Here is a 139,398-nt window from a genome sequence, read left to right as displayed (position 1 = left end):
AAGCATCTTGCTACTTGGAAGTCCTAAACATGGCACAAGGAGCAAAACCGTTCTAAATTAGGCCTGGCTAAACTCATGCTAAGGAAATTAAGAGTGACTATAAAGTTTTGCATATTCATCTTTTTGTGTGTGTACCCAGGTTTGTATTACAATGCATAGCATATTCAGCACATTTTGAGAAACTATTACAAATGCTTATGTCTAAGCAAAACATTTGTGTATGCATGGATGTATTCAATTATGTCTGCATTAGTTTATTCTTTTTATCCCAGGAACAGTTACATACTTTTTCTATTAGTCTCACTGTAGTTACTGAATCATTTATAGCGCATGCTGAATAGTTGTCCACATGAATTAAGCAGTTAGTATAAATGGTTTTATGAAGTTAATATACATAATAATTACACATTTTATATATTGTATAGATCAGGAGTAAGCAGACTGTGCTCCAGAAATAGATCCAGTAGAGTATTACTGTATAATGTACAGAGTACTTAATAATCCTTGGTGTTTTTTTTAATGGCCATGTTCAATTACTTTAAATTGCACAACACAAACCAGCTTGGCTCCTGGAGAAGATCTTCTGTTATGGATTATCCAATCACATGCATTTATGTCAATTATTCAGCAGAATGCAGCTCACTGGACGAGAGACCTTGTACTGGACCTAGAGACATTAGCTCAAAAAGAAGAGTATTGTAGATTTTTCATTTACAGTTTTTGATCTTATTAGTAAACTTGATAAGTCAATTAGTGACCATTAAAACCATTGACATGTATAGTGAATAACATTTAATAATTTAATAACAATTTAATCTCATTAATTCAATTCTATTCAATTCAATTGTATTTGTATAGCACTTTTAACAATTGACATTGTTGCAAAGCTGCTTTACACAATCAAAAAAATTATTAAAGTTTGTATGAAATGTGAATGTGTGTGAATTCAAGTGATAAGACCGTCCCTGATGAGCAAGCCGAGAATGACAGCGACAGTGGCAAAGAAAAACTCCCTGAAATGATAATAGGAAGAAACCTTGAGAGAAACCAGACTCAACAGGAAACACATCCTCATTTGGGTGAAACGGATAGCAGGGATTGATCTGCATCATACTATGTGAGACTGGAAGTTCATTACAGTGGCGCCTGTAGAATATTATATCCATTAAGTGGACAGTGACGTGTTGGGAGTAAAAACAAAGGCAAATTGTGATGGCTAGACGGCTGTATAATATAAATAAATGTAAATATAAATGTACATCATACATACATACACACACACACACACACACACACACACATTTACATTCACATTTAGGAATTTGGCCGACGCTCTTATCTAGAGCAACTTACAAAAAGCTTTAAAGTTTCCGTCATTGGATAGATCCTGACACTGAGTTAATACCTTACTAATTGCCATCAGTCTAATGTTGTTGTGCTGGTTTTCAACAGTTTATTAATTGATAATGATTATATTTTCTTCTTCTTCTTCTTCCTCTCCTTCTGCTTATTATTATTATTATTATTATTATTATTATTATTATTAATAAAAATAATAATAATAAAAATAATAATAAATACTTACTATTTAGGTGCATTTACATGGACCCCAATATTTAACTAATAATTGAAATAATAACCCAATGCAAAAATTGCATCTCAGAACGTCAATTTGAAATGAAAGGGTGTTATTAGTCTATGATGATCTATTCAGTTGAAAAATATTAGCCATGAAAACACTTGATCGTTTCTCTCTCGATGAAACATATATACTCTCTGTGCTTTCTTGCCCCACATGGGGTAACATTAGGTGACTTGATTGATTTCTGGAAAGGAATTTTTGCTTCTGTCTCTGCTTTGGTAAACTCCATGAGAACAACTGACTTCCACTAGTCTTTAATGCGGTCCTCCATTCACTAAGATCTCAGGTGAGGAAATGGCATTGACTGGCACACATTTCACACTGGTGAAGGTTCTAACCCAGGGCTCTTCAAATCCAGTCCTGGAAGGGCACAGTTTGGTCATTCTTCTGCTTAAATGGATTCAAGCTCATTCAATAAAATTGTTAACTGTGACTGTGTTTAATTGTTGGTAAAGTACAAACTGGGCTGGACACTGGCTTTCCACCAGATTAAGGGAATACTATTATAAAACTTAGCTACATGAACAAAGATTTACATATATAACTAAACTTCCATCCTACTCCTTCCTTTCTCCAGAATGACGTGCTATGATTTTCTTCATGCGGGAAATGTAAGGGTCGACAATCTCAGTATATTGTGGAGAGACTCCACAGTGGGCGAGGCATGTTTAAGATCTTCTCAGTATAAACCTGCCTGGCTTTGCATTTCACTCTCATAAATTTTGTCATTTGTAGCAAAAACGCTTTAAAGCAAGTGTTTAAAGTGCCACGTCCTGTCAGCCCCTGACAAAATCTGTCACATTGCAATAGTAGCCTGCTACTCATTGTGCTTGGGGTGTACCAAAAGTCTTTATATACTATATGTATACTATATGTTCTAGAGCGGCCTCACAGTTTTATTAATGAAAATATGATCTGATGTATTTTCCAGCATTGAACTGTAACAAAGCATCACTGGTTTCTGAGGGGTCAGAACGCAGAGTGCTTTGGATGGGGAAAGGAGCAGCTGGGAAGAGACTTAAGTCTTGAGTTAGTGTGAAGAAGTCGTTCTTCATACAACCACATCTAAGATGTCTGTGACTGGCTAGCTCATATACTGCAGAGTTCAGCCATATGGCTGATATATATCATAAAGCAGGGGGGGGAAAAAAACAACTAAACTAATTCACACGCTACATCTTCCAGTTGAGCAAAGTCCTAGAGGTGTGTGTGGTTTGGAAGAGGTGTGACTGCTCGCGTTCTTAATGGTTTAGAGAGCACGCTCCTCCACCATCTGCAAATCTTTATTGAGAAATGAATAGTGGACTGCAGGAATCCTTTCATCATGGCCCATGTGTTTTGGGGATAGCTAGATGTAGTATCTTTCAGCAGGAAGGAGAGTCACACTTTGAGCGATAGGGAGCGGCTGAAGGGAGAGAATGAATGGTTTACAGTGAGAGTTTGAAGGATGTGCAGTCAGTCTCGTGGCATACACATACACACAGAGAAAGAGAGACACATACCCACAAATAAGTCATGAAGGCTTTCTGTACCACGACGGATTGGAAGTCTTGTGCAGAATCAGGCCTAACTCCCAGAAATCTTGGATGGGATCCATCTCTCCACAGAGGCCTGAGTCTGCCAAGACTCTTTCAGAGAGAGGAAGTTTCCAGAGGAGCATCTATCTAATGCAGCGGAATGGCGTCAGCTTAATCTCTTCACCTCTCCTCTCTTCCTGTCTTCTCTTCTCTCATGTTAGAGTTCTTCCAATGATCAGAAATGAACTGTGCAACAAGAGGTGAGTCATTTTGGTGAAACAAAATGTTCCTCTACGTAGCAGGAGGTGTAAGTTGAAGAAAGCATGACTGTTACTTCTAAGACGGAATAATAAACGTTAGCAGACGTTAGCAATGCTTAAGGAATGAATCCAATTGAAGCCTATGGCATCTATGCCAAGCTGTTATCTTGAGTTGCTCTTTAGCAGTGTTAGCAAACTCGAGTGCGATCCTTTCCAAGAACTGAGCGCCAACAACTATCACACACACTTTTCAGAGAGTCAGGCAGATTCACAGCCAGACATTGTTATACTGATGTAGATTGTGTGCAAGATTGTTCTGTTATTGCTGGTTGGCTGGGTTAATGCTGATAATGTATTCAAGCTACGTTGTCTTGTTTTTTTTTTTTTTCCCCTGTATAACCATAATCAACTTGGCCAAGAAGAGGCTTTTGTTTTCATGACAAACTCCTGAATGGTAGAACACGCATGCTTGTTAAAAGATAGATGAATGCATTGAGAAAAGGAGGATATAAGTGATAGATAGAAACTGTCAGTATAAAGAATTGGCTAATATTATTATCTCCCAGCTGGTTACACCCTCATCCTATAGCTCTCTCTCGTTAACATACTCCATTTTTCATTCCATTCACAGGAAAGAAACATAACAACATTTTTTTTTTATTAAAGATATCTTCTAATATTTAATCATGTGGATCGTTCACTAATTCCTTATACATTATATTAGCTACAAAACATTCTTTCCTTTAGCTTGATCTGTTCCCTCTCCCTTGACGGCACTTTCTTAGTAAGAAAGAAAATGCAGCTGCTCATGTTACAGAGACATTAGACTTCTGTCAAAATTCGGTCTTTAAGACTCTCGCGACAGAAAATCTACTGATTGTAACAAAGTGCTAATGCCTGATACTTTTTTCTATAATTGATGGGTTTCAATAAGAACATTTAGATTCATCAAAAAGACGCTAGAAGTGTTACAACTGATAGAGAATATTTTGTATATATTTTCTTTGAGGCACAAGGGTGTTATAAGGTGTCGTGTTTTTTTATTGTTATTATTATTATTAATTTTACAAAATCCACTTCCCACAGTGTTGTCAAAATAATCAGCCTGCAGATTTGTATTTGTGGCAATGTACATATGCAATTTAGTATCATTAACAGGTTGGCTGAGTTTTTATTAATGAAAAAAAATGAATAATAAATAGCAAACACATGCTTTGACCTTTTAGTGGTGAGATATGAAAAGTCATGGCAGTGAAAAGTTTGGTCATACTGGCAGTGAAAAGTTTAACAAGCAAAAGTTTTGTTGCACTAATTTTTTTTATTACAAAAGTTAATGACCATAAGAAACATTAAAAAATACAAAAGGTTCAGTTTTTAATCTATTATCAGCATTGTCCTCATCAGCAGGGCATCATCATCACCTCTACCACTTTAGTCTGACGACAGCGTGATTGTCAGTGGCAGTGCCGGTCACCAGACTGTAACCATCCTCAAATCAAATCAAATTCAAATTTTATTTGACACATACACTATTATATACAGTATGATATGCAGTGAAATGCTTGTACATTGACTGGAACGTAAAATTTAAAACAAAAAAAGGAAATAAAGTATTCAAATAAAGAATATAAAAATAAAAAATAAAAATGTTTTTGTCCTCATCATTCTCCAAAAACTCTACTGAATGCATTTAGTTTAGGATCTGTTTAGATATGTCATTCAAAGCTTCTAAAGGAAGGATATATAATGATTTTTAAAATAAAAAATAAATAAAAAGTTATAGAGGTTATAGACAAATGTGTTTTGTGTGCTTGAAAAAAAATTGCCAGATGAAAAAAATGGTGTTTATTGTGTTTTGTAAAACCCTGTATATGTTAAATGAAGTTTCTCGTACCAGAAGCTACAGTATACCATGTCAGTGATTGTATGTATTTTTGGTACATAACCCATTTTATGTGTTTATTTTTAACCTTAGTGTATACTACTGTACATGGAAAGTCAAAATACATTAAAAGATGAGCATCAAATTGATCTGAATGAGTGCTTTAATAAAAATCTGTCATTTGCTTGCAGTTGGCACTGCTGTGCTGTTATAGAAAATTAATAAACACCTTAAAAACACTGATTTAAACTCTGGTAAACATTGATGCCAGCACTCTTGCACGCTAAGGCTTGTTTCACAACATAAGGATACATTTTATCAATCTAGCATGCTGTCAGAGACTTGATACCATTGACATTTGAATGGTACATGCCGTGCAATAGATGGTGGTCCAGTAAAGCTAGGTTTGCATATTTTTTAACTCGGCACGCTGTCAAGTTATTTGTGGATTTGGATCTGATCATTTCACTGTCTGTTGGCTTTTAATGGTTGTGTTATAAAGAAGAAATTCAAGCAGCTTTGGGCTTATAACTTGAAATCTGTTTAACATGCAAGACACAAAAGAGAAATGTCACCGATATATTTCTTATGCGCTTATTTCAGAAATACAAGATTTGCAGTCTACGATATATTAAATAAACCTTGAAATAAAATTGAACAATATTTTATGCACTTGCTGTTATGTTATTTGTTAGGTCTTTTTTTTAATTGTCTCAGACAATGAAAAAACATCTATTTTCTTTTATTTACACACTGACATATGTATTTATACATGTTTTCATCCATGTGTCCACGCACAAGTCGAAAAGATGGCATCATTGTTGAAGTGTCTCGACATTAAAACATCAGAGCGGTAGCATTGTTTGACCATAATACACAGTGCACAATCGTCACAAAGTAACTTCCCATTCATCTCGGTCCATGGAATAAGGTTTGGGTATTGTCCTGAAGCAAGACCCAACACTACTGTTTATGTTAGAACCGCCATGCCTCAAGAGAAACATGGAAAATGGTTCACCGTTTTCATGTAAGCCAACTTTCCTGTTTACGTTGGGGTACTTTGGTTTGTTAAGCCGGGGTGAGGCCATGCTTTGATCAGGGGTTATGTTCACAGTGCAGGCGGAAGATGAGGGAATTAGGATGGGCTTTCCACTTGATTATGTCTCAACAAACACTGTAGAACATGCCATTTCCTGCAGTTTACGAAGTATACGGATGAACTATAAATTCAGAATGATGATGGTTTTGGTAGTGTCTGCGTTTCTCAGTAAAACCTGAACCGTTCTGAATGCCACAGAGCCTGTCAATCACAGTCATTAATCCTCAGGCAAGCGGGCGAGGTTGTCCCAGGCCCCAGATAATTGGAGGATTAAGCTTTATCTCAGGACCTGTCATTTCATACACAGAGCTGGGGGTCATGTGACAAGCATTTTACAGTCCCTGCAATGGTTTAATAAGACAATAGGTTTTCATTTCCCTGAAGAGAACATTTGCAGGATGATTAAGATCAGACATGAGAACTTTAATAGTTCTTTCAAAAATTGGGGGTATTAATTCCTTTCAATGTTCTATGTGACCTTTCACATCAAAGCAAGTATAAAGTTGCATTTCGGGTAATGTATACATATTTAAGGTTACTGGTTCAATAAGCTGATATTTGATATTTAGAATTTTTATACTACATTTAATACTGCATCATGGCCGCTTGCTGAGATATGGCCAGTGAAAATTAGTTTACAAGGAAAGTCTTGAAAAATAATCCATTAAAATGTTTATTATTTTATTTTTATTATTATTATTATTATTATTATTATTATTATTATTATTATATAGAATATCTTCTGTGATGAAGAAAGAAAGAACCCTCAGCCTCATTTTGACATCAGGACTGACAACATAGGAAAATGCATGTTTTTTCTATGTTTTTAAATGTTTTTCAAAACTGGAATAACCAGCATGGATGGTGTTCATTAAAGTGCTTTTAAAGCACTGTTTAGATATAAAAACTTTAGGTGAGAGGAGCAGCCTTAACTAGCAAAGTTGTAGAAATAAGAAGACCGCATTCATTGCATTTAACATTACACAGGTACATGAAATTAACTTTATTTAATAATATTTTTGTTAGAAAAAATAGATAAATAATCTCTAAGCAAATTTAAACTAATTAATTTAGTAAAACACAGTATGTATATGGTTTCTTAAATAAAACAATTTTTAGGATTAAAAACTTCTTTTCTGTTGTAGGATCGGAAAAATAAGATATTTATCAACCAAATTGCCCAAAATGTATTTAGATTTTTTTTAAATATAATTTTAATCAATTTAAATGTTATAAATAAATAGAAATTTTATTTACATGTCACCTACTGCAGGCTATTAGCCATGGCACAAAACTAACAAGTGCAACTTAATATCTGACTTGACATACAGTAAGGGGTCACATGTAATTTATGAGATAAATTATTTCCTTGCTCACAGCCGGTGTATTTATGCAAATGATTGGGTTGAAATGATATCTATTTATTGGTCAGGCAGAGAGTAAAAGAAGTGTTTTCTGTAATCAGGAGTTGCCTGTGCTTCTGAGAGATTTTATAAAGTTGTCTTGAACAGGCTTTTATAAAAATAAAAAATTAAAAATTAAAAAAAAAAAAATAATAATATATATATATATATATATATATATATATATATATATATATATATATATATATATATATATATATATATATATATTGTTTAATACTCCATAAAAGTGTACATTTTGGGGTATTTTGTACAAAACTTGATGTATTTTCATTTGAAAAAAAAAAAAAGAAGCTGATCAAAGCATTAAAAAACAACACCACCAAACTACCATATAGAGAAAAGTTAAAAGCTTTTATTTTTTAGTTTTTGTAGAATGTTGTAAAAACATTACACAGATAAAGAAAAATGAATTGTATTTAAATATTTAAATATAAATAAAATATTTGCATTTAATAATCTCTTTAAGTAGAGCCCTTGGGTTGGCCGTGTACAGTATGTGGTCTGAAATGTAGAGTAATAGCTGATTGGGTGGTCAGTTATAACCAGGGTTATGTTTAAAGTATTCTATAAATGTATAAATTATGTCCTTTTTTGAAACCATACAGGGAGAGAGCGGGGCCACATCATGCTCGCTGATTTTGAAGGTCACCAGACACCAGTGTTGCCAAGATGTTTACATTTCTGAGCTGACAGAAGAGGGAGCAGGTCCAGGCTGAGAGAGAGGCTCCAGGCCTGGAGAGCTGATGGCTGGCGCATGTCATCTTTTAAGCAGATGTAACAGTGCATTTTTCCTTCTAAACATAGCAAACTCCCTTAAAATAAAACAAACAAAACAAAACAAAAAAAATGTAAATTATTTATTTGTTGTTTTTCTTACTGGTGAAATTTTCTATTCTATTTTATTTCTTCATTGTATCCTTTTACGTATTTGAGGAATTATTGTAGGACTGTGTTTGAAAAATGAGTCTTTTGAATATGTTTTACAAAACCTTATTTTTTACTTGTCCAACAATCCTCACGCCATCTTTCATACTACTGGCTTCCTTTTGTAGATATTCAGTATCAAACACTTTAACGGTGTATGGTGATGTCATGTAAAATAATTTTACTAGGAATGTGTGATAGAGTGAGAAGAAACAGTTTATTTTTATCATATTTTAAATATAAAATATGTGGCGAATGTTCTTGGGACCTTCAGGTGCCAAATGACTCCCACACCTACTTTACAGCATATCACGGGGGTGTAGACAAATGGAAAAGTTTATCCATCAGCAATACACTCATTACAGTGAGGTCATTCACCTCACACCTCAGGGATTATCCCCAAAAAGCAGGTACAGAAAGCACATAGATAAACTCTCTACTCCCATACACATAGTGCTCCCTGAGCTCTAAACTTAGACCTTGAACTGGATGTGATGGCTTCCATATCTCCTGCTGGTCCTAAGTGACATGCCATGTACATTACTCAGATTTCTGACAGTTGCTCTTTTGATCAAATCACATCTTTAAATTATAAACAGACTCTCTAACTCATTTTCTTCATGACTTAGTGCCTGTCTTGGGGGACTGTACAGTACAGCTGGAAATAATTTAGCACAAGAAATCTACGCATTCGTTTATGATTTAAATCTACATTTTTCAGATTATCGCAGAAGTTTGATCAGACTGAGTGGGTGGAATGGCAACAGCAGTAGAGGATGACAAACTTAAAAAGTCTAAAAGGGATAGATATTGAAACAGATGAGAAAGCTGCGCAATTTTAATTCTCTTTTATTAGAGAATCTCACAGGTCTACATCTGTAGTTTATTTATTAAAACTTGTGTCTGTCTGTCTGTCTATCTATTTGGTTAGTCATCTCATTAACCCAATAACATTGATAATGAACTAAATACCAGCAAACTGTTGGCAGGACCATGGGCACCCAGACCACAGGCATGTCTGCAGGGAGCAAAGGCCAGAGTGTCCGCTGAATCAGAGATAGATAACAGACAGAGCACTACCCAACACTGACATCTATTCAGACTTCTATTAAGTGCTTCTTTCCTGCCATCCAGTGGCAGCTTCTTCTTCTTTTTTAAATCTCTGCCTCTTCACTGATCTTGATTCAAGGTTCTTTGGTATGTTCCACTGTTTGCCTATTAATGTTTAGTTGATTAATGTATATACCAGATATCAGAATTTAAGTGGTCCACCTTTTTTGTGTCCTGTTATGCTGTTATATTGTCATGCCAGAAGGTTTGCATGCTTTTACAAGTTTTCTAAATATTCATAGTATGCAATTAGCAAAGGTGGGGCTTGATATGGTGGCAAGGTGGCTTCATGGTTAGCACTGTCGCCCTGGGGGTTCGAATCTTGTCTGTAGTCTCTGTGACAGTCGAAAGGCATGCGGGATAAGGTGTCTGGCATTTCCTTATTTGGCCGTATGGTTGGGTGTCTAAGTGTGTGTGATTGTGCCCTGTAATAGATTGACACCCCAAGAAGGGGGTACGCTGCCTGGCGCCTTGAGTCGACTAGGACTAAGTTCCAAGCCCCCTGCAACCCTAAACAGGATAAATACTATAGATAATGAATTAATGGTTATCTATTAATTGGTAGAATAATACATTCAGGGAGTCAGGAATTAATTTCTCAAAACTCATTGCTGTACCTGACCCAGCCATGTGGAAAGAAAGATTTTCTCCTTTATCTAGTCCTCAAATAGACATGGGTCTTGACTTCATAAATTTGATACATTTGGATAATTAGATTTATCCCTTATACAGTATAACAAAGTTAAAAAGCATATGACAATATGCTCATTAAATGTACAAAAGAATGAAGCTACCAGTTACACAGACACTGCTTAGACTCTTAGCCATGCATCTTATGTTGGTGCAGACACTTACATTTATATGGTGTGTATTCTTTTTTTGCAATTCATAACAAAATTATTGTATGGTACAATAGAGGTTTGCAAACTTTTTGCAGTTGCTTCCACTGTTTTGAAATGTGATGTGATGTAATAAAATAAAATAAAATAAAATAAAATAAAATAAAATAATTTCTATATTCAATCCTGTGTAATACACAGATTCATACAGTACAGTCCGGCTAAAAAAAGGTTGTACACTAATATTCTGTTGAACCACCTTTAGCTTTGGTTATGATAAGCATTCACCATGGTATTGTTTCAACAACCTCACGAAACATCACAACATTTATTTCTGTCTAGAGTTGCATACTTTTTTTAAATTTTAATATTTTGTACTCATAATGGTAGTCTGATTAATCTGTAACATATTCTCCAGCACATCCCGAAGACTTTTAATGGGTTTACAGTCAATTCATATGTGAAAGTAACGATTCAGCTGGCCTCATTTTATTGCCACATAATGTTGCTGAGCATAGACCTGTCCAGCTGAAGCAACCCAGATCATAACACTGACTCTAGTGGCTCACGGTGGGCACTATGCATGATGACTGCATCATTTCATGTGCTTCCTTTCTTACTGGGATGCAGATAGGGTCAATCTGGACTCATCAGACCACATGAACTTTTTCCAAGTCTAGTTTTTATGCTGCCTATCAAACTGCAGCATTATTTTTTGATCAACCTCAATAACAATTGTCTAGTAGCCACACAGCTGTTTAGTCCTACTGTAATTTCACTATTAAACATAGCTGTGATTTCTACTGTTGTTGTGTGTTTTTTTTTTTTTTTAATGCATCCTTACCAAATGTTAAAGTTACCGCCATTCATGATTTTATTTCCGACCACATTTTTTCCAAGATGTTGATGGGGCAGCACTATCCTTCCAGGTTTTAATAATGTGTTGGACAGTTCTTAACCCCATTCCCGTAATTTTAGCAATATCCTTAGTTGTTTTCTTTGATGCAGGCCAACAATTTGACCCTCTGGCACACAGTAGCATATTTTCCGTGAGCACAGGATGGTCCAACATGGTTGTTTAAGACAAAAACATACTCACTACACCAATTAGGTTTAAAGAAATTGTTGCCAGCTGAAACATATCAGCCACTACAAAGAATCTATATTGTTACTTTATTTGCTTGATTAAAATGGTAATTAAATTCAATCTCTTCAATGTCTTTATAACTACACCAGCTATTATAATTATGTTAACTATGTTAATGCATGGATCCCTGAGGATTCCTGGACCCTCATATGAGCACAATGGCATTACCATAAGAACAAGTAAACAATTAACATTTTATTGTATAATAATTTAAATATCAGGTTTGAATTTTTTTCATTGAAAAGTCACCAGGGGTGCAGATATTTGCCATCAAATCCAGAGGCTTCAATGTTGATAAAATGCTGTAGTGGTGAGCGATGTGGCCATGCATTAACTATCTAAAGCACACACATAAACAGAATAGGTTAAAGAGGGAAACCGTCTCAATGGCTGGGCCTCTTGTGTCCCCTGGCTCCTCCAGCTCTCCACAAAGCCTCTCACCACCTTCAGTGTAATTTAGACTCCCTCCATCAACACATCCTTAATGACTCCATCCTGCTTCGCACTCCGTTATCTGCCCTCCATCTCTCCATCCGCTAATGTGGCTCTCTCAGAAGGCACGGATTGTTACTGGGAGAATGGAACAAGAGTGTAAGAGAGAGAGAAAGATACAGAGAGAGAGAGAGATGGCCCTATATGAGTGTGCCATGTGTGTTTGTCTAGCAATGAGTGTGGTTAAAGACAAAACTTGGGAGCATTAGGTGCTGGGGGTCAGTACTAGGCATGCACATACCTGCTCCAGACTTTTTGGTTCAATGCACTAGTTAACAAACAGCCTGAAATGGATCGAGTTGAGTCAGAGAAATCCAAAAGTTGATAATGTATTGGGAAATACTGCTGTAAATAACAAGAATTGCCTATAAATGCTAGGAACTCTTCTGAATATATAATATCACACACACACACATATTTCTCACCTGCATAGCTTTAATTCATTTAAAAACCTCTAATACAAAGGCTGTGAAATCTGTCTAATCAAGTTATTCTCAAACTGGTACAAAATGACATTCCTGTTTCAGGTCTTATTTCCAGTGTGCCTGTGAGTGCCTGCGTGTCCTACCATGTGTGTGGTACTAAAACTTCCCTTATAGCCTTCCCATCTCCCCAAGGTACACTGGGCTATGTGTAAACCGATCCTAATCTCTTCCCACCTCCACATTGCACTTACAACCAAGTCAAGAATGGCAGTGTAATGAGGTTATGAAAACATAGCTAATGGCCGCTACGTCCGTGGAGACTCCTCCTTCAGCACGTCCACACAACTGGCTGCCACGTCCACATATCCATGCAATTACCATCAGCAGCATCACCAAAGTTATGATGGTGTGTCAGCAATTAACTATCAATGTAAAGAACCATTTTTACAAGACTGGTCTGAATAACCCGAGGCTCAGGAACATAAGAGGTCTCTCAATGCCAGCTAGAGTGATCCACATGTTCAGTATATTTCGTTTTATATATGCTTTTTAAGACAAGGGATTTCTGAATAGTAGTGAACCAACATACATTTCTAGGGTTTATATCATTGTCCTCTGCCTGGCCAAAAAAAGGTCACACACTCTTACAATGTTCTGGGCCTTTAATTATTGAATGCATTTGATCTGGTAGTGTTTCAAAAAGCTTATGCAATGTTACAACAGTTTTTTTCTGTCAAGTTGCATTACTGTTTGGATCAACAGACTTTGTATCGATGATGGGACAGTCACACCCATCCATAAAAGTCTTGATCAGGACCTTCCAAAGACTTAATATGGTCAAGGTCAGGAATCTGTGGTGACCAGTTCATGTGTGAAATTGATCTCTCATGCTCCCAAACCCACTCATTCACAATTTTAATCCTGAAATGTATCTGTGCCATCAGGGAAGAAAAACTCAATTGATGTAATAACCTGGTCATTTATAGTACATTCAGGTCATTATCTAAACTCCTGTTACTGCCACATAACATTACTGAGCCTAGACCCGACCAACTGATGCAACCCCAGATCATAACACTGCCTCCAGAGGCTTGTACAGTGGCCGCTATGCATGATGGGTATGAATCGCTTCATGCTTCGCTTTATACCCTAACACCTTTTTCCATTGCTTTCCAAGTCCAACTTTATGCTCCCTACCAAACTGAAGTCTTTCTTTCTGATTCGCCTCTAACAACTGTTTTTTTTTTTATTAATACACAGATTTGTAAGTGTGTAAATGATCGTACTTTGTCAGTTAAACATAGCTGCGATTTTTACTGCCCAATTTCTACCATGCAACTTCACAAAGTGCTTAAGTCAGTGTTTATTAACGCTGGTCCTGGAGGACACCCACTGTCCGGCACTTTTTAGTTTTTTCATTGCTCTATCAGACCCTCTTGAATTCAGAAACAGGGTGTTAGTTAGATGATTAGTTTAATCAGGTGTACTGGGAGCACTATAGTGTGCAGTGCAGGGGGTTCATCTAGGTTTTCCACAACCATAAGATAAGTCTTCTGAATTTGCAGCATTGCATTCTAAAATGCTTTTCCTGATGGCGAGCAAAGAAAAAAAAAGTTTACTTAAAACTTGCATACTGTATAATGAAATTTGTACATTTGCAAAGCAGGTTAAAAAAAGAATGCTTTAATGGATTCCTCTACCAGGATACCCTAAATGCTGATTACGTTCTACTGTAAGTACAGTGTTGGCTTACACCCACTTAAGTTAATCTTCTGGACTTTATGTTTAAATATTTTGTATTTCATGCAGCTGAAGTTGCCAGATTTTTCGAGTAGTAGTGCCTGGGATTTTTATTAGTGCATGGACCACTGCCTTTAACTGTCAATAAATGTCTTCTTAATTACTCCAAAGATTTTCCCGTGCCCATTTTCTATACCCAAGCACTCAACCCCAGCACACTCAGAAAAGTCATCTTTGGCCTTGTGTAGCTGTTATGTATTGATATTATGTCAGTGTCACAGCAATAAAATAAGTTTCTTTAGCATTATTTATTTTGTTCGACTTATTTATTTTTACTTGAGTGGAAACTATTCTGTTTCTATTTAAAATAATACCTGAACACCTGAATTTTTTTTCAGTACTTCAGAGATGAGGTGTTCTTAGTTCTTGCTTTTTTTCTGCTCCGTGAATTTTTATACTTTTTATATATTTTGGTCTTCAGGAGATACGGTATTGAGACTCTCAGATGTTTCATAACAGGTTAAAAGTTTTAATTGTTTTAACTGGAACATTTGGGATCACTTGCAAATTTCTTTTTTGTGTTTAGTGATTTAGTTTCTACATTCTACAACAATACTGGGGATTTCGAAACTATGAAACAACAAACATGGAATTAGGTAATTATGTAACAACAACAACAACAACAGTTAGTTGTTATGTTAAGACATGGAGGTCAGCCATGATGAAACTGGCTCTTATGAAGACTGTCCCAGGAAAGCAAGACCAAAACTTACATCTGTTCATTTTGAGTTACAGCATTTAACAGCACCTCAGATTAGAGGCGTTATGAAGGCTTTACAGATTATGAGTGGCAGATACATCTCAACATTAACCGTTCAAAAGAGATTATATCACATTTTTAATTTCTTTAGTATTGCTTTACAATGTAAAAAGAAATAAAAATCAGGAACGACCATGGAGTTAGAAAGTTTCCCAAACTTTTGAGTGGTAGTGTGTATTCAAATATATATATGACTCCCAGCAAATTTACCATGCTAATTAAATATATAACATGAACTTATTTTAGATATAGCAATGTAATAAATGTCTGTTAAAGATATCTGTAAGAGAAAAATACGGTGTTCCAAAACATCTTAAAATATTCCATTGCACGTGCTTAATAGGAACTTCCTTCAAAATCCTAAATATAATGAAGAGAAAAATATTAGGGTGCATTTATTTAATTACGCAGATTTTTAACCTAACCTATTATATACAATCTTCTGATTTTAAACGGGTAAACTTTACTGAAATAAAGAATAATTGTTTTGTTTACATGCATGAACTTTATCACATAATTAAGTGTTTAATGCAGGTTAGGACCTAATATTTTATACACACATAATACTGAAGTATGCAGAATAGATATGATAGGCTACACTGACCTCTAGTGGGCTTTGTGGAACTTTCATACAAACTCACACTGGACTAAGAATGTCCTGTATAAAGAACAGTGTTGGGGGACGTTACTTTTTATAGTAACTAATTACATTACCAAATTACTGTTATGAAAAAGTAATCAGTTACATTACAGTGTTACTTTCTGATAAAAGTAACTAGTTTGAGTACTTTTCTATTGCAGAAAAAAAAAATTCCTTTGTGATTCCTCATGCATGTTGTGACGTGATTAGTAATGTCCGCCAACACTGCTCATAGATTAGATAAATTGTCTGAATAACAGATTACATTTCTGAGTACTTAAATGGCGGACCTAACGTGTTAGATTACTCGCTACATCAAAAAAGTATTCCAAGTACTCTAACTTTGTAACACGTTATACCCAACACTGATAAAGAAAGAACAAAGAAAGAAAGATTCATTAACTACTTGAGTAATTTATTTTTCTTCTACTTTTCCTGAAAAGGTCAGTCCAGACACCTGTGTCATATACTGTATACTCTCTATAGTGGGTTCTGGTTCAGCCCTGGGGTTTTCATCCAGTGAGGTGGCCTTATACAGTACTGTGCTCTAATCAGGAGCCGTACAATCCACTTAAAGTAAAATCTCCCGTTCAAACAAGAAGTGGCTCAAATATATTTAAGATTATGATATTAAGGTATTAAATAAATAAATAAATAAATAAATAAATAAATGTATCCCTAATGAGCAAGCTAGAAGTGATTGTGGCAGGGCAAAAACTCCCTGAAAAGCACGGACAGAACTTGCAAACTCCACGCATACAGACCCGAGGCAGGAATCAAACTCTTGACCTTGGCTGTGCGAGGTCACAGTGCTAACCACTACGCCATCATGCCATTGGCTATCATAACAAACCGACATTATTAACTGTGATAGAGATTTGAATGTGAACTATTCAACAAGGAATATCAGGACTATCAGCCGTAGTTCAGCAGTGTCTAATCTGAGGCTCTCTAGTGAAGTAATGTTGTAACAAAGTACTGTACAGCATGCATTTAAAATAAAACATTAAAAAAAAAAATGGTGCATTGTTTGCAGTTGTAGAATGTAGACTGGCAAAGAAAATCAGACTATCCCCTGATAATTGAATAATGAGCATGATTCAGTGTGAGACATTTCATGTATAATGCCAGATGATAAGGGTCATCGTGATCTCATTTGAAATGGGAAGGAACTGCAGCAGAAGGACCACAGTCTTGCTCTGTCACACCCTGGACTAAAACCCAGAAAAAGACAGATTGCCCCTTGTCCTACTTTCTTCCCTTCCTTATGCTACTTGAGATAAGATGAAGAAGCGCTTTGTCTATTTGGTTGTGCATATGGCAGAGTAGAGTTGTTGAAGCAAAAAGTCAGAGAGAAAGAGGGAGAGGGAGGGGAAAAGAGAGAGACTGAGACAGGATGGTCTAACTATAAAGCCATATGCTCACAATACAGATTTTTTTCTGCAGTGACACAAACCCATACACACATGGGTGAAAAACCACCCTGGTGACCTGAAGCACACTATTGGGAACAGTCTTGTCTCTGTAGAGACTCAATGGGGCCACTCAGGCCGTTACAATGCGGCCTTACACGTTCAGAAATCCTCAGCATCCTGATTACGAGCAGACCTCTTTTTCTCAGAGTCCCTGCACAGACCATGCCTGTATGGCTAACACAATAAGCCCAAGCTTTGGCATTTCTCTGCCTCCAAATAACACTGGCTTGTCTTCTACTGATGTTTCTGTGTAAAGCGGTTATTGCATGGCAGACAAACTCAATATAGCTTCCGCTGTCTTCCTGCAGTTCTGTCACATCTGCTGTAGGAACATAAGCACTGAATATCTGCTTAAAGAGAAAGAAATATTAGGAATTTCCATAAATGTGCACAAAACTCTTCAATAACTCTCTGCTTAATTAATCCACAGATTTCAGAATGCTCTTTTCCTGACCCCATGGCACTCAGAAAAGTGATTGTATTAACATTATGTTACTGCAATAATATAAGTTTATCTACTATTCTTTTATTAAACTTACTAATTTTAATATACATTATTTTTGAGACATGTTTTTTTTTTTTTTTTTTGCAATGTTCCTGTATGCAGATGTCCCAACAGGAGCAAACATCAGTGTTTCTAAATGATGCTCCTCGACACAGTCCATGCACAGACGATTTAATTAAACCTTTTTTTTTTTTTTTCTTGTTTGTTTTATGACATTCTTTAATGAGCTGGTCCAAATTTAAATTGATCGGATATCAACCCTAAAAAGGAGCTGGTGAAGATTTCATTTACATTTACTTTAGAGAATATCTTATACAACAAAAGGGGGTTTGTGCTGAGATTTGAGCTCATAGCCTTTTAAAAATTTGTGCCAAACCTGATTTTTTATTTGGAGGCGACTTTGCTTTACTTTTAAATACAGTATATCAAAATAAAAAGGAAACCTGTCATTAAAGTAAAAAATTACAATCACTAACAAAATAGGACATAAATAAGAATGAGCAGAAATCTTAATTTATTCTAATATTTAACAAATTTAAATGTCATATACACATTTTTTTCGGCAGTATTTTACAAGATGCAGTTTTTGTGATGTTAGTTACCAAATCAAGTGTTAAGAAGATCTCAGCTACAACCAGGGCTAATGTGGAACTGGTATATGTTAACTTGAACACCTTTGCTATTATATTGAGCTTTCATTCTTATAGGGCACAGAGGACACAGCACAGTGTGATTTGCAAAACAGATCATATCGCCCGAATGAGGATGTGTTCCCTGTTAAGTCTGTTCCTTTCAAGGTTTTCTTCTTATTGTCATTTCAGGATGTTTTTCCTTGTGAGTGTTGCCACCGGCTTGCACAAACTCACTCACTCATAGTCTGTTTCTCCACACTTTATCTTGTATACTGGGACTTAGAGGGCCAACGAAGCAGAATACACCCTGGACGGGGTGCCAAACCATTGTAGGGCACACACTACAGACAATTTGGGAAAATCGATTAGTCTAAGCCGCATGTCTTTGAACTGTGGGAGGAAACCGGATCACCAACCCACCAAGCGCGGGGAGAACACGCAAACTACGCCGAGGTGGGAATCGACCCGAGCCCTGGAGGTGCAAGGCGACAGTTCTAACCACTATGCCACTGTGCTGCCCAAGAGACACATCCCCCCCCTTTTTTTTTTTTTTTTTTTGTAAAACTGCTTTGTAAAAAAAAAAAAAAAAAAAAGGATCATTGTTAAAAGTGCCATGCAATTTAAATTGAATTTTTCAGCAGTCTGGTATTCTGCACTAGGTTGGCACACCAAAACACACAATGCAAATAATCATAAGGCTGAAAGTATGTGACATTAATTTACCCTAGGTTGGAAAATGACAACTTTTCTCCCATGAGCGTTACTTTCCTAATTCGTGCTTACTTACAGACGTGCAGGCGACACTGAAATCCCAGTGCAAAACTAAAACGCGAAATGTGAGAAATGTCAGGGGTGTTGCGGCGGAGCACCCTCACGCGCTGTACAGTACAGTAACATAACACACGATGCGATACGAAACGCTGTAGCCATACTCTGGAACCAAGCTGTGGCTTCCAGCCAATCATAATCGCCTAGGGCGTGGCCGAGATAAAAGGGGGCGGAGATCCTAAATCGAAAACTTATCGATGTGGGCGGGGCGGGACTCTTTGGAGGCGTTTGACAGACATCCCAGAGGAGTCTCTGCAACCAACCAGATTCCTGTGTATTCAATTACACCGTTAAAATATTCCGGTAAAGCGGGCCGTGTTTGCGGAACTCGAGGCGTGTGTGTGTGTGGTGGCAGCGAGAGCTCGAGGGGAGAAGCTCCGCCAAAGCGGGGCGGAGTCGGAAACGCGGAAAGCTCGAAGCTTGAGATCCGGAGGAGCCGCGCGCTGCGCTCGGGGAGCTCTCAGTCGAGCTGCCGGGATCCGTGGGCCTTCTTCTCCAGACTGCAGCATCACCGCATCTCGGTTAACTCCATTTCCAATTAAAGCTTAGAGAAAAGTATCCAGAGTAATAATATTATTCCCCCTCCCCTGCCTGATCTGGGCTTGCCAGGCCCCACATCCACCCCTTTCCTTTCTCACCATCAGAAAGCCGCCTCTCCTGGAATTTCTCTTCGCGTTTTCTGATTCTTATTACTTAGGTTTTTTTTATCCACTGCATTGAAAATGGACGGGTTCGCCGGCAGTTTAGGTGAGTGTGCTGCAGTGGCACTGGCCTCAGACATGCTGTGGCTTTTTTTTGGGGTCCTATTAATAGCAGCGCTTTGCTGTAGCAGCATGCTGAATTTAGAGGCGCAGCGCTGAAGTGAAAAGCATGCCTACATACATACATACATACAGTGCAGCATGCACAGTGTGTACACACACACACACACACACACATGTCGTTTGAGGGTCGCTGGTTTGTTAAATGTTTTGTTTGCTTTGTGACCTGGCTGCAGGAGGAGCGCTGGAGTGTGTGTGTGTGTGTGCGCGCGCGCGCGCGCTGCAGGAGAGACACATAAACACAATGACAGCGCAGTTTACACGCCGTGCTGAGCGATGTGTGGTTGATTTGCTTCACAATAGACACACTGTTATTTCCATATAGCACACACATTGGGTGTCTCTTGCAAAGGTGTGGTGTGTGTTTTGCGGGGATGTGACAGTTACTGTGTGTGCGATGAGCTTGAGCTGAGGGGGTGGGGGCAAAAAGATTTGCACACGACCTCTTCTAATCACATGTATTAAAGGATTGATGTGGGATTGGGGTTATATCAGGATGGAGAGATGGCTGTGTTAATAACGGTAGTCGTTTTGACGTTGTGTTGACGTGTGAGTGAGTGTGTGAGCCAATGATTGGACTGTGGATGTGTGTAAATATCACCCTACAGTCTAACTGTCAGTGTGGAATTTCAATTCAGCTTGTTGCCTAGCAACCAACCGCGCGTGCTGGTAATTCCGTGCTCAGCACCCAAACCTCAATCTAGCCTCATAAAGAGGATGTGCGATGACGTCATACTGACACATTACTGTACTAGCACTGTACTAGTGCGTCACTGACGCTGTGGGTGTGGGTTCAGATGAACTACTACCCAAGCCTGTGAAGCACACAGCTGTAATTGAAAAGCCACTATTATTAAGGTGCTTGTATTCATAATTTTATTTAGTTTTATTTTTTATTAGGCTCTTGGTGCTTGTTGTATGGAACTGTTGTATAAAAGCAATATCACACTCAAGGTTGCACTGTCGTGCTGTACATTAGCATGCCTGAGATATCCTGATATCTCAGTGCGATGTTGCGTAATTAACTTGCACTTAATGTGCGTGTGTGTGCATGCCCGTGTGTGCACCCTGTGATGGATTGGTACACCCTTTGCAGGATAATTGGGATAGCATGTAAACGAATGTTCTTACGATGACACCTGCAGGTCGTTATGACCTGTAGTTCCATGTTGTAGATGACCGCATTAAGTTCATATGCTTATGTTCTTCTAGTGCTTACCACATTTATGGCGCATGTCAGCATCTATGTCGTGTCTGATAAGATTAGAGAATTTAGTATAAATGCTGGTTTTAATTCCTTACACCATCACTTTGACAAGGTTATAAAGGTCTGGTTTCATCAGACCTGGTGAAGGGATGATTGAGTGTGTGGTAGAAAATTAGTGACCACATGATAGACGCGTTGAGAACCTGACGGGGACGTGACTCTGAAGTAGTATGAACTTGATAAAAGCACATTTTTCAATTTTTAAATCCATTCGCGCTGCATTCATTGATATTTTAGGACGCAGGTGGAATTTCATGGTTTGGGTCACAGTGTGAGGGGGGCCTTATATATTAGGTTACCTCACCAAGTAAACAAATACAAATCTTAACATCATCTTGCATTGCTTATTTCAATCTTGCTTAAATGAGTGAACGAGTGTTGTCTTATTTGATTGACAGGTTGCCTAAACGAGTCATTGTGCTGTCTCTGACACAAACACACCCGTCGCATGTTATGCTAGCTACTGAGAGATTAGCAAATAACAAGCTTTGTAAATATTAAGTTTATTGGTGCCAGGTGGAGATAGGAGGGGTGTGTAACCTTATATGCTATTTCTACAATTTTAGAGAAAAGGTCCACAAACAGTTGTTGTGTTTGTCCTTAACGAACAGCACATGTGGATTTCGGGTTGCATTGCATTGCAAAGACGCCTCAGCTGTTTTAAGGCTGTTTTCAATCCTGTGCTAATCGTGCTCTTGTTATTTTCCATGCTAGATTCTTACTTTGTTTTGTCCTGTACGTGGCATTCGTTTGGCATAGGGCGAGTTTATTTCCCTTCCACTAGGGATGGAATCGGGAGCTAATGAATGAAGGGAATGATCAATTGTGTCAGCACAATGCTTGCACAATAGCTTTTTTTGTCTTTGCTCCCTTTAAAACATATCTTGCATTTAATAAAGTCCAGTACCAAGCAGCAAAGCGTGAATACTTCCAGAAGGAAAGGCATTTCTGAATTCTTATTGAAAATATCTGAAAGCGTTGCTCTGGCAATATGGGAGATACCTACAAACTTCACATTAGATTTTTAAGCTAAAATGTAAATAAAAGTCAATAATTAAATGATGTTAAGTTTTGAAATTTCAGTATACACGTAATACATGCTTGTTTTTCTGTACACATGAAGAGCATTCTGGGATTCAGGACAGATATAGATCTTTAAGTACAGTTGTAGACACTTAATATGCTTTTCAACTAAATTGAATGAATTATATCTAAAACAACTCAATCATTTAGTATGTTAGTGGGTAGAGATAGTGGAAAATTGATTCAGTTGTGTATGTGATTCTTTTGTTTGGCAAATCATCTACTCCAGACTGACTCCAAAAACTATTTATCAATTTATTACACACTTTATTTATACATGTTTGCATTTGAGGTTGTAAAATGTTGTAGTTCCTCTATAATCCCACAGGTGGTGCGCTCTAAACGGTTCACGCACTGGCAAGCGGTACAGTATCCTGTGTGGTAGAAGTGAATTATTTGCCAAGTTTGTTTAGAACAAAATCTTTAAAAAATAATCTTGAATTGTGATCCTTATAAAATCATGACACTTACAGACTTGCAATGCAAATCGAATTGAAACCTTAGTATTGTGGGTATCATATCGGGGGATCCCTGGTGATTTCCAACCTTTAGAAGTAGGAAGTTTAAAACTTGACTTGAGTTGCCATAGTGATGCCTAGCAAGCTTTTTACATGGGTCATGAATTGCATGTGTGTGTGTGTGGGGCGGGGGGTTGGTCATATGCATGACCCCTAGTTTTGTATATAAAAACAAGAGCACCTATGGGGTTTTATTTTGACCAAAAGTTAATCTTTTAAACATTTGTCATGGGCACTGTTTTTCATATTTCAGTTGGCTACGCCAACAATGTGATAATGTTTCGTGCAGCTTATTCTCATGCCTGACCTACATTCACTTACAAACTGCTGATAATGTGGTCAAATCACTTTCTGTATTCTCTCTCTCTCTCTCTCTCTCTCTCTCTCTCTCTCTCTTAATCAACTCCCTGATGATATACAGAGAAGCTTTCACATCATCTCTAGTATGCATCTCTAGTGCATTCCTTTGGCGTGTGCTTCATCCTTTTTGTCAGCTACCTCGATTTTTGGCTTGGCTTCTGTTGCAAAAGGAAAAAGCCAGGTATAGGTGTTCTACTGTGACGCACAGCCATGCTAGTTCTACGAACAGACCTGGCGCAGAAATACCGCAAATGTGACAGACAGGAACTTGCTGCGGTGTCATCCACACGCAACCCGAGCAAGTGTGTGCATGTGTGTGACATTCAGTATCCCCCACATCCTACGGTTCTTGGAGAAAATGTCAAAGGTAAAGCCGACATTACGTGGTGGCTGGTCCATCTTGACGCCTAAACAGTCGTCATTCGAGTTTCATACCGTCAATCCTCGCTGTTTCATAAGCCTCTTTACCCGCTGGCTTGTAAGCACTGCTTGTCTGTGGTTTATGAACTGCTTCATATTTTGTATTTAGTAAAAAAATTGCATAGGGAAGTGAACACTTGTGACCGCATCTGGATACAGCAATGTTAGTGATTCTTTTTTGTTAATTCAATTCTCTGTTGTTATAGGCATTCTTAACGGCAAACTAAATAAGAGATGGGGAAAATTAATTCAATTACATATTGACTCAAATCAATTAAATAATAATGATAAAATTATATGTTTGCATTAAGGTGGTAAAATGTTGCAGTTCTATCTCTCTCTCTCTCTCTATATATATATATATATATATCGCTGTAGTTTTGGCATTGAGGCAGCACAGTGCAAGTTTTTTTTTTATGTGTGTATTTGCTATGATTTCTGGTTGCTAATCCTACAGTTACAGTTCTGTAGTGGGGGATGTGTGCACTGACAGTTATAGCTCATCACAATGCTCGAGTAAGACCTTTCCCCTCATGGCCACTAGCACAGGGTCTCTAATCTCTTTACTTTTTTTGTTCTCACTCCCGCTGCCCACTCCATCTTCACCACTACGCAATAAAACCCTGTGCTGCAAGCATAGTGATATAAATAGTGTCCTGATCTCCCCCTTCTGCCAGGTGCAGTCCCTCTGCTTCCTGCTAGATACCCAAAATACGTGTGTGTGGGCTCGTTCGTATGCAGTTCCAGTTATGCAGTCAAGCATCAGTGTGCAGTCCTTAGGACTTTGCATGTGATTAAAATGTAGTGGTTTAGAGTGGTTTATGTAAGATAAAAGGAGTTTTCAATCAAACCGGGACTTTGCAGATTAACAGAACACGATTTTGAGAATTAAAAACTACCTTCTATATAATCCCCTGCTACACTGATTCACTTATCCCTGCGTTTCACTAGTGCTTGGATAGCATCAACGTTTTCCCAGTACGCCGGAGGCGTGAGCAGACTGCCTGCTGCACATCTGAAACCCTGACCTCCCAGGAACATTCTTAGTCTTTTTATTATCATCTATCGTGTCAGAATGAACACAAATTTAGACCTCATGATTTCTGCTGACAGGTTTAACATTGTTTCCAAATTAAACTGTGAAATTGCTTGAAAGCTCATTATAACTGAGAGGTGTTGTTGAGTTTTTTGGTATTTTTGGATTTCAAACTCCATGAGTCATGCGAGGCATCTGCTCACTCTTTGTGTGTAACTCTTCTCTAGTGTGATAAAACCGGTGCTTTCTAGCTTGTTTTGACAGGCTATTGAAAAAAAGGACCAATTTGATCATGGATTTATTTAATAGTCTACAAAATTCTAAATCAGAAGCGGCTACACGTGATAACTTGTGGGTTATTGGGATACTTATTTTCTTGTTTTATGTAAACTCCTCATCCGCTTTTATCCAGCGCTTCCAAACGTTCTACCTTCTCCACATGTTCCCTCTTAGTACCGCTCCGCGTCTTTGGTTGAAGTCCTGTAAGTTGCATCACTGCCAGCTATAGATTTCACTCTCCCTCAACTTCCTGGTCCTTTAAAAACTGTCTTCCCAGTCCAGTCTTCCTTAAAAAACGTTAAATGCTTCTTTCCTGATTAGTGACTCTTCATTCTAAAAGACTTTCAGTACTGCCTTGTACTTTTCTGATCTAGTTCTGGGTGTACTTAATGCTTTGTCACTACAGTTCCCTCATGCAGCTGTGACATGTGCAGATAATCAAGCCGGAATAGGGATTCTAAGTTTTGTGCATGAAGCATTAAAAATGGGAATCGCCATGGACCACCTAAATGAATGGTATTCCTATAACTAGGTTCTGATATAATTTTTATTGTATGAGGATTTTGTAAATGTCCTATTTTATATATGTTTCAGATTTTGTTACAATGCCGAACAAACTTGGCAAATAATTTGTTTCATACTACACAGGATGCTGTGCTTCCTGCCAATGTGTGAATACTTTGGATTGTCCCACCTGTAGGATTATTAAGGAATGACATTTTACCACCTCAAATGTAAAAGCAAAAGAATTGCGATCGTTTGGGAGATGCGCCAACACCATCATTCCAAATCTGGGTAGAAAATATTTCGGGTTTTGAACAGTGTGTACTATTAACACTTGATGGGATTCATAGAGACCATTTTATGACTCTTGGTGAGTTTGACATACTGCTTTTCCATATTCAGTTCTTAATCCTAAGGCACTTCGAGAACTCTTTAGTCATGCTGAGACAGTGTGTAAATGCTGGGATGAGCTTTGTGTGTGTGTGTTTGTGTGTATAAAACCTGTGATAATACTATCTTTGCTCCACGGAGCTGAATTTTATTAGCAAAGACGCACAGAGGATCCGATTGCAATATTTCATTTGGTGCAGGAGGAAACGAGACGAGAAGGAAAAAATTCTGGAAAGGGGACACACGTGTGTTTGAGCGCTTCCAGATGCAGGAATGTTGTCGTCCAGCTCTGTGCATTCCTCACCCTTTTTTCCCTCATAACAATGGATTACATTACATCTGGAATGAAGAGGGAAACGTGTGTGTGTGTGTTTGTGTGTTTGTGTGTTTGAATCTTTGTATCAAAAAGGAGACTGTTGATTTGATTTTTGGGCATTGTAATTATCAATTAGTTTTGATAGCATAAATATTTACTCTCTGATTTCTCAAGCAGCTATATTTCTTACAGTTCATGAGGTATTAAAAATAAACATTGAAAGGCTGTGTACGTTGTGCTGCTGATTGTTCAAATTTCGTTTCGTACATGCACCACACTCCAGTCCAGTAGGTGGCGGTTTTGCACAAACTTGTCAGAAACTCAACAAAAAAAAAAAAAAACAGCAATAGGGAGTATTTTGTAAGTACTGTGCACGGGATGGAAGCTAGACGCGGGTTACACTACTGCCTCGCCATTGTTGTGCCTGGCTGGTCCTGAGCTCGGCTGTACAAGGTCACGGGGACAGACCAAGACGGAGCCTCCGAGGCTGAAAAATGAATCCAATGTGGAATCGCCAAAATGTGCAGTTTCTCAAATGTCCACTGGGGGCTGGCACCTAAAGCGAGGTAATGCCCATTGACCTCTATGTTAAAGTGCCCAACTTTACAACAGAAATAAACATTTACATCCTGGTACAAAAAAAAAGCTAGATATCCCATTCGCGAAAAATTGTACGGGGGTAAATTTATATTAAACTTATCAATTATGTTATGCATAAATTGGGGTGTGGCCAGTTTGAGTGACAGCTACATTGCAGGTAAGTTAGGTAGGCAGGCTCAAAACAACAGCCAGGCTCAGGTGGGTTTAGGTGGTCAATCCATAAACGGAGGGTTTAATTGCCAAGATGGCGTTGACTAGAGCGCCTACATTTGAGTTTCAAAAACACTCTTAGAAAACCCCTGGGTGATGTCACAGATGGTTTGTCCCTATATTTTGTATGTAGTCTATGGGATTGACTCGCTTTTGGGGCCAGCTTTTTTCAGAACGCAAGGATTTGCTTCTTGGGAGTTTCTCATGCATCTCGTGCCTGTGTGGGTTTTCTCCAGCTTCCTCATACCTCCAAAATCTTGCTAGTGGGGAACTGACTAAACTAAAATACTCCTAGTGCTGCGTTCCATTCCATAGTGAACTTTAACACCTGAGCAGACGTCACTTTCCCCAGGAATTACCCTGATAACTTAAGTACCTCAGATACCTGTGGCTGCTACTGTGGAAATTTCACATTACGGAAATTAAAGATTTATTGAAACAAAAATTGATCCCATTATAAAAGTATACTATTAATATATGTATAACTCGTAAATAAATTATTTGATTAATTTACAAGCTATATGGAGAAATTATTATTGCACACTTTTTACAGATCGCTAGCGTATATGATGGTAAGGAAATATTAATTAAATTTAAATTTATTGTGTTATATTAATATGATGTTCTTGTTAATAGATACAGTATATAAATCCCTGTTCAAGTATAATTTTTTTTTTGAGCGCTCCAGCGAGGTGCGATAACTGATGGGACATTTTTCATGTCCACTTCTGGCGGAAGTGAAGACCCATTGTTCAGTTGTTCCCCATACTGTTTACGGTTCCCTTTCAATTAAACGGTATTGCTCTTTGTGGTTTGGAATCACACTTTACATGGCTGAACACCCTGTGCAGTACACTTCGCAGGGAACTTCAAGCCAAGCAGAATGCAGCCTAGGTGTCAACACGTGCATGTGTGTGTGTGTGTGTGTGTGTGTGTGGTTAATGCATAGTCCCCTGCAAAGGGCTAGCATTGTGTTCCTGGAAAGGACTTCAAAGACTTCCACTGTGACTTTAACCAGGATAAAGTGCTTAGTGTAGGTGAATCATTAATTGGCTAAAAACTGCTGGATTCAAAATGAAACATATCATGTGACGCAAATCATATTGATATAAATGGTATTGTTTCATCCTATACCTCTTGTTTTAAAATATATTAATATACCTCCCAGCTCTAAAGCGAACACGCGCACAGTAAGGTTTATTGTTGGAAAAAAAACGCACTCAGGTGTTTTTGTGTCAGTTTATAACATGTGACTTGATAATCTGTTAATCCGTTAGGCATCTTCACTGTGCATTACATGGAGCAGATTGTTAAACTTGGAAACGTGGGCACATTTATTTTTATTCAAGTAAACAGAACTTGTGAAAAAGTGTATGCTTGCTCCCCGTCTGGATTCGTACCATGATGGCAAATACAGTAACATGATATCTGTTATAAGAAAAAATAAAATTAGAATTCATTCCGTGAGTAATGTGTAAATAAATGTGAAGAGAAGCTAAGCCCTTTGTTTTTATAGATGAAATGCAGATTCAAGTGAAATTCATACAGTAGAAGCAAACATTCTTATCCTACATACAGAAATGGACTCCAACTATCGTAGAGAGACAGAAAAGCCTGGAGCTACAAGCTCGGTGAATCATCTGATGTAAACTGGTTTCGATGCCTGGCTTAACATGTCAAAGTGCTCCAGAGAATCAGCCTGCAATGTGTATTCAGCAGGTCATAAGTCAGGCTTTCAGTGAACTGTGTATGAGTATATATATGTGTGTGTGTGTGTGTGTCTGTACTGGAAGTGTTTCTTTGAGTCTGAATATTACGAATTGTCAATAATAATGAAGTGGGGGAAAATAATTTCCCAGTTGTTCCAAGCAGTTGTTGGCATTGCTTAAGTTATTATCTTGTTGCTGTGAAACCACTAAAATCCCTGCCATCAGTAATGAGTATTTTTTCTTTTTTCTTACTCTCAAGGGGTCTAACTGTAATCTCAATATAAATACACCAGTTTCTACAAGGTTCCAGAATTTTTTAGATAGACTATCTTAAACAAACTCCTGAAAAATGTTGAAAAGTATCGAACTTGGAATTGCCTATAAAAATGTCATACCTCGAACCTATTGCACATCGATGTCCGTGATTTCAAATGGAAAGAATACAGGACAGCTGCAGGTCTGACTAGAGCAGGCAGTGTAGTCAGTATCCTGGCTCAGAAGGAAGTTAGCAGGAGAAGTAACCAAGATTCCAAGGAAAGCACCGAAAGGGCTGGAGAGATCTACGGCTCAGTGGGAGAAGCTGTTCATGGGCCAGCCAGAGCCTGGGCACTCCACAAAGCTGGGCTTTGTAGAAGAGTGGCGAGAAGAAGAAGGAGCATTGTTGAAAATAGTCGTGGCTTCTTTGGAGATTCAGTAAGCATGTCGGAAAATGTTCTGTGGTCTAATGAGACCAAAAGTGCTTCATTCGGTGGAACGCACTGCTTATCTCCTTGAGAACAACAAACCTGCAGTGACACACATGTTCCACCATCTGCGTAACCAATTGGAATTCAGGGCAAGATGGAAGGAGGCAAATATTGGACAGTCCTATAACAGAAAATGTTTCCAGTGATTTGAGTCTGGGGTAAAGATTTACAGTACCTTCTAACAGGACAATGACCTGATTCTATTGCATAGAGAACCAGTAAAGCCCAGCCCTCAATCCAACCTTGAATTAGACCATTATAAAGAAGCAGAAATGTCTTGAGGGACAGGCTTGGTTGGGTGACACAAACTGGTTTTGATGCCTGGCTTAACATGTTTATGTTCTCTGTCGAACCCACTGTGTGTCTGTCTGTGTGTGTGTGTCTGTCTGTGTGTGTGTGTCTGTCTGTGTGTGTGTGTCTGTCTGTGTGTGTGCGTGCGTGTCTGTGTGTGTGTGTGTCTGTCTGTGTGTGTGTGTGCGTGTCTGTGTGTGTGTTCAACCTGCAGTGTGTATTCAGCAAGTCAACTTTTTTTATGTGCATTGTGTGTGCTTTGTCTATGTGAGTCTTGGCTGGGGGTCAAATTGGAATTTTGTGGATGTTTGTTCAACCCATGTGAGCAATATTCTTTTTTAAATTATTAGTTAGTTGTTGATGGACGTATTCATCCAAGTGCTAGGGTTCTCGTGGATTCTCCAGGAACAGAACGGACAGCGTTAGTGTTGTGTAAAATGGGTCAGAAGAAGAAAAAGGTGTTCTGGTGAAAGGCTTGGTAGGACAAAAGGCCGTCACAGTGTTTAGCAGTAGTTCAGCAGTTTTGTGTGCAGTGGGCTACAATGCCAAACTACGCGTTTGAAATCTGTGAAAAGTGGGCTTGAGGCCCTTCAGTCTTTCAAAATGGTCTGTTTTTTTGTTTTTGGCATCTATAATAGATTACATTCCTTAAGATAGTTTTTTTTGGAAAAAGGGAAGACTAATACGCTAAGAAAGAAGCATGGCTTGGGCTAATCCTTTTTAAAATCATGCTACATAACAGTGACGGTCATGACAGAGAATGCATGTGCACTGGGGCTAATTATTTTTACACCCATAACACATTACCTCGCATATGACACACGGTTGAACAAATTACTCTAGCCTTTTTTTTTTTTTTTTTTTTTGTCCCTGAAATTCATTTAAAGTGCAAACCAACAGGAAATTAGACTAAGAACACGTCCTGCTATTAAATGAAAGACAAATCGCACCCATGAACATTTCTGATTACCTTTACAGTTAGGAGGCAACCGCATAAATTTTGTTATTATAGGGTTAAAACACTTAAAAATAATTATAAATCAAATTATAAATAAACCTCATTTGTCTGCCTTTTAATATGTGTTACACTTTGCTGTAGTGTTTTTATTATGCCATCAGCGAGAGAGTGATATAATCTATTGCTAATAGTTTAATAGTTCAGTCATTACCTTGTGAATACATTTTTTATATCCCGGAATATGCGGAAAAATTTTATATCCCGTTACAGCCATCAACACATTCAAAAAGTACCCCAGTGATCCAATTTCTAAACAATAGACAATGAAAAATTGGAAAGGCAGCAAGCTTTTAAGGCAACATTTCGTATTGCGAAATTCATTGTCTTATAGGAAATAACGTAAATGCAGATAATTTGGTCCAGCCACCCCCCAAAAATTTTCAATTTGCAACATTATAATCATGTTTTTGCATATAAAAGCAATCAAAACGTTTAGAGACGGCATGTAAATGAAGTAAAATATGAAATAAAAAGACATTTAAACCTTTTACTTATGATTCCTCTTGGCACAGTCTCCTTAAAGAACAAAACTGAAAGTGGCTCCTTTTACTTCTGTGGTGCTTGCTAACATTTTTGGGGTCCATGGTGCTATGTCTTTACTAAAACCACCACAAAAAATAGATGAACTCTTTTTGCTTGGCTTTCAATTGGCGCAGTTTTAAACGGCTCCCGGATGTTCGGGCATCTTGGCAAAATTTCAGTTCTTAAGCCGAGGAACTACTGTAATGCACACTTCGAGTAAGTCTGTGTTCGCTATTGCTTCATATTACTGATCTTTGCCTGGTCTTGGTCTTCTGCTTTTGCAGCTACATCTGCCTTAGGGTTTAATGAGCTGTAAGTTTTGAGATGCTTATAACTGGACATGCTCATGTGTCATCACTGCTGTAAAGATTAGTGACTTACTTCATCTACCAAAGATGTCCTGTTGGCTTGGACTGTCACAACTTCCTGTCTGGGCATTGTCGATTCCACCCACAGAGCTGCGACAAGGAATTTTCACCCACGGAGCTTATTTTTTTTCCCTTTTTTTCCCTGCACTATTCTGTGTAACCTTTACAGACAGTCCCAGGAGATCACTGTTTATAGCCATTGAGTTTAGGTGCACATTAACAGTAAGGTCAGTTTGTTTAAATGGCTGTGATGGATGAATGTATGTGCTGTAGGAACACAGAAAGAATGTGCGCCGCTGTGTCTTTGCTAGTGTTGGTTTACATTTATTTATTTTTTTTCAGTATGTGTGCAGCTCTGATTATTTTTAGCCATTTGTCACCTACAAATCACAGACGTGCAGTGTCTGGAGTGCTTAAAGTGCCAACTTTTACTGCCTTGCCCACATCCAGAATCTAATACGAGGCGTTGTTTCAGTCAAACCTAGGGCTGGGTATCGAGTTCGATACTTTTGAAGCACCGACCGAATCGTCTCGATACTATCGAGTATCGGAAAAATCATTTTCGTTCGGTGCCAAATTTCGATACCCAAAAGTATAATCTTGTCATCGTCAGTGAGCTACAAAAAGTGCGGCATCCTTAATGTGCCCGGATCAAATGCTGGTGATTGGCTGCTGCGAGACTGCCTTGAAAATCAATAGTTTACAGCGGTTACGCCCACTCGCCCAGAACTTGTCAAATGTGAGGCTGTAATGCACACTACACTTTAAACCGTAGCAAAAAAATTTACGCAAACGATGTTTAAGCGATCAAAAGTATGGCTACATTATGCCAAGATTGACGGCAACAGCGTGCGATGCAATATTTGTAAAAAGGTTATCGCGTCCAAGACTGGCAACACGTCAAATATGATGAAACACCTGACAGTACACGGAATTAATTTGCGAGCAGAAAGTTGCTCCGTGTTTGAGTGCAAGAAGATCACGCCGGGGTAGTCATCATCATCCTCTCAGTATTTTCCTGACTCGGGGCCTCCAACAACATGCCCACCACAAGCGTCGTCCTCCGTGACTGATGAGGATAACGGCGCGATGACTGGGGCTCCGACAGGTAAACCGACATACACAATCGGCTAACTTTTAGCGCTTCATGCTTGTGTACCGTTAAAGTTAAGTTTAAGTTTGTGCGGGGTCACTTTAATAAATCATTTTTACCTTATGCGACGTTATGTACTGTTTGATGGCTTTAAATACGTAGCTATGTTGATGCTAAAATGCTTTAAGGTTAACAGTAAATGATGAAAGTTTACCTCACATAAAACTTATCTTATTTAAATGTCCTTAAAATAATTTGGATTTAATTTAAGAGCTTTCTGATCCTCTCATAGATTTACTGGATATGCATTTTTCAATGCCCAGAAAGGAACCAAAAACATCAAAATAAGTCCATGTGATATCAGTGGTTCAATCAAAATTATAAGAAGCTGTGAGAATACTTCTGTGTACAAAAAACAAAAATAACTTTATTCAATGATTTATCTATGGGAGGATCAGAATGCTCTTGGATTAAGTCCAAAATATCTTCATTTATAGATAATTAATAAAAGAATTTTCATTTTTGGGTGAACTAAACCTTTAAGCGACAGTGAGCCTCACAAATACTTAAAACTGATTGAACTTTATTAAAACTGTTTACACTGATCTATTATGTTAATTACACTTTGTTCATTTTGTGCCTTTGTTTACTGGTCTTAGAGATAAGCCTGCTGTGAAAAGTGTCACAAACATCCTGAAAAATAAAACCAAAGTTTCTCAGAGATTATGTGTATTATGTAATCTTTTAAAAATATTTTTCTTAAATAAAAGTATCGAAAAAAGTATCGTTCGGAACCGGTATCGAATTCAGGGTATCGGTATCGGTAATTTTGAAGCGATACCCAGCCCTAGTCAAACCGGGACTTTTAATGAAATTTTTGTAAAGCTGATTGACATTTACATTTTCATTTTCGTAGCTGCAGTAAATCCCAGATGAGGAGGCTCAGAGCCTGCTCATGGCTGGAATGAATGATCCTGGAAAATCGATGGATAACTTAGACCAACTTGTGGATAGGACAAATGTGACTGTGGAAATAGTATACACAATTATTCAAGAATACCACTTGCACATTACAGGAATTTGGCTGAGAGCTACAGTCCGATAAAGGAGTTCATAGCTCTGCTGTACTAATAACTGTCTACCTAGATCGTATGCAAGCACTAGTGAAACATCAAGATAACATTAAGAAACTAGATAAGTGCATTAGTGTAACAGGGGATTATATAGAGGAAAAAAAGGTATTTTTTACTAACTTTCAATTCTGTCATTATGCATCATTAAAAGTCCCTGTTTGACTCAAATGCCCTGTGCAAATATTGTATACATTTTAAGCATTATTACCCTCAACAGCTTTTATACAGAGATAACACGAATTGATAATCCAGTTTCTTTGGATTAATCTGAAGACCGATTAAAACGACAAATGTGCTGCTGTTCTTTGTCGCTCTTATTTATTCTCATTTATGTACTTTGCACGGTAAATGCGACTGAAAGCTTGCTAGCATACAGAGGGAAATTGCACCCGACATTATGAACCAGAATGTCACACCAGATTAGAGATCTTAAACATGTAACACTGGAATATTACTGTTTAAACATGTTTTAAACCTCCTCATACGGTCTTGATTTAGTTTCATACTCCAGTATTCCAGTATCATAATGGCGATCTGAGTGTAAGAAGAAAGGGAATTGTTTCCTGGAGGAAATAGATCGTACCGTCACCTCACGACGATAAGGAAAAAAAACACTCTGTCGACAACACGGTGTTGGCGTATGAAGTCAGTGATTGTTGATCATGTTTGGAGAGTCTTGCCCTCAAAGAGAATTTCCTTTCAGCTTTAAGCTTACAGAGTTGATCCGAAACAGGTGTGTCGGATTATTCGATACTAAAACAGCGTAACTAAATCAAGATGACCGATAAATATACAAATGGCAATATATCCGAGCTCTGAGTGTCAGGGTATACTCGATGCTGATATCGACACCATCTTATTATTGGTTCTGAATGTCTGGATCTGTATGTATTAGAATAATCTGTCTCACATCATTCCCCTTACCGACATGCTGTACCCATTTCATCCTGATCAGGGATGTGGTGGATCCAGAGCGTATCCCAGGAACACTGGGCTAGAGTTAGGAAAACACCATGAACGAATGGGCTGCCGGTCCATTGCGGGGCAACACGCATGCATGCACACACGCACACATTCATAGCCAGCATGCTTTCAGGAGGTTTAAGGAAACTGTAGGAAACTCAAATGGACATGAGCAGAACACACACAAGCAGTCACCTGATTTCAGGATCGAACCAAGGACCTTGCATCATAGTTTTGTGCTGATTCAGCATTGATCAGTTGAGATACTGATCTTCATTATTTAGTATTACTTCATTTAAATGGATGCTACAGTAATATTATAATTAGAATATTAGCACAATGGCGTTAGTAACATCATATAAAAACCTTGATCAGGCTCAGAAGAGGAGGGATTGTGTAAACCTTTGATGATCTGTTCACTTGAGTTGATCGTTTATCTCGGAATAAATGATCTTTTTGTACATGTTTGGCCCACATCGGAGTAACATTACGTGATTTGTCGATTTCTAATTCAGTAAACCTATTGAGAACTCTGATAATGAACTCGCTCCCATCTGTGACTCATTTACTGTCACTCATTCGGTCTCTGGCTGAGGAAAGGGGACAGATTGGTTTCCTGTTTTATATTTGCAAAAGCATCTGACCAATCATGGATTAATCATAGATGCCCCTGCCCCTTCACATATTGTCCAAGTAAATGTAGCTAGTGTAAGATCTGTTCATATCTACTGAATAAAAACAGACTTAAGCGTCCATGCCAGAAAAAGCAAAACAGTAAAAGGCAAAACAGGAGCGTTGAAAGAAATGTGACACAATTTAAAAAAATTGGTAGGTGAAAATTTGTCTGTGACGGTTCAATAGTCAGGAAGAAGAAAGAATTTGTTGAAAGAAAATGTTCCTGTAACATATAAAACTAATCTCTGGCTTAACTTTGCTTCAGACTGGTTGTAGACAATGAAACATTTTAAATGAAAGAATTGTGCGTTGTTCTGCAGACAGATTGTTTCACAGATGTGTTGCGCCACAAAATCAAAAGGCTGATTCAAGTCGATCTGATGTGTTTGTATTTGCCAGCAAAGCGTCAGACTTAATGTTAAGGGCTCTCATTCGTAGAAATACAGTAGAACATCATTTATTTTTTACTTTTTTTTTTTTTTTTTTTTAAACCTCACCTTCCTTAATGCTTTCATGGGTGGCATTAATCTTTCACTATGTGGTTTAAGGAAAGTTATTCTAAACTACATGGATTTAATCGTTTTCTATACAAACTAAAAATGTTGACATCATTCCCAATGTGTGTCCAATGTGTTAAGTTGGTGTTATGTGTAAAAGTAACCTCCATGTAAACGTGAACCCGTTTGTTCCAGGGTCCAGTTCTGATGCTCAAATGCACATTATACTCACTTGATATAGGTTGGGGGACACGGGTCAATGTGGGACGCCCTGACCGTCTGCAGCTATATAGCCTGATTATAACACACCTCTGATGCACTTTGATGTATTTCTACTAGAACCAGCTTTAACCTTTTCAGCAATTTGAGCTAGTATGAAACGGCAGGGATGAGGATCAGCACCTCGAAATCCGTGGCCATGGTTGTCAGCAGGAAATCGATGGATTGTCTACTCCATGTGGGAGTAAGTCATTACCCTAAGTGAAAGAGTTTAAGTATCTCGGGGGTCTTGTTTACGAGTAATGGAACATTGGAATGTGAGGTCGGCCAGAGAATCAGAGCAGCAGGGATGGTATTACAGTTGCTTTACCGCACTGTTGTGACGAAAAGAGAGTTGAGCCAAAAGGCAAAGCTCTTAATCTCCGGGCCAATCTTCGTTTCAACCCTCACCTACTGTATGGTCATGAGCGTTGGTTCATGACTGAAAGGACAAGATCACGAATACAAGCGGCTGAAATGGGTTTTATTAAAAGGGTAGCTGGCTTTTCTCTTAGAGGTAGGATGAGAAGCTCAGTCATCTGTAAGAAACTCAGAGTACAGCCGCTACTCCTTTGCATGGAAAGGAGTCAGTTAAAGTGGTTTGGGCATCTAGCCAGGACGCCACCCTAGAAAGGTGTTTTTGGCACTTCCAGCTGGAAGGAGACCACGGGGCAGACCAAGGACTAGATGGAGAGATTATATCTCCACGCTGGTCTGGGAACACCTCGGGATCCCCCAGTCAGAGTTAGCTGAGATGGCTGGGGAAAGGAAAGTTTGGGGTTCCCTGCTGGAACTGCTACCCCAGCGACCCGACTTGGATGGATGGATGGATGGATGGATAGATCTCTTCTATTGGATTGGACTATACAGGATAGCTTTTGCTCCCCATGTGCATCAGTGACCATTGGCCACCTATGACAGTTTGGCCCTTCTCAAAGTTGCTCAAATCCTTACGCTTGCTCTTTTTTTTCCTGCTTCCATCACATCACCTTCCGGGAGAAGGTGCTTCTACCTGCTTCTTATACCTCCGACCCACTTTCAAGTGCCACTGTAATGACCTTATCATTCAGTGGGCATAATATTATTGGTAAAGCTTCAGCTGTTTCACTATCTATATATCTATATATATATCTTAACCTTGCTTAATGTAGAAGCTGGTTAAAAAAAGATGCCAGGATTGTATAAATCTTCTTCAGTACAAATTTGAGTGTCTATCTTTAACAGATTGCACTTTAAAAGTAGTTTCTCTTGCATTATTTCTCTCTCTCTCTCTCTCTCTGTCTGTCTGTCTGTCTTAAACATTTACATCCAGAATAAAACCTGATCCATTTATTTATCTGCAGAGAGTCAGGACAGTGGAACTGCAGGATCCCTGCATTGTTTTTTGGCGCATGATGACCTCATTTTGTCCATGCGGTGCAGCACTGCAGTAGTGCAGCGGTATGTATTTGTGATTCTGCACTTTGAGAGCTCTGAATGAGTGACTCAGACCTTCGCGCTTTGCCTGCTTTTTTTTTCTGGTACTTTTCCACAAAGATCCGATCCAACTTGGCTAGAGGACCTGCTGTCAAAGCGTTCAGGTGTGCAGAGCTAGAGGACAGTATGGGCCTAATGTAAAGAGCTTATGTAAGTGGCAGACGGATGGCGCTGTTTCACTGGGTAAAGAGCAGACATGCTCAGGGCGCATGTAGGAGTTTGGATGTAGCTCTGTTGTGTGTGTGTTTTTTTTTTTTTGTAAACTGATTTAAATTGGACAAATTGAATGTCTCTGATTAGTCTTTGAACAACATAAGGACTTTAACCTTAAATTGTGACTAATAGAGTTTTATTTTATTAACGTCTAATAAAGGTATCGTAATGTGGATTTGCTTATGAAACGGACTCGTAAAAGAAAAAAGCAGACAGATAAAAAGTAAAATCACATCAATGTAGGGCTCAAGATTTTAGTATCAGGAAAGAAAAGTTGACTTGTGCCATTTCTGATAAAGACATATGGAAGTGAGCAGAGAAGCATAACAAAGTGCAGAGGCAGGATGGGCTTTATAGAAGCCAGTCTTTCACTGCCTGATTTTCTGATGTTCAGTGGTCCATGCAACTTCAACCCCCCTCTGCGTCAATCTCCAAGTCCAGATGTGTCTTTTCCGAGAACTGCCTCTCTCTCTCTCTCTCTCTCTCTCTCTCTCTCTCTCTCTCTCTACATCTCTCTCTCTCCGGTGAAAGTTTCAGTTTTTCACTTTTAGTTACATTAATGTTAGTTATCCAATTATTCTTATGATTTGCAGACAGATGTGCAGACCGATACGGAAGCATCTCTCTGCTAGAAAAAAAGAAGATAACGAAAGTTTGATGTGTAGATCTCGAGTGTCAGCATGTCAGTGACAGGATTGATTAATTTTCTCGTCAGCTCCATAGTGAAACTGCTTTGAATATGCAAGAAACTCTTTAAACATTTTATAGACATGCACACACACTACTATTGTAATATAAAATCCCCAATGATCATAGATGAGTATAGATTTTTTCACCTCCTTTTTATCATATTATTGGGAAAAAGATTTGATTTATTAACTTATCTCTTTAATTTGTCTATCTGTTCGAAGGTGCATGTCCCATCAGTTAAAATGTCCTTTTTAAAGACACACTGTCTGTCTCAAGATGCGTCCTGGGTGTTATAGTTACTACATGTAAGGGGACAGTTCGTTCGTAACTCTTTTTTTGGGTCATATGAAAGTCCCTTTAAAAGAAAAGAGTTAAATTTGTACTAAAATTACACACCAAAACTATGAAAGATATTAGGTTGATTTAGCTCAGTGGGACTTCATGAGAGTCTCAGCATTTTTGCATGGAACAAGGGTTGTGGAATTTGGCTCTGATTGTTTGAAAAACTTCACGGCTGGTGTGCGGAGCAGGAAAGCTTATAACCACCAAGACATATTGTAATATACTTACATGCACCTTGAATTTGATTTAAGAAAGACTATTCCTTTAATTAAGCTAGGATGATGCTTCGACTTACAATATGGACTGCTAAATTAACAACAACCAGCTATTTGCTAAGTTATTTTCATAAATAATGTAATTTGGTCAAGAATGGATAAAACTTCTCAGAATTTGTATTTAATTTAATTTAGAAAGAGTTGGCATTAAGGTATTAATATTACCAGTAACCTAGTAACTAACTCTAAACAAAGATCTAACCCGTACACGCGTTCGTTTTCTGGCCCAAACACTGAAATGATGTATGAGACACAAGTTTTATTTAGGTCATTTTTAAACATGGGGCCAAATTCATCCCAAATGAAGGAAATCTAGTTAGAATAGCCAGTTTTTAATCATGCCACAACATGCTTGGTACTATTTTTTACTACAAATGTAAGAAAGAAATCAAATACGATTGATGTCATAGATTTCAGTCACAGTGAATTAAACATGTAATACTTTGAAAAAAATAAAAATAAATCAGTCACCAGATATTTTAAGCACAAATACATGACATAAGTTATAGGTTATTCGGAGAGTTAAAGATTCAAATCTTTAAATAACCTATAACTTATAAAGTATTACATGTTTAATTCACTGTGACTGAAATCTATGTTATTATATGATATAAATGATATATCATATCATATATATATCATATTATAATAGATCATATCGTTTGCTGTGCCAGCTGGAGGATGCTTGCTCTCTCTCTCTCTCTCTCTCTCTCTCATTTGTGTCATTGTGGCTTAAAAGGCAAACAGGCAACATGCAAATGATTTGCACAGGATTTTCCCCTTTTTTTTTTCTCTGTTGGTACGATGCACATGAGATACATGTCTTTCACTACTGTTTGTATGTTGTTTTCATTGTAAGCATTTCTGTATCAAAAAGAAAGAGATGAAACGACGGGTCCGTGCCTCTGCCAGTCGCTTGCACACAGTAAACTGGTGCGCATGTCAGTGCGAGATGGTAAAACCCCTATCAGTTGCCTTTCTACGTTTACTGTCTATATTTGGAGTGAATGATTAATTTCCTCATGCATAATAGGAGGGGAAATGGTGCACAGGCTTTGTATGGTGAAGTAGGTAATATGTGCGCGCTGCTGACATTATCAAAGCAGGCATATTTGCTTTCTGAATTTGATACCCAACATGTATATTGCTGCAATTTCCTGCCCGTGTCAATAAAGCGCAGTGAAGGTTCAGAGCCATCAAGAAGCATGGTCACCATCTGAATTCAGTACAGCTCAGATTCACCAGCAGCCTGCTGCATCATGCAGTTGTGCAGTCACAATGCCTGCAAACCCGCGATTTCACTGGAACAGAGGTGTAATAATAGAGCCAGCTGAAAGTTCCACTGAACTCATTGGTACTCTGCCAGTCACCTCTGTGCCACAATGCTGTGTGTATGTGTGTTTGTGTACAGAGTTGAACTTGAGCTGTACAATTGGCAGTTAGGAAGACGCAAAGACTTGTTCAAACATTAGTTCAAGTCTGTCAGGTTTTTTTTTTTTTTCTTCCCACTTTAATCATTAGCTGTGTGCGCTAGCTTGGAATTAAAGCAGGATTTTATCTGCACACAAACATTTGGCTTGGTCGGTATTTCTGTTGTACCATAATGTACCTAAAGTGCAGCGTTTAAGTGGTTTACCATCCCATGATATGCCACAGATTTTAGCTTCTTGCACACTGTTAAAGAGAGTGAGTTGGTTGGATTTTATGCTGACTGCAGACCATTTTCAAACCCCAGATGCGAAAGATGAAAAAGGAACATACTTTGGCTAACCACAAGCTTTAGGGGTATTCAAATAAAATGTGTTCTATACAGTAACATTCCTTGCTTATAAAGTTCTGGATATGCATAACGTGACTGAATGGTAAGAACAGTTAGTTTTTCATTCCTAACCATTAACGATTAGGTTGAGGATATAAATAAACAATTTGAAGTGGACATGTTTTGCTTCAAACTGACTCTTCACAGGCCAGCTTTTAACACTGTAGACCCCGAATGGATGAAGCATCACTTCTGTGCATGATGCATGGAGAACAAGCATACTTCTCTGGCCTAATAAACTGCCTTCAGCTAAATAATTAATATATAGTGTCTTGAGGAGTGTTTCAATTTTTTTTAATGTAGTCTTGAGGAATAGTTCTCCAGGCTTCCTGCAGGACTTAATTGAGTCTCATTTTTGCCTTCCATTTATAGTCCAGTCCCTGTACCTAACCAGTTTCAGATGGAGGTTTTTTTTGTTTGTTAAGCCACACAGTGACCTATGAATCATTTAAGAATTAGAAAAAACATGTATTGAAGGCATGAACCAGTGAGAAACAGGTGCAGATGACAGGTAGGCTGGTGATTAGTATACTGGAGATGCTGAATGCTGAGTGGTTGGAATAGACAAGTGGGGAAAAGAGGTTGCTGCTAAGGTTTTTCCATAAACAACCAGTTTTCGAATTGTACTTTTAGTCACCTTGCAACCTGTAAGTGTAAAACATTTGTGCCTATTGCTTTAATTAAAAAAACAGACAAAATTTAATATAAAGAAATTAAGGTTGGCTTTAGACAGTTGGTATCTGCTTATATATGTATTGTATGTGTAAAATGCTACAAACCTCAAGTTTCTGTGAGTCACATTTATTATTAAGTGGATTAGTGGATAACATTACTTGAAAACTTATTCATTTACTCACCGTCTATACCGCTTAATCCTGTATGCAGGGTCGCAGGGGACCTGGAGCCTATCCCAGGAAACCTTAGGGCACGAGGTGGGGTAAACCCTGGATGAAAAGCCAATCCATCACAGGACACACACATACACATGCTCATTCACACACAAATTGGGACTTTACATGCCTTTTGACTGTGGGAGGAAACCGGAGTACCCGGAGGAAACACACCAAGCAATGGAGAACATGCTAACTCTATGCACACAGATGTAGGAATCAAATCTGGCCGGGAAATGAACACAAACCCTGGAGGTGCAAAGCAACACTGCTGACCACGTGCCGCCTTACACAAATAATATGAACTAAAACAAAAAGTCTAATTATAAAAATGAATTATGATATTTTATGATTATTATCCTTTTAATACACCTAGCAGTTTTCTTTTATCTTTAAAAGTTATGGAAGAGTAATGAGACTCAATTACACAATCAGGTGGCACCCAGATGAGCACAGGTCCCCTTTTATCTTCTCAGTTATTTCCTCGTGCGGTCTTATGGGCATTTTCCTCTCCGCCATCAGCTCCGGATTGCTCATTAGGGATGAATTAGAAGCTGAATTCTGTTAAGCTACTTTTTGTTATTGAAGTAACTAGTTGAGTTGTGAGAAGTGACCAGATTTGTCTTGTTCCTGTATTATTCTGGAGATACATTTTTATTTATTTATTTTTTTACATACTCCGTGTAGCATTGGGATGCAAATTTGAAATCTGGTTGAACGCACTAAAAAGCAATAATTCATTCATATTACCTTTTTAATGCATCAAGTTTTATTTGTGAAATATCGAGAAACCTTATGCAAAACAAATGTTATTGTTTAATAAATTCCTAATAAGGCTCATTTTTATGGGCAGTTGATTGATAATTGATTACTCATCTACATCCCTAATTTAGTTCTTTGCTGGGTCAGTGGGATCTGCAGTTTGGCACTTGATAACTCCTGCCCTAATTTATGTTTGCAGAAAGTTGTATGACATGAAAAAGTAGTAAAAAATAAATTTCTAGCCAGTATTCAACTGAAATTAAATTAACATATTTTAAGCAACTTTTAAGAGACGTAATGTATAGAAATACTTTAAAGTATCCATCTATACTGTAAATACATCCTCAGGTCTTTAGTCATCATTTGAAGACAGATGCTAAGTTTGCTATTAAGACATCTAGGGGATGTTTGTTCCACCACCTGGACACTAGAATTGTGCAGAACTTTGTCTTATGCCATCCGGACTCTCCAAGAGATGGTTGGTGCAACGGAACACCAGCCAAGGCGTTTAATCTTTCCTCTTGCGTCATCGTGCGTCATCTGATGATTGCCTGGATAATTAACACCTTGTTTGTTCCCTTAAAAAACAGGGAACACTTGTCTGTACAGATATTTTAAACCAAATGAACCTTAATTAATGGCAGTTGTGTCTTTACAAATAACAAGCATGCTCTCGGATTTCGGTAAGGGATTGAAGCATTTTAAAGGCTTAATGAATTTCAAAGTGAGACAGATGTCAGAACTCCAGACACAGTCACCTCTGTGCTTTAGAGTTACAATCGATTTTCATCAGACTCATGTCCTGCAACCAAAAAAATAAGCATACGACCCTGCTTTGGGATTTTACATGAGCACTGATATTGATATACCAAACTGTTAACTGTGTACTTATGCTTTGCATAATGAAACATGATGGTTTCTATTGGCAGGGGCACATCAAGTAAAAAACATTCTGTACTGTAGTTTGTGTATATAAATGTGATCAAAGGTTTTGCACTTTGATACACATTTAGACTTTTGTTTGGCAGAGTGGATATACTTGATCAGCTACTGATTATCAATAATATACCAGTAAACTGGTGACAGAGTCATGGACACCCAGTGAGGAGGTGCCAGTGAGGAGCAAGGGCTCGGTTGTCTGGTCCGATCCAACAGACAAGCCAGTGAAGCACAAACTGCTAAAAAACTTAATACTGGCTAAGATATAAAGGCATCAGAACACTCAGTGCCTCACAGCTTGCTGTGTATTATTGGGTTCAGTGGACAAAGAGTTCAAGGTTGTTGATCTGGCCTCCTGACTGCCAAGATCTCAATCCGATCGAGCATCCATTTGATAGGATACCGCAGCACACCTTCAAAGTTCTTACAGCGCCATGTCCCAAGGGACCAGAGCTGTTTTGGTGGCAAAAGGGAACCTACACAATATCGGGTATAATGTTTAAGGTGTTAAAATTATGGCTGATCATTATACAGCTATTCTAACTCTCTAATTTAATAGCAACCAAATAGAGATTTTATTATGTGTTTTACTGGGAATGAGAAGGTTTATTTATTGTTTAATTATTAGATAAAGTACTATGTAAAAACTGCTAATTACTTGAAATGAGCTAGGTGTGACCCAGTTGGGGGGAAAAAGCTTTTTTTAGAGGTCAGGCATGTAGGTTACTTCCTGACTAATGTTATGACACGCACAGTGTCTTAGAGCCATCTGTATCCAGCACTGATACAATTCTGTTTCATGAATTGGACTTAAAGTTGCGGTTTGAAAATTGTACATCTTCCTCAAGGTCCATGAGAAAGCAGTTTGGGATTGGCTCCTTATGGTATGTATGCCAGAAGCAAATATTTGCCATAAGTAGGACGCTCCTCAGAATGGCCCTACAGCTGCACTGGGTGTTCCCGATGATGCAATGACGGTATATGTCATATTAATTTAAGCGTGTGCTAATAAGTATATTTGATATTTCATGTATTGACATATGGCCATACGTTGTGGACATCTGACTACCACACCCATTTGTGCCTGTTCCCATTCAGGAGTTTGTTCTACTTGCTGATTTTTATAATAATCCCCATTCTCCTAAGGCGGCTTTCTACCAGATTTTGGAGTGTGTCTGTGGGGATTTATACGGTGAAGCCAGACACCAGTGTAGGGTGGGGAGCCTTTGGATGCAGTCTGCATTTCAGTTCATCCCAATGGTAGTGGGGTTGTAGTCAGGGCTCTGTGCAGAACACTCCAACACCCACCTTGGAGAGCCATGTGTCCCTGGACCTCGCTGTGTGCACGAGGAATCGTCATGCCACCACTGGTTTAGCCATTGCAGTTCCAGTGGTGGGGAATTAGGGGAGACACACACATGCGTGTGATAGTCAGGCGTCCACAAGCTTTTTTGACCTGTTTAATAGTCCTGCAGTTCAAGTTGAAAGGGCTGCTTAGCGAATCTTCGAGCAGCATTTGTGCTGATGAAATGAAGTCAGGCTCATTCAAAAGCATAAGAATAGCCATCTTCTAAGGTTTCGTAGTTTGGCCTAATTTGAAAGCAGTATCGCGTGCATACTTCCAAGCAAAGCAACCTCATTTAAAAGATCAGCATTGCAGCCAGTGATGCACACGTTATCTTTCCGATCAAGTCGCTTTTCTAAAAAAATAAAGAACAATTTAGAAGAGACTAATTCCGAAGTAGGATGGTACCTGCATCCAGATCTTGGCATGCACATTTAGATTGAAATGCGATATAAAAACACTACTGTAAGATTTTTCTTTTCTTCAATTAAGCGCAAGAAAAAAAGTTGTTCTGTTTTTTTTTTTTTGTGTGTGAATTTATATGTCGCTAACATATAAATGACTTTCAGATGCGGCGCTGATTTTGCTCCTTATGTGAATTTACAGTTATGGTTTCTGATTACTTTGAAATAATATAATATAATATTGTAGAATTGTAGGGCTTAAATAGATGTTACAGTAATAATGCTGTTACTACAGTTTCCACTCGGGCCTCCTGGGCTCTTGGTCCCGCTGCGCTTGCACTCTGCCGGGCTAATTGGAAACAGAGACAGCAGGAATGTAGGCGATGCTGCCAAGAGGGGCAGCGGTGGGCGATCGTTCGTTCACTCACCCGCCTGGCTGCGTGGAAACTACAGGGGGGGCAGGATGCCTCAGTCTTAGAGCTTGCAACAGGATGTAGTGAAAAAAAAAAAGGCTTTCAAATGAATAAAGATGCATGCATGCATGCATGCATGACTGCATATGTGGTATAATGAGAACACCATAGTTTAGGGTTTGTTGCTCTGTCCTGTCCTATTTCTCTGAAATCCTTTTGTCATATAAACAGCTTTCAGTGCTGCTTTTCTGTACGTTTGTGTTACAGCCGCAGGAACCGTTCACAGCCCAGCCCACTGGAGAGCACAAAAAGAATTGATGTCTGGAAATAGATTGATGTTCAAAGATACTTGGCTTTGTTTGAGTCACTACAGTACTGCTTATGAGACATTTTCCTAAATACTGTCTCTTTTATCTTTCTCTGTCTGTCTCTCCTTTTTAGTTGATCTCTCACTGTCTGTGACACCTGATAATCTGCTGGTTCCGTAAGGGTCACACCTGATCCTGTGCATATGTGTGTTTTGTCACTTCCTTGAATTGCAGCAATTTTGCAAATTAGCAAGCGAACAGACGGTTTTAAATAATGATGATATCCTGCATCCTGTGGTGGAAATAATTCTATATTTCCTGCATCTTCAATGTAATACAAGATTTTTAAAAACTTATTTTATACACTCCATTTTAGACATGAACAGATATGCACACAAAAGCCTGCCTTTACAAAAGGAGTGTTAGGTCTTCCTTTCAGACAGCTCTGGTATGGTTGCACTTAACGCTGCATTCTGCACCAGCTCTGCTGCAGAGATACCAGCATGACACTGGCACTGTGCCCTCGCGCCAAGGAGCCAAGATGGCGGCGTAGAGTTGGGTGACTCTTTCAGCCTGAGAGATTAGCAGAGAGTTCTCAGCACCTCGCGCAGGCCCGAGCATGTCCCATCAAAAACCATTAGTCAGGCATTAGTCAAGAGCCAGGCAGCAGAGGCAAAGAGTGATGAAGAAAAAGAGAGAATCATTAAAAAAGAAGAAAAGATGTTAGTCATTGATCTTGCTGGGCATTAAAACCTGCTCCATCTATTCTTAAACAACTTCAGCTGTGTTTACAACTCCTCGCCTATTTTAAGAACTTAATCCATTTCAAATATTTATTGCTGTCATCCGGTAGGACGGATTGGTGAGTTGTAATTAATCCGGAACAAGTGTAGGCAAGGATTTGAGTTTTTCTGACTGGTATGAATTTCTGTTTTCTTTCTCTCCACACCTGAGCCTTGAGCGTTTTGGAAAGGTGCCATTAATCAAGTGTTGAGTACCCCTTCAACTTGTCATTTTAAACCATTAACATAATAACTAAAAGTTTAAAAAAGCTACTAAAATGGGTTACGAAAGTGTTTACAACATCATTAATATCGGCAGGTTCTACGAGAATGCACGGATATGCCGGCTGTTTCGACTGCCACCTCATTCTCTGGCTAAATATTTCCAGCTACCACATCATAGTGTGATAGTTTGCAAATTCACTGATATATACTGTGTGTATATGATGGGTGTTTGTTTTTTAGCTACATTAACAGTAGCTACCGTTGAACATTTCTTCAATTCGAATGATACAATTCTGATTAGACTTCCACAGTTTATCTAATTTGATATGCATACTCAAAGCATTTAATCAGAATCATTGCGGCACGATATGATCCCAAATCAATATCACGATTAACTAAACATGGTATCTTAATTATGATCAATTCATTTTATAAAAGTATTTATTCATTTATATTAATTGTATGTCTTTTGTCTTTTTAGTTCACTGACGAGGATTATACTGTAAATATGCACAAATGTTTAAGCTGGAATATCTTTTGCAATGAAAGAGTTCTCCTTCATGTTGCTTCCATGTCGCAGACTGGACGGGGCAAATTCATGTGACAACACACACGGTAGTGTTTATAAAGGGAAGCCACATGAGTGCACACAATGGAGAAAGTATTACCAGATTTTTTAAACTAATCATAAGATCAGGACCGGAAGCAACTTCTCACTCCCAGAGACTCGTCACGTCACCTTGTTACCCCCAAGTGGAGCAAACGTACTGAAAAGATATACAGTATTTATACCAGCAAGAGGGAAAACGATATTTCCATGACTAATATAACATATTCAACAGATTGTTAAACTGCCCTATTATTCCCATTATTAGTGAAATATTAGGGTCCAATGAGCCTGATTCATCATACAGGATGTGTCCCTTAATAGTGTCCCGATTGCAGTCCTTATCAGGATAGAGCAGAGCTCAAAGATAAATGAGGAAATGAAATCCAGAGTGTCTGTACTCAGTAGACTAGGGATTGAAGAGTCAGTTGTTACATGTAGCTTACATGTCTGCACGGACAACATTCCAGTGATAGTATAATCAGTTTCGTTTTTTTTTTTTTTTTTTTTTACACAGAGGAAAAAAAACAAAACCCAAAAAACAGCTCCCTTTCTATTTTTGCAAAACACATGCATCAATCTCTGGTTGTTTCCTGTACAGTATGTACATTTGTTTGTGATGCAATAACTACTGTCTAGCAATGTTCCTGAATCCTGCCACTAACCAGAGCTGGTCTAGGACCTCAGGAGTTCACTTTCTTAGGTACATTCCTAAGATTTCCTACAAAATCCCTTTAAACCTTCGAATCTCATTGCCAGCCCAGATAAATAATCGGTAATTGAAATTGAAATATGTTCACGTACCATATAACTTCCAGGTAATGCATCCTGTGGTGTTCATGTGTGTGTGTTACCACAAAGTTCTATCGGCTTGGCATCTTGGCTTCTTTACCTGTGATGTAATTGCAGTGGGCTGTAACGAAGGTAATTCAGAGGTGCTTTTTAGTGTCTTCAAAGCCGCGAGTCTGCACCACTTTAGGATTATTAGTCATTCCGAGTGTAGTCGTGCTGAGAAGAACCGCACCGTGGCTTAGATAACATCAGTTGCACACACTTGTGGTGAATGTGTTTTTCGGGGAACGTGGCAGATTTTACTTTGAAAGCAGCATCCTTTTTGCGTTGTTGCTGCTTTCTCTGTCTCGTTCTTTTTTTATGTGGGGTCTTTCCATCGTCACCGTTCAAGTGCGTCAGTTTCTTCTCTAGAAATGACTGTGTCTTTTACCGTGCTACTTATGTGCAATACATATCAGCGGCATGCTGGGATGCAGGGTGCGGCACGAGCCTTGTCATAGAGTAAAGAGAGTGTGTGAGATGCCATGTAAAGTGAAATAATGGGGGGTTGGCATGTTGTATTAACAGCTCTGAAGACGTGTCCTCATGTTTCATGTCAAGTGTTTGAGGATGGTGCATCTACACCACAATGTACAGCGTTTAGACTCGGCCTAAGTGGTCCCTAAGGGGACACACCCCCTAACTCTCATGACTCCCCACTCAGCTGACCATGGAATTTTAACACTGCTTACATCCATGTGATTTTTATTTATTTATTTAGTGTGTGCCCCCCCCAGGCTGTCTTCATTTAAAAAATAAAAATAAAAAAATTCCTTTTAAACTACTGTATGAGGTAACACGATGCTCACATGTTACACCACTTCCTAAAACTGGCCTCTTGTCACATGGCCTCTTCTCTGCACACTTAGTGTCAGAATTTATATGTTTAATAAACTGATTAATTGCATTTATAAGGCTGCAAGATAACGGCCCAAATAATAACCTTGCTTTTTTTATTTCATACAAAGCTTACGATAATTGACCACAGCTAGAAATAAAATGGTTCAGCGTTCTTCTATTTATATTGGCAGGAAACAGCTTTATCTTTCACATTGTACATTAACAGCCCACGTTTCCTTAAATGAAATCAGCTAAACAAACCACTTCATGCTCAATGGAACTTTAACGTAGTACAGTAAACAAGAATGTATCACAGTTCTTTGTATTGTGCAATGCCTTTGCATGCCATTTTACCTACATTGTTTTCAAACAAGCAATAAGATGATTATTTTTTCTCCAGGTTTGTTGTGTTGTTGCTTAGATTACTGGTAGCTAAATCAAACCCGCTTTGTGAGGTTGGATTTTTGTGATTTTCTTTTTTTCCTTCTTTTTGTACTTGTTTAGTGTGAGACTACTGGATTCCTTTTTGGACCAGTGTCCATCATGTGGCAACGCCCCCAACCAATGACGGGTTGCACAAGTCAGTGTGTGCCTAATGCCAGTTCCAAGCCTAGATAAATCGTGCAAGGTTGGCTTGGGCAATGCACATCTAGTATAACAAGCCAACCCAGGTTTGCTTGGAAAAAAGTCAAAAATGTTTTGGTCTTCTGCTAATGGTTTGTTGCATAATTAGGCTTGTATAATTATTTGGAATCGTTTAAATATCGTTTAAAAATCTCTTCTGCAACTGTAAAGGGATCTGGCAGGTTGTATTACTGAGGATGATCATAGTTATCCAAATTTTTTGCCTAACTTATGAGTTTCCAATACACAGTTCCAAATCACAGTTTGTATAGTTATATAATCATTAAGTTTTAAGCCCATGTGAAGGTTGTTGAATATTAAAAAAAAAAAGACAGGCGCCAGCACTACCATGGAGTGTGTGTTTTTTTTTTTTTTTTTTTTTTAACACACGTGGGTGGTTGATATGAAGCTCACTGGATAAGAGAGCTTACACTTACACAATAAGGTCAGGTTTGTTTCACACTAGGCACGATTGATTTGCACAGTGTCTGGATATGATTACTCCCCCTTACCTTACCCTTGACACTTATTCAAAGGGAATTTGAACTCTTGGGTACAGTAGGTGGCGGCGCACATCAAACAAAGAACTTTATGAACAAAGTATTTGGCAAAACTTGTTAATTATTGAAATTAGGTGTTTTAATCAATCCCCAGTGAAGCGTAGCTCAGTGGTTAGAGGTAGCTCAGTGGTTAAGGCATTGGACTGTGGATAGGCAGGTCCGAGGCTCACACCTCACCACCACCACCAAGTTTCCACTGTTGGACCATTTGAGCTATGCTTCCAACTTTTTTTTTTTTTTTTGGACCTTTTCTATTCCACCATTACTTTGCCGTAAAGCAAGGACTATAAAGACATGGTTTGATATCTTTATAGTTTGGTGTGGAAGAACTTAACTGGACCGCCCACTTGGCCCTGACCTCAATCCTATCTAGGATCTTTGGGATGAACTGGAACAGGGATTGCAAGCCAGGCCTTCTCGTCCAAACACTCCAAAATCTTCTGTGCAGCCTTTCAAGATGAGTTGAACCTTTTATAGCTTCAAAAGGGTGACCAAGTCCATCTTGAAGTACATTTATTTGGAAACTATCTCATTGTATTGGCCAAATACTTCTGTCCATATAGTGTATTTGTTCAGGTACAGTTGGCGTTCGTGTTTGTTTTGGACTGAGTATAACGAACTGTGCTTGGGACCACCTTTTCCAGTATACGCAGTGTTCAGATTACACAAACATACCGGAATTTGGGGTCAAGTGTTCTGGGTTCCGTGCCGCAGCCAGTAGTGTGAAAGCACTTGGAAATTACAGAGAACGCTAATCAGGGATGTCATGTTTGCAGATTGAGCCCATTTTATACCAGAAGTGACATTCTGGAACAGTTGGGCTACAGACTGAAATATTCATGTAGTAGAGTCATGTAAAGCCTTTGCTTTGTGTTAAATAGTTCTGTTCATTATGTAAGTCATAACAAGTTAAATACACAAGAGCATGGTCTGGTGTGTGTTATTTCACTTACGCCACAGTGATTTGCTACGGATTACAAAGTTGAATTTATTAATGAATGACACATCACACATTTATCTCATGATTATAGTTAAACCGAGGGACAAGTTGTTTCCTGTTTTTTTGTGTTCTCTCTCTCTCTCTCTCTCTCTCTCTCTCTATCTCTCTCCTAAACCAAATTTTTTTTTAAACCTACTTATTATTAATATGTGGCGTATCCGCTGTCCCTGTCTCCGTGTATAGGCTATTGCTAACTCCTTGTCTTTACCGCTTTATCCTGTATATACAGCGTCTGGGGGCCTGGAGGGCCTGGAGCCTATCCCAGGAGACGTGGGGCATGAGGTGGGGTACACCCTGGACGGGGTGCCAATCCATCGCAGGGCGCGCACACACATGCACACACACATTCCCGACAAATTGGGACCGCCAGTTAGCCTAATCTGCATGTACTGTAGAACATGCAAACTCCATGTAAACAAACCCGAGGGAGGAATTAAAACCTGGACCTTGAAGTTGCGAGGCCACAGTGCGAACCACTAAGCCACCGTGTCGCCTGAGCTGTTGTTAGAGAAAAAATAACATATTAGAACGAGCTCATTAATATTAAGATATCATTCATGTCTCAGTTTGATCATGCAGATTTTTTTTTACCTCATCTGACCCATCCGCTTTTCATTTAACCGTGCTGTTGTATAATTATGAATGTGTCTGTAGGATTCCTAAACACATGCATGCTTGTAACAGGGCCAAAAGAATTGCAGTGTACTTGATTAGCACTTGATTATGGCACATTAAAGACATTTACACATGCTGTTTAACTCAAATCCATCCCTGTGCTGAAAATAGGGTGGATGAGAATATTGGGTGTGTATCTGTGTCAAGGAGAGTGTGAGGGTCTCCATGCGGGGCCTTTGACCTACTTTCAGTACACTGCTGCGTTGGAAGTGTGTCAGTGTGACATGGTGAAATCAGACTGGAATGTAACCTCCTATAACTGATCCAAATCACTGGAGAGTTTTTATGTAGCCAAGAAAACCTAGTCATGGTGCTCAGAATTATTGGCACCCTCCATGAGTTTCAGCAAGGATTACAGGAGAGAAGGGATCCTGCATATTTGATGTTTCCTGCTCTGACATACAGGAATTCACATTTAAGTTTTATTAAAGTAATTCGACTGTAGATTTTACACTGGGGTGTAAGGTGTTGTTTTTTGTTTTCCTGTTTGCAGTGCTGAGGGTGTGTATGCCATGATGATTCATCTCAGCTCACCATGCACTATGTGTCTTGAGGTTTAGTGCCGTTTGCATGCTGTGAACGGTTTGGCATATTACAGTTTCTGATACCACATTTTTAACTGTTTCTTATCCTCCTTCTTTGGTATCGGGAACTCGGTGGAACTTTTTAGAATGCATTTTGGAATGCATTTTTTGTGCGGAGTGAGGGTTGAGGAGTGCCAGTTACTTACAGTTACATTGTACTCACGTTCCGGGTGACAAACTTCATGCTTGGTGTGTGAACGTTTATAATGACCAACACCTATTGTAATGTACTTGTACTGTACTCACCTCAATTTTGGTTTAAGTTGAAAATTAAAAACCTGAGCTAACCTAGGGGGGGAAAAACCTGTTTACAGCTTTGTGATTGATCAAAAGAAATTGCTTGTTATTTGTATTTGCTTTTTGCCTATGTTAGTAGTTAAATACAAACGTTAATAGCTAATATTGTATTTAAATTGCTTCAGAGCAGAACAAGACCATGTTTATCTGGGCTACTTCGGTATATGAGAGATTAACGAATATCCACTGTTCAACATGCGTAGAATGCATGTATTTCTAGGTTATATCATTTTATCATTTTCTTTTTAAATACAGCACAATATATAAATACACGACATAAACCATGTATTTCTGATTATCCATCTGTGCAGCCTACATTGCCCCGGAGGCCACAGGTGATACTGTTGTCAGTTAACGATATATACTGTAGGGCTACAATTCAACAATAGCACTTTGCACACGCTCTCACAAACTTGTCAGTAGAGTCATTAAATAATTCAAATAAAAGTTTAATAATTTAGTGTTATTTTATATATATATATATATATATATATTTTTTTTTATGTGCACAAATTTGGTACTGTGTTTCGTCGAAAGAGATCTCCCCCCCCCTTTCTTCTCCTTCATAAGCATAGGCTCGTTAAACGTCTCATTCTCTTTTAAAAGCTGTCGTCGACTCAACAGTCCGATAAATTGAAGATTTCAGCTGAGTGCAACGTGATCATGAGTATGAGCTGACTGCATGTAGTCCAAAGTCCAATAAAACTTTGTACCGCATTCTCAAGATTCTCTGATTTAACACATAACATTTAACACACACATAACATTCACAGACATGCACACACTCATGGAGTGTGACCACAGCCTCAGGGTTACAGGATGTGTAGGGGATGTGTTTTGCTCCAGCTGCAGGTGATTACAGGGCCGTTAGCAGGCCAATGCACGAATGCAGGTTGCTCGTTGGTGAGAAGCCCATCTGTGCATTACTCGCCCTCTTTCATTTTGAACTGCTCTTTGCACTGAAACTTTACTAATGTTACGCATTAGCTTTACTAATGTTACTTTTTATCTCCAGTGAGGAGAAAGATATTCTCATAATCTGTTTGAAATGTATATACATTTTTGAAATGGTCCAAGGGTATGTTGTGCAAGAGAACCATATGAAAACATGCAGGATGCTCCAAGTTATTGCATTTAAATGTATTATTTTTTATTCACTCACGGCACCAACTCATGCACTGACTTACATGCAAAAAAACAGTCTAGCTTAAAAGTTGCCAGTAGCCTTTCAGCACCATATTGAATCCAGCTGTGTTGCTAACTAACATCATCTAATAAAAACAAAAAGGCAGCTTTCATGTTTTTGGAACACCAATTTATTGAATTATAAACGATATTTACTCCCGTTTCTGAAGACATTGCAGTTGGAATAATGAAGAGTAACGCTAATTATAGTTGACGAATGTATGTAATGTAAGTATGTAAACTTGCTACCATATGACACTGGTGTGAGACTGGTGACCAGAAGCAGTTATTTCTGATTCTGTGCCGATTACACACCGGCTCCTGAGTGGAGCAACGGAAATGTGATCCATGTAATCCATGTTTTATGTATGCATACAATTGAAATGTCCATTGAACCTGTTTGCCAATATAATATAATTAATATAATAAAACCAATATAATTAGAAGAAAACTTTTAATTAAGGATGTCTTAAAACATAATGCAGTAACTATTTATTCATTTGAAAGGTGTTAATGCTTCATACATTCCTTTATTTGTCCTTTCTGTTTGTGCTTAGGTTTCACGGTTTTCCATATACATAAAACGTATGAACAGCAATGTTCGGAAGCGATTTTAAATAAGGAAAATATACAATTTTGTTTCGATACAGTTTTATTAAATATAGAATATAGCAGACAGTATATGTCAAATGGTCACTGGAATAGCTGAAATGTGATTGTGTATTTATGACTGAAATAAAGCTGTTCATCGGTGTGCGTGAACCCGCGGCTCGTACTAGTTCTACGAGCCGCGGGCTCTATTCTAGTTCTAGTAAAAAGGGGAAAATAAAAATCAGCTAAATATGCTAAGAGTGAGCAAACATCACCCCTCTGTTTTCTCGTTCAATTTATGTACACTTAAAAAAAAAAAAGGATGAATAAATAGGTTAGTTAAATTTTGCATGCGCTGAATTCAACAAATTAACAAGCAGATCTTGGCCGTTGATTTTGGTGTTATGGGGAGACTGGGCAGGATCATTCAAGCTGAAGCAGTGAGGGAGAACAGAGGGGCATTATTAGCTTCATTTAGCAAGAAAAGTAAAATAAAAATCAGATCAAAATAAAGGCAGCACTGTGGCTTAGTAGTTAGCGCTGTCACCTCGCTGCACCTCCAGGGTCCGGGTTCCCAGATTCCCCCCTCGGGTCTGTATGCATGGAGTTTGCATGTTTTTCCCCATGTTTGGTGGGTTCCCTCCGTGTGCTCTGGTTTCTTCCCATAGTCCAAAGACATGCAGATTCGGTTAACTGACGTTCCCAAATTGCTCGTAGTGTGTGAATGAGTATGTGAGTGTGTATGTGATGAATTGACACCCTGTCCAGGCTGTTCCCCACCTCATGCCCTACAGTAAGTCTCCTGGCATAGGCTCCAAACCCCCTGTGACGCTGTATACAGGATAAGGCGGTATAGACAGTAAATGAGTGAGTGAGAGTCAGATAAAAATAAAGAAAACGGATTACTAGTGCTTCATAATTAATTAAATAAAAAATCAAGAATGTAGTATGGACCTGTCCAATTATTTAACTACACAATTCTGCCATTCATTACAAGTAATTCATGCATAGTTGAGAATGTATGTAGGGTGTGCCAATAACTTAAGCATTTGTTCATTTGTAAATACTTTTGAGGTGATTTAATTCAATTTGTCAAACATCTGCTTAATGAGATCATTTGCCCAGTTGTTTCCTGTTCGCCTAGATAAAACAAAAAAACGCAAAAGGAATTTTCTTTATTGATTCATTTGTTAAAAGTGATAACGGATGTTCTATTAATCCAGAGGTAACTACATTCGAAGAGTTAGGATAGTGTAGTGGATTCATTAATTCAGTGTGAAACTGAGCGGTTTGCATTGAGAAAGTCGTTAGGTTGTTCCTGTATGGTCAGTTTTACCGACACAGCTAAACATGCAGTCAGCACATCTCTGCTAAACTGATTTACAGTTGTGGGCTTGTGTTTGCGCGCATGTGTGTTGTGTGTTGTGTGTGTGTGTGTGTGTGTGTGTGTGTGTGTGGGGCAAGACTTTGACACCTCTATGTGGTTTCCCCCTTTTTCTGCCCTCACCCCTCTCCCTGTCCCCCTCTCTCTCGCTCTCTCTCTCTTTCGCAAGATTCAAGATTCAAAATTGCTTTGCATCTTTAATGCCTGACAAGTATTGACAAGTAAGCTATACTTTGGCAAAATAAGTCAGAAGATAACACTCACTTGCTCATCGTCTGTACTGCTTTATCCTGCATTCAGGGTTGTGGGGACCTGGAGCCTATCCCAGGAGGCTTAGGGCACGAGGCAGGGTACACCCTGGACAGGGTGCCAATCCATCGCAGGGCACACACACGTACACACACTCGCACTCTCATTTACACACTACAGGCAATTTGGGAACATGCAAACTAAATGCACACAGAGGCAGGAATCGAACCCGGACCCGACAGTGCTAGGCACTATACCACCGTGCCGCCGAAGATAACAACAGGAAGAAAAATAAATCAATAAAAAGGGAAAATTTAAGCATATTAAATTAAATGGTATTAGATAAAAATAATAATAAATAACTATATGGAACATTAACATTAAACTCTACAGTCTACTACTACTGATAATAATGAGCAGTGCATGTGTGTGAATGTATAAGTGTGTCTGTGTGTGCCATATGACATGATGTGGTCACTCACTGCCCCTCACCTGGTGGCAGGTGTGTGTCCTGTGCTGCTAACAGTCTCTGTGCTCCCCCAGTAGGTGGGGCAGTTCGTCTGGGTCTGGGAGGCGATTCAATTCAGGGACGATTTTTATTGGATTTGGTAAAGAATTCCGCGCAGAAGTGATGAGTAAGAAAGTGCAGCTCCGTCTGTTTTTATTGAGTGTGCACTGCTGAGTCTGTACTCGGGTCTTGAGTCAAAGTGTTTGAGCTTTGTGTTCAGATAATTTGTTAGGGGCCAGATAACACCGCATCTTACTGTCTATTCCCATAGCTTCAGTAGTTTCATGAGTTTTTGTGTCATTTAGTTTATTCTAATTGTGTTTGAAAATGTATTGTGTTAGTATGTGATGATTGTGTGTGTGAGTGTGTATGTGTGTGTGTCTCTGTCTCCCGCTTTCTCTCGCACAGTGAGTAAAAATCACACGTGTGTGTGTGAGTGAGAGAGTGCATGGCAGACTAGCAGAGGTTAAAGTTGTGCGAGCAGAGTTTTGGCCACTCCCTAAACCAACCAAGATTTTCTTTTTTATCCTATCTCCTCCTCTTCTTGCCGCGCACTCGCTTCCTCCCTCACTCACTCACTCACTCCGTAGGCTTTATGCGCGCGGGCAGACGTGTGCAGTGCTGCATCGCGAGAGAGAGAGAGAGAGAAAGAGAAGGCAGCATTTCTATACCTTCTATAGAAAAGGACAGCTTTGCAAAGAGGAAACAGGGCTTGCACAAGCTAGAAAGAGAAAGGGAACCTTAACACCAAGGACGTGCAGCCGCAAGGAGAACACACGCGCGTACACACGCACTCTTACACACACACAACTCGGGAAGCGTTTGCGTGAGCAGTATGGAGGACGGTTCAGCAAGTGTGGCTCCTGCTTGCAATTCTACAGTCGTGCTGAACAACCACTGCACGGGTAAGAGCGCAGGATCGGGGGAGGTGTGTGTGTGTGTGTGTGCAAAGTTTTCGAGCATGTGTGCTTATGAATCTTAATTACGGAACGGAGAGAGGTCTGTACTTCCTTATGCTGTGCTATTTCAGCTATGCCTTGGTCTAAATTCTGTGCATGAATATGTGTGTGTGTGTGTGTGTTTGCGGGCACACTTGTGTGGTCAGGAAGAAAAAGTTTCATATGAGTAACACTCTTTCCTTGTTGCATTGCATTTCTAAGCTTTTCACAAGCAAATTTTGTCTGCTGGCAAGTTGGCAAGTGTGTGTGTGTGTCTGTGCGCGTGTGTGTGGCTTCGAGGGAAGCCACTTCTCTTCCTCTATTCGAAGTCCTCGGTAGCGTCTCATTCATAGCAGACTGGACTACTTCATAGCAGACTGAGGCTGCTGATTGGACACCAGAAGATTGATATTATGATTATGATTTAAATTATGCCACAGTTTTTTTTTTTTTTCCTCACCTTTTTTTCTTAAATATTGTTCATGCTTTAAGACTCCTAACGAACCAAAGTTTTTTTCCCCTTCCCTCTTTTTCTCTAATTCCATGATAAGTGACACTTTTCTTTAATGCAGATATATAAAATTTACTTGCTTTTTTTTTTTTTTTTTTTTTTTTATAAAGCTTTTAAGAAGCTTTTAAGATTTTCATATACGTGCGTCATGGGTGAGAAAAGCGGCTTCAGGTGTTCTGTCATTAAGACATTTTGCAACCTTGCTCGCCCCTACCCCAGCCTGGGGGAGTGTGTGTGTGTGTGTGTGTGTGTGTGTGTGTGTGTGTATGTGTGTGTATGTGTGTGTATGTGTGTGTATGTGTGTGTATGTGTGTGTATGTGTGTGTATGTGTGTGTATGTGTGTGTATGTGTGTGTATGTGTGTGTATGTGTGTGTGTGTGTGTGTGTGTGTGTGTGTGTGTGTGTGTGTGTGTGTGTGTTTGAGTGGGGTGGTGAACATGAGCTGTCTGACTGACTCTTAGTACAGAGGATATGAAACAGGCACACACACACAGACACACACACTGTGACTGTGAATTCATGGGCCAGTGAAGACGGGTGTTACTTCCTCTCTTTGTCATAATAACATGGCGGTTATAGGAACTGTTGGTCAATGAGTAACCAGTGCAGCAACATCTGTTGCAGTGTGTGTGTGTGTGTGTGTTGATGTAGCTTGTGAGTTTTGGCAGCATCCCCGTGTGTATTCTGGTAACATTTACCATTCATTTGAATGTTACAGTTAAACCTCCAGGTTGCAGGCTGGACAGTTTGGTCCACACAATCCAGCGCATTGTTTTGTAACAGACCTGTGTTTCCCCCAGGCTTTGCTTCCTTCTCTTCTTTAATCTTCCGATCACCTGACACTCTCTCTCTCTCTATCCACATCCCTCCTTTTTTCCCAGTTCATCAGCCTCTCCCGCACTTTCCTCATCGAGTACAAAGACGAACCCAAACGTATGTAGATGAAGTGACGCGTGAGTCGCAGCATAGGATATACCAGTCACATTGAAATTACTTGTAAATACTGTATACTACACTGTAACATCAGTCATATCTACTTATACCAGTACTGTTCATTTGGAAATATGCTTTTTGAACCATCAGAGATCTGCACAAACATGTCACAAAGAGCTTGACGGTTCATCATTTCCTAGGGTGCCTAATATCCTTATGTCTTTTAGAAATGAGCAAAGCAAGCAATCACGATCTCCTTACAGCATGCTTTTTCTTTTATCTGTCTGTCTTACACTCTCATCATCGCCATCTACAGGCACGCCAAGAAACTCAACTACAATTTCCTCTTCTGGTCAGGACGTACTGTATACGGATCCTTAAACCCTGTATTTGACAGACGCATACAAGTGTATTGTAAGCACAAGGACAATAACCCTTTTTTTTTTTCTTTTTCCCCTTTCAGCCACAGATTATTCCAAAGAGTTTTGTATGTCCGGTATGTTTCGCCGTAGAACTTCTCCATGCTTTCTTGATGACTTAAAAGATGCATGGATATAATAGGAAGCTCGGACTGTAATTAATATCGGCTATAATTCTGATACCATGTAATTACATTGCTGATGTGAAATTTATTTATTATTTAATATAATGTATAGAATACAATAAAACTGCTGTCCATCAATCCATCCATCCATCTATCCACCTGGGGGCCGTGGAGATATTTATTTCTACAATTTTTGTAAGACGTCTGGTCAATATTCACGCGCGTCATCACACACTACAGGCAGTTTGGGAACGCCAGGTAGCCTAATACATGTCTTTGGACTGTGGGAGGAAACCGGAATACCCAGAAACCCACCAAGCATTAGGAGAACATGCAAACCCCATGCGCACACACACCTGGGAGGCGCTAGACGACGGTGCTCAAAAACTGCTATACAGTGGCATAATTATGGTGTACAATACATAGAAGATACTCTTTGCTGATTATAAATGATTTATTAGCAGTGTTTGGGGACGGTACTTTTTAAAGTAACTAATTACATTACACAATTACTGTCTTTAAAAAGTAATCAGTTACATTACAGCGGTACTTTCTGATTAAAGTAAGTACTTTTCCACTGCAGAAAATGTAAACTCCTTTGTGATTCCTCATGCATGTTGTTTTAGTCAAGACCTTTTTAATTATTCTACCATCATCACTCAGTGAAGTTTGGCCCATAATCTGTTAACTACTAATACCCCTATCTCACCTACACAGTTTCGTGCTGTGGCCGTAAGTACGGTTCATCATGATTTACCGCGAGTTTTGGTGCTCTGATTAGGTTTCCATCTTTCCGCGCGTTGATTCTTGCATAGTCAAACCGCATAGGTGAGATAGGGGTGTAACAGCAGGAATAACGGCGTGGGGGGCGGGTTATCGGGGGCGGGTTATCGGGGGCAGGGCTTGTAGGACGACTTAATCACACACACACACACACACACACACACACACACACACACACACACACACACACACACACACAATAACGGATTGGGAATGACTGCTGTCTGGCTCACAGATTACATAAATTGTCTAACGGATTACAAAAATAACAAAATAACTGCACGTTACGTTTCGTTACATCAAAAAGTAATCCAAGTACTCTAACGCGTTACTTTGTAAGACGTTACACCCAACACTGTTTATTAGTTATAATCTGTTACTATAATTTGTTGAAGGTCAATTTTCTGTATGTGCTTGTTCAGACCTCTTGTGGAGATGGTGTGGGAATTGACGCTCAACAGTGTTGGCCCTTTTAATCTGCCCAGTCACTATGTTGATGCATGTACGTATATCATATTAATGCATGCTCACCATGACTGGTCTCCTCTTTCGTGCATGCTTTAGGTTCTGAGCGTGAGCGCTGAATGAATGTACACTTATCGAGACTAATAAAATGCTTTTGGCATGTTGATGCAATAACTATTTAAGGAAATGGTATGTATTTGCAGTGATGTTGTGGTTTAAAATAGCTTACATTTGGAAGAAGCAGTGCAGATTTTAGGTTTGGCAGTGTATATTCTATCCTCAGATGTCAATGTTTAAAGAAACATTATAGGCATTATAGCTAAGCAGAATTTCTGTATCAACAGTGCACTTGTGTTGCAGATTTATTAAATGCTTAAGAATATATTCGAGCTGATATTCGGTGCACTCTGTGATTTAGAACCATGTGTGCAAGGGTTAGAAATGTGATCGGCGACGATACATACCGGGCAAACGAGCTACTATCCGTCTCGGCTGTCTGATCTGAATACCGAGTGTTAACAGCGCCAATCTCTCACTCTGTCACTGTTTTTCTTTCTCCTTCCCCCCTCTGACTGTGTGTCTCTTGGCTGGACTGTTCGGTCTAATGTCTTTAAGCGAACCTGTCTGTACACGCATTAAACAGTTCGAAGCTGCATGCAGGCAGCAGTATAGCAGCCGAGAGCCTGCGCTGTGACATTCGCCACGCTGACACACTGGCGTTCAGGCTCAGCGGAAAAGCTACATACAAGAATGTGTGTGTTCATGCTCAGTTCATGGACCTCCCCAGTGGTTGCAGTGTGAAATAGTGCTTTCCTGCTTGCTCATTGTGACAGTCAGTGCCCACATTTGCTTTATGTTAAAGCCAGCTAAGGCCTGATGTTTGTGCACGTCAGACTCACAGACACCGACATAGAGAGAAGACCCAAATCAGAACACTCCTCTTTGTGTCCAGTTGTACATCCCCAAGTCCAAGGCTGAGCCTTTATTAAAAATGCACCCCAAGTTCTCTGCAGTTTTTCTGCACTTGTGTGAGGGGGGTGGATTTGCACTCCGAGCTCAAGCCTGAAACAATGAATTAGTGATGGGAAGTTTGAATCATTTTAGTGACACGGCTCTTTGAATCTCGTTCATCAAAATGAACAAGTCTTTTTTGAGTCATTCAGTTCAGTTTGTTCTTTTGGTCAGAAATAAAATGAACTGTTGCATTCTCAATAGACATACACACATTTTGGCTCTAGTTCCAGTAATGAAAATATTACAGTGCATCTAAGGACATATTATAATAAACAGAATGAGTAGCTCACCTCTCATATCTTCCAGTCTGAGTTGTTTGTTCTTTTGAATCTATTGCACCGCATAGCGTCTGTGGGAGTAACGTGACAAAACAACAAACAGCTCGAAGTAAAAGAGTCATTGAGAAAGAATCGCTCAATTCTGTTTCCTCTACATAACCTACGGAGGTTTTGCGATAATTTGCCCAGTAGAAAATGAACGAATCACTCTCCGAGACTACTCGTTCTTCTGAGGCACGTTAAAGATTCATTCAAAAAGAACGAATCGTTCATGAACGACCCATCACTACAATAAATCGCTAATGTATCATTTCAGAGCAGCTTGTTCTTTTAATTCTCTGCTACTTTTTGACCTCGAGCCATTTTGGAATGTCATTCATAGTACAGCTTCTTGCTTCTTTTGCACCAACAAACCGCATACTGTGGCCAGGGGTAGCTCAGTGGTTAAGGCATTGGACTACGGTTTGGTTCGGAAGATCCCAGGTTCAAACCCCACAACCACCAAGTTGCCACTGTTGGGCCCTTGAGCAAGGCCCTTAACCCTCAACTGCTCAGATGTGTAATGAGATAAAAATGTAAGTCGCTCTGGATAAGAGCGTCTGCCAAATGCCTAAATGTAAATGTACTCTATTGAAATCATTTAATGAATTAAAAATAATTTACGAGAGCGTGTTCTTGTTGAAATCAGCTTTGCTCTAATTTTTATTACGTTTTATTCTTGTCTCTTAGAGACATCATCAGTCAAATGAATGTTAGTTCATGGTTCATAAGATGTAAGGATTTTGAATATTACTGATCTGTGTGTCATCCAAATCACAACACTACATGAAGCATGAAAAGGAAAGCCCTGGCTGATCACCAAAAAGCAGCTCTTTTATCTTGCAGATCAGGGTCTCCCTGGCGTCCCCCGAGGACTCGGACTGCATGCAAATGTGCGCACTCGAATGTCACGTCTCCGGCGTGAACACACTCGCTTCCCGTCACACCAGCGGCATGGCCTCGTGCGGTCCTGGGTTTTCAAATTGTTTCCATATGTGTGTGTGTGTATGTGAATGTGCGCGTTCGTGCATACTCACACAAACCGTAATTCTCTTGTGATTTGCATCAGATTGCCGCAGAACAAGATGAAAGGAAGCAAATGTGCTACTGTCTCATTTCCATGCAAAGAAATCGCCCCCCTTGAAGCTGTTCATACGGTATCGCAGAATTCCGATGAGGACAAATGATGCATAATTAACCAGCATCAGCCAGCGTAATTGAAGTTAGAGGTCTGACGAGCTAATTATATGCATCGCGTACAGACTTTAAAAAATGAACAAGTATTTGAACCCCTGGGAGCGGCTGATCTTTATGTAGCTGTAGACTTGTAGACTGTGTTCTAATAAGAATTTGTTAATTGTGTTTCAGGTAATGAACCGTATCCTATTTGCAACTTCAAAATATAATGCAGGAAGACTTTGTATAGCGTTTGTGTGGTGTTCTCTTAAACCTTTTTACATTCGTCAATTCTTGCTAGCATTTTATTTTTTATCGGAAAGAAAATTGTGTGTGTGTGTGTGTGAAAGGCATCTTACAAGCCCCGCCCCCGATATCCCACCCTCCTTTTTTATTCCTGATGTTATACCCCCATCTCACCTATGGGGTTTGACTCTGCGGGAACCGATGTGCAGAAAGATGGAAACCTAATCACAGCGCCAAAACTCGTGGCAAATCATGATGAACCGTACTTACGGCCACAGCACGAAACTGTGTAGGTGAGATAGGGGTATTAGTAGTTAACAGATTATGGGCCAAACTTCACTGAGTGATGATGGTAGAATAATTATAAAGGTCTTGACTAAAACATCATGCATGAGGAATCACAAAGGAGTTTTCAATGGAAAAGTACTTTAACTGGTTACTTTAATCAGAAAGTAACGCTGTAATGTAACTGATTACTTTTTAATGACAGTAATTTTGTAATGTAATTAGTTACTTTTTAGAAGTAACCTCCCCCACCACTAATTGTTTATAAGCTTTATTGTTGTTTACAGTTTATCTCTTGGTACTCCGGATTCTCATTAGCGGTGTTCACACAGACTCTAATGTTCTACTAATAATCTGAATATTAACCCAAACAGAATAAAAATGCATCATGTACACGTCTGTGTCGGAGCACTCGGACCCGAGTCTACCAATCGGAATGAATTTTTAATCAGAAGGAGATGGTGTGTAAACCTTTAATATTCATGTGGTTTCAGGTTTTTGGAAAACGCTCACCCTCATCACTGACATTTTCGCGCTGATCATTTTAATGCTGTTTAAACAAACTAAGTTTCATTTTGTTAAAGGTAACAAGGCATAAGTTTTTCTCTGAAGCTTCGGTTGTTTGTTGCTTGATGTTTCTGCTACTCGAGCCGCTCTCTTGTCTTCTGGGCCGCGCTGAATGAAATAACGAATATCCCGAACCTGACCTACTGTATATCCCGGGTGCTTATCTCTGTCTGTCTGTTGTTTCAGATTTATTTATCGACCATTTCCTCTGCGTGCGACTCTCGATAGTACAGTATAATGCCCAGGACTCTGATAAGCCTCACATGACTTCAGCTCCGTCCTTAGCTGACTTTCAGCGAAGATAAAGTGCTTCATGCATCAGTGCATGTCTGTGTCAGAGATAAAAATCAGAAGCTGTTTGTAGCGCATGGTGCAGTTTCGTCATTTCTCTCGTAACTAGAAAGCACAACTGGCAGAGACGCTATTAATAACGTGTAACGGAATCCGAGTGATGAATAGATGGCCTATATTTAAATGGCGTGTTATGTCTTGCTGTATCACGAATGCTCTGTGAGCATTTGTGTAACAACTTGTGAATAAGCGTATTTGGTATACGTATGTAATCTGGAAAAAGGCGGGGGAAAATGTCCCTAAGTAACGCTTTCTGTCTTGCTGTTATTACTTAGTACTAGCGATTCGTTCCTTTTGTTTCATGCTGTTAGTAAGACTGATGGATGATGTCATTTCCTGCGTGACCTCGCCTCTTTGCATGACCCAAGGGAGCGTTTGGGCAGCCTCTTTCTTTTTTTTAACAAGGTTAGACATATATCGCATAGTCTGGTTGTTTTGTTCCTCTGTATAGCCAAGAATTAGATTTTTACTGACATTGCGTGATGCTTGATGTGTAAATGGGGGCGATTGTGAAAAGGGTGCAAACAAAAACTGATGTGTGTTTAACGTTTTTAAAAACATGGTGGATTACTGCGGCTCAGCAGAGGTTGGGAAATGCCGTCATTAGCTCCAAGCAAACGATCAGACGTAATCTTCCGTTGTAGATACAAGAGGCCCTGAAACAAACAAAACAGGATGATTTAAAGTCATGTATCCAAAATCCCGAAGCCACCCAAAATGTGCAATAATCTCCTTTAAACAGTTAAAACGCAGATGTGTCCGTTAGCTATGCTTTATAAAGCCTTCATAACCGCTCTAATTTGTTAATTGGTGAATTTTGAGGCTCGTAACTCATGTAAGCTTTGAACTTGCCTTCCTGAGAAGGTCTTCATGAGAGCCAGTTTCATCATGGTGCTTGATGGGATTTGAAACTACCCTTGACAATTATTCACAGCATTAGATTTAGGAAGTAAACGAATTGCAGTTTTCATAAGTGATACCAATTTCTGATTAAGTAGTAGTATTCCAGAACAGCTGACCTTCATGTCTTTAATCAGGGGTTAGAAAGACATTCAAATGACTTGGAAGCAACTAATAAGGAGACAAAGTGTTGTTTAAGATGTCCGATAACCTTATCAGATATTTTGAATAGGAGTTTTGTCTGGCAGCTGCTCTCCCCCCTTTCCAGTACCGTGGGCCGTACTGACATACAGTACTTTCACCCAGACTGGCATCCGACAAATGTTATGACACGCGACCCTAAGCTATACATATAGTTAAACATCCCAGTGATTTTATGCTCTATATCAGTACTTATGGAATACCTCTCGTCCAATCAGATGAACTCGGATGGAACTAATTGTTGTATAACATATTTATAAACTCGACGGCTTCAGGCTCGGTTCCTGTTTTGGTTTTATCAAATGCCTGCATCTTTATTGTTTAATAGCCAACAATCTTATTTGAAGCATTTGATCTATGAACTTTCTCTAACGGTTGTGTCATGATATGAGCTGGGTCCTGCCATATGTGACTTCCCTCTGGGTTTCCGGGTTTCCTTCTGCAACAAAAACATGACTCTACTGTCTGCGGGAGTGTAAAGCAGTTGCTCAAGATGCTGGTGTTTTTGCCGTAGCACAGTCATTATAGTTCTGTTACCTGCTTCTTCTTTTTTTTCTGCAACAGGATATATACCCATGTGTACTGAGTCTATATTTGTTATCTATTTTCAGGTTTATAACCAGTCTAAAGGGCAAAAGCTTCATGCAGCCGTGCTCATGAATGGCTGTGCACGGAGCATTGTAACTTTACAATTATACTAGATATTCGGAGGTCACAGAGTGATCAAAGCGCACAATAAAACGGTTGATAGCGTTTATGTGTATGTTCAATCATTAGCCAGATATCATAATCATGTAAGGTTACTTGTTCGTAGAAGATTTTTTAATGTCTAAAAATGTCGCAATAACTAACTGTTTCACAAAAACCTCCCTTTAATAGGTTTTATGCAATGCAACCAAAAGTTACCAATTAACAACATCTTGGATAAGATCTTTAGGAAGGCTTTACAGAGCGTAAAGTAGCAGACACATCTCAATGTCAGCTGTTCAAAGGAGATTATTGCATATTTTGGATGCCCTCAGTATTTTTATGTAGGAAGAAATAAAACTCAGGAAAGCCTAGATAATAAGAAGGTGTGTCCAAACTTTTGACCGGTAGTGTAACTGACGACCAATCTGCTTTGACGGGAGTTGCGTTTAGGATTAGATTTAGAAAGTAAACGAATTGCAGTTTCCATAACTGATATTTCTGATTAATTTATCATTATTATTGTTATTATTATTGTTGTTGTTATTATTATTGTTATTATTATCTGACTTGCCGATTTAAAATTTTGGCCTATTCCTTTTAGATTTTTCAGAAAGCGATCATATGCTTTTTGCAAGACAATGCACATGCACCATTAGTGGGCGGCAATAAAGCAGTGACGCACGTGAAATAAATAAATAGTGTGTGCACCCACCCCTCCCCCCGCTGAGAGCTCCTGATTCCAGTTGGTCGTAGTGGTGTTCGAACGTGTGATCTCTGGATACTTGAGCGAATGCGATTCTGTTGCACCGCTTGGGAGCACATCGGCACAGAATTGGTACGGTATTGGAATTGGTTATGATATTGGTATGGTCTGTAGTATATTTTCATATCCTGTTTGCATTTTAATCTTGAAGTGTGAATTGGGTTTTCTGATGAGATGCTGACTTTAGCACCATTTGAGCTTGTGGTGAAGCTGTGATCATTTGTAGCTCTTTCGAAGATAATTAATTTACCCAGAGGGCGTTTGCATACCGCTGTCTTTACGTAATGCACATAAAGGTCAAAATGCAAAATCAGCGAAATGCAAAAAAATACTGTTTATGTCGACGTCAATTTCAGAACATCGTGTTCATCCTAGATAATTACACTAAACAGTTTCACTCTCGTTCTTCCCTCGAGTCAGCAAACTGTTTTTCTCTCTTCTTATCTGTCTCTAGCATGTCTTGGCAAGCTGCCTGACATGACCTTAAGCCGTCTCTTGGCTTGGGCTCCTAGCTTTTCCATCAACGTGTTCTCAAGCGTCCAAGCCCATCTTTGCATCCCATGATTCAGTGTTCATGTTTGCTCTTACACACTATACATTAGTCTTGTTTTACTTACAGATTCCCCGTGCACCACACACACACATACACACACGTGGTGAACACACACACACAAAAACTTCAAGCCCTTATCCTTGACTACAGACGTGATATCTGTGCATATGTGAGTGGGGGTGTGAGTGCAGTTTGGGGCACTGAGGGGGAAATGTACACCGCCACACATACGCACCGGCGCCACCGCACACACGGCCAGTTCAGACATGTGCCTCCTTGTGTTACGAGCTTCTTTACAAGCAATTTAACCAACAACAAGAATGAGCAAAAAATAGATTTTTTTTCTTTTTTTTTTTTTTGTTAGAGCTACGTTTATTTTTCTCCTCTTTACACAAGAACGTCACATTCTGCGGTTCACTCGTTTGAGACGTAGCTAAAATGAAGACATTTAAGAACCTGGTTGTGTTCTATGCTGTTGTTGAACATTAATAAGGCATACTAGTCTAATGATGCGGGTGTACGTGTGTGAGAAATAGAAATATGGCTCTTAAGGCTGATTGCACCACTCTTCAAGCAGAGCTCTTATCTGACCTGTGTATCTGCTATCTCTGCCTGAGGACTTCCTCCACGGACCCGCAGGCAAAACGAAGCTTTCACAACAGGGATTTTTTACACCCCAAGCATGCAGCATGTTTGTGCGTGAGGATGTTTTTTCCGAAGAAAAGGAACGCTTTGTGGCCGTTTACTTGTGTGCAGATACGCAGGCGTATGCAAGAAGTAAGGAAATACGCACAGGTTTCATGCTGAAGCGTATGAACTGTTATATCTGATTTTTAAAGTGACAGAAGTGGTGTACTGTCCCAGAGTCTTGAAATACCCTTTTCTATTCTTGAATGAATGAATGAAGTATTGCATATTTAGAACGAAATTATGTTGCAGTTGACTCCCTGTTTAGACCTGAATATTGGCATCTATATTCTGGATGTATATAGATATATTGATTAAGAAATATATTGCAGAACTAATAAGAATAAATTGCACAGCCGAAAAACCATATTGCACATTAAATACATTACTTCCTCCTTCTGCTTAAAGAAAAGGGTAAAACTTCAACAGAGTCACGAGCTGGTCAGCCTCTGCATTCTGAAAGACTTCTTCATAGCGTTTGCAGATCTGTTAAGAACAATCTTCTCATTCTACAGTATGTCTAGGCGAGTTATGAGCACTAAAGGAAAGTGTGCAAAACATTAATTATGTCAAAATAGCTAAACCTTTAATTTAATAACCAATTTTTTTCATCATAAAACGTACAATATGTTTGTCTTCTTTTTGCATGTATGTGTCTTGTGTAGGAATTTAGTTTTAAAGGTTTGAGAGAATGTGTGTGTGTGTGTGTGTGTGTGTGTGTGTGTGTGTGTACAGGGGTGTGTACGCGCAGAGGGTTGCAAGGACGAGGACACCCAGGAATGTGGCGGGTTATTGTGAAATATGGCAACTGCAGAATCCGTTCCTTCCTGCAGAATCCGCAAACAAGCGAGCGCTCATGGGTAGAACCAAGCAAGGCATTTCTGTGCGCACGCACACACACACACACATTCCCCGACACCAGGGTCATCTGGGGGGAAACGGGCACATGCAGATTTCATGTGGTCAAAACGATACACTTCACTTCTCTTTCATGATTTGAATCATTATACTGCAGTCATGACTCATGGCTGAAAAGACTCTTTTTATTTCCGAATTATGAACAGTGCAAAACTTCGTGCATTTCTCACTATTTCAGTACGAAACTAAATAAACCCCAAAATGGCTACAAATAGAGGGTAAATATGATGGCACCATTTATTAACATAAAATGAATGCACCTTCATGTTTTATACTGTACCGTGCTCGAAAACATCAGTAAATGTTAAACAGGTTTTTACGCCTTCATTCATAAAAGTTTCATTGCACGCTCCGTCACTTGCGCCAGAGACATTGGATCCAGTGTGCCTTCTGTTGATGTATGGTTTGCACTGAATAGGATTTCTGCTCAGTGTTCAGACAGTGCAGTCGCAGTAAAATGAATTAAATGCTGATTTCCACGGTGTGACTCGCACATTTCCCACGACGCACCTTGTGTCACAATGCATCATTACACGCCTACACAGCTTCAGTCATTGGGCGGTATTTTGTCTGATAATTCACCAGTAATAAATCAGTTATCGGTCATGTATAACCCATGTCTATGCCTTGTTGAATTTCTTTCCTACCACACACACGCCTGTGAAGACAGAGGGACTGTGTATTAAATGGCTGTAGAGGTTAATGCTTTACTTTTAGTTAATTAGAAATAAAGCTGAAAATCTACAGTTCAGTCAGCTTTTGACTGCTTCTATTTAAATCCGTTGTAATCGTGTGCCGAGGCAAGGATATGTCGTGCTGTATCAGTGTCCAAATACTTATGGATTAGGCTAACTACTTTTACGTTTGACAACCGATTCCTTCCCTATTTCCGAGGCATTGTTTGGTGAGCATTTAAGTTTTTTGCTCCGTTGTTCCCGGGAGCCAGGAGTTCTGCTGATCAGCTTGTTTAAAGGAAATACCTTATCTGAAAGAAGGAGAGTGTGGGTGTGGAGACCCTAGAAGGTGTATTGCTGCATTCACTGGCCAGCTTTAACCCCTTTATTGATTCTTTTTTATAAAAGAACCAACTTGCTAAAACCCTATTTTTTTGCAAAAGTAAACAAAGTAATAAGAGCTATTTGAAGTCTTGCACTATTGGGAGGAGTGTTCTGATTGATATCATTTTATACACTAATGATATCAAAGCTTTCAGCATAAGCTGATATCCGGTATTGATTGTGAAATTCTTTTCATAAGTGAAAATATCTGAACTGTAACTATCAAAATCAATGGTCAGAAGATGTGTGACTTTCTCTAACAGTATTATAGAACACTGCATCATACTGCATTATAGCAGTAATTCCAATGATACTTTTGAGCACAGGCTTGCATTAATGCATTCAGGGCTTGAATAATATTATCATGATGAGATTTTCTGCAAGCAGACTTACATTTGTCCACATTTTAGAATAGCCAGAGGTATTGTGCAGCTGTACCATGAAATTTTCTGACACAGGACAGAACTTTAAGATTTAAGAGATATGAAAATTAATAACTTGATGACAGGGAGAAGGACTATATGGTACGCTTGATCTGCAGTAATGTAAGTGATAACAGGAGCCGGCTTGTTTTAATGAATGTCTGACAATGAAAAAATTGTCTAAAGAAAAAGTCTCCGGGTGTGTTAATGCTCCAGCTAAAATCCCACTCAGATAATACACATCTTCATACCTTAAACTGCGTTTCTTTCACTTCTCTTCCAAGTGCACCATTTCTGTGTCTATGTAAATGGCGCTATAGCTGAGCCAAACCCCTCCAGAGAACAGCAGAGCCGAACACCAAGCTTAAGGAAGGTATATTCTAGTTCACAGTAGGGGGAAAAGGTCTGCTTGTCTTGTTTAAAGCCGAGCTAATAAAAACATGTAAAAACTCAGTTTTTTTTTTTTTTTTGTACACAGAAACTCGATGTCTGAAAGTGACTATAATAAGCCACCTTTGAATAAATGAAGTACAGTAAATATTAAATTGCTGTGTGGTTAAAGAGGAATAGAACACTTCAGACAGGCTGTTATTTTACCATCAAGATAGGATCAAAGCACCTCGATTTTTTTATTATTTATTTTGGAAGCATCAAATGTTTCATGTGCGTAAAAATGTTTCAGTTCTAGTTTACCTCGGCGTGTCTGTGGCTTTGGTGGGAAAATATGGTGAGATCAGGTGTTTACAGGCGAGTGTTAGCTCTGTAACAAGTGTACTGTGTCAGACTGCGAGATCACATATTTTTGCATATCGCTCAGTTTTATCTTTGAGTTTGAGTTTCTTAATCTTTCATCTGTCTCTTTTTTGACGCTCGTCATTTCCTCTAGGTCGTGATGCTCATATGCTTATCTCAGCTACAATATTTATACACAAAACATATTTGCTGCCAGTTTTTTTTTAAACGGAAGGTTTTTTTTTGGCAGCATTTCTTGTGATTAATTTTTGGGGGTTTATTCGAAGAAGGTAAAGCATGTTAAGGTTAAAGAAATAATCTGTGATTATCTCCCTCTCATGGAGCGTTTGGCAACGCGGAGAAATGTCTGGAAGACTTTAGGAAGCCGGTTCCCTTCCTTTGGTCCTCGCTCTGCCTTCGGTTGCCAGATTGGGCTGATTGATTTCTCTGCTGGCTCGGACGGAGCTATGCGGCAGTTACACTTGGCTCGAGAGTGTGCTAATTTGTGTGTCTTAGAGCTACAGAGAGCTTTTTTTCCCCCTCTCCTTTGTGTGTGTGTGTGTGTGTGTGTGTGTGTGTGTGTGTGTGTGCGTTCAGTCTTGTGGTCTCTGTGTTGACTAGCCATGTCGACCTGAGTGTTCATTCCCGGACATGATTTTGTGTGTGTGTGTGTGTGCGCGCGCGCACAGGGCAGGGCATTCCTCAGCCCTTTCTCTTCCCCTAACTCCCACGCAGGCAGCTACAATAACCACTCTGTGACCTTAAGACTAGCTGTGTGCATTTCTGCAGCACTGTGTGTGGAATGTGTGGATCGGCCTGCGCTTTGTCAGGTCAAAAGATGTGTGTGTGCGTGTACGAGTGTGTTCATGATTCATTTGTTGGTATCACATATACCAGATATATTTGCTTGTTTTTTATCATAATTGTTTACCATGTAAGGTCATATGTTTTTGTATATACGAGTATACTGTACGATGTGTACACGCGCACCCTCACGTGCAAACGTCAAAGACAGGCAGCGCTCAGTGAGGGGCCCACTAACTAGCTAACCGCAGTTAAGAATGCAGGGCCTCTTCATTAGCAGCAGCTCTGCCAAGTGAATGTGGGCTGCTGCAGGAGTCTGAGCTCCAACCACAGCTCCTCTACACATAGCCTACTGCAGTGCTGAGAAACTACAAAGTGCTCATACACACATACTGTACAGTACACACACCAGCCAGCACCAAACCCAACTCCAGTACTCGTTACGTGCTCACATGAGAGGCTATAACATACAGTATGTGCACGATGTGTGTGTGTGTGAGGCGCTAGTGAAATCAGCGTTCAAAGTCAGGCAGATTCCCTTTTAAAGGTTACAATCACTAACAACGTTGTCATAAGCTGAAGAAATATCACACATTAGATCTTGTATCATAACCAACCTGGCCTTCTTGTGTGTCTGCAAATCTTTATTTCTTGGACTCAGAAAAGAGGGCAGACAGTTATCATGGGTTAATGCTTCCTCTTTAAGATAAGGATTCAATTATTATTACAACATAATGCTTTTTTTTCAGCTAGGAAGCTGCGGTCAGAGAGCAGGGTCAGCCAGGATACAGCACCCCTTGAGCGGATAAGGTTAAGAGAGAGGAAGCCTGGTGGTGCTTTGGCATGAACCCCGACCTTCCGATCAGTGACCTTAGCTGTTTGAGCCACCCCTGCCCCGTCATCGGGTTAATCGTCAACACATCCAGTTGTTGGTCACACTGACTAACAGGATGATGTGTCGCTGATGACCCCAAACTCTTGAAACCACACGTACACCACAGGCGATTTCGTCACACCAATCAGTGTGCACTGCGTCTCTTGGGGATGACTGGGGAGGAAACCCACCGAGCACAGAGAAAACATGCAAACTCCTTGTAGACGGGCCAGACATGATATTCAACCCACCTACCCTGGAGGTGCGAGGTGACCGCGCTAAATGATAGCTGCTGTGACGCTGGGTTAACTGTGTAGCGATCAAAATGATTCTCTGTTTGGGATGGACAGAAAGGACTGATAACCTTTTGAACATATTTGGATTACTACTATAAAACTACAAAGTCACATCCCGCTGCACGCAGGATATATGCTTGTATTTGCATTCTCTTTATTTTTGCTGGTCCAATAAATCTTTCTCTCTATCTGTGTCTATTAGACGACAGTATTTCGGCGGCGAGCGTATCAGACATGCAGGACCGGCTGTCGTCTCTGGAACTGCGTGTACAGCAGCAGGAAGATGAGCTCACCGTGATGAAGGCCGCTTTGGCCGATGTTCTCCGACGCCTTGCGCAGTCCGAGGACATGGCCGCCAAGAAGCAGCAGAACACCAAAGGTAAGAAAGCCTCGTGTTTGTGGATTTTTTGCGTGAGTAGCAGTATGGCATTTGAATTTTAATATGATTTACAATATATTATATCCAGGCGAAATGCTATTGCCTTTAGATGTCACATAAGCAACAGTTAAAGATTTCAGAACTTTTTGGTACTGTAGAACTCTTCTTGGGTAGAATAAATAACAGGATTGTTTTTACAATGCATCCACAAAATGTACACAAAATGTATATATATTTCTGTCGAACTTGGCACAGTATTGAGGTTAGATTAGAAGTGTATAAACTGCTGCTTATAAACTCTGCATTTCTTTTGTACAGGTAATATCTACTTTAAATGTATTTAATTTGCTTTATTTAATTGCTTACCCAATCAATCAGTCATTTAAGCAATCGATCAATTAATTAGAATGGGCTTTCCAGAAGAATGAATAGAGCAACTGCGTAACCCGACTTTCCTGTATAAAATTTAACATAAAAATAAATAAACAAACAAAACTTGTAACGGCAACTGTGAATCCATCCAAAAAAAGCACCCAGATTATTGTTGTATACTGAAAAACAAAGCGGCATTTGAAAACGAGGAAATGCATTTGTGCCAAAAAACACTTCTGGCACAATCTTAGCCCATATCCGCGCTCCAGCTCCTCCTTTCCTGTTCCCACCGTGCTCTGCCACCATTAGCAACTATCTAGGAGCATGTGTGTGTGTGCATCTTTTACAGCTCTTCTAACTATAGCATGTGTGTGTGCACAGGACGTTGGAATTGTGTAATCGTGCCTATTTCCAAGCTGCATGGCTTTTGATCTATCAGAGTTTATAGCTCTGTAAAGCCTTAATCAAGAATCAGCTCTAATCAGACACATAAATTTGCCACAGGCTCTTTGCTAAGCATGCGGTGATCACTCTACTATTTGGGCATTTCCAAAATTCCAGCCTTGAGTAACAGGAGGGATTGTAAAAAAGAGGATTCATCAGAATAAGATTTGTCCTTTTTTATTATTTTATTTTTTTAATGATACCCAACTTTTAGTTGAAGAAGAACACCATAATCTTAGTGGCGTTAACTTCTCTGTAGTCTGCACTGACCTCAGAAATCCCGTGTGTGTAGCACTGCATCTCTATTTTTGTGGGAAGACTGAGACGAGACTGGGAAAATGACATCGCAAGCAGACACATCTCTTTCAAGCGTCTTCCTGTGCTCCATTTCATGCCCTTCCTCTTTTCTGCCCTCTCTGTCACGCTTACTGAGACATTTAATACGAGTCCTGGTTCATGTCACGTTTTATTCTATTCCCATTCTTTCCGCACGAAATTCTTTTCTTGCCATATTCTCAATTCATCACACGGTGCCTAAAGGCCTGTTTTTCCCATAATCCTGTATTGTTCGTGCGAACAGTTTAAATGGTAATGAATTTTTAAAAAATTTATTGATTCGCTTAATCACGTATGGATTTGCTACTCATAGATTAAGAAGTATTACATTGTACTCGCATTGTAGCAGGAATTCTAACATTGAATGACCTTGTAATCTGATTGTAAAGACAATGCGATGACGCCGAATGTTGTGACAGCCTTGGGGCAGCGTTGTTTTTGAAAGTTGAAATAACTTTGATAAAATGACTTTGAGATAACATTGAACCAAAAACATACGAATTATGAATATGAGAACAACAACAAAATTTTAACCGTATGTGGAGCATTTATGCAGATTAACATCCATTTGAACCACAGCTAAATACATTCATGGTCTCTTAAGTTGCTTCAGAATTCTGTCTCACGTTGCACATATTTGAGTGAAATATTGCATCTCAGCTCCCAAATTACTGCACTGTAATGTGGTGTTTGTGGTGCATGTTGTTATGAATGCGCATAAAAATAGCATATTCCCTAGCGTGCAGCACTCCCACCCCACTACCCCCACTTAGCCTGAGGATTTGGTATTAATTTGGTTTTGAAGTTTTTGTAACATTGTGTTATTGGGTCATTCGTTATTCCATTGTCATGTAGTCAACACTGATCCCACTTTATTCTAACGTTTAAAAACAACCTAATATTAGCATCGTCCCAATGTCCGTATCATTGCCAAATTAGCCACATTTTACAAACTTTGACGAACTCGAATTGTCAATCGTTAACACAATTGCTAGTTCTGTATTATTTGGAAAAACAAGGCATATGGAGAAACGACTAGAAGAAAAAGATGCATTAAACACCAACAACACCAACAACCAAAGTTCTCAAAGACTTTCCGGACATTCAGGAGCACACTTAAGCCCAATCCCAATTCTACCCCTTACCCCTTCCCCTACCCCTTCCCCTACCCCATACTGTACACGGATAACGCATATGATCAATAACATGCTCACGCTAAATAAAAACATAAATGTAGAACAGATTCACCAGCCTTTAAATTAATACTATTAACAGTGAAGCCACATAGGTTTGGGTTCCCCTCGTCCCACCAGATCCGGTTCTGGTACCTCAAGGTACGCCTCTGCAGGCCCTCTGGGGGTGTTTTGCAGGGTTTGGCACCAGATTTTTGGGAGCAGATCCTTTAGTTGGTGTGTGTTGCGGGGTGAGTCCTCCGTAGATCGGACTCGTTTGTCCAGCACATCCTATGGTTGGTTGATCAGATTGGGATCTGGGGAGTTTGAAGAACTTGTTGGGGCTTGGGTTGTTTTCCTGCTGGTTTTCATGCGTGGCAGGTTGTAGTGCAGTAGTTGTTCTTTGGGGGATTTGTGTTGCATTGGCTTTTCTATGAAATCGGACCAGACAGGCTGGACTTTGGTCCCCACAGGTGGGCATAGCCTTGGGTGCACATGATTCTGTCACCAGTAGTGTAAAGTTGTTCAGTTCACCAGACATTGTTGATGTAACTTAATATGATTGCAATGTTTTGGACAGGAGTACAATTTTTGTCTGAGTATTTTGTCTAAGTATTTTGTCTGAATGGAAATATACTTAAGTGATGTGATAGTTCAGCTACCATAGCTTTCTAAACATGACCGAGCTCAGCTTTGGTAGCAGATGTCATGGCTCGTTGCAACCCGTCACGTGCATTATTTATCTTATTTTCTCCCATTGTTTTACTACAGGTGTTGACTCAGAAACTAGCTACAGGGGGCGGTTTTCCCAGATCTTCATGGATCCATTTTTACTTATCCTTTCGGGTCTGTTTAGCAAAATGATACCATGCATTGTTTTAAAAGGAGGCTTTGCTGGAAAAACAGAAGATTTATGTATTGTGTTCGTTTAATTCAAAAGACTTATCGATTAAAAGTGCAAATGTAAAGTTGAAATGAAATAAAACTTGTCCTCTTAAAATTGTCTAAATTATATCATAACATAATTACCAATAATGAAGTGTAAAGAGGTAATTGTCGTTGTTGTTGTTTCTGTTGTTGTTGAATGCTGATAAATTGAAACTCGGTCACCTTTTTAAGGCTGTAAAATGGTGTTTCACTCTGTTTTCAGTCTGTGACGAGGAATCTCTGGCTGTGATTAGTCCTCATTGTTCGAGTTTGTTTATCTTTCCTGTCTGGTAGGGTGCTAATGGTTACACCTGGGTGTTTTTTCAATATGATAAAGTCTCAGACAGCGAGTGTTTATTTTATTTTTTTTATTTTGCCCATACCTAATAATGTCTGATCTTGTTAGGATTTGACGGTGTTTGATAGCGTCTGGCAGATAAAAAACAGGGAAGTCTGCTTGCGGATAAAAAACAGAGATTTCCTCCATTGTGTTGGATCACATGACATCCTCTGAGACTTTACAGGCCCACACGTATATACAGACACACGCATACACGCATGCAGAAACTGCAGCCTGGTGAGAGGAGCCACATGTTGCGTATGTTTTTGTTGCGAGCTAATGGAACGAGCACCAGATCACCACTTTTCCACCACAGGCAAACCCAAATACCAAGACGCATCCACTCCGGAAGACGTGATTAATCAAATCTAAGCTGCAAAGATTACAAGGCACAGTCATACAATAATTACAAACATGTCTGTTAGGACAAGAAAAGGTGCATGCGAGAATCCGACAAGCAGAGCAGCGCAATTAAATCAGACCTTTACAGGAGCGCGTCACTGAACGGGAGTTTTAAATAGCGTGGCTGATGCAAACTACTGCAACGGGGTCAGAGCTTACCCTAAGAATGACATGCTAAGGTTAGGTTTGCTCATTAAGGCACTTAGCATTGCTGTCAGGTTCACCAATGCAATCACATGATTCGGAGATTTGTTCGGGGATGGATTCAGGCTATTAAATACTCATCCCTTAATCAGGTTTAATTGTAGATCTGCCGTGCTTTGTGCCAAAACAACACAACAAACCCCTTTTAAATTTCTTTCTAATGTTTACATTTTTATATCTGAGCTGGATAATATCGATCTGTTCATCAGAAGCCTGAATGAAATAAAATGAACACAACCTAAAAAGAGTAATGCTTTGTTTTTCAGGAAGAATCGCTCACACACACATCGACACATTGTTAAGTCCATGGCCTGTTTTTAGGGATGGTGCTGGGATGTGTTTCCTCCCTAGGGTTGTTATGATTTGATTTAAATGTTATCTGATTCTGCCAGAGTAAATGTATGTGCTCTGCCTGGCTTTTCTATATAAGCTTTAGGTGTGACTGCGTTTTGTATTTTAGTTTATCCTTTAAGGAGTGGTGGCTCTCCAGATCAGCTCGCCCAGTCTAACCTCTTCCTTCGTGATCCAATTAGCTTGTCTGTATCCTGTCCTTATTAAGCTGTCTTTTATCCTGCACATTCGCCCTACCTTTCCTCCCCTCTCCTGAGTTCTACTTTCAAATCGCCCTTACATCACCACCCTCCTCCTCCTCATTATCCTTTATTGACGACTTTAATTTTTCCAGAATTTACTCAAGTAAATTGGTTTTGCTTGTAAATATGCCTCCAGAACAGTAGAAATAATGTCTAATGACTTTCTCTAGTGGAAACGGTGTGTATTTACACTCTAATGAAACAAATGAACTTTCTCTTCATGTCTCGTGCAGGTCAGGCACCGCTGCGCGAGGCTTTCTCCATGTCCTGCATCGCTAACGGTGGCTCCAGCGGCCGCAAGTCTCACAGAGACAGCTCCACGGTGTCCGTAGCCAGGAAAGAGACGCTGTCCTCTGCAGCCAAAAGGTAATACACGCTTACAAGCGCGCGCAACTCGCGCGGATCATTTAAGAAAGACAAAGCACACTATGTTCTAATCACGGTGTTGAAGTCATGCCATGTCATGCATTTTTCTTTGGAAATGCCATTTCTAATCCCTTATTTATATCAGATCTTCGGGTTCCTAATAATCTGTTTGTTTCGCAGCGTGTAATATTCCAGTGAAAATCTTTCAGATGGTTTGAAGATATTTGCCAGATATTTGAACCTTCCTCATTTTCATCATTAAATTTGAAAAGCACAAAATTTGTTTGTTAAAACTAAAGAGGAAGAAGTAATGTCTACATACTGTATTCTGTTCTTTTTTTTTTTTTTTTTTTTTTTTTACTTATTTATGTTTTCCATGTTTTTGCCCATTTCACCTCAATGCTCTTTTTTCTGTCACATGACCTGGTTGGCCTGTTTTGCAGCGACATGGAGAAGAAAAAAGACAAGCATCCGCTAGAAGAGATCAAGGAGAAGGAAGAGCCACCACAAGCTAACGATAAACCCCCTTCAACACCCAGCACGCCACAGGCACCGTCCCCATCCAGCCAACCCCCTTCCCCTCACCCCCTTCAGGCCCAGAGGGCCATCCATGAGAGCAAGGGGTCCTCCCCGGCCAAAAGGTTCCTCCCAGTATCCATTGCAGCAATTTTACAGCGTACTGCAAAGCTCTGCCAACAAACTCACTATGCACTTTACCTCTGGCTAAGGGACAGGCTTGACATGCTTCCCAAATCAATCTTTTGCTTCGTAAAAATTGTATTCTTTTGCTTGTGCTTATAACCCATACTTTCCCAAAGCCCTTAAACACAGATACTGAATAATATATAATATGTCAGGGATTTGACTTACTGTAATGATCAGGCTTTGGATTGTTTCATCAGTTTAATAATAAAAGATACGAGACATGAAAAGTCATGCATTGACTTGACTTGAATTTAAAGATCCTACATGAAGAAAAGAATAATGTCAGATCAATGATATCAGAAACTGTACTTTGAGGAGACTTGCGTCTGTCAGATCTGTAAAACGTATCGCTCGCATGTAATTGGTTATAGCCCCTGAAGAAAAACACAAGCGTATATGCAGCAGGCCTGCAATCTGTGGGATTGACTACCTTTCTGGACTAATTAGTCAGAGCAGAAACACCCCTCCAGATTTGTGGAAGAAATTCAAATCTGTAACCGAGCATGTGACATTGTGAGCTTGGAACATGTCCGTACAGTATATGTAACCAGCTTGTGCGTTAACTCAAGTGCGCGCTGACTCCACATCCACTATAATCAGAATGTATTTAATTAGCTCAGAGCCAATTTTCCAGAGATCTTCATACTGCAGCCTGTCTGACCCAGTTAGCCTAAGCCGTGACATATTAATCAGGCCCTTCATCAACATTTAAGTTTCATGGCTTGATCCATGGGAGTTGGACTGGGCAGGTAATAAATGATCAGTCAAGGCCTGGGCCATGGTCAGTGGATTTAGCCAGACCAGGCATCTGCAAACAATTGTATTATTGTGCAGACATGGATTATGAGAGTTCCACTTGCATTAATGCGAGTACATAACTACATGGCTGAGTGGTTTTTATAGAACCACTACAGGATCACATAGTGCTTAGTATCATAACTTTTATTATTTAGCCTCGGGTATTATCAAACCAGCATTCGTTCCTATTCAAGTGCTGGTAGGGCGTGAGAAGCAGGACTGCTGAGAGTCGGTTTAAAGACAACAAAGTGGAGCAGCTGCTAGGTGATCCGTCACTGCACTGGCACCCACTATATTGGGATTTAAGTTATCATTTAGTATTAAGGACAAACATGTTCTCATAGAGCAGTCACACTTAGCTTGGGAAGCATGTCTGATCTGCTGGACCCTGAAGCAACCCCCTTTTCCTGCTCCCTTCCTGCTCAAGGTTAACAGCGCGGGGACTGCTTCTATGATGATAAACTTTGCTGTCGGCCAGTAATGGACGTGGTCTTGTGTGTGTGCATGAGCTGTGGATTACTCATGACGACTTCTAAGTACCTCCAACCACTGGCACACTTGAATGTAAACCCATTCTTCACTAGTTGTAATTGAAGTACTAGAGAACATGGTAATTAGAGCTAGTGAAACAGTGACATTTTATTTGTGATAATAAAGTGGGACTGGGATTTTTACGCACATTGTAACACAGGGTTTTAAACCTATAAACAGCACGACTGGCCCATATATGCTGACTATAAAGGAGAACATGGAAGAATGTTCGGCATTAAGAACAGCTTCAGTTTGCGTCATAAATACCCATAAAACACATCTAATTAATCATTTAATTCGTTCTATTAAATAAAGTAATTTATAATAAAAAATAGTAATAATAATGTGTTAGCAGATTTCGTTTATTAAGTATTAAATAATGGTTTCTTTTGTGCACATCATTTTGTGGGAAGGGGTAAAAGAATTTTTGGGCTAGAACAATGTAGTAATTTATATACTGTAGAAATTTATATATAAAAAAAAGCTTTAAATGTTAATAGTATTATTACTATACTAGTCTACAGTATATGCTATTATATACTATTATGTCAAATTAAATCTCAATCCTGATGATATAGCCATAAAGATAAACAAACTAAAAGTTTGCTAAATTACTACCGTATATGTAGAAATGTCAATTTAATAACTTGTTTTATTTTTTACTTCAAACCAAAAATACAGGACTGTATACAAGAATTGTACCGAAAGTAATGCAAAAGCGGGCAAACGGTTTAAAGAAAATTATTCTTATGAACTGATGTAGGGTGCTCACTTTGTCGCAGTTGACGTTTTGCAGTTGGTCTCCCAGGAGATGGCATCACTGATATCAACAGCAATGTATATAGATGGATGAAGAACTGTAAAGAAGGGAAAACCTGCCCTGAAGATAAACTACACAGCAGGAGACCATTAACTTCGACAGGGGATTTTTTTAAAAGAGGATTTGAGCATTGGGTTTTACGTTGGTGGAAATTTATTGCTTATGATTATGTTGGGTAGTACTAATGTATAGAGGAAGAGAATGCCCTATGTCGAGTAATAAATAGTTCTGCCTACTTTTGCATTACTTTCGGTACAACCCTGGTATCTTAAATAATACAAAAGATAAGTGATGTTTGGTTTAGAACTATGTTGTTCAAGTGCTAAGTAAGTTAAGTATTGAATATAATAATTATTATATGCGTTTAAACAATATTACACAGTAGATGTGCTTTTTGGAGGTTAGTGTCATTGAAGTGATCCAGAGCTCAGGGTTATTTTGTTGATCTTAACATTCTCCGCGTTATCAATTGCTGTGCATGAGAAATGCTCTTCTCCTTTCTCTCTCCTTCCTTTTTAATTTCGTTTCTTAATTCTCTCTCTATCTTTATGTACTGATTTTGTGCTCATACAGTCTTCCTCACTTAATTAAAAGCCTCTTACTTTTTTGCCCAAATGACTGGGGTTGGAGTTCTTAATAATCTGTGTGGATACTAAATATTGAGTTGGGTGTGCTGTCTCTTTACGCCTGGCCTACAGCATGCATGGATTCTTCTCCCCCACCCAACAGCTCTGCATAACACTAACTGTGTCCTTCATTACGAAGGCACGTTTTCCTTTTTATTTCTTTCATTCCAGGTTTGGGATCAATCAAAGACTTAGGAAAGGCATGCACACTTGGAGAGTGGCTTTGTTACTGCTGTCACTTGTGATCTGATCCTGTTAATTCATTAATTGAAGAATTTCAGTCTCTTAAGCAAATCGATAGAGAGCAAAGTGAACCTCCGGTCTTTGCATGCCTTTCCACTGAATATTAACCCATGCTCTTTACGTGTGTTTGCTGCAACAGAATTTCTTATTCCTCCTGCTTTTTTACACAGATGGAGATTAAAGTGGTTTAAAAAAAAAAAAAAAAAATTTGTGCTGTTTGATTCATCACCAGGGGCCACAGTGCGAAGCGTGGTGGAGGAATGGAGCGCTCTCAGAGCACCACGTGGGAGGGCGGAGAGGAGAACAGGAACAAGCTGGTCAAAGCCGCTTCCACTTCCAAACTGCTGGCGAAAGTCGTGAAGAACGCAGAGAAGTCAGTAATCTACGAGCATCCCTTCTTCTTGATCATCTCCACCTCCATAAGTTATACCGTTTAACTTTTTTCTCATCTTTTCCCAGACACAGAGATCCCGTTATCAGCCAAGGTAAAGCTCTTTCCCATCTCTTCTTTATCCATTAGCATTAGCATTAGCACCAGCACCACACCCACCACCATCTTCCACCTGTCTTACAATGACTGCTGTCAGTTTTGTCCGTCAGATCACTATAGCTGTTCTTTTCCTGGTGCATTCGTGTTTGTTTTGAGAAATGTTATTTCTGTCTCATAACCAGCAAAAATGTCAACTCGCGAGAAAAACAGTCAAGGTAAGCGTTCCCATCCTGCAAGAAAGAAGCAGCCGTCCCAAAACGAGCATATTCTCACCGTCTCCTGCTTATTATTTTCGCCGGGCTTAAGACATGCGCCTGTCACTTACATTTCCCTTTAATTAAGTATGCTTTATTGGCATGGCTATTTATAACATATATAACTAAGTTTGATTATATGCATAATAGCATCCTCTAATAACATGTTGATCTAGTCCTTAGATCAACAGACATCTCTCTCTCTCTCTCTTGTTGTTTTTTTATCTCCGTTTTCACCAACATTTTACCATGGCATACATTTTCTCTCCATCCTTCTTTAATGATTTAAACATAAGCTTTTCCTTCTAGACAGAGCTAATGAGAAAAGCCAGACTCTAATGAGTGGTTTTTAATATAGTTCATCTGGTCTAAAAGAGGAATTGTGATTCACTAGCCAGTAAAATCTTCTTAGTCTTAAGGGATGACTCTGTCACAGCTTTATCTTAAAGACAAAGTCATTAAACTGCTAAATCAATCAAATGTTCCGTTATACCGATAGGCCTATACAGTACGTACCTATAAGCAACAGACACTTTTGGGGAAAAAAGGTTAATTTTTTTTTCTTTTATTTTTCTTTTTAGATTATTTATATTTAGATGAACAACTGTACTTTTTCTCTTTCCTTTTTTTCTCCTGGAAGTCTGGATGCACTGGTTGCCCATAGAGAAGAAATCTGAACAGAGCTAGATAGAAGAGAAGGGAAGCAAGAATACCACAAAACACCCTCAAGCTTTAACAGATTCACTCCTTCTCCTCCTCCTCCTGACTGTCATTCCGTCTTTCTCTCTTCATGCTTCTGCCTTCCTTCTTTTTAATCCCAGCCTAGTTTGGGCATCTAACGCACTGCTTTTGGCCTTCTGCACGACACTAAATTGTTCATTTGATTTGCTTGGATTTTTAGAATGAATCAAGGGCATGTAACCAGAATTAACTTCCTCAGCAGTGATTTAACCGGTTACCTTCTGTACTGTAGCTACTAGTCGAGTCAGAAAAAACAAAGACGTTTAAAAAGATCTAGTTTCTCGTGCATACTGTACTGTGCACAAGCCTTGAGCCACCACTCATTTCTTTATATTTTGCTTCCAAGAGCCAGACTTTCCTGTGTTTTTGAATGCAGTCATGAGGAATAGTTCTCCAGGCTTCCTGAAAAACTTTTTTGGCTCTCCTTTTTGGCAAGATTTAGGCTCTCATTTTCAGTCCTGTCTCCCTGTACCTGCCCAGTTTCAGAGGAATGGTTTTGTTTGTTAGCTTTAGAAGACCTATGAATCATTCAATCATAAAAAATATCCAAGTTAAGGCAAGAAACAGGTGCAGATGATGATGGATGATCAGGCCAGTGGTTAATATACTGGTTAAGCTGAGTCCTAAGTGTTGGGACAGATGAGAGGGGAAATGAGGTTGCCGCTGAGGTTGTTACATAAATAACCAGTTTTTTAATTGTATCTTTAGGCACTTTGCAGCCTGCCGCAGTAATATGTTTGTTCCCATTTCTTTAGTTTAATCTACATTATTTTATTTTATATAAGGAGAGGAGGGGTGGCTCAGGGCTTTTGTACAGTACTTTACATTCACTGAGCTTGCACTGGATTAGATTGCAAAAGTTCACAGCTAAACGTAGGCTTCATCTGTTTAAGAGACCGCTTGACATGTCATTTGTGACCTTTCCGCAGAGGGCGACTATATCAAAATGTTCATGCGAGGACGACCGATCACCATGTTCATCCCTTCTGACATCGAGAACTACGACGACGTGCGAACTGAGCTTCCCCCAGAGAAACTCAAACTGGAGTGGGTGTATCCTTTCCAAAACATTCTGCAGCACTGTTCTGCAGTGTCTCTCTGTGACCTGGACTGACATCACACGTCTCCGTGTTCCTTTAATAAGAAAGATAGCAGAATGCACTGACGTGCGTGTGCAGCAGAGAAAGATTGTGCTGGATATTTCACGATGATCTGCAAGAAGTTGCAGTATTTTAAAGGTTTTAAAACCTTTAAAAATAAAAAAAATTAAAAAGAAGGGAAATGCATGGAAAGCTTTTAAGGATTTTAACCATACATTAAAGGATGATTCCTTCAAACTATCGTCACATATACAAAGGAAGGTCTTGTTAATACTGTTAAGCAGGAAATGTATAGATTTTTTTATAGAAATATATATTTGAGCTAGACTGTCTAAGTGAGAGATGGGACGTTATTTAAATGCAGTGTATATAAGGATTAACCTTGCAATGCAACAGAAGCAAATTTAGCTGTGTCTAGCTCTGTGGTTAGTTTAAGTATATGATTATTTTGAAATGATAAACTGTCTGTTGAATAGAGTTTTGTGATTAGTGTATATACACACACACACACACACAGGAATGGAAAACTCCTATAGATATCACTCTCTGGATTGCGGCCAATAAGGGGTGGGTAGGTGGTAGGGTATTAGTGTTTGAGGTTCTTCACATGGTTAATTCACCCACATGTTGACATGAAACAATGCGACTGTGCCGCCCCAGCAAGATGCCGCCCTGCATGACTGCCCGTCTAAATCTGCCACTGCATGTACCAGCTGTTAAAAGCTGTTATTCTCCTGTGCTTTCACCTGCACTCAGTAGCTCCTAAACACACTGGCAAATGTTTAAATGACCCAGTGATGGGCATTAATAAAATATAGTCCGCAGAATTAATCAGTTACTATTTGAGCATCAGTGTTCGCATGAACAGAAATCAAGTCGAGTGAAGAGTGACTGTGATTGGTACAAGAGATTTTTAACTCAGCGATTGGATCAGAGGCGGGTGAAAGTAATAACACGTTGTAAACCTGTAATTTGTTGCTAAGCTGGAACCACTGTTGTTAGTTTTTTCCAATAATAGATTAAGTGGTGCATGCTATCAAAAGCTGGAATATAAACAAGTTCCTTTATAATCATTCAAAAACAAAAAATTACACCATCTAACTGGTTTGCCTAGCCTGGCACACACCTGGCGATTATTAATGATTATTTATGTTGGTGCTGCTTTTAAGCCCTACTGTACCTGTTGGTCAGGTTTTTTTAAGCACTTTTGAAACAACACTCCAGTCAAATGCACCAGCTAATGTGAATAGATTATATCTCTGTGTCATAGTATCCTGCACCTGCATCCAAGTTCTGACAGTTTTAACTGTTTATATGTTTGAGTTGGTATAAAAGAAATCTAAATATATACCTTGAAATCAAATTTAATTTATGCCAGTTGTGTTGTAAGTAAGTACTTAGTTGTTTTTGTGTGCGTGTTCTGATTATGCATTTTGCGACACATGATTTGTGAAGGATATTTTTTGTGTGTTTGGGGTTTTCTCTTCCTTGACTCCTTACACCAGATATGGCTACAGGGGCCGAGACTGTCGGGCAAATGTTTATTTGTTGCCCACAGGGGAGATCGTCTACTTCATCGCCTCAGTGGTTGTACTTTTCAACTATGAAGAGCGGACACAGCGCCACTACTTAGGACACACTGACTGTGTGAAATGGTGAGTTAACTCCAAAGCCCTCAACAGCTTCTGTAGCAAATGGAGTTGAACATACAGTAAAACACAAGTCACCAGATTGCGTTTGATTTATAGCGTTCGGCCCCTGGGTGTTTGCTGTCGATCGTTTCTGGTTGAAATGTGCTGGTGAAAGATAAGCAGCCCAAAGGTGGAAATGAGATGTAAATGTCTGCCATGTTAAGCAACTTGTGATGTGGGGAAAAGTGAGCTGTCCAGGAAATAGCCGCTGTGCTTTCTTTAGACTGATGTTAAACTCGTACGCTGTTTGATTTATTGTATTTGGGCTTTTCTTTTCTTCCGCAGCCTAACATGGTAATACACAGGCTGTCCCTTTTTAAAATCATTGAAAATAATGCAAAGCTTTGGATAAAAATTTTTAGAAACAGATGATTTAAGATGATTAGTTTAACAAAGAACCAAACTTTTAAAAGGCATTTGTCATGTCCGTTTGCTTTCCTGCTTAAGGCTACAATCACATTACCAGCCTGAAGTAAGTCAAATCTCATTTTACCCTAATGTAACACAGATCAGATTTTTTAAGGGCTTTTTGAAAGCACAAAACTGATGTTTCTCAAATCAAATCTGTCACAGTGTATTATATACAAACCTATGCGCGATCATGCGACTTGAATGAAAGCGTGCAGTCCTGTGACTTTTAGCCTCTGCACATGTGTACGGCTCTGACATCATCAGTCAGCACCAGCATTGCTGGCATTTCATAGCAGTCCTAGCAACAGCTGCTGAAAGCGACGATAGATCATTTAGCAACAGTTAAAGCGAGGTCTTTCCACTTTCTTCTGAACCTCAACAACTACAGCCGGGTAACTGCTTGCCATCATTCAGAGCGAATTCTCATGCAAAGTTTTGAGAAAAATGCATCCTTTTTTTAAAACATATGTTTAGTCTCACAACCCAGATAGTACAGCACAGCCCTACCAGATAGCATTAGAAAAAAATTTACCGATGTGTGCAAGCATGCTTTTTCAGAGGACATGCATGTCCACATTACAGTGAGATAAAAGTCACTTGTAGTTATGAACGTGAATCGTCATGAGATTCAATTCCAATCTGTTCAAAAATAAATAAATAAAGAAATGAATATTGTGGCTTGGAATGTGAATGCAGCCTAAGTTAGGTTGCAGTCGCAGCTTTATGCAGAAGGGACTCCTTTGTACAGTGACAAAATAGTAAAATGTGTAAAGATAATTAAAATAAGCATGTAATCTGTATGTTAGAGATTACCGCCTGTCTGTGTCCTAACTTCTGACTATTTATTATGCAGAAGATGATTTGGTATTAAAATATATACAGTATTACATTATATCATGTATATAAAATATATAAATCATATTTGCTCTTTAAATGTTACATCACACAACTGGTACATGACTCGGTTATCATCCTGTGTGTGTTCTGATATTTATGTGTTTCATGACATGATTTATGAAATGTATTTTTCTAGTGAAGTGACTGTGGGTTTTTATTTATTTACTTGTTAATAAATTTATTTATTGGGGTTTGAAAGTGAATTTTTGTTCTTTTCGTCTTCGCCAGTCTTGCTGTTCACCCGGATAAGATCCGAATTGCCACAGGACAGATCGCAGGAGTGGACAAGGATGGCAGGGTAAACCAAGCTGTCTTCCTCACATTTCAGTGTCACAATGCAAGCTTTGTCCTACAGGTGTCTTCTGTAACATGTCAACTGTAGGTGTGAACTTAGTAGTGAATGGTTTCTCACAGCGCTTTTGTGTTCGGTCGCTCGATTCCAAATGTACTGCAGGGTGGGCAGATTTATACATGTAAAACCAGATACCCCTGCATGCATGTACATCATTATGGAATAAAGTCTTGTGACTCTGCTGTCCATCTTTTATTTTAAAATAAAAGCATGCGTGTCAAATTCTGTTACTCTTAAATAAAGATGAAACCCTTGAACTCCTTTTTTGCGTGCATCTTGTTCTCTTTTAGCCGCTGCAGCCTCATGTGAGAGTTTGGGACTCTGTCACGCTGCAAACTTTGCAAGTTGTTGGCCTGGGCACCTTTGAGAGAGGAGTGGGATCCCTTGCTTTTTCTAAAGCGGTGAGTGATTTAGTTATTGTTCTTGTTTGTTTTTTTTATTCATTCCTGATCTTTAATTATCAAACATAAAAGTTGTGAGAAGAACTTTAGGGTTTTGTATTCTTAAAGACTTGGTTTGATGATCTTAATTTACAAGTGTATGTGTGTGTGTGTGTGTGAGAACTTGGCTGACCGGTCAGACTGAGCTGGAGGTGTAGAATACCACATAGCCTGTCTAATTAACCTGATATGTTCCTTCTTGCACACACTACTTTATTACAGCTGGAATACACATAAACATGTCTTATTAAAACACGTTTTAAACGCGGTTTCAGAATACTTTATAAGTCAATGATTGTGTTTTTTTTTTTTTTTTTGCCTGTTGAATTCTTGAACCTGATTAGTCTAAAGGTGTTGATCTCTTCCTGTTACAGCACAGCATCAACAGGCCACATCTTAATCGCTCATCTTAATGCATTACTGTAGAGCAGAAAAATGGCTTAATAAAAGCATGCACTATAAAACATGTTAATTGAGATTAAACAAATATAGTGTGATAAAGGGAACAACTGTTTTTATTACCCCTGATATCACTTACCCTATCACATGTTTAATGGATGTCCCCCCTCCCCCCCGGCAGTGCAGACGCTGGGATCTACGGTCACACTATTCTGAGAAAACAGCTTTTGTGTATGGAAAGCAGCAACAATATTGACAAAAGCTGCATGTCATCTTTCAAAGTAATAAATTATATAGCCGCATAGGAAATTCGAGCTTTCTGTGTCTCATTGTTGTGGAGCATTGAACAGACGTGTCGCCTCAGGACTTGATTACAGCCTGCGGGAACTCCCAGACCAAGAGAATAAATATCATTCAAAGAAATCCAGGAGATGAAACACACCGATCAGGTTTAGAGTGAGATGACAACATAAAACTTGCATTACAACATAAAACGTTATGCCCAGTATCGTCTAGGTCCCTCTTGTGCCAGTGGGGAAACTCGGCCTTCGTGGATGACACTAGTTTGTCTGGCGTTTCCCATGGAATTTGGAGGCCGGGTCTGCGGCCTTGTGCAGGCTGTAATTGGTTCCGGTTCCTTTTTTCATGGATAGCATTGTTTTTATTTTTAACTTATTTGTGCTGCATTGGCTTTTCTATATTATTAGAACTGACGGGCTGGCCATTGGTGAGCCTTGAGTGCCCATGATACTGCCACCAGTTTACTGGTATATGATTGATACAATGGTGCCCATCTTTATTTATCCCTCAAACATTAGTATTTGCTGTGAAGTTTTATGGGGTTGAATTATCTTGTTTGTAAACTCATCTCTTTTTTGTTTTTCGAGTCTGAATGCTATAATTATAGCTGTGTTTTGTGTGTGTTCAGGATTCGGGCATCCATCTCAGTGTGGTTGACGACTCTAATGAGCACATGCTGACGGTGTGGGACTGGCAGAAGAAGTCCAAAATTGCTGAGATTAAGGTATGATGGAGTGAGGAGTAATGCGTTGCATTGTGGATCTGCTGTATGTCTCATCTTCCCCGCCTCCCTGCCTCGAAAACTGCCTCTTTTCAATCATCAGTCTTGTTGTTCCAGTCTTTTGTTTCCTGCTTCCTCTTTCTCCTGCTTCACTCCTGCGGTATAGCTACCTTGTTTTGCTGTATGACATCATCACGGTGTCCTACCTAATAAGCTCATTCACAGAAAAAAGTCTTCTCCTTTCTCTTATTTGCTGCCCTCACCACATTATATCTTTAACCCTTTCTTTCTTCTCTCTCTCTCTCCTCTCTCTTTCAGACTACCAATGAGGTTGTCTTAGCGGTCGAGTTTCACCCAACAGACGCGAACGCCATCGTCACCTCCGGCAAGTCGCACATCTTTTTCTGGACATGGAACGGCAACTCTCTGGCTCGCAAGCAGGGCATCTTTGGGGTGAGGACACACACGTGATTGCAGATAAACACATGCAGACTCATACTTCTGCAGTGATTCATGCACTGCTAAAGGGACTTAATCAGATTGCACAAGCGTGGGCTTTTATACTTTACAGTCTTAACACTAGGCACAGATGGCAGTACAAATGCAAATACACTTCAATTCTTGGCAGTGCAATTTGGCCAGACATCTAAAAGGTTCCTATCTTTTTCTTTCTAATTGCTGAGGTTTTAATGATGGGAATCACTATAGTCAGCTCATGGTTCAGTTTAATTGGAATTTAAGGTGCTGCAATGTAGTTATAAAACAGTTTTATGCACTGTAATACCTTTTACTTTACAAAATTGGTGTTTAATTTGTATCCACTATGAACGCATTATTCTAAGACTGTACTAAGAACAGTGTATTTCAAATAGTGTTATCAGAAGAAATCTCTTAGCTCTGTTAATATGCCTGATTGGGGAAGTTTTAAAAAAAATATTAGTTCACCACAGTCAACTTGTGTCCAGCAGTTTAGTTTTAGTTGGGATGAAAATTTTGCTGGGACCTGGCAACCTGCCACACCAGGACATATAAGCTATCTTCGCCATTCTAATGCACAGCTATTGATTGGTTGAATGCTACTAAAAGTCTGAATGAATCATGCAAACACTGCCATTATGAAGGTTTTTCAATCCTTGTGACCAGGTTTAAGGGCTCGCAATAAATGTGAAATTTTTTTTCTTTAGAAATATGAAAAGCCCAAGTTTGTACAGTGTCTGGCGTTCCTCAGTAACGGAGACATACTGACGGGAGACTCCGGGGGCGTTCTGCTCATCTGGACCCGCAGCACAGCCGATCCGCCACCAGGAAAAGGGCTGAAAGGTATCACATTTTCTGTGTCTGCGTTTCTCTGTCTCTCCATGTTACACACACCAAAGCTATTACCTGAGCATGTGATTATGGGTTTGACTGTTTGGGTGTGAGTTTGTTTGCAAATTCCTGTCTTCCTGTAATGGGCTAATAGTTTTTGGAAGCATGCTGCAGAACAGGATCAGCGGAGTTGCAGTGAGGCCCGCTGCCAGGATTTAAACATTAATCATGCCTTTATTTGCCCCCTGCATACTGGGACTTTTTAACACGATGCCCCCTGCAGGATGCCTGTGCTACCTGGACAACTTTCCATTGAGCTGCATACAGTATTAGTCATGACACCACATTTTGCAGAAAAACGGGGCGTTTAGTATTGAGCTAAAACAAACAAAAACAAGGTACTTTTGGTTAGAGAAGTCTTGATTATGGGTTTGGTTAAACAATGTATTGTTTTGTAGAGGTTTTGTGCATGGGTTAGCGTTCAATTTAGGTTTTTGAGTCTTAAGTCTTAAGATAAACGTCTTGGATTGGAATTTTTCTATTCATGCTTCGGGGATGTGAGAGAGAGAAAACCTCACTGTCAACACTGAGAGCTCAAAGCAGCAGCATTGTCAGCCTGCACAAACTGCATTAGCCATGAGAAAAATGTGTGGTACTTCATTCCCAGAAATCGCCATTTAAGCAGTCGTGTTTTCCTTTCTGCTCTCAACCTGACACGCAAACCATTCTGACTGATCCTGTATTACATCCAAATGTTTTTCATGACTGTGACTAGTTGCTCTTTCTCACTTAGTTACCTCTCATGTGGTTACTACACTAACACGCCCCTCTCTCTCTCTCTCTCTCTCTCTCTCTCTCTCTCTCTCTCTCTCTCTCTCTCTCTCTGCACGATGTGCATGGACTAACTTTCCTGTCATTGATTTTAAACTGAAACTAAACACACTTCTAGTACGCCAGCAGAATCCGCGCAGTTGTTTACATATTATTTCTGTTTTCCTCCCTCTCTCTCCCTCTGGAGCATTTCAGATCAGCCGTCAGATCAAAGCCCACGATGGCAGTGTGTTTACACTGTGTCAGCTGAGGAATGGCACTCTCCTGACCGGAGGAGGTAAAGACCACAAGATCATCCTGTGGGACCACGACCTCAACCCAGAGAGAGACATCGAGGTGGGTCACGAAGCAGACGAGCTGACACCCGTTCTAACTCGTAGGCAACACACGCACACACACGCACACGCGTGAAGGTTTTTAGCATTCACAGAGGGCTCTATGAAGAATAACCACATCCTGATGTTTTCACACAGACCAACAGAGAGTTTAAAAAAGAGAACCCTTAAATACATGCTTTTAAAGCATTATATAAACATTTGCGGTTGTTATTTGTTCGTTTCCACTGAGCTTGAATAGAAACGGAACAAAAGAAAGGGTTTGCATTGTTGATTTTGGTCTCTGTGCCCTTTTAGGTTCCAGATCAGTACGGAACCATTCGAGCCGTTGCAGAGGGTAAGGGCGAGCAGTTTCTCGTGGGCACGTCACGTAACTTTATCCTGAGGGGCACCTTTAATGATGGCTTTCAGGTGGAGGTGCAGGTGAGGCATCAATGGCTTTTTCTTTTTCTCTATTTAGCTTGTTTACACACTTTTTTTTTTTTTTCTCACTAAAACATTTCCATGACGTCCAAGGCCATTAGTTTTTTTGCAAAATATATTATTTTTCTGGATATTTAGTAGTAGCTATTTTCTCCCCTTGCTTTTCTACAGTCTGTTAATGCAGTTTAAGAATCTAAAGAGACCATAGTTTCTGCTGTGCATAAACACCTGGCTCAGATGTGCATGCTGAGAGTTTGTAGATCTGCTTTATGACTAGGAACCAAAAGCGAAGATGCTTTGAGCAGAAATCCCTGTAGACTGATATGAATCATAAGCTCATATCCACCTCAGTGGCATTTGGTCGGTGATTTTCCACAGCACACTGGCCATGCTTTAACGCAGATTTTTGCCAGCAATTTTGTACTAGTGTAAACAGACTGAAGAAAGAATTCCACACACACTCCCAGTGCTGGCCAGGTCTGCCTCTGCACCTCATATGGAAGGATTTTGCTTTAGACGTTTCACTTAAAATGTATCATGCCTTATCCCTCTCTCTCTCTCTCTCTCTCTCTCTCTCTCTCTCTCTCTCTCTCTCTCTCTCTCTCGTCCCATAGGGTCACACAGATGAGCTGTGGGGTTTGGCCTCTCACCCATTCAAAGACCTGTTCCTCACCTGTGCACAGGACAGGCAGGTGTGTCTGTGGAACTCAGTGGATCATTCGCTGGAATGGACCAGACTGCTGGACGTAAGGCCTGTGCACGAACACACAGAGAGAGACTAACACTCCATCAAGCACAGATTTCACACTTCAGTTGGACATGCTTGTAATCCTTATGATATAGAGCGGGATGATAAGCCTGCCCAAATACTGCCCAGGCTACTTCAGGATATTCGTGAAATCTTTGATAACCTACAGAAGTTTTTTTTTTTTTTTGCAACATAAAATGCTGTCTAACAAAATATTGAATCACAGAGATCGCTTAAATACTTGGTGAGATTGCATTGTAAAAAAAAAAAAAAAAAACACTGTAGAAATCACAACTATTTAAAAAAAAGTATTTCCAAACACACAATGCAGCCAGACGTCACAGGATTGCAACCAAAACAAAACTACTTGTTAGGCTTTAATTTGCTAGGAAGCATAAAGGTTGAATTTTGCATTGATAGGAAAAGACTGACCTTATTCCAGAGCGATTAGTGCATCAGGGTAAGAATAGAACTGCATAAAGCGATGCATCCATCAGTCATAGTGTTCACTGTACAAGCATCTGGAGGCAGTAGTATGATCGTCAAAGATGGGTTCTGTTAGTCAGGTCTAGACGCAGCAACATTATGTGGCAATAAAATGTACTAAATAACCAGGTTATCACATCAACGGGGTTTATTTTTCCAAGGTGACACAGGCATATTCCAGGATTTTCATTTTGGAGAAGGAATCAGTTACATCATTGCATTGGCCACCAAAAAATCCTTCCCTTAACCCTATTCAGCATTTTTAGGGGATGTCGGAGAAGACTTTTCAGAGTAGTTCAATTTGTTCTGCAGTACAAACCAAAATGTAATGCAACTATGGACAATAAAATTAATGTTTTGAGGTTGCATAAGGTTGTTGAAACCCTGCCAAGGCAATTGCATGGTGTAATTAAAGATAAAAGTGGTCCAATAAAATATTAGTGTTTGAGACGCTAGTGTTTCTTTAAGCCCAAAAGTGTATCTGTTTTCTTTATAAAGACTTAATAAGACTTATTAGAAAAAAAGGGCTACTAGCAACTTTATTTGTATACACCCTTAATGATCAAAGCTTTGTGGACACCTGACCATCGCACCCATTTGTGCTTGTTGAACATTTCGTTACAGATTTACTCTTTTTACTTTTTTTTTTTTGCTAGGATTATAGTGGAAATGTCCTCCCATCCCACTGGTATTCATACTTTTTGGAAAAAATATGTTTTTGGATTTAATGTAAATCAATGAATCACACAAACTCCTTTTGTATATGCAGATGTTTTAAAAGCAACAGATGTCACATTTCAACCAATGTTTCAGGACTGTGATATGCGAGAACATGGGTATTTCAAACGGAAAATGGTCAGACAGAGAGGCATCGCGTTTGTCTCGCTAGCCTTGAGTTTGACATCTTTGTTATAGAAAACCATAATGATAGTGATTTTGTTTCATCTTTGGCAGGAGCATGGTCACTGTGCAGACTTCCACCCTAGCGGTGCTGTGGTTGCAATTGGCACCCATTCAGGGAAGTAAGTCAGCAACTGCTTCTCATCTGCAGCTTCTACTTTTTCTAAATGATGTGCTTGTGTTATTGTGTTTTCAACGATCCACTCATTTGCTTGCGTGTTTGCGCGTGTGTACAGGTGGTACGTTTTAGATGCTGAGTCTAGGGACCTGGTGGCCATCCACACAGACGGCAACGAGCAGCTGTCAGTGATGCGCTACGCTGTGGGTAAGTATAGCCTGTGTGAATCAAGTTTATGGAAACGAATGGGACAAAAAGACATTTGGCATCTAGTTTAATAGTGTATAGAAGATGCCACAGAAATATTAAAATCGGTATAATAGTACATGTAAATTTAATGGATTTTCTAAGTAAAGCAGTCATTTGTGGCATGATTTATGTCCTACATACTGTACAGATTAAAACCCTAAGGGCATGTTGTAGTAGGAAAAAATTTGGAAAATGGGTATTTGTACAAAGAAATTTATAAATTAGAATGATCATCTTCAACCGTCACCATAGCAACAGGTACACACAGTTTCTTTTCGGGTATTTAAGGTATAAATTGAGAATCCAATTAAGAGTTGTGACAGGAAACATTAAGTGCAGAGCCCTACCGCATGCTGTCCTCCATGTGGACATATAAACTGCGGCTGTTTCTTTTTATTTTTTTATTTTTTATAAATAATCAATATGCTTAATTTGTAAACCCTTTTTTTTCCTTTTTTTCACAGATGGCACACTGCTGGCAGTGGGATCACACGATAACTTCATTTACCTCTACACAGTGTCAGATAATGGACGCAAGTACAGCAGATACGGGAAATGCTCTGTGAGTCCCTCACTAATGCGTGTTATTTCGAAACTCTTTATTTTAAATCAGCAAAACCCTAAAGTCTGCATTCATGTGGATTTAGCTGAACATTGTTCCTCACTAAGGGCTTTCACCCTGCCCGAGGTCAGCTGCTTGTACTGTAACCGTATTTCTCCATTAGGTGTTGTAACATCTGACGTCTTAATGTGAGAGTATATATGTGTGTGTGTGTGTGCGCGCGCCTGAGCGATAGAGGGAGTAGTTTGTGTAGATTATTGCACTTTAATAGGACCGATAGAAATAACTGTTAGCTCGTCTCACGAGATTACGGAACACAGCGGTGGTGTTGCTTTAGGTGTCTGTAAGGCAGATTTGTTGACCGGACTAGCAGAATGTTATTAGAAGCGCGGTGGAGGGGAGTGTTTATGGAGCGTGATGCTGGCTCGACTGTGACCTGCTTCACATCTCACTGGGCTGGAACTCGCCCGAACGTTATGAATCCCACCTCTGTTTGACCTGTTTTTCTTTCCTTTTTTGGGCCAGCTTTTTTGCTCTCGTAGCTCAACCCATCACTTAACGTCCATCTTTAATGTCTCAGACAGAGCAATTAAGGAGCCAGGCGGCTCAAATATTATTTTATGTTATACAATTAGAGCATTAAAAAAAAAAAAAAACATTTCAACAGTCTACAAAAGACATTTATTTTAGTTCACCACTCAACAATTCAAATACTATGTACTTTTAAGGAAGATCAGCGAAATCATTTATTTATATACAGTATATATTTTTTGGAAAACCCATTAAGATAAATTTCAGGACATCAGAGTAATTACTGCTAGGTGTTTGACCCCTGTGCATTTTTTTTAATATTAAGTACTAATCTAAAACATAACACCTTGTTATGCTTTTAAACAGGGTCCAGCTCACATAAATACATTTTCCCTTAATAGCTCCATGTTTGAAATATATTCAACACATACAAATTAGTTATAAGAAGGATTACACTTGTTGTCACCATGGTAAACATGTCTTAATGTTTGTTTTTAGGTTTTATTGCTGCAAAACTTTGCAACCAAGCTAAAATCACATGCATTCACAGTATGTCAAGAATCCATGTTTGTGCATTGAGATGAAATATCTTAACCTGATCTAATGTTTCAGGCCTGTGTTGGCACAATATGGATGCTCTGTATTCGACCACTGCGTTTCTGCTCTGAAATACGGGTTTTCTTATGGACACATCCTCGTGTGTGTCCGCTAGTCTGTGTAAAGATGCTCTGCTGATGTTGACTGAGAGAGTGCAGATGTAGTTAAGCAACGTTTGAGGGTCCAGTAAAACAGCAAGCTCGCACGAGACAGAGGAACACATGCCACAGTTGAGGAAAGAGAGACGTTGTTGCAGGGTCAGCTTGTGACTTTATTCACACCAGAGGCTGTATACACACACATCAAGCTAGTTTAGAATACACATGGAGGGGTCTGCACAGCTGCACAACAGCTGCATAATAAAACCAGGTCTGGCACTGAAGGGTGGGGGCTGGGAAAGGAGTTTATATATGCGTGGAAAAGAGCCAGACAGGAGAAGACGTAGTGTTGTGGTTGGAGTTTCCCAGCAGGCCAGTGTTAGTGACGTGGGTTAGGGAATGTGGTGATGGAGCGTTGCCTTTTTAAAAAAATGTTATAGTTTGTTTTTGTATACACTCAATCCATATGATCCATGATACAGTGTCGTGTGAAGTGCATACATAAAGGTGTGTTTGTGAGAACAGCTCTTTTTCCCCCAGGCTTGGAAAAGCGTGCATGAACATTTGCACATGAGAAAATATGAAGGAAACCAGTTCAAATCAAAGTGTATGAAAATGAACAAATCAAGGTTCTCTCACTTAGCAGTCAGAGTGGCATGAAATTCTGTACAAAGACAAAATTTTACATTTAAATCTTAAAAACGTTTAATCTAATTATGATTTGCTAGTTATGAAGTTAATTGAATACTATTCCTGCTACACTAATGCACTTAGCTCAGCGTTTAATTAGTGCTTGGATACAGTACCATCAAGGTAGAATGTTTTCCCAGTACCTCAGAGCCATAAGCGGACTGCCTGCTTCACGTGCTAAACGCTGGCCTCCCAGGCACTCCTTTAATGGCCGTCAGTGAGGTCAGGACTGTACTGGGGTTGTGAAATAACTCCCAGCCGAGTTTCTTTAACGTGTAAGTTGTTGTTGGTGAATGATTGTGTGTACATTTCCCACAGACAGTTGCATCTCTTCTCTTAAATTTTTTAAGGGTCAAGTGTTTCACTCTTTGAATGTTCAGAGGGAACGACAGCAGTGTGCTCCGAGCCAAGCCACCTCGGCTGGGATTGTCATCCACAGACATAACAGCCTTCTTAAAATGTTTTTGACATCATATACTTTGGCTAAGAGTCTCATCAAATGTAAATCGTCTTCATTCACCAGAAATTTCATCACAAGTCCCAGTTTTACTTAAGCGTCATTTATAACAAAAGCAGATGGCTATGTGATTATGCATAGCATAACATTTTCTGTTTAATTCCATCTTGATGACACAATAAAACACTATCATGCATAAGGTTTGTTTAGGGGTTATTCAATATTTAAAAATGTCAGTTGCTGATTATTCTACTGTCTTACCTTAATAGTAGTGTATTGAATACTTGTTAAGAACAATTACATTAAATATTTCTCACTAAAGCTGACTGTTATTGAGCAGAATGAGAATTTTGCAGTGTGTGTGTGTGTGTGTGTGTGTGTGTGTGTGTGTGTGTGTGTGTGTGTGTGGCTCTGTGGTGTGTATGCAGGCCCCGGAGAGACTGACTCTAAGTGGTCAGTGGGTTTCTATATGGGTGGTACGCTGCTTATCAGCTTCTTCTGTCTGATTTCTGTTTTTAACTGAGAGTCGAAATTCTAAATTAACATTTAGTTTTGGATATATACACATGTTAAGATACTTAGCTCTGTTGCTATTGGATCATTGACAGATTGTTTGTCTTTTTTCCTCACTCGCTGATTTTTCTTTTCTTTAGGGACATTCCAGCTACATTACACATCTTGACTGGTCCCCCGACAACAAGTTCATTATGTCCAACTCAGGAGACTATGAAATCCTCTACTGTGAGTGTGTAGCCACGGGAGCATGCACAAGACACACAGTGTGTGTGAGAGTGCGCGTCTGTGAGAGTGCGCGTCTGTGAGAGTGCGCGTCTGTGAGAGTGCGCGTCTGTGAGAGTGCGCGTCTGTGAGAGTGCGCGTCTGTGAGAGTGCGCGTCTGTGAGAGTGCGCGTCTGTGAGAGTGCGCGTCTGTGAGAGTGCGCGTCTGTGAGAGTGTGTGTGTCAGTATGAGAAACTACTATCATAAAATTACTTAACAGTTGAAGGTATCTCTCTTCTCTCTCATTCTTTTCAATCTTAATTTTTTCTTTCAGGGGACATTCCAAATGGCTGTAAGTTGATTCGTAACCGCTCTGATTGTAAGGATATCGATTGGGCTACGTACACGTGTGTGCTGGGATTCCATGTCTTCGGTCAGTATAAGGAGTTTGCATTGTGGTGTTCGAAGCAATACTGGTTGCCCTGAACGTATGATTAGGACTGATTTTTTAATTCTCTGTTTAGATTGTGATACACTGATTATTCCAGTTTTACAAACATGCCACATGCCTTGTCAAGTTTATTTGTCACTTATATTGTATGTTTATGTATGTACTGTATTATTTTATGCATTTTATTGGATCAGAAAAACAGCTTTGTAGGAATCTCCATGTGTGCCTGTCATTCGTAAGCAGACGTCTGCCCTCGTGTGGTAAACAATGATGAACTTTGACTCTGATGTGTTTGGTGTTTTGTCATTGTTGTGGAACAGGAGTGTGGCCGGAGGGTTCAGACGGCACAGACATCAACGCTCTGGTCAGATCTCACAACAGGAAAGTCATCGCTCTGGCCGATGATTTTTGCAAGGTGCATCTGTTCCAGTACCCCTGCTCCAAAGCTAAGGTCAGTACCAGCATCCTAAAAGACCCAGCACAGACTCTACAAGAGATATGTGCCTCACCATAGAAACATATTCACTGCCATTCATTTTAAATACCCTTCACTAGATTAGATAGGTGGCTTAGTGGTTAGCACTGTCGCCTTGCACCACCAGGGCCCAGGTTCAGTTCCCGCCTTGGGGTCTGTGTGCATGGAGTTTGCATATTCTTCCAGTGCTTGGTGGGTTTCCTCCAGGTACTATGCTTTCTTTTAACAGTAGCTTAGGTTAATTAATCCCAAATTGCATGTCGTGTGTAAATGACTTGTTTGTATGTGTGCCCTGCAATGAATTGTCCCCCAATACTCAAGCCACCCCTTCTGCTACCAGAATTGCAGTAATAACACATAATTGGGTAATCACATGAATGAGCAGGTGTGCAGGTAGAATTATCTTTATATATAATATATTTAAATATATATATATATATATATATATATATATATATATATATATATATATATATATATATATATATATATATATATTATATTATTGGTTATTATATTATTGGTTATTATATATGTATTATTATATTATCTTCTCATCACAGGCCCCAAGTCACAAGTATAGTGCCCACAGCAGCCACGTGACCAACGTTAGCTTCATGCACAACGACAGACACCTGGTGTCGACAGGCGGCAAGGACACTAGCATCTTGCAGTGGCGCTGTATGGGCATGAGCGATCCTTTGCACAACTCAAGCACACGAGTCCAGGCCCCCGTGACTGCTGTTCCGACCTCTCTGCCTCTCGCCAGAATGGAGCCGGATGCCAATACGCCACCCCCGACTCCCACCGAGCAACTGGATGCCACCCCTAATGGACAACAGGAAGAGCATGAAACTCCACCTCAACCAGATGATCGCACACCTACTTCCGATAGCACGGTGAGCCCAAAGGACAGTCTGGAGCCAAGCGATGACACGGCCACGCCCAGTGATGAGGGCACACCCTTCACTCCGCCCTCTTAAACCCCACCGGCTGAGGTGATTATCCCTGGTCTCCATTAGAGTGCGCCACCTACAAGCCAGAGGCTTGCCGTGACGGTTACAGCGCATGCGCAGGGGCTCCTAAAGTTAAAATTTTTTTCAGGTTCTTCTTTGTTTCTTTCAACGTGTGTTTGTATGTCATAGTCTGAGATGGAGAAAGAGGTAAAAAAAAATTAATGAAGTATCGCTGTTGCGTTGCCCAGGAGGAATCGTGCTTCGAGTACGTTAATAAAAGCTGTGGGAAATAAGGAAAAGGACACTAGCATGCCTGGATACACTGATCTACACAAACACTACAGCAAACACGAGGCTTACTCCAACATACACACACACACACACAGAGGCACATACCAAAAACATGGCTTTGACAAGGATTTAGTAGTGAAACTTAACATAGAATAAAACATCAGCCAGTATAAATGCAAAATGTTCCTGAAATTAATGAAATCAAATATAGGCCTATGTTAAGACTTTTTTTTTATTATTATTATTTAGTTCTTTTTTTTTTTTTGTGAAATGCCTGCATAGCATCTTTACCTGAGCCAAGAATATTTTGAACATGCCAGGCAGGTAACACTGACTCATTGAATGGACTCGACTCACTCACTGAGCTCATTGGCGTCTTCTGCGCAAGATAGCATTATTGTGGACAAATTATAAGCATGACGTCAAGCTAATAATAAACAAACATTCATGATCAACTAGGCATATAATCAGCATATTACACACACACACACACATTTTTTCTGAGGCTGCAGTTTGTTCTAAGCCATTTTCTTCTGGACATTTTCTCCTGTGTCTCTGAAGCTGTGCCCAGCCTAGTGCACGTAGATCAGATCAGCAGGCTGTCTGAATGTCTTCAGCATGAATCGCCACGCAAACATCATCTCTTTCCTCCGACAGACTCAATCTAAACTCCTAATATTTTTAAGCCTATACTCTAAATGCTATTCTCTTTCTGTTCAACTTGCTTTAGATTCAATTTCTGACTTTCTTCCTTCATTCTGTTCATTGAACTGATTTTTTTTTTTTTTTATCTTGAGAGTAGATTAAGCGAGTCTTAACTCTGTGTGACTGTATGAAATCATGTGCAGATGTATGAGATGACGTTTTATCTTTATTTTTTATTTTTCTGCCATCTTTCATTCCACAAGAAGGTGTCAATGCACCTTCCTTTCCTCCCTTTCACGGGAACTCAGGATCAGTCATGTAGGTCACCTTCCTAGTCCAAATGTGGGAGAGAGATCTCTGCATGTTCTCCTTGCTGTTTCTCAGAGTGTTTTTCACCACTTCAGTGATGCATTGTGACAAAGATACTAAGCTCTAGGAGAAAAGCTCGAACAGTGTTTTGTGTATTTTAAACATGAGTTTTAACACAGAAGAGCCTCTGCTGCTCTGCAGTAACACTGTGGCTCTCACTTTTTTTCTTTCTTTTTTTTTGGTCCCAATAATAGATATTTTAAGAGTTTAAAGAATGATGCACCAATCGGAAGATGCCTCCAGCTTTCTGAAGACCAGCCTGTGATCCTGACTATAGACCAATTTTCAGCATGCACTTATCACCTTCCCTTTGATATTTCTTTAAACCATACACAACAGTACGGTGCTTCAGCTACATTGTCTTTGCTGTCCAGACTATTTGATTTTTTTTTTGCTCACTCTGCTCACTCTTGTATATCCTCCTGCTCACTCTCTCATCACCTGTTTGTGCTCCCACAACCTCTGGTTCACTCTTATAACATCCTGAGCACGCTCTCCACCTCCTGCTCACTCTCATAACATATCGCTTATTCCTGTTCACTCTTATAAATCTCTGCTCAGTGTTGGAACCTCATGCTAAGTATTTTAAACTCCTGTTCACTGGTTAAACCCTTATAACCACCTGCTCACTGTAATAACCACTTCTGCACACTCCTTAACCTTCTTCTGCACATCCTTCAACCTCCCGCATGTTATAAGCACTTACTCCTGTGCACTCTTCCTACATGACCTCTTACCCCTTGCTACTGTTCATTATTCGAACCTTTTGTTCACTTCTGCTCTAACATCTTGTTCAATCATGACTGGTGTAAGCTTTTACTGATCACTCTCACTTCTACTGTATTCCTTGTTAAGACCACCTTCTGACTCCTTCTCAGTGTTACACCGTGCATTGTGTATGATGCGTCTAATATGCACTCATGGGTAAGGAAGATGATAAGTACCTTTTGAAGACATTACTTAAACACCTGCATCTTTTTCTCAATATGATTTAGGACTGCAGTAGCACACTTTTAACAACAGTGAAACAAAAAGCAACCTGGTCTCAGACGTGTTGCTGGCGACATCTTCTGTACATGTGCAGCATTGCACTGCTCAGCTGTTGCGAGGCATTTATAAAAGTTTTAGTATTGAAAATGATGGATGTATGTAAAAAGGCATGAGGTCTGGTGGTAATGCATGATTTCTCTTTAAACTGTAAGAATAATGAAGGCAGTAGTATTACGAAGTGTGGATCAAATACACCTGCAGAGTCATGGAGGTTTTTGTAAAGATTTTGGTATGTGAAATGATGAACTTATGCTGTGTTTTAATGTTTTGTTTTTTTACATGGAAGTTTTCAGTATATAAAGTTGTGAGTGTATTTGATACTGGTCTAGCAGTAGGATGGTGTGCATGTTTAAGAAAGCCAATTTGGCATTTGAAGTGTTGGAATAGATGGAATGTGATGATGATGATCTATGCCTACCAAGGTGTGCAGTGTGGTGTATCGCCAACAGTGCTGTTACTACAGCTGGTCTGCTGTTTTTAACTTTTGATTTATAAGGCCTTTTGGGATTGCTAACGTTTTTAAAATGATCATTTTGTTGTTTTTCAGAGAACGCTCCTGTTCAATTTCTGTAGACAAATTTAAACCTGCTTTTGCTGTAATACTTAGCTTTAGTGCAAAATGGCACCCTTCCTTTGCTCAGGGTCAGACCGGGTCACCTTCCTCTTCTACTTCTGCCTGTTTTGATCACCTCCTTAAAATTGCAACAAATTTCCATACACAACATGCCCTTGGTCTTTTTTTTCTTTTTTTTTTGACCGGGTCAGCTTCAGGCTAAGTTCAGGGATTTCACAGGCTGCCATTTCCAAACACCATTTGTACATTGTACATGTGGATACTATGTGTATATAATAGTTCCTCTGTATGTATATAACTCTGTGGCAATGCATCCTGTACAATAACTTGGTCAAGTTCAACAAGAAAAAAAAGCTTTTTGGACAGTTCTGCAATCGTTGATGCTGCAGAACAACACTGAAAACCTAGCTGGTTTTAAAAAAAAGCAAAAAAACAAAAAAAAATCAGGACAAGATCTTGAATCTGCATTTAGAAAGCAGCTTTAATAAAGAGGGGATGATGTTCTTGGATGTTTTGATTTAATTGGGAATTCTTTGGATACATTTTGCCTTTAGGGCCTTACTTATGAAACTGACATCTGAGTTGTTTTTTTTTTTTTTTTCATCCAATGAAATTCACAACAATGTTACCTGACGTGTGTGTGTGTGTGTACATAAGGGGCTTCATTAGGAATGTGTCTTGAATGTCACGAGTGGCCTTGCTATGCTTTTTCTTTGGAAGAGTGTGGAATATGGTATTGGTAAATGTATTGGATTTTTTTGTTTGTTTTTGAAGAGGTGTTTTGTTTGATAACAGCAGGTGTGATATCATAAGTACTTTTTTAAATAATTAAAATGGCACTGTGGATTAATGCATAGTCTCTTATTAGGCAGGTCAGATCTATGTCTGATATTCAGTAATCAGACTCATCTTTATGTTTTCAGTGGTCTGTATTTCTTAAGTGTTTCCATCGGCATTTACAGTCTCTGTTCCTGCATGAAATGACCTTGTATAAAGAAACGAGGGAGAAGATGGAGGAAGGAGTGGGACGATGCAAAACTGGAGTGGAGAATTTACTCTTCTGGAATGGTCTGGATCTCCAGTGATTGGCCCTTTCCACATGAGGAACCCTGGAAAGAAATTCCCAGAATTCCCAGCTTTCTCTATCACCAGTTTGCTTAATCAGATCTGCGTTGGATAAGTTGGTAGGAAAGGAGCTGGTTTTCATATAACTGCTTTGAGACAAATATGATGAAATTGGTTGCAACAATGATAAAATTTTTGTCAACACATATGAACCTTTTTTTTTTCTTTGTAACAGTGTTTGAGCCATTATTTCTTTCATGCATTCCTGTCAACGGGCAGAAAAAAATACTAAAGATTTTAGAAAATAAACATTCATTTTAAAATGATACAATTGTGTGGGTTTTTCTTTCTTCTTAGGATCAACCTTTTGATTTACTGTAGAACACTTAAGGGTACTTTGGCTGTCTCACTAGGGGAACCATTAAAGTAAATACTACAAAATAAAATGAAATAAATATAAAAATAAAGAATCTTCTTCCTTGTCGTTTGGCTGTTCCCTTTCAGGGGTTGCCACAGCGAATCATCTGCCTCCATCTAACCCTATCCTCTGCACCCTCTTCTCTCACACCAACTAACTCTCTCACTGCATCCATACAGTAAATCTTCTCTTTGGTCTTCCTCTAGACCTCCTGCCTGGCAGGTCCAACCTCAGCATTCTTCTACCGATATATTCATCATCTCTCCTCTGATAAAAATAAAGAATGTACATAAAAATAACTACAATATTATCAAGAACAACCAAACTATGCATATGAATTACTAGTTATTAGTACAGATAAAAAAATTAATGATATAAAATAAAGAACAATACAATGCCACATGTACTGGTAATAGTTTCCTAATTTTATGTAAATGTAAGTTTCTATACTTTTCACACCACAAGAGGGCCCCCTGTGACTGCCTGAAAAATAAAATTTTTCACCAAATAATAATCGTCTGCTTTTAGTGCATATGCATTTTTTAAATCACAGGGCCATACTTATAGCCCCAAACAGCCCTCTGCACAAATCACACACTTCTACTGTTTATTGAACATTGAGAGAAAATGCACCGAAATGCCACACAGACAGTAACCTGAGCTCAGGATTTATAAGCAGTTTATAACTTTGCACCTTGTGAAGATTTTTATGTGACACTGCTCTACCTAAACTGTCTTTTTAAAATTATTATTTACACATTTTTTCATGTTTGTGCGTGTGTGCGTGCACATATTTGTAATGACATGCATTCATTTGTATGAATTATTTCTACATTCACTAATAGCTTTTTTATTCACACTAAGGTTTCACTTCAAATAAACAGCATTACAGTGGATAAGCAGTGAAGCACTGATGTGTCAATAGTGAACTTGCTGGAAGGGGACATGAGTTTACTGTGGACCCAAGCCACAGACTCAGCAAGACTGTCTGCACATGTACAGCACAAATAAACAGACCAAAGTCTGTGTTCTGATGTTCTCACTCAGCACAGGCAAATAAACACTCACATAATAGCTCTAGCATGCAGAACAAACAAATAGAGTGTGTTTCATTTCTTCTTCCATTAAAAAGGCCCTATAATGGAAACCCAACTTTCCCTTACTTTTTGAGCAGTAAGTGATCTTTACATAGTTTGCACATTTTAAACTGTACCATTTACTTCCCGGTGTATTATGTTGTAGAACTTAAACTGCATGAAGGTTTTGGAGTTTTCATTTTTAAATTTTATAATTATGATATATACATATAATTTAATATAATATATAATATACATATAATAGCAGTGTATATATAAACTAATTGCCACAAAGCAGATTGAAAGAAATCCAGGTATAAATTTGAAATTTATAAATTAATCCCTAAATTAATCCATATATATATATATATATAAACACACATACGAGTTTATATATAACACAAAAAAATACATAAACACACAGTGGGTATAGAAAGGAATCAATTACCATTTAAATAATCACATTTTGTTGTTTAAAATTTTTTTTTAACTTCATCCTGAAATGAAGACAGACAGTTTTTGTTTTATCTAGCTGTATTTACTCAAAAGGGTGGCAACATCTTCAGAGTAAAATTATGCACAGGCACAAGTCAGGAGATGGACGCAAAAAAAAGAATTTAAAGGCTTGATCACTGCCTAGTAGCACAATTAAATCTATTATTAAGAAGTAGAAATTATTTGGTACAACACAGATCATATCTGGATCAGGACATCAATCCAAACTGGATCAGAGATGAGGCTACTAAGAGGCCTACAGCAACTCTGAAGCAGTTGCAGGAATTTATGATAAAAAGTGGTCATTGTGTAAATGTGAGAACAATATCACAAATTCTCCACAAATGTGAGCCATTCCCCAGGACTGGCCGCATTCAGTTATGACTGAGCTTTGCAAAAACGCTGGGCGTCAGATGAGAAATTGAATTATTTACCAAATTGAACTATATACTATAAAATATTGCCAAGTCTTTCTTATGAATATATACTCAGCCCTCTATAATGACAAAGTGAAAGTCAATTTTAGAAATACCAGAGGTAACGCGTACATGTTGGCTGCTTTTTCTTCACTCTCTAGTCTAACTCATTTCAAGCCATCTCAATTAAATTTTATTTGGGTGATTGTGAAGCCCAGGTCATTTGAAGCAGCACATGCATCAGCAGAGTCCAAGAGTCCAAGTCCATCTTCATCATCATCAAGTGGAACTGTCCCCAGTCACCATATGCCAATCCATGCCTGAAGGCTTGATTCTGGATCGCTCACAACTCAGGAGTGCCATATGTAGTTCAACAAAAAGAATAAAAGAGATCAACTTGCCACATCACTGTCAACACACCTTAGTGATCAGTGAGAATGGAGGAAGACAGCATCCAAACCAACCAATTCACCATAACACTCCACATTCATGAATCCCCCAGATCTGCTCCTTTAGCTACGGCAATTTTCTTCACAAAGGGCTTAACTAAATAAATAGGATTTAGCCTTTGCTAAGTCCCTAAAAATTAATTGGAAGGCTATTCTATAACTTTGGGACTAACCCTAACCTGAATATTGTTTATGGACCTAGTATAATTAGGTTAATATTACCATAACAATTATTCAACTTAGGCAACAAAAACCTGAAGTAGTTGCAACATGACATGTCATTTTATTTCTCATCTTGGCAGTATTTCTAAGATCTAAGAAGGTTATTCTAGTAATATTATCTACTGTACAAAAGCTTCAAATGAAAGACTTGATTTAATAATTGCAACAATGTTTTTTACAGCTGCACATGATCAAACAGAAAGGTCATCCAGAGTTACTTTAGTGGGCCTAAACTAGAACCCCATACTGTATAACGCCACATTTCACTTTAGTACATGTAGAATTGATACCATTTACATCAACAAACTGATAACAAGCAGTCAAATAAGACCTGAGCCAGGAGAGCCTGTGCTTTGCCCTGAGACGTTCCAATTATCTATAAAGCCCATATTATTTTCGGAGCACATCTGGACAACCAGCAGTTTAGTGACCATAACCTGTCATAAGCTATGTCACCACATCATCACATTTTGTCACGTGTGTAGCAACTCGGGCGAGAATAGCTATGAAAGTATAAATAAAAAAAGGAAAGTCACAAGGTAGCACAGACATGAGTACACTCTGAGAAGTAAAGTGGACCCACTCCACTGTCAACAAACCTAACTGTGAAAGTGGGCATCCAAACATCATACTTTCCCAAAACACTTGAGGCCCATAAACCCTCCACAAATGTTTTTAGCCTAGAGTCCCATAACTTAATTTAAAAGCTGTTTCATATCTGTAGCACTTTGTATTAAAAAAAAAAAAAACATCTGCCCCTTTTGCACAATATAGGCATGGCGGATAATAAAAGACCAGTTCACTCAAGACCATTTAGTGCTGATTTGGAAAATGTTTTTTGTGTGAAATGTTACTGGATGCTATAGGGGTAGGGCTGTGCTAATATTGGTTCTAAACTGCTCCATAATGGAAATAAAACATTAAGAAAATACATAGAAGTGTCCCCTAAATTTTTGTGCACTACAGTAAGGATGCTACAATCTTTCTCATATCTGAACAAGCTTTCTGAGATGAAATCCTGTTTATCCTCATAATATCATGAGCATCAAAGGAGAGACTGGAGTCAACAATCTTACCTAGGTTACTCAAGTTTTTCAAGACTCACAGCGTTACTACTGCATGTACAGTAATCAGAAACTTTCTTTGACACTAATGCAAGTACAGCGAGTTTTTGGAATAATAATAATTAAGATAATCTGTTCCAGCCGCCCAAAAAACTTAATAAAATCAGGTATCTATTTTGGTATCAAGGCAACGTTGGTATAGTGGGATGAAACTTGCATCTGCTTTTGGAAACATATATCATAGAGTTATAAATTTCCAAATTAACATATGTTTTGCAAATATTTTGACCCAGAGGTAGTATGTATAAAGAAAATACAATGAGCCTAAAATAGACCACCTTGTGTTTTATTTAGACTGAAAGGTTATAAAAATTATTTATATATAGGTACGAGCATACCTGCTGTGCTTTACCATTTCTTGGATCTTGTAGATAAAGTTTGGTAATGTTTATTAACCAGTGTTGAATAACTGCTAGTTTAAAACATGAAGAGTCCTTAAGCCTTAGAAATGGCCTTGTAGCCCTTTCAGGACTGATACGTCAATTACTTTGTATTTCATCTGTTCTTGAATTTCTTTAGATCATGGCATGGTGTGTTGCTTGAGATCTTTTTGAGAACTTTTAGCATACTTTTCTCCCGCCAGCTTTTTTCCATTAATAAATGAATTCATCATTTAAAAACTTCATTTTGTATTTATTCAGATTACCTTTGTGTAACATGAACATTTATTTGATGATCTAAATCATTTAAGTGTGACGAATATACAAAAATAAAGAAACAAAAAAAGAAACAAAATTTCTTAGACTTATGACGTTGATCATTTTGATAAAGTCTTGTGGAGCACGCCTTAAGGGGCCAGAGCTGCCCTGGTGGCACCTGGCAAACCTCCACAATACCGGGCATAATATTTTGTGTTGTAGTGGTATAACTAATCGGTTTAGTCATGGTTAGTTTTAGTTATGTCTTATTCTGAAGCAGTGAATGTGTCAGGCAAATGTTCATTCATATAAGGCCAGATTGCCCCAAGGCTAAATGTCATCAAAGGTTAGGTTATAAATAAATACACTTGAATATTTCAAGTGAATAAAGAAGAATAGGCAAAAAGGAGTGGAGTGTTGAACTGTTGGATGTGGACAGAAACCCAGAGAGCAGTGGGGTAAGCCATAACAATTTCCAGCAGGTTTTCATTTCCACTACAGCTTTGAAATACCTGCCACATCACATTCTAAATTTCTTGCTTTGTAGAAGTCCGAGTCTGAGCCATGAACTATAAGTTAAGAAAGATGGGTAGAGGTTGCATTATGTACTTGAAATTTACCACCTAACACAGTGAGGTGAAAGGCAGTGTCTCTAGCAGTAATTACCGAGACGCTTCATCTTGGACCAGACTCAAGTAAAAAAAAAAAAAAAAACTGCATCCAATTTACACCATTTCCTTGAGAACCACCTCTGACTGTCACAGAATGCATAAGATGGAGTTTTCTGATGTTTTTTTTTGCTTTAATCTGGTCACAGTATCCATATATAGCACAAAATTGCGACTTTTTAGGGTGTGGTTGTATCCATATCAGTTGCTTGTAAATACAAGTCATTTTGGTAGGAATCTAGGCACTGCTTGACCTGGGGTTAATTAAAGTGACTGGCTCAATTTTGTTCAACTCTGGAATTGATTAGGGGGAATTGGCGGGTTATTATTATTTTTTACTCCAATTATTTTTATCCCATAAAAAACTGACCTTATCCACACAATTCAGATTAATCCAGTTTGTGACACTTATGTGTGAGTTATTTAGGGTTCCTGCATTATTTCAGTATGTGATGGGGAGATCGAGATTAAATTATTATCTACAGTCATTATTGGCAGTGCCAACTGCAGTGCCTGAGGGTGCAAAGATGTGCACTTAGAGCAAGTGGAAGTACAATATAGCTTCTTGGTTTCCACTTGAGCCATGTATAGGTGCGTCTTAAATTGACAAGATTTCAAATGTGAGGCATTTCTCAGGCTGGCTGTTTATTTCAGAATGTTTGTGCCTAATTTACAGACTTCAATACAGACAGATCTATCATTCTTTTTACATCCATGAACACTATGGACAATTACACGCTCACCTTCCTTCATATCTACACTACATGTTTACGTTTACATCCTGGACCAGTGCACAAAGACACTTTAATAACTTTGCACACCTACCTTCACAACTACACTACATGTTTACGTTTACATCCTGGACCAGTGCACAAAGACACTTTAATAACTTTGCACACCTACCTTCACAACTACACTACATGTTTACGTTTACATCCTGGACCAGTGCACAAAGTCACTTTAATAACTTGGCACACCTACCTTTACAACTACACTACATGTTTACGTTTACATCCTGGACCAGTGCACAAAGTCACTTTAATAACCTCTGCACAAAGACACTTTGTTCTATGCATATTTGCACACCAAGTACAGTATATTGCAATTTGTACAGTATATTTCTATTTTTATGCACATCATATTTCTATGTACAGTATATTTCTATTTTTATGCACATCATATTTCTATTTTTATTTTTAGTTCTATTTTTCCTAGCATATTTCTATTTTTATTTTTGGTTCTATTTTTTCCTAGTTTAATTTAATTTTTTATTTAATTTCTATCGTATTCTTTTATTTATATTTATTTCTTATTTGTAACTTTAATTCTCTTCTAGGGTCAATGGCAGTCGTATAATGCATTTCACTACATTTCGTACTGTGTATGTTTGTGTATGTGACAAATAAAATTTGAATTTGAATTTAAATTTGACTTCACTAGCTCACTGACTGATGTCATTGACATGACACTGACTTGACTGGCCTAAAAAGGAAGTGAGAGATCTGGTCCAGTGGACAGAGCCATGTTAACAGGATGTTCAGCAGGGCAAAAATCAATTTTTTGTTGGGGCTGGATGTCACATCTTCCCACTTTTCTCAAACATGATAGACATAATGCTGGCGCTGTTTTGTTCTAGGAAGTCAGTTGCAAGCTGTTGATGAGAATTGACTATAAAACCAGTAAGAAAGTCTTTCTGGCCATCAAGTGGTTGACCCTTACTGCATTATATAACTTATGATGCAGTTAGGGTAATGCAGTGTCTGGCCATCAAGTGATTGACCATAACATGCATTTATATAACTTAATTACCAGACTTTTTTTGAGCGGACAGTTTCTGCAGGGCTAGATACATAAGCTAATTTTACATAAGGAAACTTTTGATAAGGAAACCATGGCAAAATGTATATGATGAAAAACAAGTGCATGTGTGTTTACTCTCCCTCAAAACATTTTGCTTGTTGAATCCTTGGTGACATTACGGAACACCAGTTAATATTGTTCGCATTGTTTATGGTTTACATTGTTAACAAACTATAGTTATGCTATACAGAAATGTAATCTCTTCATTCCCTTGCACGTATAAAAATGAATGTGCTGCATTTTTACACAAGACTTACAGAAAAATCTTTTTCGACATTATTTATCACGCCACATTAGGTGCATTATTATAGAAAAAATATGGAAAAAAGAGACAGTTTATCAACTAAAGAAAGACATCCTGTTTATTATTATTATTATTATTATTATTATAATTATTATTATTAATTATTATTATTTAGCTCTTGATGTCAGTCTAGCTCTCTCTGCTGTTAAAGTTAAGCATTGCAGAGCGGTGTGTAGCAGCATTTCCAGCCAGGTCTCTTACAGAACTCTGTTCGAATGCAGCCCTTTTCTCCAGAAGCTAGAAATAAAGAGACATTAAACATAGATAGATTAACCAGTACTTAAATGTTATAAATACTTAATTTAAACTATCCTGCGTGCATGGCAATCAGTTTTCAACACATCAACACAAAATCGAAGTTTTAGTTTAAATCAATTCAAACAGATTTATGCTTTGTATAGTTCCTATCCATCACTACTGAAAGCTATCTACAAGATGAAATATCACCTTACAGTACAACATTTCTGCTGGATCAATGCCCTGGTGTTTGAGAGACCACACCTTAACTATGTAGACATATTGATAACTACAGGTAGATTCAATGTTGCTTACATCTGGTGTAACACGCCTGTTGAACTTTGCTGGTACAATGCAGGACCATGTTCCTCACCATTAGGAAATCCTCCCCATAGCAATCAATTTTAAATTCTGTTGCTTCCCCTATGGACAATCATTCAAAATCATTAATCACACATACAGCATGTCTTAATAAGTCATTTACAGAAAAGAAACATTTGAATTGCCTGTGTCTTGCTATTAGATTAACAGGCAATTTGAACTGGCAAGTTTAGGATGACTGTGATTTTCTGGCTATTATGCGGTTGTTGTTGTTTTTAAGTCCATTTCATTATATAAATATATACTAAGCTTTTTAATAATAAAAAAGAGTAACTTAAACAGCGTTTGGAAATCTAAAAAAAAATTTTTTTTTACAGAATTTTTTTTAAACTATTATTACAAAAAAATCTTAATTATATCAATAGAAGAAGAAGATAAGGTTATGTTTACCCGTAGAAACCTGGCAGAGTGGCAGCAGCAGAAACAGCAGAAACCAGACCTTCATTGTCGCTCACTGATCTGCTGGCTTGAAACAGGCTGAGCTTACAGAGAAAACACTAACTTTATATAGTTTAGGTTGGAGTCTGAGACACGTGGCTGAACACACACACACACACACACACACACACACACACACACACTCTCTCTCTCTCGCTCTCTTTCTCACTCTTTTCTCTCTCTCTCTCTCTCACACACACACACACACACACACACACACACACACACACACACACACACACAATGTAAATAGGCTTATCTCCAAAGGGTATGGCAGTCAATGTGTCAGGCAGTCAGGATTATGAAACATGTGAGAGAAAAGAATTAGGGTTAGTGAAGGAATCTGGTGTTTATACAGCACCACACAATGGGAACAGCATAAAATGTACGTGGCCAAGGTTTACAGTTTTTTACAGACGCTAGGACACATTTCTCAATACATAGGTCACTTTTGCAAAACTCTTCACACAGTGAGCACAACAGAAGTCTATGTGGGCTAAACCGAGGATCAATTATCACTGTTTTGGCACAAAATGCATTCAATGACTACATCTCTCAAATTTTATGAATTTTTTTCTCACTCAGACACAACAACTGCCAAAAATCTTGCTACGTACAGGACACTTTGCACGTGCTTACATACTGTTTTCAAAACTGTTAAACTTATGTTCAAAACAATAACATAATGCAAAACTGAATAAGACAGCAAAATTCAACGGCAATATTTTATTGACACATATTTAAATCTAAAAATGCAGTTTAACCGGCCACAGCTGATTCTCATTGTAGATGAGCTTCTACACAGGTGTTACTCTTTCAATTTCATTACAAACGGAGACAAGTGCTGAACAGGTTTGTATTGTGATGTAAACATGGACCCAGCCAGAAATAGAGAAGTGGCTGAAAGAGGAAGAAGAGTGGCTGGGAGGGGTGGGGGGGGGTGGGGGTTGCCTGCTGGCAAACCAACAGGTAACTTGTATTCTGCAAGGGCATTTGACATCAGCTTCGCACACACAGCGTGTGCATCTCCAGCCTTGTCCACAAATCACTTTTCCATATTTCAAGTTTTGCAACCTTATTTCTCTGATTCACCACAGGGCTTACACCACAGTATTCCACATAGTTTTGTTAAGTATATAACATGGTGTTCGAACAACGCCCAAATTGCAAAATCTCATATTTTACCAAACGTTTCACAGATATTGTGAGACTTATGCCTGTAATTCACTATGGCTAGAGTGACTGCAATTAAATTAACATTTTAAGTGTAAATGTTCTTTTCTTAGTTTTAACATTCTCCAAAAATTCTTAAAATACATTCAAACGACTCACAGCAGCTCCTGTTCACTGATTGTGTGAGAGAAACAATTGATGATAATCAAAGGTCTGGTAGCTATATCTAACAACTTCTAAAATAAAGTTTTTTATCTTAAACATCTTGTTATAGAAACCCTTGTGTGCCAGAGAATAATAATTTGCCAAAAAGAGTAAAAGTAAAAGTTGCTTTGAAACTCTTAAAATAATGTTCACTGGAATGTTGTAAAGTAAGCTACTGTATATCCACTAAATCAAAAGCTTTACTATTTATTAATAGATAAATAAACTGCAGTTTGCAACAGTAAGTGAGATGATAATGGAGTACTTATGATTAAAAAAAAAAAAGTCTTTGTAGTAATACTTTAGCCAGACTACCTTTTCTAATTTATTTGAACTCTGTACAAAAGTGTTTTATATAATGAACATGTGTTTCAGGTTACATTGTGTCACTTTTACATTCCACTACACAAGAGCTAAGTGGTTTAATGTCTGAACTCGGCAACAAAGCAGCTTTATGAAATAATTCGCTGATCGTTTGAAAGATGGAATCTAATTACACCTGTACATACTTTATATAATCATACTCTGTATAGTGTAGGTCTCCATGTGGGACAGACAGTTTATGTTTTATGCAACAGCATTTGCTTAACATGGATACATGAAAATTTGTTTTTTAAAGAAACATGAATTAACAATTTTCCATGTTTCTTAAATATACTGTAAGTTAGACATTTCCTAAACATGTTTTATGCTGCATATCCACTTAAATAATTAGTGTGACAAAGTTTTATGAAAAGAAAAAAAAAACATTTACAATAATAATCAAGGACTTGACAACTGAAACTGAGCTTTTATAAGTTGTAAAATAAATCACTTGACATTAACTCTGGAATAATTAATGTAAGGTAAAAAAATCATACTGTATGTTTCCTAAATCTTTATCTACCAAGAGCCCTGGCAACCATGATAAAACATTATTTAGAAACAAAAATTTTGTTAAGTAAATAAATTATAATGCAACATTTAAGAATTAAAAGATTTTATTAGAAATGCAATTACTTGTCTGGGTTTTATGTCCTTTCTAACAGATCTCATGGGAACTCACACCTTATACAGACACTGAACTGGGTGTTCACACCAGGTGCTTTGTCTGTTTACCACTGTTTCCAGACAACTATACAGACAATAGAATGACTCACAATGGTCAGGAAAGCACTTAATACTAGTGATGAATTACCCATAGATCAGATTCTGAATAGAAGTTTAAGGGGATTAATGCTGTAGGTGTTTTTATTTTTATTTTTTTTAAGTAAAACATGATAATTGTTTTCAACTGATCATTCATTCATTTGTTTATTCATTTATACATTAATTCATTAATTCATCTTCTATATCACTTATCCTGTACATGGTCGCAGAGGGCCTGATGTCGAACACAGGTGTATTTGCAATGACACAGGTGTATTTGCAGTGAGGCGGAGTACACCCTGGCCCAGAGTCTTAACCCACTGCAGTGGACACGGACACACACACACACACACACACACACACACACACACACACACACACACACACACTACAGGCAAATTGGGAATGGCAATTAACCAAATCTACATGTCTTTGGACTGTGAAAGGAAACCAGAATAGATGGAGGAAACCCATCAAGCACGAGTAGAACATGCAAACTGTGCAGACCTTAACAATATCATCACCTCTCTACAAAGATGGCCTCTAAGGGCAGAAAGAATCCAAGTCTAAACAAGGCTAACATTAAAGCATGCCTAGAGTTTGACTAATGATACAATCCAAATACAGCTCAACACCCAAGTAACACCATTCCACCAACATCAAGACTGATGGTAACAACATGGAACTGGAAAACAACTCACATCTGGTTGATTTCTATGTTGTACTTCAAAGCAGTGTGCTTAATTTGTTAGGAAAAAAGAGAGACTTTATTAGATTAGAACAAATATAATTGTAATTTATAATTTGTTTATTTTATTAATCTAAACATATATATACAATGAAGCAAACATCAATAAACCATGGTACTGTTTATTAATACATATAAATTTACATAATTGTTGTATACCTTATTATTAGAAACATACTTTATCACTACAAGTTTGATAACTATACATTATAGTAATGCACACATTCACATACATACAGTATAAAAACATAATACAAATCTTATTGTACAAAGTCTATGTTATATATATAAAATATTTATTCAGAAATACATTTAAGCAAACATCAATAAACTCTTCTTCTTTGTCTTTTAGCTGTTCCCTTTCAGGGGTCGCCACAGCAAATCATCTGCCTCCATCTAACCCTATCCTCTGCATCCTCTTCTCTCACACCAACTAACTTCATGTCCTCTCTCACTGCATCCATAAATCGCCTCTTGGGTCTTCCTCTAGACCTCCTGCCTGGCAGTTCCAACCTCAGTATCCTTCTACCGATATATTCACAATCTCTCCTCTGAACATGTCCAAACCACCTCAATCTGCCCTCTTTGACTTTATCTCCAAAACCTCTAACGTGGGTTGTCCCTCTGATGAACTCATTCTTGATCCTATCCATCCTTGTCACCCCCAAGGAGAACCTCAACATCTTCAGCTCTGCTACCTGCAAACATCATAGTCCATGGAGACTCTTGTCTAACCTCATCTGTCAACCTGTCCATCACCAGAGCAAACAAAAAGGGGCTTAGAGCTGATGTACTCTTTCTAGGCATGAAACCATATTGCTGCTCACAAATGCTCACCTTTGCCCTTAACCTAGCTTCCACTACTTTTTCCCACAGCTTCATTGTCTGGATCATTAGCTTTATGCCTCTGTAATTGCCACAGCTCTGCACATCTCCCTTGTTCTTAAAAACGTCTTCTACTCTTCGTTCTCTTTCATTTTCCTCATTCATCAACTTTTCAAAGTACTCCTTCCATCTTCCCATTACCCTTCTGTCAGTACATTTCCATCTCTATCTTTAATCACTCTAACCTGCTGCACATCCTTCCTATCTTTATCTCTCTGCCTCGCTAACCTGTACAAATCCACCTCACCCTCCTTACTGCCTAGCCTAGCATACAAGTCCTCATATGCTCTTTGTTTGGCCTTTGCCACCTCTACCTTCACCTTACGCTGCATTCCCCTGTACTCCTGTCTACTCTCTTCAGTCCTCTTAGTGTCCCACTTCTTCTTAGCTAGCCTCTTTCCCTGTATACACTCCTGGACTTCCTCGTTCCACCACCAAGTCTCCTTGTCCACTTTTCCCTTACTTAATGATACACCAAGTACCCTCCTACCTGTCTCCCTGATCACATTGGCTGTAGTTGTCCAGTCAACTGAAAGCACCTCCTGACCACCACTCTCAATTCCTCCCTGAAGACTACACAACATTCTTCATTTCTCAGCTTCCAACACTTTGTCCTCTGCTCTACCTTTGTTCTTTTCACCTTCCTCACCACCAAGGTTATTTTACACACCACCATTCTGTGTTGTCTGGCTACACTCTCCCCTACCAACACTTTGCAGTCACTGATCTCTTTCAGATTACAATGTTGACACAAGATGACCTGAGTGCTTCTGCCTCCACTCTTATATGTCACCATACTGTATGTTCCTGCCTCTTCTGGAAGAAAGTATTTACTACTGCCATTTCCATCCTCTTTGCAAAGTCCACCACCATCTGTCCTTCTACATTCCTGTCCTGAAGACCAAACCTGCTCATCACATTTTCATCACCTCTGTTCCCTTTCCCAACATGTCCATTGAAGTCTGCACCAATCACCACTCTCTCACCCCTTCAATTTCCAGCTTCAGACTCATCACCCTATCTGATACTCTCTTCACCTCTAGAACGTTCCTTACAAACTCCTCTTTTAGAATAACTCCTACTCCATTTCTTTTCCTATCCATACCATGGTAAAACAATTTGAACCCTGATCCTAAGCTTGCTTGCTACTTTTCCACCTGGTCTCCTGGACGCACAGTATATCCACCTTCCTCCTCTGCATCATATCAACCAACTTGCTTGCCTTTCCTGTCATAGTCCTAACATTCAAAGTCCCTACTATTACTCTTAAACTCTTGCCTTTCCTTTTCTCTCTCTGCTTTCGAACACGCCGTCCTCCCCTCCTTTTTCGACCAACAGTAGCCTAATTTCCACCGGCACCCTGTAGGTCAACAGCACCAGTGGCGGTCGTTGTTAACCAGGGCTGCGACCGATCAGGTATGAAAATGATATTTGTAATTTGCATCATTGATTTGGCAAACGTTTTACGTCGGATGCCCTTCCTGACACAAACCTCTGGCACAAGAAGACACTGGATTGCACCAACACCACCCCCAACCCCCCCCACTGTACATTTTTGCTCTGTTTTTGTATTGTGTAGACCCACACACAGAAATAAGTGTTGTATTATGCAAGAAGACAGTGCAAACTCAACTAACAGGGGAACCCAACTTGGGCATGTACCCAATTCTGAATGACACACTTAAGCCTGAAGAGATAAAAAGAGATGATAGAGTTTAACACAAACTTTGGATTTAACTTTACTTGAAAATGTAATTTTATTTCCACAAATCATTGTAAAAAATCTTGATACTGGGGTCTACCTCATAATAAACTAGTAGTAAGCAAGTTCTAGAAAATGGACAGAATGGGAATGAGCTTGCAAGCAGTAAACAAGCTCCATAAGGAGGATAAATTTCTCTCTGAAATAGTAAGCTCAAGATTCTCATACATTCTGTATCATCTTGCTGCACATCATGCCTTCTTCTAGAAGGGGCATCTTCATCATTCTCCTCTCTGTCATTCATCTGCTCTATCCACCCTGCCCACCAGACTTGTTCACTGCTGGAGGGAAGTTAACAATCTACAGTGGAAAAAACTTGAGTGGTATGGTAGAAGCTAGGTAATGAGGACAAGGTCCTTTCTAAATCAATAGGGGCTCGGACTACTCCTAGTTGTTTGTCTTCTTGCTCTACATATTGCATTCTTCAGGGAGGGGTTTTTAAATAGTAGTCCTCTTTGCCAATTATCTACTCCCAGCAGAAAGGGTTACTGCCTGAGGGAACATCAACGGGTGGCATAAAATTCAAAGTTAAGAATGGATTTGGCAACACAGGTATGGAATCCACGATGGAATTTTTAAGAAATACAGTCATGCATTTTCAGAATGTGTTAACTTTGAAATAACACAGGATGGATGGCCAACACCTGGATTTGTTATCAGCACTCAGGTTTATTGAGTATAGGCCTATTAAAGTCATAACTTGTGTATGTACTATATAAATAGTTAAATAAATATAAAAAGTAGTATATAAATAAAAAAAGTACTATATAAATTGTTAAATGATGATGATGATGATGATGATTATTATTATTATTATTGTTATTATTATTATTGTTATTATTATTATTATTTTTATTATTATTATTATTATTATTTATTTATTTATTTGTCTGGCTGCAGGCAAGATCATGCCTGTACCTGGTGAACACCTGATGTAAACACCAAATTGGAATATTCAAGCAGAAATGATGACAACAGTTTCCTAAACTGCTATGGGTCACCTAAATGTAAGGTTCTATCTTACCTTATCTTACTGTATTCTGTCTCAAAACTGCATGAATGGAATAAACATAAAGCCTTTGTACACTAGTGCTACACGTACAATATGGAATTATGAGTTGTATTAAGGTTATTACAGCAATAATAAAATAATGAATAAACCAAATGACTGTGTATTATAAGTACTATATAAACTGTTGTGGGCGTGGGGCCATGGTCGAGTGTCACCTGCAGATAGTGAGAGGTGGGTGAAGCCATCATGTGGCATGTACTATTTTCCACCTGTGGCTCCTTCCACCTGTGGCAAGTTTAGTTTTGCGTGACTCGTTGTGTTGGCAGAGATAGGCTGACCTAAGAGAACCAGCACCCTGAGCAGAAAGACCAAGAGTGTGTGTGCTGAAAAGAAAACATTTAATCCGCAACAATCTCTAAAATAAAAATGACTAAACTCACCAAGCTTGGCTCTAGGCTGTCATTCCCCAAACATCACAAAAAGGTCATAACTACAATATACATACAAATTACATAACATTATTACTGTATTATGTTGTATAACACAGTAAAATATGAGTATTTATTTTGTCACTTATACAAGGGGATATTAAAAAGTTTTGAGATTAGCTTGGTTTACCAGTTCTGTTTTTCGCCATATGTCCTCCCTGAGACACCTTAAAACCTGGCAGGTGAAGTTGCTATTGATGGACTGGCCACTAGAGATGGTTCACCTTGCCGATGATGAGCATGCACAGGACTTGCCTTAACTTGTCTTAAGGTCTACCCATACACCCAAATTTCATCACCGGTAATAACCCTGGGTCATCCATGGCACATCGATGGCAGACTTCAATGTGATGTTCCATCTGTTTCCAAATCAGTATCCTGAGGAGGATACACAGGAACATGGCACATGTTCAAATCACATGTGAGCATTGCTGGGAATTATGACAGCAATGTTGTAGATTGTTCTCTGATGATCATCATGCACATGTTAAAAAAAGTTTTGACATTTTTAGGGGTTGAATTGTTGAGGGTCTACCTAATCTCTTTTTATCTTCCAGTTTCAGATAGAATTTCATGCTCGCTCTTTGTCTTAACGTGTTGTCCATGGCAATGCACATAGTCAGTTGCACAGCTCCCAGTTTACACAGGACGATGTCTTTTGGCACACTAACTTATGAAGGTTGGGGCTCCCTGTGACTGTGCGTGAAGCCTTGTGCTGCCATCTGTTGGTGTGTTACAAAACAAATGGTTTGATACCTCATCAAATTTAGGGTACAGTACTTAGTATTACCCACAGTTTTTTTCCTTTTTGGTTAGATAGACAGACAGACAGACAGACAGATAGATAGATAGATAAAAAGATAGATAGATAGATAGATAGATAGATAGATAGATAGATAGGGTAGTCTATGGATAAAATGTTACTGTAGTTTAAAGACAGCCAGTGATTCAGCTGTTCAGACAGCCAGAGGAATTTTAGTCCACCATCTCTGTGTCAGTAGAGAGAAGATTCCTGAGGCATATCTGCCTTGTATCGTCCAGAATGGTGAATCAAGTTGAACTATAACACATTGCAATAGGGGGTTTGAGAAGTGTATTTGTCTGAGTGTGGGCTGGAACATTTTTGGCTTTGTTAGCACAAAGCAGTTTTTTTTTTAATCTAAAATTGAATGTAAATAATTTAGTGAGATTTTAAACAACACGTGTAGCTTCGTTCTGCATCTATTGCAGAGGGTTGGATTACATGGCAGAAGTGTGTGGCACTAGTCCAATCTGAAGATGACAAAGGACTGTACAAGCAGTTGAGTGGCCTCTGTGGATATAATGGCCGGATACTCCATCAAGTATGAGTGGGAGGCACAAATGATTTATTAAGAAAAAACATAAAAGCTTATTTTCCTTGGAAGGGAGATTCAATTATGGATGGGGTGTTTAGATTTTAGGGATGCTTGTGGCAGAGCATTCTTTACCACCCTTTGGAATGTTTTCCTTGGTGATTTAATGCAGTTACCATTCTAGAATCCTTCTGCTTTTTCAGCTTCCTCAAGTAGTAACATGGTGGTGCGTCGTTTTAGTTCAAAATGAGGATTTTAAAGCTGAGAGGAGTTTAAATGACTTTGACACATTTTCCATTAAAATAAAGTCTGCAGTTTTGATTGCACCCACTAGAGTGCACACTTCATTAAACTGGTGAATGAAACATTAAAAAAAAATAATAAATACGAAAACAAAAGAAAATCATCTCTGTAATTCAATTCAATTCAATTCAATTGTATTTATATAGCGCTTTTAACAATGGTCATTGTCCCAAAGCAGCTTCACAAGAAAAAAATGAAATATTTTTTTTTTTTTTTTTTTAAGAAAGAAAAGAAAAGAAAATATTTGGAAGTGTGTATGTGTGAGAAAAATGTGTCTAGATAATAATTAAATGAATGAATGATGAATGAAATGTCTCTGATGAGCAAGCCAAGGGTGACGGCGACAGTGGCAAGGAAAAACTCCCTGAGATGGCAATAGGAAGAAACCTTGAGAGGAACCAGACTCAACAGGGAACCCATCCTCATCTGGGTGATAACAGATAGAAATAACATCAAGTGTGTTGTGCAGGTGAAAGTTCAATATATCAGAAGTTGTGTAGATTCAGTTCAGCAGTAGGTGCAGAGGGCAGATGGGGTCAGATCACTGGAAGCACAGGAGCAGGATGTGTAGCTCCAGCCATCATAAAGCAGAATCTAGCTGGAGCAGGTCCTTCTCAAGATGCTTTAGAAACCTCGCAGGGTTGGCCTTTGTCTACTGAAGCTGGCACAATCTCCAGATGTCTCAGGATGGGTAGAAAAATACAGAAAAGATGGAGAGAATTAGCGTAGTTGCCATTCAGGATAGGTGTACTGGAGTATGAGGTTATGGGTTGAGTTACGCGTATGCCAGATTAAAGAGATGCGTCTTGAGCCTACTTTTGAATTGGGAAACCGTGTCTGCTCCCCGAACAGTGTCTGGAAGGCTATTCCAAAGCTTTGGAGCCAAATATGAAAATGCCCTGCCCCCTTTTGTAGATTTTAAAATTCTGGGAATTACCAGAAGTCCGGAGTTTTGTGATCTTAAGGAGCGTGGTGGATTATAGCGTATCAAAAGACTGGTTAGGTATGAGGGAGCTAAACCATTTAAAGCCTTGTATGTAAGTAGTACTATTTTGTAATTAATTCTAAATTGAACAGGTAGCCAGTGCAGGGATGATAATATAGGTGTTATATGATCATATTTTCTGGATCTAGTGAGAACCCTGGCGGCTGCATTTTGGACTAACTGTAGCTTGTTTATTGAGGATGCAGGACAACCACCTAGTAATGCATTACAATAGTCCAGTCTGGAGGTCATGAATGCATGAACTAGCTTTTCTGCATCAGATACGGATAGGATACTCCTAAGTTTGGCAATATTTCTAAGATGGAAAAAGGCTGTTTTTGTGATATTGGAAATATGATTTTCAAAAGACAAGTTGCTGTTTAATATCACGCCCAGGTCTTTTACTGTTGAGCTAGTAGTAACAGTACATCCTTCTAAACGCAGGCTGAATTGTGAAAGCTGTTGTGTGCTGGTTTTTGGGCCGATGAGCAATATCTCTGTCTTATCTGAATTTAGTAAAAGAAAGTTATTGGTCATCCAATCTTTTATGTCCTGGACACACTCTGTTAATCTAGACAACTTGGGTATTTCATCTGGTTTTGTTGAGATGTATAATTGGGTATCATCAGCATAACAATGGAAACTAATCCCATGCCTTCTAATGATGTTTCCCAGGGGAAGCATGTAAATTGAGAACAGGAGAGGTCCTAAAACTGACCCTTGTGGGACACCATATTTCACTGGCATTACATCAGACGGTACTCCATTTAGATCTACAAAATGGTATCGATCAGACAGGTATGATCTAAACCATTTTAATGCCTGCCCCTGAATACCTATATGATTTTGTAGGCGGTCTATGAGAATATTATGATCTATGGTGTCGAATGCAGCACTTAGATCAAGTAAGACTAATATTGAGATGCAGCCTTGGTCTGAAGCTAAAAACAAGTCGTTTGCAATCTTAACTAGTGCAGTTTCTGTACTATGATGTGGCCTGAAACCTGACTGAAATTCTTCTAGGATGTTGTTTTCCTGCAAGAATGTGCATATTTGAGCTGATACTACTTTTTCTAATATTTTTTATATGAACGGAAGGTTTGAAATCGGTCTATAATTTGTTATTTCATTCGCGTCCAAATTAGATTTTTTAAGAAGCGGCTTAATAACTGCCAGCTTCAAAGGTTTAGGGACGTGACCTAGATATAATGAAGAATTAATAATGTTTAGAATTGGCTCTCCAACTGTAAGCATCACTTCTTTTAAAAATCTGGTTGGTATTGGGTCTAACAGGCACGTTGTTGATTTAGCTGAGGTGATAAGTTTATACAGCTCTTCCTGTCCTATACCTGTAAAGCACTGAAAATCTAAATGTGAAGCTCTTGGCTGAACTAGATCATGAGATGCTATTAGAGGTTGAACCTCTGTTATTTTCTTCCTTATGCTATCGATTTTTTCATTTTTTCATTAAAGAAGTCATATCGGGCTTTGCTTATAAATCAATGTTTATGTTCTAGCCTTTTTACATGCATTAAGTGTACATTACAGAATAACTCAAATGAAGTCTACTGTGACCTGCTTGTTTGATCACTCCCAAATGTGATATGATGGAAAACGTCTCTAGGGTTACGTCCGTAACCCCAGTTCCCTGAAGGGGAACGAGACGCCGCGTCACGAAGTGACAGCTATGGGGATTGCTTCCAGAAATCGCGTCTTGAAGACATATCTAATCAATTTCATATATACGACGTCATCGCCTTAGCGACACAGCCGCGTCTGACGTCGGCACGCGGAAGAGTATAAATAGGTGTCAGACAAACCTACTACAGCTTCCGAAAGCTCACAAGCGCCCAGGCGCATATAAGTATGGCAACGTGACGCGGCGTCTCGTTCCCCTTCAGGGGGAACCCTAGAGACGTTCCCTTTCAGGGGAACTTCGAGCCGCGTCACGAAGTGACAGCTATGGGGACGAGAATGCCCACTCCGCCATGCTTATAGGTGCCTGGCCTGAGCCGAGAGCACCTGAGAGGACGGAGTTGGGTCGAGGTCAACGGCGTAAAATTTAACAAATGTGTGCGGGGTGGACCACCCGGCGGCGTCGCAGACCTCTTGAGGTGTCGCCCCCGCAGCCAGAGCCCTGGAGGCCGCCATACCTCTGGTGGAGTGCGCCCGGACTGAGAGCGGAGAGGCTTCACCAACTGCACCATAAGCCATGGAGATGGCCTCCACAATCCACCTACTGAGCGTATGCTTGGTCGCTGGTAAACCCCGCTTTTGGGGGCCGAAGCACACGAATAGCTGGTCAGACCGTCTCCACGCCGAGGAGACGTGGACATAGTGACGGAGAGCTCTAACCGGGCAGATAAGGTTTAGCCTCTCCTGTTCCGCCGTCAGGAAGGGTGGAGGACTGAAGGCCTTGAGCACCACTGGCCTGGTCACTTTAGTAGGGACCTTGGGAATATATCCAGGTCTTGGATGTAGAAACGCCTTGACTAGCCCAGGGGCAAAGTCAAGACAGGATGGTGCTACCGAGAGCGCCTCCAGATCACCTACCCTCCGGAGAGACGAGATGGCCAGGAGGAGGAGGGTCTTCAGTGTTGCACACTTCTCGTTACTGTCCGTGAGTGGTTCAAACGGAGCCCGAGACAGACCCTCCAACACCATGGTGAGGTCCCACGAGGGTACCCTGGAGTGAGCTGAAGGTCTTAACCTCCACGCGCCACGGAGAAAACGGTACACAAGTGGGTCACGGCCCAGAGATCTTTTCCCCGCAGGGGAACGGAATGCGGAAATGGCGGCCACATAAACCTTTAAAGTGGACGGGGCTGACCCAGCAGAGAACCGCTCCTGCAGGAAGTCCAGTACGGTCCCGACAGGGCACTGAGCGGGATCCAGCAGCCGGTTCCTGCACCATGAGGTGAAAACCCCCCATTTGGCAGTGTACAATTTTCTCGTGGACGGGGCTCTAGAGCTAAGTATGGTGCTGACTACTTCCTGGGAAAAGCCAGCGTCTATGAGGTGCGCCCCTTCAGAGGCCACGCCCATAGATTCCACAGCTCGGGTCTTGGATGGAGAATCGATCCGTGAGCTTGGGACAATAGATCCCTCCTGATCGGCAACTGGAGAGGCTGTCCGTCCAGGAGAGACACTATGTCTGAGAACCATATCCGGGTGGGCCAGCGAGGGGCCACTAGAAGGAGCCGAACTTTCCGCTGGCGGACCCGCTCTAGAACCGCCGGGAGCAGTGCGACCGGGGGAAAAGCGTACAGGCGTCTGCGTGGCCACTGATGCACTAGGGCATCCAGGCCTAGAGGCGCTGGTTGTATAAGGGAAAACCAGAGTGGACAATGGGTCGTGTCGCGAGACGCGAACAGATCGACCTCTGCTCGCCCGAACTCCCTCCAGATCATCTCGACCACCTCTGGATGTAGACGCCACTCCGTTGCTGACAACCTCTGTCTGGACAGAAGGTCTGCCCCCTGATTGAGGCACCCTGGGACGAACATTGCCCGTAACGAGAGGAGCTTGCCCCGGCCCCACAGGAGGATCTGGGACGCCAATTTGCACAGTGAGCGTGAACGCAGACCCCCCTGATGATTGATGTAGGCGACCACCGCTGTGTTGTCGGTGCGAACCAACTACATCTGGAAGGAAGTATTTCAACGCTAACCAGACTGCCATCATTTCGAGAGCATTTATGTGCCAGTCGCGCTGATGTTCCTTCCATAGGTCCTGTGCGGAGCGGCCCCTGTAGATCGCTCCCCATCCTGTTCGTGAGGCGTCTGTTGTCAGTGTCACACGGTGGCACGTGGCGCCCAGAACAGGGCCTTGGGACAGAAACCCAGGCTTCTTCCATACCCCTAGCGCCCGAATACAACGGGATGAAGCCCGAATTACGCGGAACGGACTTCCTTTGGGGGAGAAACCCTTGGTTTTGAGCCACCACTGGAGCGGCCTCATGTGCAGCAGGCCAAGCGGTATTATGCTTGATGCTGCTGCCATAAGGCCCAGCAGCCGCTGGAAGCTCCTCACAGTGACAGCACGGCCTAGTCTGATGCCCCTGACGGCTAGAAGGAGTGACTGAATGCGAGCCGGCGTGAGGCGGGCTGACATCCGAGTGGAGTCCCATATAACGCCCAGATAAGAGGTGATGCATGACGGGGTAAGCACACTCTTCTTGACGTTTAGCCGTAACCCCAGCACTCTGATGTGACCGAGAACTAAGTCTCGATGACGGGCCACCATTTCTGCAGAGTGGGCAAGAATCAGCCAATCGTCGATATAATTCAGGACTCTGATACCTGACAGACGAAGTGGGGCTAAGGCCGCATCCACCATTTTTGTGAAAGTGCGGGGTGACAGAGCTAGGCCGAATGGAAGCACCCGATACTGGTACGCCTCGCTCCCCAAGGCGAACCTCAGGAACTTCTGATGTTGAGGAAAGATGGAGACGTGGAAGTATGCGTCCTTCAAGTCTATTGTGACGAACCAGTCGCCTGGTCGGATCTGGGTCACAACGTGCTTGAGCGTTAACATTTTGAACCTGTACTTCCTCAAACTGCGGTTCAGAACTCGGAGGTCCAGAATTGGCCGCAGTCCCCCACCTTTCTTGGGGACGATGAAGTAGCGGCTGTAAAAGCCGCACTCTCTTTGGGACTGAGGGATCTTTTCGATAGCCCCCTTTGCCAGGAGAGCCTTCACCTCCTCTTCCATCACCTGGGACTGCTCCGGTTTCACTAGTGTACCTAGTACACCGTTGAACCGTGGTGGGGGGCTTCTGAACTGAATCCTGTAGCCCTCTCCCACTGTACGCAGAACCCACTGAGACACACCTGGAAGAGCTTTCCACTCGTTCATGTGTTCTACTAGAGGAACCAGCCTGACGGGACTGTTTCCTGGTGATGGGGGCCCCGAAGAGCTGAGTGGAGCCAAGCTCGTGGCTCCTGGTTGCGGTCGCCGAGAAGAAGCAGTAACGGCCCCATGGGCCGATGAACGCTGAACCCCTCGGGGGAGCCGCCGCAACCTGGACCCATCAGGGTAATGGGCCTTTGGTGGCAGCGCTCCTGGCCCTGATAACTTGGCGTAGATCTTGGCCATAAGAGGGCTGCCGCCCAGAGCGCCGCCTACTGCGTCTGCCTGAGCCTTTCTGCTTCTGCGGGGGCTGACGAGCAGCGACACTCTGTCTCTGAGTCAGACGATGGGAGGACCTTGAGCTGGTGCTGGGCTGATCAGTGGCGGCCTGCACATAATCAGCTCGGAGAGGGAATATGCTGGAGAACGCTGCCTCGTTCTTCTGAGATTTCCGGATAGTGGCGGCAACGTCGTGGACGGCACCGCCAAAAAGCCCGGAAGGCGAGATCGGCGCGTCTAGCAGAAGCTTCCGATCCTTTTCCCCAAAGGACGCCAGGTTGAGCCACAGATGCCTGTAGGCAACCACATTGGCCGCCATAGATCTACCCAGGCACCGTGCTGCCTCCTTAGCCGCCCTAATGGAGAGATCGGTGGCGCGGCGCAGCTGCTTAATTGCATCCGGGCCAACTCCCTCTCCTTCGTCCAGCTCCTGCAGAAGGTGAGCCTGGTATGCTTGCAGCAGACTCATAGTGTGCATGCAGGCTGCAGACTGACCGCCTGCCGTATAAGCTGTACTAATGATCTTAGCAGATGTACGGCATGGTCTGGACGGAAGCACTGGGGGCCTGAGTGACGACGCCGAAGTCGGAGACAAATGTCTCGCAAGATCACCCTCGATCTCCGGCATCGCCCCATAACCTCTCTCCTGGCCCTGAATCAGGTTAGAATAATCATATGTGAAAGGGCCGTGAACGCGAGAAGAATATGGCTTTTTCCAGGAACGTGTTAGTTCATTATGCACTTCCTGGAAAAAAGGCAGACCCTTCCTTGAAGGTTTAATCCTCGGTTCTAGGATGCGTTCGCCCCATTTTCCCTGAACTCGTGCTTCCTGCTGAACTTGTGGCCAGGAAATATCTAATTTCTCTGTAGCCTGAACTAAGCACTCAAGCAGGTCTGTATCGCCTATAGGGGGGTCATGTTTCACTGACTTGCGCACTACATGCCGCGCTGGCCCCGCCCCCTCCTCCATGTCTGAATCAGACACTCGGAGATGCCGAGGTGAGCTAGCCGCTAGCGGCACGCTAGCGGTGCAAGGAGTAAACCCCACGGGATCTAAAACCTCTGAGGACCCGCTGTCCGAACCGGAGAAGGTGGAAACTAAGCTATCGTTAGCCGCCTCCTCCAGCTCGACGCGGGAGCCCCACGAACGCACGCTCCGCCTGAGAGGCGCCGCGTCGCCGGCTTTCAAGGTAAACAAACGCAGGCGAGCGCGAAGGGCTCCGCCGGAGAGGGTAGCACAACTTTCGCATTCCTCCCCGGTCAGAGCCGCTTCAGCGTGCTCTGCGCCTAGGCACATCACACACAGAGCGTGTGTATCACCTGGCTCGATGAGCCTGGAGCATGGATAAATGCAGCGCTTAGCCGCACACATAGTGCCTGTCTTAGTAAACATGAGTCTACGTGTTTTATTCTCTCTCTTTTTTTTTTTTTTTTTTTGAAAGATCAGAGTTCTGTCTTTGCTTGTGAAGCGAAGGAAGCTGTAGTAGGTTTGTCTGACACCTATTTATACTCTTCCGCGTGCCGACGTCAGACGCGGCTGTGTCGCTAAGGCGATGACGTCGTATATATGAAATTGATTAGATATGTCTTCAAGACGCGATTTCTGGAAGCAATCCCCATAGCTGTCACTTCGTGACGCGGCTCGAAGTTCCCCTGAAAGGGAACTGCACTTTCTCAAAAACAAAGTGCATCATTGTTTTTTCATGAGAAAGAAATGTTTCCTGAAAGGTTCTTCAGGCTTTGCACAGCATAATATATCTCTCCCCCCTCCGGTCCCATTCAGTTAGTACAACCATGATAGAAGATAGCCAGTTCTTATTGCAGCTGGTCTGAAAAGAAAGCCACAGAAGAAATGTGGTACATGAACAAAAGAGAGGGTCTGTCATTGGTCAAGATTGTTAAGTTTAGTTACAGCAACTACTACTACTACTATTACCTCTATTACTTTTCATTTTGTTAAATTATCTTTAGTGATATATCTGGAATTATCGTTTTCTAATCTTTCTAATTGTACAGTATAAGAATGCATTAATGTGTATGATGGTACTGTACATACACTGCATGAGTACTGTATATTTCTACTTGTATATTTATATTAATGACACAAGTAGGGACATGCAATATGTCTTTTCTAAAACAAAAGGAAATTATTTGCAGCTAGAAGTTGTTTTTTATCATTACAAAATAACTTTTGTTAGAACTTCTGTGTTGCACCTATTAAAAAAATGAGTAGTTGTTCACTCAGTCAGTCAGTCACTTACTCATCGTCTATACCGCTTTATCCTGGATTCAGGGTCGCGAGGGACCTTCAAGCATGGGAAAAACATGAAAACTACATTGACACAGGGATGGGATTCAAACCTAGCCGGGAATCGAACCTGGACCCTCAAGATGCAAGTGTTAACCACTACACTACCATGCTGCCTGAGTAGTTGCCATTATAATAAATTAAAATTTCTTCCTTAATTTTTTATTATCTTTTTCCAGTGGATTTAAGCTGGAATGAATAAATTTTAAGAAGCAGTGACTTTGAGGCTACCAGTGTAGAAATAAACAAAATGGAATCTTTTGGCACAAATCACCGATGATAATGTTGTTCATTTTTATTCATTGAACTGGCGACAGGGTTATAGGCACCCTTCCCGTTGATGCACATGGGGAATGAAGGCAAACCTATCTGGTCTGATCCTACAGAAGAGCTACTGCAGTACAAATTACTAGGAAACCTACATAAAATTATGTAGGTGGTTTTAATGTCCTGCTTGATAGCTGGTACAGTATGATGTAACTGCCTGAATAAGATGTACATGCAAACACACACATTCTAAATTAAAATAAAATTATTTCATTAATAAATAGAAAATATTTTTTCTTTTTTCTGTAGCATTGCTTATTATAAGATCCGACTTTCTTTTCATCAAAAATGTACAGAAATTATTGTAGACATGGAACACACATCAAATTATATAAATATATAAACCTGTATATTATATAAAACAGTAGGTGCTGGTTCCTTTTTTATTTCATACATACTGTATAATACAGAACAAGAAGCTACTTCTGAAGTTTATGCAACATGGAAGTAACCAATCTTGCCTTCCTAAAATTTTTAAAAAGTTAAAACTTCAGTTGTTTTGGACAGATGATATGCGCCCCAAAAGGTTGTGTTAGCGTCATACTGTATCGCTTTAAACAATAATAATTTAAAATGCAAATTGCTCATATTTCTTCATGAGTGTTGATATTAAAAATAAAATTGAAAATTTAAATTAAACTTTTAGAAGCATATAAATTGTTGCTTAAAATAAATGATTCAGTGCAAAAATTAAGAATCAAAAAGTTTGTAGTGTCCGTAACCATGTTGATTTCATGTTGCATGTTGCAATGCCTTTTTCAGGTTGTCTTTTCCTGTGAAATCCAAATTTCATCTAAGTAATAGTTATATTCAGAAAAACGTTACGGACACTTTATAAAAGGGCATAAAATTGGGTTTAGCAAATGTGTTCCAGATAAAATTGGATGGTCGCGTCAGAAAGAGCATCCGACATAAAAGCCTGTGCCAAGTTGTTGTGCGGGTCAATTGTTCTGCTGTGGCGACCCCTCAATGGGAGCAGCTGAAAGACTAACAACAACAACAAAAATGTTTCTATTTGATAAAAATATAAATGTGTATGAATATTTAGAAAATGAAACATGGATTGGGAGATCAGAAGCATTATAATGATGTTAATAAATGTGTTAATAAATGTTAATATAAATGATGTTATATGATCCTGTCAAAAAATTCAAATTTCACAATTTCTTAAAACACACTGTTAGCACTCTGTCTTTTCACTCCAGAGCTGCCCTCAAAATTAAATTCCTTCTGGCTGGAAATCCATTTGGTGATTGAAAGCTCACTAACTCCTTGCTTGGTATGGGCTGAAAATACTTGTGGACCTTTAAAAGCAATAAGACTTGTGGCTACAGCAAATCACATAATCGAGATCTGCTTAGTACAGTATAATGAAAGCTTATAACTGTAAAGGGATGAATATAGGTCTGATCGTTTTGACAGACCCCACAACTCTAATAAATTAATAATGATAGGCAGGAGGTAAATGAGAGGACATCTAAACGATCTTTATTCATGGTTTCTAAGGCAGACGTAATGTCTGTGCTGCTCCTCCATATTACAATATCATGGTATGCCAAGCTCAGTGTAGCTTTTTTAAACTTAAAGGAAGAAATAACAGTGATGTACACAGGCACTGAAATCTTACCTGTTTTTGCCACATTCTGCAAGCATTGTGCTGCTAGAAATATGCATGAAATACACCAACATACCACGCAATGACTCACAACTTGTGTAAAAGCAAACGCACTATGCAGCTCCACTTCATTCCTGCACACCTTTCAAGCACTAGCGGTTCTCACAAGTTGTTCTGATTTGGTGGAGAAGATGTTGCACATGTCTAACATGACCACACATTAGTTTGTGCTTGTGTGACTTGACGTGGTCAACTGAAGTGGCAGAGCTTTTTCATTGCAAGTGTGCTGGATTATTAAAATGGATTTCAAGTCAGGAGCCCTACCAGCTACCCATGTCAGACCACAAGCACAGATATTCCTTTGGAGCTCTAATTTGTGCCTCATATTTCCACTCTGACATGTCTAAGGTCTGTAATGAGATTATATAAATAGGCCATCATCTGATTTTTGGGTTTGAGTCATCACCACAGTTCTCAACACCTCTCCTCTCTGCAGTATGAAAATCACCTTTTGTACAAATAAAAGAAAGCATGCGTATGATACTTGTGTATAGGGGAGAGCGAGAATAAGTCAAAGTGCGTATGTGAAATAGAGATTGAGACAGGGGATAATGTAGACACAGCCCTAAGAGCAGCCTGGATAACGAGTAAGAGTTGAGCAAACTGTCGTTCATTCTGCATGTGCAGTGTGTTCCCCATGAAGTGCCAGAAGAAAGGGCGGTTTTTCTCAGCGGTCATGGAAATTTCATTCCTTAGTCTCCACACAAGAAAGAGCTTCTTTCCTATTTCACCCATACTAATAATGAAAAGAAAAGAGTGTATGTATCTGTATTATGTTGCACAGTTCATGCATGTACCGTGCTTTATACATATAACTCAAAGAATAGGAGAAGCTACTGTACTTATACTGTAAATGGCAAAAATATATTTTATGGATGGGATTTAATTGCCAAAACATGTCCATTATGTAATCATATGCACCTCTGCAGAGAGTAATATATCACCATTACTACAGTATAAAATAATCTATTTTGTTACTATCACAGGAATGTGTGAAATTTTGTCCCCAGTAGTGAAGAATGCTTATTGGACTAGAAGCACACATGTAGCACTGGCAGGTGCAGCTTCTCTTAGAAAAAGAACAGTGAATTAATTCTAGCATCAATGATGAATAGTTTATTTTATTTAGTATTGTTTTATACAGCACTATTGACACAAGATCATATTTTTAAATGTGTAATTTATACCACTGATGTTTATCTTTTCCATTTACATCATTATGCAGATGACTTACAGTACAGGAGTGCTTTTAGGTCTCAATTTGAAAAAAATCCCAAATGCTTGTACAAATTCTGTAAACATTCAAGGAAAACATTCAAGAGAACATTCAGGCCTACTGTAATTAATGTTATAGATCAATATGAATTAGGTTAATGTGAATTAGTATAGGAAAAAAAGAAAAACAAAACAACAACCAAAAAACAGTGTAGGTCATGCTTGAAGTCATCAGAGTGAAACTGACGGTGCTCTTAGGGCGAGAGGATGGCAAACTTTCTCTCCCCTGTCAGTCAGAGCAACATTAGCCAACTGCGGCTCAGTGTGTCTGAGATCATCCTGGAATCCATACACTATCCTGGAACTCTGAACAACAACTTGTGATTATAGAACAAATATATTAGGGAATTATTTAAACCTTTACTAGTCTCCTTTCTTCCTTTCTTCCTTCCTTGAGTGATCATGCATCACAATAAACTGGTACCGTATTACTATAATAGCTACAATAATAACTTATTATTGTTATTATTATTTTTATTATTATTATTATTAGTAGTAGTAGTAGTAGTAGTATTAGTAATATTAAGTATTTCTAAAAGTGTTGAGTTAGTATGCTGAAGATTTAAATCTGAAAGTGAAAAGAATTATTAATGATTACATCTCACTTTTAAACTGTTTACTGGATTATGTGAGATTTTCCACTGAAGTTTACACTTTTCACTTTCTCACTAACGTGACGAACTGATAATTTTTTTAATTTTTTTTTATTAATTTAAAGAAAAATAGAGGCCAGTAAGGGAATTACCATCTACTGTATGTGAACATATAACATACATACTGTACATATAACATATTGTATTACCATTTATCATGGGAGCTTCAGATCACTAAAAATCAATCAGTCATCAAATATTGTCCAGAAGCCATGACGGTAATTACAGGCAGGGTGTTATTTCAGATGATGACTAATATTTATATTGAAACAAGCAAGCAATCAAAACTAATGAACAAAAACAACAAGGAAACCAAACAGGAACAGTAAGCTGAAAAGGAACAGCAAACGTAATCAATGTGTTTGATTTGCAAATATTGCAAGTCAAACACATTGTGAAACCTCAGAGGTTAAAAAAAAAAACATTAATCAAGACAGTACTGAACATCTGGGAAAACCTAAACCAGACAGTACAAGCAACCATGTCAACATAAACGTTCCACAAAACACAAAGACCCCAAAGCACACAGAAGAGGTCCAAAGGGCACACTGGCAGTAATGCGCCACTAGTGGCATGAGGCAGAGAACAGAACTTGGAGAATGGAGCAGGAAGTGAGCATAGGGCTTGGCTTCTTCCTTAGTTTATTTGTGGGAAAGCTTAGTGCCAGCATGATCCCACCAGGTGGTGACATCAGTATGGCATCCCTGAAATAAAACAACAACTCTTGTATAGCATGACAGGCTGTGGTACAGTATGCTATGGGTATGGCATCCTCAAACAAAGTGTTTAAATATAGACAACATGGGCAGCCACCCAGGGCAGCATCTTGCTGATGGTGGTATAGTAAGATGCATGCAAAAAAAAAAAAAAAAAAAAAAAAAATATATATATATATATATATATATATAATATTATATACATTTTTCATGTCCCTGTGTGGGTCAGTTAACCCTGTTGATCCTAATAATAGTTTGTGAGCGAGGCAGAGTACTGATTGGGAAGGTCTCTCACTCAGTTGTAAGAGATGGGGACGTAGGTGGCTAATGGACATCACCTCAGGTCTTCCCACTGGAAGGCTGACTGTAGGGAGGAGCAGGGGGGGAAACACACACACACACATCTAATGGTGTACAGAAATGCAATTAGTAAAATCAATCATGAAATAAAATGCTACCAAAAACACAGTTCAATCATAATTCTGTGAACAAATGCTGTATTACATAGATTTGCAGGTATATTTGATAATAAACCAGTCTACAATAAATAAATAAATAAATAAAAGGCATAGGTGCCCAGTTTAGATAAAAAGCAGTATGAAGGTAAGGAGCTATGTTTACTTTTTAGTATCTATTATATACAGGTATATAATAAAACAGGATAGTATAACACTGTTTGTTAACCTGCCTTGCTGTATGCTAGCTTCCATAATATTTTACACAGTTTTTCACATAATGATGTCTGTAGCCTGCAGCAAAACCATTACTTGAATAACTTTTATTGAAAGGACATAAGAAGCTCAGTTAGAGGAATTTACAATGCTGTAGGCTAATAAAAAAAAAAAAAACTAATGAGTCGAAGCAATTGTATTGTTTACTTCCTATTGTAAAATTTGGATAAAGGTTACAAATAGCATTACTTGTCTATTTGTTTTGTTTTGAACGTCTGAATAAAACATTAGCAGAAGGTTAAGATTAAGATTTTTTGTACTAACATAGACTTTGCCATTCGGAGATGGAGCAGTGTCTGGCTAAAACTGGGCATTGTCATGCAGGGCAAGGCTGAGGCAGAACAGAGCATACATAGGTAGGACATACTGTAGTACACATTTGGCATGGTGCAAAGCATGATTCTAGGTCTGACATGATTCAGGAAATCCAGAACACAACACGGTTATGGCTACTGTAATAAGTGTCTAGCTTTTCATGAGTGCTGCTTTTCAGACAAAACACCAGCAGCAGCGAGTTTTATTTCATCCTTCCTGCTTATGATGCATGCTGTGGAGCCTGGGTTTAACATTCCCATTAACTGCACAAGGCGATTGATAAGAACATGAGCATTAAAAAAAAAAAAATCACAAAAAGCTTTTCACTTTTTGAACTGCCTGAACAACTACTCTGGTTCCTTTAGGAGCCTCTGCACAGCACTGTTCATTCAATTGGGCCAAATCAGTGTTCAAACTAGGCAGTCACTCACAATGCCTCTTTGGGTGTGGGCCATCTATGTTAACTGTTGGATTTGTCCACCAACTCTACCATCAGGCTGTGGCAGGCAGTTGTAAAGGTAAAAACACTTCAGGCATCTGGGTGCATTGCAAATTGCACACATCCTGCATGCCGACTAGAGTGGCACAGATGGGAGTTTCTCATGGGGGACTGGTGCTCTGGTCTGCTGTGTGACCAAGCATTCTCAATCAGTCACTGTCCAGGCTGGCAGACACACACACATCTCCAACAATCCGGATTTGTACTCAGACATGTTGGGCTTACAAGACAGGCCTGCAAAAGCAATCCTTTTCACCTGTGCTGTTTGTGTTCACCAATCCTCACTTGAATTTCATAAGCCAACCACTTGTCTGCAGACTTACATTAAACCTGAAAACACCTGCAAGAGATTGGTCTGGATAATATTTAAAAATCATTAAGGAGACCTAAAGACTCTCAAGTCTTTAATGCTACAACCCTGTCTTTTCACTCTCACATGACATCCATTGTTTTGTTTAGCCGGATCAAATATTCCATGGCATTCGTACCTGGTGTGGGCTTTGTGTTGTGTTGTAATTGTGGTGCGTTTGTTGTGGAAATCAGCCAAAAGCAGGCTTGATTAATTCAGTTCACTAAAGTATAATAAAGTCGTATTGCAAATAGTGTGGAAGGAGAGCAACTTGAACTACAAATAAAAACTCTTAGAACTGCTGGAGCAATGTGTTTCTCCTCTCTTATGGAAAAGAACAAAATCAATCTTAAAATAATAAAT

The 139,398-nt window shown here is 39.5% G+C and overlaps 2 protein-coding genes across 5 annotated transcripts; one reads left to right on the top strand and one right to left on the bottom strand.

The window, feature by feature from the left end:
- The first annotated feature begins 19,731 nt into the window (after positions 1-19,731).
- Positions 19,732-106,634, top strand: LOC128528557 (echinoderm microtubule-associated protein-like 4). 4 transcript variants are annotated; one of them, XM_053501458.1, is made up of 25 exons: positions 57,871-58,204; positions 74,531-74,707; positions 79,731-79,863; positions 80,307-80,504; positions 83,819-83,959; positions 84,046-84,071; positions 84,259-84,291; positions 86,001-86,124; positions 87,677-87,826; positions 89,399-89,468; positions 89,813-89,923; positions 91,290-91,385; positions 91,701-91,835; positions 92,567-92,702; positions 93,709-93,857; positions 94,154-94,279; positions 94,894-95,025; positions 96,468-96,535; positions 96,650-96,738; positions 97,245-97,342; positions 100,369-100,456; positions 100,768-100,866; positions 101,205-101,335; positions 101,923-102,357; positions 106,207-106,634. In XM_053501458.1, the coding sequence occupies exons 1-24, from the start codon at positions 58,135-58,137 to the stop codon at positions 102,340-102,342; spliced, it is 3,000 nt and encodes a 999-aa protein (XP_053357433.1). In that variant the 5' UTR covers positions 57,871-58,134; the 3' UTR covers positions 102,343-102,357; positions 106,207-106,634. The 4 variants fall into 4 exon arrangements, with proteins under 4 accessions (XP_053357434.1, XP_053357433.1, XP_053357432.1 ...); XM_053501459.1 differs by lacking the exons at positions 57,871-58,204; positions 106,207-106,634 and adding an exon at positions 19,732-20,151 and having other exon boundaries at positions 101,923-103,094; XM_053501457.1 differs by lacking the exon at positions 106,207-106,634 and having other exon boundaries at positions 101,923-103,094.
- A 7,453-nt stretch (positions 106,635-114,087) lies between these two features.
- wu:fj16a03 (uncharacterized protein LOC335475 homolog) lies at positions 114,088-115,115 on the bottom strand. The gene is made up of 3 exons (XM_053502681.1): positions 114,988-115,115; positions 114,532-114,639; positions 114,088-114,216 (listed from the first exon to the last, which is right to left on the bottom strand). Exons 1-3 carry the CDS (start codon positions 115,040-115,042, stop codon positions 114,131-114,133), a joined length of 249 nt encoding a protein of 82 aa, XP_053358656.1. The 5' UTR covers positions 115,043-115,115; the 3' UTR covers positions 114,088-114,130.
- Positions 115,116-139,398: the final 24,283 nt, after the last annotated feature.

This window comes from Clarias gariepinus, chromosome 8, assembly GCF_024256425.1.
Source record: "Clarias gariepinus isolate MV-2021 ecotype Netherlands chromosome 8, CGAR_prim_01v2, whole genome shotgun sequence".
In the NCBI taxonomy this organism is placed as follows: domain Eukaryota; kingdom Metazoa; phylum Chordata; class Actinopteri; order Siluriformes; family Clariidae; genus Clarias; species Clarias gariepinus.
This window is presented reverse-complemented; position numbering and strand designations above follow the sequence as displayed.

What these genes read in the sequence shown, in the direction of transcription:
- LOC128528557 (XM_053501458.1), top strand. Translation starts at nt 58,135, where the DNA reads ATGGAGGACGGTTCAGCAAGTGTGGCTCCTGCTTGCAATTCTACAGTC. An exon ending in GAAGCAGCAGAACACCAAAG is followed by an intron (nt 74,708 to 79,730) that starts GTAAGAAAGCCT and finishes TGTCTCGTGCAG; the next exon opens with GTCAGGCACCGCTGCGCGAG. An exon ending in GTCGTGAAGAACGCAGAGAA is followed by an intron (nt 83,960 to 84,045) that starts GTCAGTAATCTA and finishes ATCTTTTCCCAG; the next exon opens with ACACAGAGATCCCGTTATCA.
- wu:fj16a03 (XM_053502681.1), bottom strand. Translation starts at nt 115,042, where the DNA reads ATGAAGGTCTGGTTTCTGCTGTTTCTGCTGCTGCCACTCTGCCAGGTT. An exon ending in ACTCTGCCAGGTTTCTACGG is followed by an intron (nt 114,640 to 114,987) that starts GTAAACATAACC and finishes GATTGTCCATAG; the next exon opens with GGGAAGCAACAGAATTTAAA. An exon ending in ACAGGCGTGTTACACCAGAT is followed by an intron (nt 114,217 to 114,531) that starts GTAAGCAACATT and finishes CTTTATTTCTAG; the next exon opens with CTTCTGGAGAAAAGGGCTGC.